At 39.6% G+C, this 144,179-nt stretch overlaps 7 protein-coding genes across 10 annotated transcripts; 4 read left to right on the top strand and 3 right to left on the bottom strand.

Moving 5' to 3' along the window:
- Positions 1-86,439: 86,439 nt before the first annotated feature.
- On the top strand, positions 86,440-88,904 carry LOC115629700. Its single transcript, XM_030526218.1, has 6 exons — positions 86,440-87,484; positions 87,612-87,787; positions 87,851-88,124; positions 88,196-88,490; positions 88,555-88,670; positions 88,753-88,904. The coding sequence occupies exons 1-6, from the start codon at positions 86,452-86,454 to the stop codon at positions 88,902-88,904; spliced, it is 2,046 nt and encodes a 681-aa protein (XP_030382078.1). The 5' UTR covers positions 86,440-86,451.
- A 1,743-nt stretch (positions 88,905-90,647) lies between these two features.
- Positions 90,648-92,604, bottom strand: LOC115629694 (kelch-like protein 40b). Its single transcript, XM_030526215.1, has 3 exons — positions 92,327-92,604; positions 91,675-92,270; positions 90,648-91,616 (listed from the first exon to the last, which is right to left on the bottom strand). Exons 1-3 carry the CDS (start codon positions 92,454-92,456, stop codon positions 91,107-91,109), a joined length of 1,236 nt encoding a protein of 411 aa, XP_030382075.1. The 5' UTR covers positions 92,457-92,604; the 3' UTR covers positions 90,648-91,106.
- A 178-nt stretch (positions 92,605-92,782) lies between these two features.
- LOC115629684 (beta-1,3-galactosyltransferase brn) lies at positions 92,783-94,352 on the bottom strand. Its single transcript, XM_030526206.1, has 2 exons — positions 93,971-94,352; positions 92,783-93,904 (listed from the first exon to the last, which is right to left on the bottom strand). The coding sequence occupies exons 1-2, from the start codon at positions 94,221-94,223 to the stop codon at positions 92,997-92,999; spliced, it is 1,161 nt and encodes a 386-aa protein (XP_030382066.1). The 5' UTR covers positions 94,224-94,352; the 3' UTR covers positions 92,783-92,996.
- Positions 94,353-95,313: 961 nt separating this feature from the next.
- LOC115629669 lies at positions 95,314-107,298 on the top strand. Of its 2 annotated transcripts, none has more exons than XM_030526187.1 (13): positions 95,314-95,678; positions 97,380-98,869; positions 100,011-100,601; positions 100,877-102,373; positions 103,663-103,802; positions 103,871-104,208; positions 104,281-104,522; positions 104,590-104,780; positions 104,861-105,022; positions 105,082-105,480; positions 105,549-105,687; positions 105,742-106,115; positions 106,176-107,298. In XM_030526187.1, the coding sequence occupies exons 2-13, from the start codon at positions 97,505-97,507 to the stop codon at positions 106,363-106,365; spliced, it is 5,628 nt and encodes a 1,875-aa protein (XP_030382047.1). In that variant the 5' UTR covers positions 95,314-95,678; positions 97,380-97,504; the 3' UTR covers positions 106,366-107,298. The 2 variants fall into 2 exon arrangements, with proteins under 2 accessions (XP_030382047.1, XP_030382046.1); XM_030526186.1 differs by having other exon boundaries at positions 103,576-103,802.
- A 2,333-nt stretch (positions 107,299-109,631) lies between these two features.
- Positions 109,632-110,290, top strand: LOC115629683 (cytochrome c oxidase assembly factor 6 homolog). The gene is made up of 2 exons (XM_030526205.1): positions 109,632-109,694; positions 109,751-110,290. The coding sequence occupies exon 2, from the start codon at positions 109,858-109,860 to the stop codon at positions 110,134-110,136; it is 279 nt and encodes a 92-aa protein (XP_030382065.1). The 5' UTR covers positions 109,632-109,694; positions 109,751-109,857; the 3' UTR covers positions 110,137-110,290.
- Positions 110,291-110,591: 301 nt separating this feature from the next.
- LOC115629662 (molybdenum cofactor synthesis protein cinnamon) lies at positions 110,592-113,638 on the top strand. The gene is made up of 8 exons (XM_030526177.1): positions 110,592-110,681; positions 110,748-111,580; positions 111,654-111,832; positions 111,899-112,168; positions 112,228-112,386; positions 112,449-112,611; positions 113,094-113,198; positions 113,265-113,638. Exons 1-8 carry the CDS (start codon positions 110,651-110,653, stop codon positions 113,406-113,408), a joined length of 1,884 nt encoding a protein of 627 aa, XP_030382037.1. The 5' UTR covers positions 110,592-110,650; the 3' UTR covers positions 113,409-113,638.
- Positions 113,639-113,696: 58 nt separating this feature from the next.
- On the bottom strand, positions 113,697-143,463 carry LOC115629666 (uncharacterized oxidoreductase SSP0419). Of its 3 annotated transcripts, none has more exons than XM_030526183.1 (4): positions 143,104-143,463; positions 142,767-142,848; positions 114,671-115,443; positions 113,697-114,330 (listed from the first exon to the last, which is right to left on the bottom strand). In XM_030526183.1, exons 3-4 carry the CDS (start codon positions 115,431-115,433, stop codon positions 114,095-114,097), a joined length of 999 nt encoding a protein of 332 aa, XP_030382043.1. In that variant the 5' UTR covers positions 115,434-115,443; positions 142,767-142,848; positions 143,104-143,463; the 3' UTR covers positions 113,697-114,094. The 3 variants fall into 3 exon arrangements, with proteins under 3 accessions (XP_030382043.1, XP_030382042.1, XP_030382041.1); XM_030526182.1 differs by having other exon boundaries at positions 143,290-143,463; XM_030526181.1 differs by having other exon boundaries at positions 143,303-143,463.
- Positions 143,464-144,179: the final 716 nt, after the last annotated feature.

Raw genomic sequence — 144,179 nt, 5'->3', positions numbered from 1 at the left:
CTGTAGAGATCAGGAACAGAAGGAAAGCAGCTTCTTTGTGATTGTCCAGTCCTGCTCAGACTCGTTGATCTACGGCAATCGTTCCTAAATGAGCTGAAAGATATAAGAAAATGCAAGTTATTGATTGGTTAAGAAAGGATCGAATAAAAAAATCAATTGTATTACAGTGAAAACTCCCTTGGCCGTTCACTCACGGTCGGCCAATTTTTGTCCGCCCAAGGGGAGTGTCCGCTTAAATACTTTCTACACCGATCGAATGTTTTTAGGAAAAGTGTCCGCCAAAGATGTCCGGATAAAAGAGGTGTCCATTAAGGGAGTTTTCACTGTATATGGCCTTACAATGGGTCTTCTCAGGGCTATGTGCAAGTATAGTTCTTAATACTTGTAAGTACATAAGAACACTTCTTTTTTTTTTGAATCACTAAATTGTCAGCTGAACACAAAGCTTCTGGTTGCTGTGCTGTTCTTACCCAGAATTCTAGCGTTTGTAATCGTTTTGATTGCCGTTTAGAATGAGTGTTCTTGTTTTGCTTCTTTTTTTTTTGTTTTTTTGTTTTTTGTTGCTATTGCTCCGATTTAGTTAGTTAACTCTAACAGTTAATAAACACATGGATGCCTTCATGCTTTGCAACTAGATAATGCTGGCATTGTCGCTGTCGTTAATCGCAGATCGCGGATCGCAGATCGGGCACGGTTTCAAGTCAGAGCCTACGAAAATTGCCAACGGCAACGACTTAAGACTAACGCCGATCTCGGCCAGAATAGCGCTCGACAAGCGAAACGAGACAACAACTTGAACAACAATACGAACGACAATGCCAGATCAGTGGTTCTACAATACATATGACATCAGTCAGCAGCAAGAGAAGCAGCGACAGCTATCCAGACCCTAAATTCTTTGTTTAGATTTATGCTCGAACTTTGGCACATGTAGGTTGGTATGCACACACACATACATACATATATGAGTATATGTATATGTATGTATATGTATCATATGGGCTTGCAGTGCCATTCTATGACTGTGTTGGCCATCATCATCATCATCATCATCATCATAGTGAGCATTTCGTGGCCATGTCGTGCAGCTTACAGCACGTCATTTATTCAGTTTTTGGGCTTCTTGCTTTCCAGAAAATGATGATGTTTGTGTGGCATGTGAGTGGAAACCGCAAGGCATAGTAACTAACTAAGTAACACAAAAACGCACATAACTGTCATTGCCTGTGTCACTAAGCATAGCGTTGTTGGAGGAGGAGACAAACACAAACACAAAGATAGAAACAGAAACAGCAACAGAAACAGAGACCGGTACGCAAACATCAACCAAAGACCCGTTCCACGAATTCGCACAGGCAATGAAGTCGTCGTCGTCGTCGTCGTCGTCGTTGTCGTCTTGGCCGGAGTCGTCGTCGTCGTCGTCATCATCGCTCCCCGTCTGCTGTTCCGCTTTTCATTAATGAAATGCTTACAGCTTTACAAATTATTGTTTGCATCGTGCTTGCCGTTGTTGTTGATGGCGCTCTAACAGTACAAAACTCACACACATATCTACACACGTACACACATATAGAACAGCGGAACGATGGCATTTTGGACAATGGGACACGACCATGAACCGCAACTGCACTCAGAAAAGCAAATCAAGTCAATCACAAAAACATTGAACAAAAAAAATAAAAAAAACAACTATTTATTACGATAATGGTGCACGTACAGCTCAGAGTATTACCTGGTAGCTTTCTTAGATATGGAAGGTAACATCTTTCCTTCACCGTTCACCCAATCTATTGCAAAATCTGGGGCGAAAGAATCCCTTATTAGATACATCAGTCAATTGCTCTCCACCAGAAATTTTGTGGATTCTGAACCGTATAAACTAACTTAACTAACTACAGACATGATCCAATTTAGAAACATACAATTTGTCAAACGTTGCTTAAATTATGATCATCAAAGCATTAAAAAATAACAGCACATACATTATCTAATAAAAGAATTTGTTTAGCTATTCTAACATAATTTCAAAAATATTGTGGAGGGCCACATTATAGCCAGCTAATTTCCTATTCTATATACACCCCGTTCTCTTTACTGAGCTAACGGTAGAATAGCGCGAGTCTCTCTTGGAGCTGCAAGAGAGGCTCAGTCATAAGCATCTCATCTGCGAGACGCTCTTTCTCCTTCTACAATATTGTAGAATGCAAATGCAACGGTAAATAAAACACGAGGCACATTTGCAAAGGGACATCGTGTTTATTCACTCACTCCAAAGAGACTGAACATAAGCGAATTTCTTAAGCTACAGCGAGATGAAACATCTGATCGGGCTGTCAGAGTTGCTGTGTATTTGCTACAATATGTTTTAGTATTTTTTTAAAACTATGTAAAATATTGGATGAGAGAAATACACTTTTATTTTTTATTTACAATTTAATGCTAGCTTCAAATGAAAATCTTGAAACTAATAAAAGCCATTATGTTAGCAATGCTATCCAGGGGAGGAAAATGTATGGCAGTCCCCACAAATGGTGACAAGACGAGTCGTTCTATATCTGTCCGTCTGTCTGTCTGTCCGTATAAACACCATAATCTAAAGATGTACTTTTTTTTAAACTTCTTTATTTTTTTATTTCAATAATTATGCTACATAGTATATGTACAGAGTATTTCAATGACGGGCCACCCGACTTTAGTTTTTCTACTTGCTTAATCGTCAATTGTATTAAAGAAATAATTATAATACTAACTAAGCGGACAATAATAGCTATTAGAAACAATTAACTAAAAAAGTGGTTGCTCAATTTCAAAACTAATTGATTTATCGACTACAATCTGAAATATTACATTTGAGAAATAATTATTGCTAACAACTCTAAACAACCGTAATTATAGAACGTAACCAAAATATAGCAAGCATACTAGACATACAAGTAAAACGATGAAAAGAGCCGCTGAGATTGAAGACCATCGTTTTTTTGCTGAGTGTAGGTTGTTGATTCGTGGGAGTAGCAACACTTTCCATGCGACTGCCGCTGCGCATTGTGAGCGGCATTGTGGGCGGCATTGTGGGCGGCAGTTCAGGCATTCTGAGCATTTAGAACGGTTCCTGCCCGCCATTACGGTCATCGATGACCGTTGGGCTGAGCAGAAATCGTGCTGCGGAAGCTTTCACTGCAATGCCGCTGCTGCCGCCCGCTTGTTAGTGGAATCGTGTGTGTGTGACAGCCAATCAATCGGAGCAACCTGAGAAAAAGGAGAGATAGAAAAAAAAATCACTTTCTTCCGATAAGCAAAAACGAAGATGCCGATGCCGATGTCGATGGCGATGCTATTGATGCCCGCTAGTTCTTGAAATTGACGACAATCGAGACGTCGCGACGTCGGCGTCGTCTCGTCGATTTTTTGCCAGTGTGCCCATTCTTTGGGTATCGACAGCGGCGGCAGCGGCGACGCGACGTTGGCATCGGAAGTGGGTGAAATGTGTTGGGAAAATGGTCGATGGTGGAATTTAGGTGCAGTTAGCTGGCAGCAGTCAGTCGCGTCCAAATCATGCAAAAACGTGAGCTGATGACGAAACTAAGTCCCAATCCCAGTCGCGGTCGCAACTTTGGGGCCGTGGCATGGTCGTGGCTGAAACTGAGGCTGCGGCTGCGGCTGAGGCTGAGGCCGGCAGCTGTTGGCTGACCCACACAACGTCCGTCAGCGTTCGCGACAGCCATCAATCGGGCGGAGAAAAGCCCAAACGAAAATCGAAAACTATTTTTCACAGCGTTCAGTGCAGAGCCCGCGGCTTTAAATGCATTTCCTGCGACCGTGGCCCGGCTTTTTCCATTTCTTGTTGTTGTTGTTTCTCGTTTTGGCCTGGCTTAGAATCGTTGCTGATCATTTTCCTTTTGGATGAAAGTTTTACTGTTTATTTCTTGTTGTTGTTGTTGTTGCCAACGTATTGGACACTTTTTTCTTGTTTTTTGTTTTAACGCTTTGTTTAAATCTTTTGTGTTTCGTTCTGTTTTGTTTTCGCGCGGCATCGCTTGGCCGCCGTCTTCAAAGCTGCTCGGCCTCTGTTATTGTTATTGTTGTTGAATGTTGTTGGATGTGGATGTGGAAAATGCTATCTAACGGCATCAGTTACACTAAATAACTGTTCTCACTTTCTTGGCTGTGTCGCTGCTTGAATTTATTTTTATTTTTCTCCCTGCCCATTTTATTTATTGTTTCTTCTCTCTTCTTTTCTTTAGTTTTTTTTTTTGTTTTTTTTTTGTTTTTGCCGCATATCCGGTGTTGGAATCGCTTTGATAGCGTCTAGCAATTTAATTGCGAGCAGGGTCACAGCTCTCTAGTCCGGGCCGTGGCCACCAACAAAGCCCACCGATTCGAATTGGTCTGCCACCTAGTAGAGCTGACCAAATGCCAGCGAAATTATCTTTAAGCTTCGCCACGCATGGATTAACTCAAAATAAGAGTATACTCATAGTGTTCCAGAATACTAAGTATTTAACACATCTGGATCACAGCCATTAGCACCACCATGATTTTTACTATCACTTGTTATTTTAATTTTAATGAAAAGACTATTTGTTCCTGCTGCCATGCCTTAACATTAGTTGAAGAGCTGAGTCCAAAATGAAAACAAGGAAAAAATTCCACCATGAAAACTACTTTGAAATATCGAACAACAAATAAAGTTGTGTATACAAAATGGTTATGCTTTTCCAATTATTTATTTTAATGTTAAAAAGACACACTATCTTCGCTTTATAATGCTTCCATCAGCCATATCTTACAGCTTACTATATAACAAGTAGTATGATATACAAAGACAGTCCCAACGAATTAATACCTAAATACATATTGATGTTTTTATCGGTATAAGACGACTATATACTTGTAGTATAGCTTTCTTTTAGCTTAAGAACTAAACAAATTTAAGCAAAGTTTTCTTCTAAAGCTTTTGACAAATCTGTGGACTATAGTCCAAGATCTTTTTATGGATATTTTGTTTGTCTTTAACGCGCAGTTAATATTTGAATATTGAAAGTATTAACTTCTCAAATTGTGTTGCATTGATGGGAATAAGGCATTCCATACACACAGATGCTATTTGCATAATAAATTCTCTCATATTTTAAATGATTATAAAATAAGTCACAAATATTTAACTCACTTCGTCGCTGTCTTGCACATTGTTCGACTATTATCAAATGTTCTGTGGCATTTCTTTGGAAAACGGCCCAAGTAGTGCCTGAAGCTGGGCGGCTTATCTGTTAGCTGTCTCGGTCAAGGGTCCCTGGAATCAATATACACGCTTTCCCACTCCATGCCTTTTGAGAGGCTCGATGAGTCTCTCTCATTTACATGAATCACCATCACAAATAACTGCCGCAATGTCTCAATTCTTCATCCAGCTGAAGATGTCAAAGTGGCTGCTGTTCTATTCTAGGGTCTGCAGGTCTATTTGGGTCTGTTTGTGTTTCTGTTTCTGGGTCTGGGGCTGGAGTGCATGCCATGCGTATGAGTGTGTTGCGGCTGAACAAAGAGCAGTCCATTTGTCTTCAGCTTAGCACTTTCACCCGCTGCAGAAGAGGTCAGGCTGGTGGGCATTGTTTGGGACTGGTCGATCAGCTTTTTATTAGACACCTTTAAAGAAAACAAGACCGAAAGGGGTAAATAAATCAATTCCCTTTCGAATGCACAATTCACTTTTGTTCGACTCTATGTTGTCGACAAACCAAAATAGATTTTGTTTTTGTCTGGCTCAGCTATTACGGTGTTCAACAACAACAACCACTAAAAAATGGCAAAGTGCTACAAAATATAACAGTTATGTGCTGCAGATATATAGCGAATGGTTTCTATAGCTTATACTATACGCATATATAATTTGCAAATTTGTTTTTACATTTTTAGCTCCACACCCGGACTTATTAAGCCAGTCGCCAGCTACCATACAGTGGCTCTGTTCTATTTAAGTGGCATTCCAAAACCTTTAAAAAGGGGGAGAGCTTACTCTTATTTATCATTTCTATAGCTTGTGCAGAAACTGTGCTTCGGAAGCATTCCTTTTCAAATTAATTTTGTACTCACTTGAATTATTAACTAAACCAAAGGCAGTCTTCACAAGAAATTAACTATGAGCTAAGCTGCCTGAATGAATGGTCGGACACGCGAATAATTGGCACAAACTTCACGAATTTCACAAGCACATCATAAATATAAAGTTACTTCAATGTAAACCAATAGGAATTCTCTTCGAAAATATAGTTTGGTGCAACAAAAAGCTAGTTTTGAAACCTACACGCACACACAAATTTGCTTGCAAATATACAAATTATTTATTTATTTAGATTCATTAAATCTTCCTCCCCATGCAATATATTTCACCTATTTACAAACGATATATGTAGAGCTATCGTAAGCAATGATGAGAGGTATTACTAGAAGCTTACTACAATTTTCTGATTGCGTTTTCCAACCTTTATCCGAATTTCGTTTTTTGATCTTTCTTTTTGCTTTTGAATCAATGATATATATCTTAAATTTAATTTAAGTAATAAGAGGTAGATTTCGGCTGGAAGAGTTTTCTGAATATAGTTCAGTATTCCAGTATATTTGCGACAATCGAAATTGATTGCCTTAGTGTCCCGGCCTGAAATGAATATATTTAATGTCAATAATAATGTCTCAATACTCGATTATAGACTGATAGGTTGCAGAAAAACCAAAAAACAAAAACAAAGATCAGATCAAAGTATTGTCGATCACTGATCAGGCTCGTTAGACCACTTTTGAATCAGTTTGTTATCTCATTAGGAAATTTATGAGAAGACCTCGCTGCGTTGTTATCTCCGAGACTTTCCAAATAGAGATCCATACACGATTATTCATCGTTCACATTTCTTCATGCCAATTTTCCTGAAATTCGACACAGCTTCTAGCCCTTTTTTCCCCCAAATCGAATTTCTTTTTTTTTTTACTTCGGTAATTGATATTAATCCACATTATGGCCAATGGCTTATCAACTAAGTTGCCCGATGAATAGTCTTTTGGAGTGCAATTGAAAGCACCAAATGCCTGTCTGGGGCCGCCAAGTGAAATCAACATTAGACGGCGACAACTTATTTAAAGCCCAACTCTTTTTTCCTAATTTTTTCTGGTTGTTTTTGTGGTTATTGTTGTTGTGTTACATTTGACAAATTGTAATGAAAGTAAAACCCATTAGATTCAATCGCCAGCGTTGAATGAGCGACGATGAGCGTAACAAGAAAGCGCGCGCGACACGTGTAAGTGCCACTGTCTGCATGGCTATGTTCGTATGTGTGTGTGTGTGTGTGTGTGTGTATGTATGTGTGTTTGTGTAAGCCATGGACGAAACTTGCTACTAGCCACTGACCACTGGCCGCTGCAATGATGATGGGAACAGGAGAGGAGAGGGCAGCAAAAGTGCCACCGGGGACAACATAAAGCAGACATTAAAATAAAATCAAGTTAACACAAAATTGTAAAAAAAAAATGGAAGAAAAGTAAGAAAGAAGTGAAGAAAGAGAGCAAAGCAGCAGCGATAATAGAAACAAAAGACCAGACCGCCCAACCAAGTAAGCTCTCCGACCACCCGACCACCCGATAATTTTGACGGCCCACAGTGGCGCCAACGACTGAAAAATTTGGCAAAAAAAAATACACAAAATTCTAAAAGAACCCGCAAAGCATCTAAAATGCTAACCAATTTGACAATTCTATATTAAAAACATAATTATATATAGAGATATGAATGATTATGTAAATATTATGCTCCTATAATTCTTTCTGCTGTAATTCTTATTGAAAATGTATCATAACTATGTATGATATAGAACGAAAGCTGTAATGGTATTTTTGATCAATGTTTTATTTTACAATGTTGGCTGAAAAAAAGTTGCAATAAAAGTCCTACGTCTATGTTTACACTAGACATTTAGACATTAAAGTAGACTGCTACATGGCTACATTTGCAGTGGGGGACAGTTGGACAAAGCTAACAAACCTAACAACAAAATCTTACACTCTTAAAAAACAACAAACAATATTTGGAAGAAGCAACTACTTGGTAATCAGCATTGACAAAGCCACATTCTAAGAACATTGATATAGTGAGCACAAAATTCTGGATAAATTAACCTAATAATACTCTAAATAATACTCTTGTGCCTTGATTTAAAATCAGAACAAAGAGTTTTTTGCTTTTTAACTGGCAAGTGTTTTTGAAAAACTCATTTTAGGACTAAATTTTCTAGTTGTAGAATCTTAGATTTACATAAAATGTATGCATTTTTTACGAAGTAAAATACACCTAATTCTGTTTTTACGCGGTAGATTGGTTCCAGACACAACCGTGTAAAAAAGACATTGATCGTATATAAAAATAGGTGATTGGTAGGAACCAGAGATAAGGAATCTCTAAAGAAATATATGTGAAATTTTTAATTTTCAAACCGTGTTATATATGAAAATCGTGTAAAAAAGACCGTGTAAAAACAGAATTAGGTGTTCAGAAAGCTTCACAAAAATGTAAGAACCGAGCTTTGCTTATTTTAAGAAATTTACGAGGCTTATCCAAATCGACTTTGAGAAATTTACACTCAATCGAAAAACGAAATTGGCTTTACAATGAATAACAATTTTATATGATCCAGTTAAGCCTACAAGCAAACCACTTACAGCCTAATGGAAAGGGAAAAGAAAGTCAATACTTGATCACCTCGAACCCATAGAAGGCATAGAAAAGTCAAGGATATATTTTCTCGCTCCTTTATCACACTCAAGATCGTATTTCTGATTGTTTAGTAAATGTCCCCAAAACCAGAGATTGCATTGAAAAGTCAAGGATATTTTTTCTCGCTCCTTTATTACACTCAAGATCGTATTTCTGATTGTTTAGTAAATGTCCACAAAACCAGAGATTGCATGGAATAGGCGAGAATCTTTTTTCTCACTGTCAGTTTTACACTCAAGATTGTATTTCTGATTGCAGTTTTTTTTGGCTTGACTTACGTGTGATTTATTCCTGAAGTTTACCTTTTAATTAAATCCAAGTTGAATTAAATAATCTTCAGGTGGATGTGATATTTAGAATAGCAACTTATTTCACTGTGCGGCGAATATGTGGCATTGTGGAGTTGGAAGCGCTATACTTTGCGGCATGTGCCTTTTCTTCAAAGTGAAATTCAAAAGTACAATGCGCCACATTAAAAAATAAAATAAAAAACGAAACGAAACGAAAAATACAAAATAAAATTAAGCTAAAAATAAAACGACTTACAGACAGACTGGAGACAGATGCACTCAGCGGTTGAGAGTGTCGCGACGATAAGGCGGGTGGGAGGCGGTACGATGCAGGGAGGTGTGTGTGTGTGTTGGGGGGGGGGGGGGGGGGGAGGAGGTTGGTGGACGTGTTGTTGGTATGGACGGACACGCATAATGAAAAGTGCGTAGATCATTACTGGTTTTCCTCTTTTATCACATTCTTGCTGCTACCGTGGCTGCGACTGTTGCTGCTTTCTTCTACTTGTGAGCCATAAGTTGTTGGCTGTTGTCGGTTGGTTGTCAGCAATGTGGTTGTGTTGTGCTTGTTGTTGTTGTTGTTGTTGTATTTTAAAACACAATTAATTTTGCGTTTAATTGCTACAATTGTGAAATTAATTTCGTTTTCGTTTTCATCGCTCGCGGAGTGATTTCACTCCGCCCAACACAATTTCCCCCATATTCCTCGCACCTCCAATACTCACATACATAATCGTACCAATCGTACCCTAGACAGCTTTCGATCTTTTTTTCGGCTTCTCATAATGTTGCGTGCTGCGTTGTTGCTGTTGTTGTTGCTGTTGTTGATGCAGATCGGCTAATAAATCAATGAAAATGACAGCATCGTCGTCATCAGCGTCGTCAGCGCGCTGGCTGGCTGGCGTGTTCATTGAAAGTGCCTAACAACCCAGCTGGGAAACTGACAAGCCGCTGATTGCACTTCGGCCCGATCAGAGCAATCACATGAAAGGGCCAGTCAGTCAGGCCCTCGCAGCTTCATTTTTAGTGAAAACGCTAGTTGTGTGTGCTCAAAACTGAGTCGCTTGAAGATGGCGGCGGCAGCTTATCTCAGATTCTCGCATACGCTATAAGATAAGATGTGTGTGTGTGTGTTTCCCAAAACTGCAGGACAAGTCAAATTTCCCAATAGAGCTTAGTACTAAGTGTTTTTATTTTATTTTTTATTTAGTAAATCAACAAATAGTGCTGTCGATACATATACAAAACTATGATTTATAAAATAAATATATTTAATAATACAATGTTATAATTTCAACTTAAAAGATAAGAAAGCCTAAGAACAAACTATACAATAAGAGGTTATGTTTTTTTAAGCTAAATATTGCGTTTTTGGAGAATTGTTAAGTTCACTTTATTAAAAAATGTATTTATTTAGATTACTTTGAAGTTATTACGCTATTTTAATTTCAAAATAAGACTAAACTCCTAGTTTAAGCTGTATTTGTATTTTTCCATAAGTTTAATTTAAGTTGTTGTAAATAATAAGAGTATAATCAAAGTTTTACATTTATAAAAACAAAAATTCTAATTTAATGCAGTTTAATTTAATTTAATTACAAATTTAATTTAGTTTTATTTCACGTTGGACATTACAATTATTAATATTATGTTTTTTTGCTCAGCTTTAATTATTATTAGTATCTTTTTGCCTTTTTTAATCATTTTATTTGATTAATTATGCTGAAATTGAAGGTACAAGTGTATAATATGTATAGTTATATATCATAATTATTTAGATGTACTATTGTGCTTGAGTTGAAGGTAAAGCGGTAGATCGTTTCATAGCTGAAGAGCGGAGCAGCATTCTTTGTGGCTTTTTTAATTCTGCAGATCCAAATGATGCGCAACAGTAAATCCCCACATGCCGTGTAGATATATGATCAGTATGAAGAGACGATTCGGTATAGACATGTCCTTCTATCCATCTAGTTCGTGCGTAAGAATGTCGACAGCTCTTAAAATTGATCCATTTATGAAGTGGCTCCTAAAAGGTAAACTATTAAAGTTGACAAATGAAAGGGAAGCTGTGACAATTCCACGACCAAGTTGCACTTTCAGGTGAACTTCAAGTCCCGCACACTTAGGTCATTGAACTGAGTGTTGAGTGTCTTCGGATCACTAACCTAGTTCTCCATTTCAAATTTATTGCTGCTCATTCGAATAAATGAACCATCATATATTGAACTGCGACCTCTCAGCAGATCAGTCAATACCATACGTATTTGCCAATGGCATGATATTCGGTGATCTGTTGCTCCCCTAATATCGTTTGGCTACGCTTCGAAAGCCATTAAAGAGCTGAATGATGATCGAAATCGCCCAGTCTGCCAGACTGGCTGTCTGCACACAGACACCGCAATACATCATCAGCATGCCCTCAATCAATAATCATAATGTGGCCAAATAGTATAAACAAAAGTGAGGGCAAGAATAGATTCGATAATTTGGCAAAGAAATAAAGTGCGGAACGAAGCGAAATAAACAGAATTATGCGGGTAAATGGCGTGAGGCGGTCCCATAACATGAAGTTATGGTAGAATGGGGTTTCAATCAAAGCCAATGAAAAGTAATAAGTGCCGTTATGACACGCACACACACGCACACACACACACACACACAGGAGGGGGCTCACAAGTAACAAAGCGTAAAAGCCAGAAATTATGCCAAAACAAATACGAATCTTAAACAAAGCACACTTTAGCCAAGAACTTGCGAGTTTCTTTCAATTTTCAACACAAGTCCCAACAAGAAGAAGAGAAGAAATGAAGTGAAGTAAAACGACTGGCTGGCTGCAAAGGAATGCTAAACATGCAAGTCGTAGAGTCAGTCGCAGCAGCTCTTTAAATCCCAACATCGGGCTGAGATTCAGCCTGAGCCTCAGTTCCAGCTTCAGCTTCAGCTTCAAGTTCAACTTTTAGCTTCGGCCTAACGCTGGCTGCGCCGCTTCACACGCTGACTGGCGATGCAGCAACCAAGCGAATTGATGCCACCGATGATGAGGTGCCACTCAGCCAAGCAACCCAGCCATAATAAGAGACCCGAGCGGTTTCTGCCCATGCTTTGCCTATGACTGCGCAGTCAAAGTTGCAGTCGCAGCACCAGCGACAGCGACAGCGGCAGCGACTGCAGCAGCGATGCCTGAGATTATGCTAATAAGTTGCTGCCGCGAGTAACCAACAAACGGTATTGGTAACCGAAGCTCTGCTGCAGAGGCACCCAAAACCGCTGCAAGCAACGACAGCAGCAGCAGCGGCTACACTTAGAGAAAAATTTATTTTTCTTTTTTATTGATTATCTAGAATGCAGCCATTTGTGAATGAAGAGTTTTATTTCATACATTTGAAGAAACTTTTCAATTAAATTTAATTAAATACTACCATTGAAGATAAAAAGGATTTTAAAACAGTAAAGTAATTACTTTTGACAAACAACTGTTTGTCTGTTTGTCTGTTCGTTTGTTTGTCTGTTTGTTTGTTTTTCTGTTTTTCTGTCTGTCTGTTTGGCTGTCTGTTTGTCTGCCTGTCTGTTTGTCTGTTTGTTTGTTTGTTTGCTTGTTTGTCTGTTTGTTTGTCTGCCTGTCTGATTGTTTGTCTGTTTGTTTGTCTGTTTGTTTGTCTGTTTGTTTGTCTGTTTGTTTGTCTGTTTGTTTGTCTGTTTGTTTGTTTGTCTGTTTGTTTGTCTGTTTGTTTGTCTGTTTGTTTGTCTGTTTGTTTGTCTGTTTGTTTGTCTGTTTGTTTGTCTGTTTGTTTGTCTGTTTATTTGTTTATTTGTTTTTTTGTTTGTTTGTCTGTTTGTTTGTCTGATTGTTTGTCTGTTTGTTTGTCTGTTTGTTTGTCTGTTTGTTTGTCTGTTTGTTTGTCTCTTTGCTTGTCAGTTTGTTTGTCAGTTTGATTGTCTGTTTGATTGTCTGTTTGTTTATCTGTTTTTTGTCTGTTTGCTTGTCTGTTTGTATGTCTGATTGTTTGTCTGTTTGTGTGTTGGTTTTTCTGTTTGCTTGTCTGTTCGTTTGTCTGTTTGTTTATCTGTTTGTTCCTAATAAATCTCTATAGCTATGCCCTTCAATGTTCTGAGAATTTTGAGCTTGAAAATATATTTATCATCAGCAGTTGGAGGAATGACTTCAGCTAGCACCTGAGTTTCCCTTTTCGATTCAAAGTCATTTACGAGTATTAATTATTTTCTTTCGGTGTACACAACAACATAAATGCCTGCATATAGTCAGCGACAACAACAAAAACGAACAGGCAACAACTACAACAATAGCACTAACAACAACAACAACAAGAAGTTTGCAAAACAGCGACGGCAGAGACAACAGTAAAAGCTGAAGCTGAAACTGAGGCTGCATTCTAGGTCAGTGACTACTAGGAGCGATTCTGATTCTGAGGCTGACGCTGACGCTGCCGCTGAAGCCGAGCTGAAGATGTAGTTGCAGTCCGGGTGTCGGGCAGTTATTGGTGTCGTTGGTGTTATTTCTGTTCTTACAGTCTCATTCACTTATCACTGAGATGCGACCCAGAGAGCATAGCTGGCTGGAGAGCCTGGCCTATGAATATCGGTCAATTGCATTACTTCATCGAGCGCTCGATAAATGAAGGCATTTGCCGCCACCTGGCGCTGCTTCCTACCTACCTACCTGGTTAGGCAGAGCTCGATTTGATGGCTGGCAGTTGGGTGTGGCGCCAATTGGAACAAATCTGCATTCTGCATTAAACAATCAGTTAGCTGAGGACGTGGCTACGGCTTAGTTAGCCTGCCGACTTAAACATTTAATGGGCCTGCTTAAAAGCACACATTTAAGGTGCAGAGTACAAGGGGCTGTTGACCTTAAGTCATGTTTTTAGGGAATTAAAATACAAAGGTAGTGGTGGCTTTGAAGACAAGAGCTAGCTCATGGGAATATTGAAATCGACTGACTATATCATATGTTTATTCTAAAATAAGTAATATATTTCGTTGAATGACTGCATGAAGCACGACCTCAACATTCCATGTTCACATTTTACTTACATTTTGAATTGAGCACAAAGTAATCCTAAATTCCAACTTAATTAATAATTCCATCATTTTCACATATGATTAAGACTCAGACGCAAAAATGTTTCAAGTTTTTTCGGTTTTATGAACTAGTATCACGTGGCTTAATTGGCAAATTATATTTTTAAGTTGATTTGCAAAAAGTCGGCAACATACTTAACATATTTAGTTGTTGTTGCTGGCTCTGGAGTAGATTTGGTTTATTACTTGGATACTATATGCGACAAATTGAGATGGAACTTAATTTTGAAAAGAAAAGAAAAACTCACTTAGGCTTTAAATTTGTTCTTCAAAGAAAAACTGTTGTAAATTGTTGAAATACGGATATTATTTATTTATTTATTTATGTCAACAAACATGTCGACATAGGAGGAAAATATATAAAAATTATAGACAGCGTCTAATAAGTTAGAAAAGCTTAAGAAGAAGAAATCTAATCAAATTATAATAATATTTAATTAATGCATCCGACCCGGTGGGGGAATATTATTTGCGCTTCGGCTAGCTGTGTTATTCAATCCAGATTTCTAATAGGCCATAATTAGGTCTTTTTCTTACCTGGTTAAAAGGTTTAAGTACGCCATTAGGTAAGAATATCTTATTTTATTTGTTTTTTTTACTGAACTGTTAAGATTGGTTGCAATTTTTAATATGTATCTTATCATTATACAGGCAAAAATGTGAGCTTTCTTAGTAAAACTAACGGTACTTTCACAACCTCAATCTCAAATAAGAAATGACCTATGTTTTAGCAGAGCCTTTACCGTATATGTACCAAAATTATTTTTATTTTTCTCAAAATACAAAAGACAATGGAGTGGCGAGGGTTAATTTTTGTGATGTCTTATACTTAGTTATGGTCAGCACCTCATTAGCAACCAATACTTTCTACTGAGTGTGCTAACTCGAATTACAAATGTATTTATTTGTACATTCAATATTATTGTTGGCCGCTCGGTGTAAAATCGAACAAAATCGAATTTGGAATTTTGGAATTTTTCTCATTTTCCCACTTTTTACACTCAAATATTTAACATTAATAAATTAAATTTACATTTTGCAAATGTTGTCCCGTTTGAAGATCTATCAGTTCCCATTGGAGTTGTTCGCTGACTGCTGCGTTGACATTTACTGAGAAAACGATTCGTTTCAAGAGCTCATTCATAGAAAAAGCCTGCACAATTTTATGTGCTTTACAGTTTCTATGCGTTTTACTGTCGCCGTTGCCTTTTTTTTATTATTTATTATTTTGTTTTGTTGTTGTGTCTGTGTGTCTGTTTCTCTGGCTCTGTCTCTGTCTCTGTGTCTGCCAATTCAAATTATGATAATGGCCGTGCATAAGCGATAATCACCATTCGTAATGATCGCGACAGATGGGGACTAACTGACCAACCAAACGGAATCTGTCTACGGCTACTGAATTGCCGGCTCCGTCTGCACATTACAACGAAATTAGTGACAGCTTCTCGACGTCTCGGCTTCTCGGCTTCCCAACTACTCGATTCTGCGGCTGATGATGGATTCCGAGACAAGAACTAACATATGTTCCAACATGCAGACTACATATGTAAATAGCAATCTCAGTCTCATCCCAGCCAAGGCCCCGGGGCAATTGGCAATGGCCAAGCCGATGCCGATGCCGATAGAACGGCAAAGTAAAGGCAAGGAACGGTAGCGTTAACTGTGCGGCCAACAAAAGTAAGCTCGCTCGTGCCTTGGCGTGCTTTTTAGGCCAATCTTTAACACTAAATAGTATGCGAGAATTAGCATTTGAGCGGTAAGCGTAGCTGACTCATATTCTTCTTCTTCTGCGGCTCAATGGCATCATCGAGCAGCCCACGCGGCGAACACTGGCATAAATATTATAGAAATACCTTCAAATTTGTGAAAGAAAATTGAAATAAATTCAAAAAAGTTTTATTTTAAAAGAAAATTTAATTATTGTACCTTGTAAAAAATTTGAATATATTTTTCTCGATTTTAAAAGAGTAATATAATATAAAAGTTAATGTAGAACAAGAAAGGAATGCTAAAGTCGAGCGAGCTCAACTCTTAATACCCTGTACCTCCCACAAAAAAGAACAAAATTTAAAAGAAATATATTTTTTTTACTTTTTTTTATATTTATTTGAATTGTTTTTAATTTCTACAATTATTCTACATATATGTAAAGAGTATCAAGAAAATAATTTGTCGATTAGTCCATAAAACAGTAAACTTAAAACAGGTTGGTTGAAATGGAAAATTGGCATTGTCTAAAGTTGTTTACTTGGAACAATTTGTTGACCGAGTTAAAGTAGAAGTTCTACAAATTTCTATGCTTCCACAATCAAAATGTAAAACTTTTAGGCACCATTAACATTGTGTGAGCTTTTTTCACTTTCACACAAATATTTTATTAACCAGGGCATAAAAAGTGAATTAAGGAACATTTTTCTTTTAACTTTAACTTATCACATCTAGTCTGAAAGTTTGACATCTCAGACAGACAGACAGAGTAGCTTTTATTGCAATAATATAGAATCGCATTCAAAAAATGAATCTAGACTACTGAATTGCTGCGAACCACTGTACGCTGTACGTCGATCGTTTTGATTTGTTCCTTCTCTCTACCTCGCATGCAAATTGATTAGCGTGCTCGTCATTATTTTTTGGCTGGAGCAGTGACGAAAGTTGCGAAGTGGGCGCGGCGCAGAGCGGCTTAGTTGAGTCGAGAATCCAATTTCGATCCCACTTGGCCTACGCAGCCTCCATCTCTGTGGGTCATGTATCACTTTCATATTAATAATCGCCATAAATCAAATTGCCGTATATGTATGTGGCTTGTACACTCATACACCCATACAGCTGTGTGGATGTGTGTGTTCTTTTAGCACGCATCAGCGAGCGTTTAGACGCCGACTGAGAGTCTAAAGTTCTGTGATCCGTTTGTCCATTTCGGCAGTTGTTTGTTCGCGAAGAGCTGAAGCAAAAGAGTAAAAAAAAATAAATGGGCAATGGCAACAACAACGTTGACCTAGTAAAAGAAAAAGTTTTTTTTTAATTTTGTTATTTTTTTTCTGCACTTTATTTGTGTTTTTTTCCTCTTCAGCCTCTGCTACTTCTGTGACTTTGTCTTTTCCGCAAATTTGGCCAAAAGAGTAGATATTAATTCTTAACGGTTTTTACTTTCACGTTAGAACAATATGGACAGGGCGATAATTATTTGTGAAGAGGCCGACACTTAAACGCTGACCAGCAGCGGCAGCAACTGACGCCGACATCGACGTCGCGCGCTCAGTTGGCGTCGAGTTCGTTGCTTAAGTCATTTGTTTGTTCTTCCGCTTTGTTTTTTCGTTAAGTCGAACAAATTCGCTCGCGCCCATTCAGCTCAAATTTGTTATTTATTTTTGGCCAACTAACTAACGGAGCCAGCCTTAAACTATATCTCCGTATATACATATATATGTACATATAAGTATATATGTATGTGTGTATATATGTATGTATGTTTGTACATTCTTTAGTCATTATTTTGCACACCATAATAAAACAAACAGAAAATGTTGCTCAGCGCTTATTTCTCTGCACTTCTTTTGTTGCCTCGGAGTGAAAAGCTAAAACAAAATCAACAGCGAGAAAAAGAAGAAATTTGATGTGCAAATATGTAACAAACCGACAAAATAATGTTCTGGCTTAAATGAATCTTTTGGCAGCGCTAAATAAATGTTTAGCGTATAGATTGATTTTACATGTTTTACTCGCAACTTTCCGAAAGTCAAGTCAAATATTGGGCTTTGTTATACTACGAATACTCTAAAAGCAACAGCTTAGGTTACTGATTTAGGGAATAGCGCTTTCTTTATATACTCGTTCACATTTGGCACGATTTAAGCGAATGAATGCTGACACACATTTAGAATGGTGTTGTATGAACAATCACCAATCAAGAATGTGGGAGCAGTTCAGAGCGAATGTTATGGATACGTTGAGAAAATAAATAGGAACTACATATAGTATAGTATGTGTTTTAAGTTTTTTCTTCTTACCAGGGATGCTAACTTCTTGGTTTTTTTTTTTAAAGCAAGATTAAAATAATTTTGCAATATTTTTGTAAAGAGAGTGTGGTTATTGTGCCTCCTTTTCTTAAGAAATGATTCATAGCTTTTTATTTACTTAATAGACGATATTTATTGTCTGTACAGTTTTAGAAAATACGTGTATAGTTTTAAGATTATTCGGATATTGACTACAAAGACCAACAGCATGTACTTTATAAAAAAGTCGATAAATCAAGCTTACAATGCTTGTGATAAGAAAGACAAGAGAATTCGGCTAACGGCGCTGTTTGAAACAATGTGGTTGACACTGCAGTCTCCGCCTCCGTCAAATAATCGAGCAAATGTCTGCTCGATACTCGATATACTAATAATATATAGTATATAACACTAGCACTATACTATGTAGATTCTACTGCCAACATATTTTAAATGCAGTATTCTACTAATCATAACATCCATCATTCAGTATTTAGTATTTATTTGCAATTTCCTTGAGATATGCCAGCATTGTCTGCTTTGACTGACCATTTGATTTATTTCCATAATTTGACAAGTTTTTAAAGCAAACACTTAAGCATGTTCGCATGTTCCGCTAAATTTATGTGTGTGTTTATGTTTAGGTTAAAGCTACTACTTTATTGCAAAAAGCTGTTTACATATATATACATATATATAGTACATGTATATGCGCGTATTTTCTTTCTTGCACTTAATTTGTTTTTATTTTCTAAAATAAATTTTCTTGTTTTCGTACAACTTTCACATATGTCTGGTTGTCTGTTTCTGCTCAGCGCCGACTGCCGTCATCGCAACCGTCAACACCGCCACCACAACCACCGCCGCCGCCACCACCATTGCTTTGAGTTAATGTCTCTCGGCCAACTCGGTTATTATGGTGATGATGATTTTTTGTTGTTTTTGTTGCAATCTTTCTGATTTTCTTCTAATGTTATGGACCGAGAGGCTGGTCGCTGTCTCCTCGCCGCTCGCACCGCTGCTGCCAGCGAAGCTGCAGCCATAAATTTAATTTTGATGCAAAGTTACAGCTTAATTCTAATGCGGGAATCGGGCGAATGGACAACAGCATCATCATCATCATCAGCAACAGCAGCGTCAGCGGCAACAGCGAATAAAACAAAAAAAATCTGAGTTTCAGCAATTGTGTGACCGGCGGCGGCGACAACAACGAACCAGACGATGGCCGTGACGGAGTCTATGGCCATGCCCATGAGCCTGAATATCTGAGTTCGACTCTGGCCTTAACTATGACTATCCGGCAATTGGTCGAACGTCGGGCGACCGTGCTGGCATTTCACTTTTTTCGTGCCGCAAATGATGATCGATGTGCACGTCGCATGTCTTCCAAACGGCCGCAGCCAACTGTTGCACGCGCGGCAACTTTGCAACCGCCTGCACCACAGCACAGTGGTTCTAGTTAGCCACCTCCATCTATGTAGATGAACAAAGAGCACAATTATAATACTATTTTCCCTTTCATGGTTGCACAGTTTTAGTTTTAATTATATATTGATTACATTGATTATTATTTACAAATATTGGCGTGTGATAAGATTTTTTGAAGAAAGAGCTTTTCTTTGCCACCAAAGCATACTCTAGAGTATTGCCATTATTTTGGATATATTAAAAACTGCCTCTGGCACATCTTTGAAAGGTGCTGCTCTAAGTTCTCATAACTGATAGCAACAAATATATACCGGTTCGTCGGTGGCTACAAACATCAGAGTAAATAGAAAGTACACCCTTTTGAGTTTACACAAAACAAAGGCAACGCTAAAAATTATTGATCATGTCCTTGTCCTTTCTCAAGTGTCAGTCGATCTTGGTTGACTCAGAATTAGTTCTGTTCCTGATAATCAATTGTGATTATGCGTACGGCTAAAGGACTTGAACCACTGTGCATTGAAAAGCATTTAGTTAGTTGATGTTGTTGTTGTTGTTCCTTCGAAGGCCGCAAAACATTTAAATTAGCAAAATTGTGTGCTGCAGCACATGGAAATGAATTGGCGACAGGAACAATGACAACTGAATCTGCTGTCGCGGCTAATGCCAAAAATTATTAAGATACATGTCAACAATGTCTAGGAGAATTGCTGAAAAATTAATTAGAGTCTAAATGGATGCGCTGGCCAGAAAGCCCAAATGATGGCTCCTTAATCACCAACCGCTGCAATCAGCAGAGCCTAATAAATGACCATCACACGGCGCGTCTTGTTAGCCACAGTTGCCGTCGCCATCACCATCATCATCACCAGAGCTCTCTCAGGCAGTGGCAATGGCAATGGCAGTGGCTATGGCTATGGCTATGGCTGTGGCTGTGGCCCGAAACTGCAGTCGTAATGTGGCAAAGCGCTAATTAGCCGAGGTGCTGCCACATTTGTTCCACATTGCGGACCGGGACGAAGCGAAAGCAACCAGCAACCAGCAACACTAACATTTGGTGATTGCCGGGAAGCCCGAATCTAGCAGCGGGACGAGTCGTGTAGTGAGGCTGAATGCCAAATACACTCACCGCCATTCGCTGATGAAGTCGTGAGCAAGGCACCTCGGAATGACTGATGGCAGCAAGAGATGCTGCAGTGCCCAGCACCAGTACCCCCCGAAACAGCAGCCGCGACATTCTACAAAGCAATATTCGCTTAGGGCTTGTATTGAGAATTTCACAAGAACTCGTATGCCGTGTATACACATACATACGAGTAATTCTCTTTCAATAAAAACCAATCCGAGTTCCTTTAGAAGAGAATTTTTCTACAAACGATTTCCTCACACAAATATATGTGTAGCTCTTGTTTGAAACTGAAAACCAAACTGAAAATATAGTATACATATTTATATATTTTACGTGTCCAAAGTGTAGGAAAACACATTTAATATTTATTCTATTGAATCAATATGTGAGTAAGCTTTTTATTTGCAATTTTTTATAGAACAGATATGTCTGGTTCTTGGTCCTTGAAGTTGTCGGCTGTAGGAGATCAGCATTAGGTTAGGTTAGGCTGCGATGACTGGGGTGATGATCTAACCGACCCACATTGGCGAAAGAGGGCCGTTGTGATGCCAATAGGGATTACTATTGATTTTTAATTACCCGCTCTAAACCACCTGTCACATTTTAGGAATTTAGATCTCTGCTTTCCTCCTTCTCTCCTCCTTCACTGCAGCTTCTGTAGAAGTCATTAAAAGGAATGCCAAGTCTGTGCTTAAAAATACTAGCATTGCCCGGGAAGAGCATTTTGAGGTGAGGTATTTTGTCCTGTTCCGCTTCTGCTTCCTTCCATATAATGTAGTGTCTGTCATCTGCTGTAATGCCTAACTTTTTGGCAATTAGGATTGACCTCTGAGTGAATCGGTTGTGAGTCAGAATTCTTTTCTTTGCGGTTGCCATAGGAATTGATGAAGCGTGTTATCCCTACACTTGCACATGCCTTCAGTTCACTATATGTGCCCCAGTATTTTAAAGGAATAGCTGTAGCAGTGAAAAAGGATGCGTACAGCGTATACCAGAAACGGGCAAGCTGGCTCCAATTGGTTCCAATTTCCATGAAATTGTGTTTATGTGTCACTTGGCCCCAAAATATACATAAGCTAATGGCATTTCGGTAATTTGTATAAAGAACGCAAAAAAGGCATTATTGTGGAGTATGGTTATTTATGTAAAGGTTCTAGGCTAAGAGCTCTTTCTTTTGCAAATTCTAAAACACCAGCATGGCTAAGAACTTAAGCATAAAATTGGGGCTATAGATTTTTGCAAAGCCACAACTCCGCACAGTATGCATTGATGTTTCGAAATGCAACAAAACCCAAATTGGAACAAAAGCAACCACAACAATGCCAACTACCTCGTATATATCTCCCCATATACATACATACTCTCGCACACACACACACACACACATATATATAGGCAGAGATATTTCTGGCATTGGCAGACAGACGCAGAGACGAAGACGGAGACGGACAAACAGACCGGCTGTGGGCAATCAATTTGCCATTGGAAAGCTGCCACTGGCAGTTAGCAGTTAACGGTTAATGTGTGAGTGTGATTAGCTCGGATCAATGATAAAGCTAATTAACATGAAAAGAAGTTAAATCGAACGACAACAAACAGCGAACATTATTCACTTGGTTTGAAATTTTGATGACCCTACCGGGCGGCCAAGCTCGAGGCCTCCGTCCACAGTTCATCCTAACTGTCGATGAGGAAGTGGATCTGCATGTGGAGCTGCATGTGGTTGGGACCTAGAGAAGATATATTCGATGTTTTGTTTTTTTTATGCAAACATCGATGTTTTACGGCATAAACGTAAGGTTATATCAACGGTTACACAAATTAACTTTTATTATAAACAGTAGAATACTGGAGGCAACATCTGTGCTAAGAAACAACTCTGTTTTACCTTAATACTTATATTTTCTCATTCGCACAGATATGCTGATGATTAGCTGCCAAAGATTATATAAGAATTAAGTTAACTTCCATTATGTTATGCTCGTTCATAATAATAATATGAATAATTAACCACAAAGCTTAACTTTGATGACACGAAATCCATATCTAAGAGTAAGTCATTGCGGTAGTTATAGGAGCTGCATTTTTTCCACATAGTTGGTTTTAGTCCATTCTAGTGAGTTGACTCTAGCTATGATAATGGCCACCTTACTTCACCTTCCATTTAAATCGTTTTTGAACGATTAAAGGATGGTCCTTCTTCTGTTTTCTTCAAAAATGCGCAGTCATTCTTGCCAGCTGCTTCCTTCTGTTCAAAGGTATGCTCATTTCTCCATAAGTGAAATTCCTGATACATATGTTTTCCCATATGTACAATTTCCTGCCTGTAATGAAGTTCATTCCATAATTTTCCTCTTCTAGCTATGTACAAATCTCTGCTGTTCATGCTATAAAGCTGAATCAATGGACGGTACGATTATTCTCAAAAGTACACAAACAAATCAAAGTTTGGCTCTTGAATGGAATGAAATTAATTTGTTCAGGAAAAACGTATATACTTTGTATGGCACTTAAGTCTATTTTGTGTGCCCCTAAAACAATCGATAGTGGCAAAAACAAAAAAAAAAAAAAAAAACATCGCTGGTACTACAAATACTCAAACATCGAAAGCATCGATTGTTTTCCAGCTCTAACTAATGTGGATGTGGAAGTGAAAGGAAGGGCGAGCAGTTACTTCATTTAGTTGGCTGTCTGCCACAATTGAGCCGGGCTGTGAATTACTGCTGACCCACTGCCAACGACAGTGCAACAAATTGATGGATTAGCACTTCGTCTGCGCTCAAATGCCACACTTCTAAACGCCCAGCAGCACTTAAAAAAATAATTGCCTCCAAATTGATCGTCTTAATGAATCGAAGAATATCTTTTATTTAAAGAAACTTTTGCTCCCGATACTTAAAAACTTGAAAACTTGCAAATAATACGAGCATATACGAAAATTATTCATATTTTCTTGAATATTCATTTTTTGGAAATTGTCGAATTAAAATTATTTGTTATTTAGAAGTTGAAGAAAGAAAACAACCATTTACTAGAAACATGAGTCTTTTTCGTTTGACGAAACTAATTTTGTCATTATTCAGATTAAATTATAAAAACAAGGAATTAGTTTCTAAAAACAACAACATTATTGCTTTGAATTTTAAATATTGATAACACAAATTTCTCAATTTTTAAACACAATTACATGTTTCCGATAAAAACTTTTCATTTTTCATAAACTGACTTTCTCATTTCAAGAGCATTCATTTCCTGTTCCAAGAAAATCTAACACTTGTCATTATTTTTTTATTTTAAAGGCGATTAACCTTTTTCTAAAAACAACAATATTGGTCAAAAAAAATTAAAATTAGGAAAGTCAGTTCTTTTTATGGCAATAATTTCCTTAAAAGGTGTGCGATTTCGGAAGATGTTTTTTGGTTTTGAGTGTGGAGAGCCAAATCGAACGCTTTGGCAAAAGTAAAAGCCGCAAATGTCGCTTAACAACGCGAAATAAGCACAGAATGTGAAAAAGGAAGAGAAAAGAGAGACAGACAGACCGACCGACCGACAGACGAGTCGAGGTAATCGAATTGGCCAAAGCTGTTGCTGTTGCCGCAAATATTTAGAACAGCCCCAAAACGTGTGGACAACTTTAGCGTCCACAACTGCTGCCAATTGGCCAACTGACAAACAGGCTGAGGAGCACAGTTGTCATAAAGACGCCAAGACGGGAAAGCTCCAGGCGATAAATACTTATAGCCTTGCACCGTGGGCTACAACAGCAATGATTCAAAAAGATTTTGTTTTAAAATTTGTAATGCGGAAATGTGTGTCTATAGCTCGAGATGGGTGTACCTTCTGAAAGAAATGGTATCCCATCACACATAAGTGTAGGAAAAAGAATATTTATGAATGAACAATGTTCTGAAACTAAATCTTATAGACTGAGAAGATTGCACAGAAGAGCTCTAAAACCTGTTCACATGAAGCACTACATTAGGAGACTCAGTTTTAAAATATATTAAGAGTAGATATTCATTCAACTTATCTTCATCTTACAACTTAAAATACTGTCAAAAAGAGTAGGAAATAAATAGGAACGACTATTACAGAATTTATACTTATGAATACTTCACTATTTAAGAAAGGTATTGAGAATAACTTAGGTTCGATTTGAATTCAAAACATATTAAAGTGCTTCCTTGTTTTCTGGTAATACTATCTTACAGATCCAAAAAAAAAAATCTCTTTCTTTCGACAGATTTTATAAACTTTACTGATCAAATTATCAGTATTTAATTTTGATCTTTGGTCATTTTTTTTGGCATTATTTTCCACCCATCGTACCGCCATTGATGGCCCAATTGATGCGTGTGGGCAGAGGGAGAGAGAGAGTGCTTTTAAATCGGTGCATCAGTTTGTTGCAACAGCTGTGACACACAAGAAGAACCAAAAAGATTGTACTAATAGGTGGCGGACGGTGGCGGGGAGGGGGCGACTGAATGACAGAACAGCAGCGACCAGAGCAACGAGCCAGCAATTTCCTTAGTTTTAAGTGATTTCTTTACGCTTTCGCGTCGCTTGCCATTCGTTCCAATCTTAATTATTGTCGTTTGACGGCAGCAGCAGCAGCAACAACAGCAACAGCTATTGCTGCAACTGCAACTGCAACATGGCTGGCAATTCATTTTGCTGTTATGTCAAGCTGCGACAACGATTGCCACGACACAGACTGGAGCTGGAGCTGGAGCTGAAGCTGGAGCTGTAGCAGTCAGATTGATGCTATCCCTAATGAATTATGATTACAATTTAAGCCAAGAGCGACCAACAACTCTACACGCGCTGCCGTTGCTGCTGCTGCTGCTACTGCAAATGTGCTGGCACTGTTAAGCTGCTGTTAAGACACGCTGTTGCTGTTAGCATTGCTGTTAGTTGAAGCTGTTGCTCTTGACACGCCGTTAGTGGCATGGCAATGACCTGACTGCCAGCGTCGGCGTCGGCGTCGGCGTCGACGTCTGCGTTGTCTGTGCGCTTGCGTAGAGTTTACTTAACTAAAATTCATATTACTCACTACCCCAGCTAGTTTTAATGTTTATTTTCTTTACTTCTTGCCACCTTGCTGCCGTTGCGGCTGCCGCTGTGTTGTGTTGTTGGTGGTGTTGTTGCTGCTGCTGTTGCCGTTTTGTTCCTCCGTTAATGTTTAATGCAAATATGTGTTTCACATCGTTTTCTTTCTTTTTATATGTACGTTCTGCTGTTTCACGACTTTAAATAAACCACTTGGCCACTCCTTCCCCCTTCCCGCCCCTCCTCACGCCACACTTACGTACCCACACAGAAACCACACGCTGTGCGGAACAACGACTGCTGTGGTGGCATTTCTAACTTCCGCAAAAATTTGTACGAAAAGTCGCCGATTTTTTAATAGGCGTCATCAAATGAAGGTTTGTGGTGCAGCTAATAATTTTGCTCGTTTTTAACTTTCATTTCTTCTACCGCGAATTACGCGAAGTGTTTAAAAAAAACAAACCGACTCGGTAAGGCTATTAAGCCAGGTGGAAAGAAACTCGAATAAGGTGCAAAATGTGGCACAAGGCGAGGATTCAGTTTTAAAAAAGGAGAATTTAAAAATAACTCACTACATGCGAATTAAAAAAAGCAATTAAGACAGGATCAGAAGAACTCAAAGTAGTTGTCGAATGCTTCCCTAATTTGAAGTTGAACATTAGTTTACGAATAGATAAGGCAAACCCTTATTAAATATTTAATATTCAATTAAGCACATTAATTCAGTAGAAATGGGGATTCTCTGAAGTCACTCAGGAAATGTGTAAAGGCAGATAAGAAAAGCTCAAAGAAGGTCACATATGCGTGAATTCAAAAAAGATGCAAAATATGTTGGGAAATAACTTTTCCTTAAGCTACAGCTTAAAGTTATTAAAGAAATAAAGATAAGTCAGAGACGCCTTAGACATTCATGAGCCTTTGATTGAATTACTCCAAGTAATTTAGTTAAGTTAAATCAACTTTGCATGAAGATTAAGTTATGGATGTTAAAATTATATTTTTTATTCAGAAACGATTTAGAAATAATAGTAATTTGAAGATTAGTTATGTTGGCTGCTATAACTAAAAGAGCTCGAATTGCTTTTTCCTCTTGATTACCTGCTGGCATAGCAGCTCCTACTTCTACATCTACTTTAGTTCATTGTTCTACTTTAGTAACTGCTAAAATTTATTTATTAATTCGATTTAGTATTTCACTGATAAATTATTTTTAGGTCAGTTATTATTATTGTTATCTGGTTTAAGATTAAATAATAAACAAAGCTTATGAATTCCAATCAGATTCATGGGCTTCACTTTTTTTGTGCTCTTGGAATTACGTTTTCAGACAAAAATTGATTTGAACTTTATGGCGCCTTATTTTATGAAATGTCGATAATAATGAGAATAAGTGTTTGACCCTAAGCCTGTGTAATTATAATTTTATGTCCAAATTAACATTTAAGCTGCCTCCAGCTGGCTGACTAGTAATGAGCATTTCTCAAAATCAGACTTCGAGCGTGGTGTTCTGTTTTGTTTACCCATTCGATTAGAATGCATTTACAAACATACTCGTAGAGCCCGAATGCACATCCAATGGATTTTTGGCAGTGTAGTGTCAGTTTTGTAGCAAAGCACCTTTCATTTACAATTAGCATATACAAACGCATATATATTACAAGTACATACATTCTTGGGTGGGTATGGCCACCAGTTTTGTTTGATTTATGTACCTAGTGCAATACAAATATCGTGGGATCATTTGTGTTTTGTTTCTCACTATTTCAAACATTTTCACTTGTCTTTGCTTCCTTCATAAATATAACACTTCTTATTAGTATAATCTATTATGCCATTTTATTTAATTTGTGTTATTGTAACGAAGTAATTATTCTAAAATTGCATATTAAGTGAATCGTCTTATTCTCAGACATTAGAGACTGAAAAAAAAAATGTTTCAAGAGAAAACAGTTTGCTATTTTGTATAGCATTTCCAAATAATTATACCCCCTTCTACATATTTGTGTAAAACTTGAAACAGAAAGTTTTTTCGATTTACAAACTTGTATTTCGAGACGGGAACGATTGTTTATAAGCATAAAAGTATATCATCGACATGTATAGTATGTACAAGTAGTACAAGAAAAGTATCACCTTTTGCATTTCCTCCTCTCCCGAATCTGCGATATCTAAGGAATGGAATAAAATACGATACTGCATCGGAGGGCTTCGGCACGGACAAGGTTGGAAGTTCAAATTAGCAAACGTATTGAAAACGTTTTGTTGTTGAAATGGTTTTTGGCGACCCTCTTTTTTTGTACTATAAATTATTTATTAGGTCTTTTAAATACGGTTCGAATTAGACTGGTGGGTGAAGCATTTGCTATAGATAAGAGACGTTTGCTGAAGATTGTTATGCAATAGAGAAAGGACTATAATATATCCCATTGCAGAGCCAAATAATATAAATAATATACGCCTTTAGCTTATAAAGGAATTTACTGGCAAAGTAAAAAATAATGGATATGAAGAATCGAGAGACAGGAATTTGACTAAAATAAAATAAAAGATTAAGGATTTCTAAAAAAAAAAAACTTATTCAACTTTTCAACTCAAAAACTCCAGAAACGGAAACCTAAAAGGGCCATTGATTTTTAATTGTCAAGTTATTGTTTTAATTTAATTTTAATTTAGTTAGTTTTTAGTTTTCATTTTCTCTGACAAATCATTTTTGGTAGTGAAATTAATTGTTACTACATATTACGTATGCCATTCTCTTAAGCACAACATTAATTAAATAAAGTGCAGAATTATGCATAATTGTTCTGCGAAAACCGGCATCATCTTGAGTCTAATCTAATGCATTTTTTGTAGTTTTTAGTTACGAGTGTCTTACCTTCTATTCTATCTTTATATCTTCTAATGATTAGTGAGTCCATTGGTAGGCTTGCAAAGAAAGAGAGATTGGCAACAAAGTTGTCATTTCACTTCACTTGAAGATATTTTTGTCGTTTCATCTCGGCGGGGCAGACTCATTGGGAACGATTTCAAATGGGCGGGCGGACGGGCACACGCTGTGACTGAAGCTTGGCTGAAGCTGCAGCTGAAGTTGAAGCTTAATCTAAGTCTGAGTCTGAGTCTGAAGCTGAAACGGTAGTTCATGCAAAACGGAGCTCTGTAACAGGTGCCGCTGTTGATGGCGCTGCCGACGCCGAGCGGAGAAGGTCGGCACTGGGTTAGACTGTTGTTGTTGTGATTGTTGTTGCTGTTGTTCTTGGCAACTCTGTTATTCAAGTTCAATGCTATGGCTGTTAATGTTGAGATGGTTCGCAACTCTACACAGAGAACAACAGTGCGTTGTAAGTTTGGAGAGTCGAGCGCAAACTCACTCTCTCTTTATTGCCTCTCTCTCTTGTTCTACAGCGGCAACGAACATTGTAGCATTCGAGTGTTATATGTGCGTGTGTGTGTGTGTGTGTGTGTGTGTGAAGTAGAAATGGGCTCGTGCTTTTCTCCGCTCTGTATCTGCATCGCTGCCTTCACCGCTTCTTAGCTGGTTAGCTGCAATGCTTTGGCCATGGCAATGGCCATGGTCGGCGCTTTCTTGCGCTTGCGCGACGCTTTCTCTGGCTGGGTTGGCTCGCTGGCTCTATGTTCGCACAATTCTTGTGCTCGCTCTCCCGGCTTGCGGGCCATTCTGCGGCACGGTGTGGAGACCTCTGGGAAAGGCATAAAAGTGGCGCATTTGATGGCCCACCAGCCATTGCTCGTGATGCAATTGAAGTGGTAACAGCGTTCGTCGTCGAGCCAAAGCAGCCTCAGCGTGGACATATAGCATTTATTTTTTTTTTTACAACAACTCTGCTGTGCTCCTAGTGAACTCCAAATCCGACAACTACAACAACAACCAATAATTGTGTGTGCTCTCCACAAGACTCCTTGCCAATCCGAACGCAAGTCTGAACGCAAGTGGCAAGGCAAACGCTCCGCAGCGTGTACGCCAAAGTTTTGCCGTGTGAAAGTGCTCCGCATTAAAATATTTTTTTTTCACCGATTACTCTGCACTTTGATTCGCTCAAGTGACGTGGACGTACATACCTATATATATAAATATATATATACATACATAAGTGCTAAGGATTCGCACCGTGTGTGAAAAAAGAAAGAAAGAAAGCAATCAGCAGCCAACATAAATCAAAAGTCATCTTCTTCCCACAATTTGTGCAATATTGACCGAAATTGTGTCCAAAAAACAAAACGCTCTGAAGGTAAGCTGCAATTTCCATAAAAAGGACAAAATGCAACGCATCGCATATCGAAAGAAAAGCGGTCCAATTGATTTTCAAAAAGAAAAACAATTTGGTTAGCAAAATGTGATGGAAAGTGCCAAAAAAATATGATATTGAAAAACATAATATATATGAGATTTTTTGTATTTTTTGTTTTTTTATTTGAAAAGTGAACTGAATTCTTTAAAAACTGCAAATAAACTATAAATTAATAACCATTAAATGATTCAATTCAAACGGAAAAATAACTAAACTCTATAAAACATTAAATAGATGAAATACTTTTAAGCATCCTGCTGCCTAACTACGTTTATACTAATCATTTCGATTTTGTGGATTGCTGCACAAATTTTGAAAACCATATTCTAGTTTTTCACATTTTTCTAATATTTCACAGAAGCTAAATTATTTTCAAAATATTCAAGTGAACTGTTGAACTGACCTTTTTTTGGTAGATGATGCTAATATTTAATAATACATTTAATATAGAAGCGAAACCCAGTCATGGATATCCATTAAGAACTTATATTTCGTTTCAAATATAGTATTTCATTCCAAATATTTTGAACATTCATTTTGATGGATTCGAACTATAGTAATCCGTTTTCAGGCAACTATGCCGCATTTGTCTTCTAAAATAATTTTGTAACACTTTGCGCTCAAAATGAATATATCTATAAAAAGTTATATTGAACCAAGAATATTTTAAAAATTCGTTTGAGCCAATATTATTTTGAAAATTAATTAAAAAGGTATATTGAGCCCAGATTATTTTAAAAAGATATTTCCAAATTTAAGTTGTTGATATTTAAATTGTGGAAACACCTTTAAATATCAGCAATATATGTATTAACTAAAGTGGGGAAGATGTAAGATTCTCGGCTGAACAAACATAATGAGGAGACGACAATTTTTAAATTACAGAATAATCTTTATTTTCTTAAAACGTTGCTTGCCTCGGCTCGGCTCTATACGAGTGTATTCAACCAGAAGTCAAGCAAAAGTTCCTATGGTCTTAAAAAGTTTGAATATGAAAGATCACTTTAAAACATTTGAAATAAAATATATTACTCCGCATCTCTTCTACTGATCTCATCAAAGAATATGCCGCAATCCCCTTTAAATTGCTCACATATCGCAAGGTACTGAAGCTATAAAACTTTTCTTCCGATCCTAAAGATCTAAGATTACTAGAGCAACCAAAATGGAAACTGGCAACTGTCGTACTAGCCAGAAGCCAAAATATCTGCCTATGATAGTTGACAAATTCAACAGGTTTACCCAAACAATTGTCACATTGTTGTTGTTGTGACAAACAAATGACTTTGGCGACGAACTTGTTGAAAGATATTGTGGGCAAGAAAACTTGGCAATGATGCTGCGCATTCTTTGAAAATTAGCGCAAAATATGCATACGTGTGTGCGTGTGCGTGTGCTTGTGTGTGTGTGCGTGCAAGATGCGCCCGGGCATTGACACTACAACAAAAACAACAACAACCACAATGGCAACAAACTGTGGTCGCATTTGAAATTCCAACGGATTGCGTGGCATTTGCACAACTTGCGACATTTTCAATTCATTGGAAAATGCATTTAAAAAGCGCTTAAAAGCGCAAACTGCCGCTACCTGCCTCCCTCTCTCAAAATGAATGCTAGGCCCTGCCCCCCTCCCCACCACTGCTCCACACACACACACACATACACACACACCTATGAATGACGACAGCTTTAGTAGCACATTTAATGCTCTTTCTTTAGCTTCTTCCACTACTACTATTTCTTCCCTATAGTATGTGTGTGTGTGTTTGTATTTTTTTATTATATTAATGCTTGCGCTTTATATTTTCTGTTAAAGTCATTAACGCAATTAACCGTTATTACCGGGCCGCCACCACTGCCGCTGCGACCGCCAAATGGTCACCCAATTCATTAGGAAAGCATTTAGTGTAAAAAAAAAAGACAAAAACGAAAAGAAGCGACAGCAGAAACCAACACACACACAAAAGCAACGGGCCAAGAGCATGAGAAACGCATTAAAAAAGCGCACGCAGCCAGAAGAACGAAGAACACAGACAACAGCAACAGCAACAACAACACCAACAGCAACCACAAACAAAAAACGCGAGCAGCTCCAACTTCCAGCTCCAGCTCTGGCTTTGCTTTGCTTTTATGTTTTTGTACAACAATAGCAACAACTATTTTTCACACACACACACACACACACACACACACAGAGAGACAAGAACATAGCTATACCAAAAACTAAAAGAAATATTTTTATAGATATGAGTTGACTTTGTTTAAATTAAAGTTTATTGTTTTGTGCCGAGGCTGCAAGTGCCGCAAGAGTCGTCCGACTGCCGGAAATAATGTAATAATGTTGCATAAATGACTTGTTGTTTTATAATCGAATCATAAAAAGCACACGGCACACACACACACACACACACATAGATAGACAAAAAGACCAGCAGCCACATCGACGGGCATAATAAACTCCACAACATGACAGAATGGAACGCGTTGCAGGCGACGACTTCGGCGGCTGTAACAAAAGACTTAGGCAGCGAACTTGCGACACATGCCAAAGTCAACACACACAATAGAGTTCAGAGAGCAATGGCAGACAGACAGACAAACAGGAAGGCAGGCAGCCAGGCAGGCAGGCAGGTAGCTGAGCTACAGCAGCCATCAATTGAATTAGAGGTCTAACATAATACCATTTTCGCATAGAACTCCACTTCTTTGGATCAAAATTCGCATAGAGATCTCGGAGAGGCTTTGTGCCCAAATTCCTAGAAACACTAACCCTTTTTTCTACTGACCAGCACACGATTTCAGTGCTTTATACTAACTGGTTAGCTGGATTCGTCCATTTCTTTAGTTAACGCAGAAGTTATGTTTCCATTTATTATTGTTTTTTCCCCTATTTTTTAAAGATTCTAAAACAGCTGCATTTTTCAAACCCATTTGTAAGTGCGACTAACAAGTTTAATTTTTGATATTTGATATTTTTAAACATTTAATTCTTTTCATATTCTTTGTATTTATAAAATTTTATAAAACTATTAAAGAAATTTATTCATTTTGTTTAATTCGAATGCAATTGTAATACAGAGAAGTTAGAAGAATATAATAATCAATGAATAATGCAGCTATGATTTGGATGTGATTTTACAGAAAATAATTATTACAAATATTTCAACCATATTTGTCAAACAATACAAGTATATTCATCATGAAAACGGAACAGAATGCATTCTATTGGCAACCTTTTCAATATTTATAAGATTTCAAAAAATCAAACTATTAATTGTATAACCATCTTTTTCATGTTCTTATTGATAATTAATTTAAAGCACACATCTCCATATGTCAGTCACAATCCTTGTGTCTTAACAATATGCTCATGCAAGTAACAATCGCTTGTGGCAAGTCTGACCATAATTGGTCCTTAGCAGACAGGCACTCAATTCTCCCCTCCCTGCCGCCCTCTCTTCAGCTTCAGCTATGAGTTTAATGCGGCAATTGACGAAACGTCCAAGTCCAAGTCCAAGTCCGAGTCCGTGTACAAGTCAACGAAGTCGTCTAAGTCATCAACTGTTGATGCAAATCTGCGCTGAAGCGATTACGGCTCCTAAGTTAAGGCCGCTTTGCCATTTTCCGCCCCTGACTGCCCCTGTGACTCGACAATTGCAGCGGCGAATTTTCTCCTCATTAAAGTCGCTGGCGCGCTTTCATGTGGCGGCCTTGTTGGTTGTGCTTTGACTTTGACTTTAAATGCAGCAAATGAACTAAAATTTCATTGTACCTATGTTTGTGTGTCTGTGTGTGTGTGTGTGTGTGCCCCACGGAGCAGCACGGATTGAGCTTGTTGCCTCCGCCTTAGTGCCCGTGCCACTGCCAGTGCCAGTGCCAGCCCACAAATGTCCGTTGCTCCAGCGATGCCCATGCGTGTCGGGCGCCGCATGTCTGACGGCGTGACCCAAATCTCGCACTCTCTGTATGAAAACACACACACACACACATACACACTATATGTATGTATGTATCTGAGTTTGTATGGACAGTCGCGCGCGCGCGCGCTTGTTCTCCATTAAATTGGCGAGAGAGCGAAATTAAAAGAATCAACACCAAAACAATTTAAAATCTAAAGCAAGGCACAACACAAACTAAATGCTTGGCCCACTTTTTAATGTGATTTCGGGCGCCGTCCGATAGTCGATGGTCGCGATGGTCGGATTTAAGATCTTGATGCTGACTTGCTGAGCTGATTGCTGTCTTGATTGACTGAACGGAATGGAACGGAAATTGACGAAATCATTTTGATTAGATTACAATAGGAATTTCAAATTACACGAATTAACGGAATGCACGTGAAATTTACAAATCATTTCGTTTCATTTGCCAACCCATTTAACAGAGTTACGAAACAATAGCTGGGGCATAATAATTATCGATTAGAATCAAAAATGGGGTCAAGATGTGGACTTGATGGGAAGAAAAGCTGGTATGTAGTCTTGCGCTTATTTGCTTTTATATGTTATCGATAAATCATCCATTACTTATATTTGTATATAGTATATTTAATGGGAAGTGTGTTGCAAATTGAATGACTTGCCACATTAATCGCTGCTTAATATATTTTAGCATCGACTGAAAAGCATTTCTCAGCTCTCCTCCAATTCGATATATTGAGCTCCATTTACCATTTTATGACCACATGATCTCACTTGACTCCTCAGAGCGCATTCAGATCGAATGTTATCGATCGAGATATTCAACAAACGGCAAACAACATAGACATTCCACTTTCTCTACTTTTTTTCGCTATTAGTCAAGGATTCTTTGTTGGCATTTGGACTTGGAGTATGCCATAGTTGTCTAACCTACTACACTGCTCTGCTCCGTTAGTCTATATTCTGTGGCTGTTGTATGCTTTTGGTTAGTCATTGTGTTGGTGGCCTCGACTTTGGCTCCGTTGGCCGCTTGACTTGTTTCGGGTCACAAATTTTAATGCTGCACGGCCTATTAGGGCTGCATGCCAACACAAACAGACAAACAGACGAGCGCAAACAAAAAACCAACAAACAGACAGACACATACAAACACTTATGTACATATACATACATACATACATACTTGTAAAGGTATATGAACAAACGCTTTTGGCCAAAAAGTGCTCGCAGCTATTTTTTCTTGTTGCTAGTGTTTCACTTTTTTTTGGCCGCCCGCCAACAACTGCTGACCCAAATATACAGACGATGCTGGTCGAGTTTTTTCTGTTTTCTTAAGTTGTATTTGTTTGTTGTTGTTGTTTATTTACCTCTCACCCCACAGACTCGACGTATATATATTCATATACATACTCGTACATATTGCTTGTTGAGAATTCGTTTCGATTTTAATGCGTTTTGAGTGCAAAAAATCGTGAATGAAATTCATACCGAGAAGTATCTTTAAAGACTCTGCACCTGCCACGCGACGCACGACAATGAAATATAGCTATATATGTATATACCTGTGTAAGCATACAGGTACTTATCGCATAAATAGCCCCAAAACATACTTCTCACACACAAGTTTTCAGTGCCCCTTCAAGTGCTTTTGTTTGGTCGGCGATATGGCAAAACATGTTGAAAATCGCGCCAAACGACCGATTCGAGTGCACTTCATAAAGCCAGCAGGCAAGGGGTAGGAGTGGGGGGGGGGGGTGAAGATGGGATCGTTTTAATGATCTGCGATCGACAATTGCCGATGGAAGATCGACAGCAACAGCGCCGGCACTCGAGTTACGAGTACGTTTCTCATATATCTGGGTGACTGTTTTATTTGTATATGTTTACTACCGTTTTGGTTTTTTTAATGGTCTTGATTTCTTATTTGAGTGTTTCCTCCAGCCGGCCTTTATGCCTCTTATATATACTCTTTGTAATCCCTGCTCTTTATTCTGTTTACTTCACATTTTTGGCAATAAGCGAAAACTGTTCCAAATCAAAGCATTGCAAGCTCATCCGGCTAGCCACGAGCAGCAATTACGGCAACGTCTTCCATGAGTTGGCACTTTCCAATGCTACTCTGCTGTATAGTATATATAGCTGGGAAAGGGGAGCGAGGTGGGTTTCGGTTCCAGCTGAAATCTTTTCGTTTTCTTTTGCTTGTCTTGCGAGCAACGAAAAAATTCGGTTCTACTTTTTAACCCCGACATCGTCGGAATCTGTGCTATTCAACGGTTGTTTTTGTTGTCCGCCCCACCCCTACCCACCGATCTGCTTCCAGTGCTCGGCGCACCTGCCCCTCCCTCGTCAAAGTTTTCCGACATGCCATATTATAAGCCATATTAAAAACGAAAAAAATGGGGAAAAAATGAAATGTTTTCTAGTCATTTTGCTTGGCCGCTTCTTCGGCTTTTGTGCCGCTTTGTCTGCCATTCATCGGTTTTGATTTGAGGCATTTTCTTTGAGCAAAATGTGGGCCACAGTGTCGTCGTCGATACAACGAAAAAAATATACAGATATACTTGTACGTCCAACTCTTCGTCTGACAATGACGACATTTTCGTCTCTCAGACTTTCGTTCCCAATTAGGCCATAAAATTATTCACCAACATTCGTTCGCTGGCCAACAGAATTCGGAGCAAGAAAAGAAGCTAAAATAGCAGTAAAAACTGAAATGGCCAAACAAAAAAGGGGAGTTAGGTGGAGAAGCTGGTGGGGGGGGGGGGGCGTTGCATGCAATTCTTGTTGGCCATGACTGGACCCAAGCTGAAGATTATGTTCATAAGCGTGGAAGGTGTGGCACTGAATGGCCTGTTAAGCATTCACAATTGAAATGAATATGAATGAGAACCAAATCGTTTTTATTCACTTCATTCATTCATTTGAATTAATGCCATCTCTTTGACACATTTCCATTTAATAGCAAGGCTAATAAATGAGTGAATGCCGTCTGCGGGAACCGTAAATATTCTTATCTGGCCAGAATTTTATGGTCTATGCCAATGCAGGCCATTCGCTTTATGGGCCAATGCTCCAAACTTTCTTTAATGCATTCATAAATTAGAACAAATTCTGGCACTTCATCATCTTCCATCGGCTGAATTGAACAAAAGTCCATGGCATGCAGCAGCTTTTCTATATCTTACAATAAATAAATTAAATAGCTCTTTGATTTGAAAACAAATGGGCATAACAGATAATGTTTTAATATAAATACAACGCGAAACAGTAGTCTAAAGCTTAGGCTTCAGATAAGAAAATATTTAATGAATATAATATATATTTTCTTTGTTGGCTCTTCTTGAAGTTGTCATTTAAATAGTCGGAGTTATTAAAAGGTAAGAATATTAAGGCGTTTAAGTATTGTTTAATAATGATTTAAAGGTTTGGTTTTTTTTTTCTTTTTTGAATTCACGCTTTTTTGAAGACAATGAAAATAATTGAGCAAATGAATCCCAATTCAAAGTATTTAAGTGATTGCCAATCAGCACACGGCCAAAAAGGTGAGAGCTAGGAAGATTTAACTATAAAATATTTTATGAACAATAAACAATATAGATATGCTTAACTATAAAATATTTTTATGAACAATGAACAATATACATATGTTATACAGTGAAAAGAGAATGTTTTGTTCAAAAAAGAAAATCATATTAAAAAACAAATTCCTCAAAGTATTTGAAAGATGTAGCACAGAAGAGAGAAATCCAGAGCCGTTTTGCTGTTAATAGCAAATGACACATTTCTAGCCACAAGACTTGAGAATCGTGAGAACAAATCACTAGCGCCTTTGTATCTAATCTTTAAATTAAGGTCAGGTAAGCATAACAAGATAAGCAAGATTAATCAGTTAATAATCCATATTAGGAGTGGAACATCTTCACAATAGCGCAAGGCCTTCCTTATATCCATTTACATTCAAGCGACTGCTTCAAGCAAAATCTGAACCAAAATGTTTAATATATACTTAATATTTTTTAATAAAAAAAACGAACGACAGCTCTTAATAAGACAATTAAACAGTTTAAATGCGCCTTTTGTAAAACAAAAAGACATGAAAATGCCAATTCAATACTACTTTATACAATTTTATTGAATCTCATAGTGCAGACATTTTTAAAAATATTTATCTTTGAGTTCTGTTTTGGCACAATTCATTCTATTTAAAAAGAAAATTTCTCGAGAATTGCTTAAAATATATACATATAACTCAATAAAACTATGAAAATGTTTTAAATAATAGTAAATAGTTCGGAAGGCTTTCTATGGGGATATCCTGCTTGTACATATGCAGAAGCTTTTCTCGTACCTGTCGCATTCCCTGAAAAAGGACTTAAGCATCAATTACACTATGTACACTTAAATAGAAGTCCAAATATGTTGCATCTATTACCTGAAAGTGCATACATTTAGTTAAATGCATTCAGGCATCTTCTGCCCCTCTCCCTCTTCCTGTCCAATGTTTTAGCTTGTTTATCAATATCTGGCATTATTTACGCATACGAGTTCTGCCTTTTGGGAGACGCCCAATTGTGCTCCTCCAATGCTGCCTTTTGATTAATGATGACAAGCAGCTTAGATTTCTGTGAAGATACTTGTATTTTTGAAAACAACAACGACAACAGCAACAAAGCAAGTGGAGAAACATAGTCGATGGTGTCCCGACTTTGAAATACTCTGTGCATATGTGTAGAATAATTATGCGTGTCACACAAACAGTTGTGTGCGAATGTGTGTGTTTCGTCTCGTGTCCCGACAACAGCTGAACTATAACTTCCTGTTAATCAGTAACTGGAGGTATTTGCCAAATTTGAGTTTGAAATTCTAAGAATTACGGGAGTTATGGAAAATCGCGCTTTGCGGGAGAGAGGGAGGGGAATTCTGAATTAAACACTTTCTGCGCACTTATGTAAGGTATATTTGAATAACTTTTGGTATCCCTAGCTCTTATAGTCTCCACAACATTTTTGGGTACAGGAGCAAAAAGAATAAAATAATAAATAAGTAATAAAATAAACTCAAACAAATAGACAAAACAAAAAAATAGTATCTTTATCTTCTATCAATTTATAGTATAACTTTTCAACCGAACTTTTGGTATCCCTAGGTCTTATAGTCTCCACAACATTTTTGGAAACAGGAGCAAAATGAACAGAATCAATAAAGTATTATAATCATTAAGCTTCAAATAATTATATAAGTAATAATATAAATAATAATAACAAAATAAGCTCAAACAAACAAAAAAAAAAAAATAGTATCTTTACCTTCTATCAATTTAAAGTATAAATTTTCAACCGAGCACTTGATAGATTAGCTTGAACCAGTTGCGAATTACTAGGTAATTATATTAAAAATTTGCATCGTGGCAACGGCTTAACGTGTTGAAAACGTCACAACTGTTTGTACGCTCTGCGTGTTGCTGTCTTGACAGGGAATTTTTATATTTCCTTTGTACTCCACTTGGGAGCTTAGGGCTACTACAAGGACATTTTTTCCAATCTTGACAGGGAATATACTGAATAAATTGAAATAGTAAACAGGGAAGGAATCTATTGTACAATAATAGGCAGTGACTGATGGATGGTGTGTGAGACTGGAACGGTTGGATTGCCGTAGGTGAAAGAAAGATGGACAAACCGATTTGATAGGTTTGGGTCTGTCTGGGAGGGTGTCAAATTTGGCGGCGCCTGTTTTGCAGGAATATCCACTATTAATAAGCCAAATGGGTTTTATCAAATGGAACGCCATCCATTTTTCCGCTCGCGCAACCTAACATACTCTTGTACGATACATTTCATGTAGAGTATAAATAGGCAGAACATAATAAACACAAGCGGTAGAGTCGGATTCGGAGAGGGAGTCAGAGTCGGAGTCGGAGTCGGCGTTGGCAACAAACAGACTAACAAGTCCACTTGTCTCGCTTTAAGCCACGAAATGTGTGAAAGTGTTCCCATTTCGAGTGTCATTTCAAGTTGTGGACACTTGGCGCTCTATATATGCTATACATATGTATTATGTTGCTGTTGTTGTATTCTTCTAGATTTCAACACGTCGCAGTATTACTCACAATAGAAACTATACGTACTTGCGTATGTCTTTTACTCTTTTTTTCTTTCTTTCCTTTTTTTCGACTGCACTTGACTGTGAATATGATGATGAGTCTGATGGGGGCCCCAAAAAATTTCAACCTCCCCCCCATGTTGTTGGCCATTAAGTTCGGTCAGAACTGGCTGGATCGCTGAATAATGAGTGGCAGTAACGGCTAATTAGATGTCGGCGGCATTTTGTCTTGCTCCGTCTCTGGCTTTGCTTTTAATGATGTGCGTATGCAAATGACACTCACTGTACTTTGTGTTTGTGTGGAAAGTGTGTTTTTGGAGTGTGCGAATGTTGGCGCTATCCCTCTCCCTCTCTCTCTCTCTCTCTCTATCTCTTGCTCTCTGTTTGGCTCCCTCTATTTGTTGCTGGGCGTGGCGTTGGCCAAAGAATTTATTTGAATTTGGAGCAAGTGCAGCAAACAAACGGTCGATGGCTTCATTCACACGAATCAGCCAGGCGTTGCACATTTGCATGAAGTTAAACAAAAAATAAAGAAACTCAAAAGAATTTCATTTGAATACTATGGCTAGCGAGGCATTGCAATGCTTGTGTCTTAAGTCTTTTGTTTTTTCTATGTACCACACATAAGTATGTGGCGGCATTTGCAATTCGGTCAAGTAATCAAATAGAAAGCAAACATTTATGCCGTCTCTATTGCTGTCGTCTTTACAGTTTGTTGTTGTTGTTGTTGTTGTTGTAGCTGATTGTTGATTATGGCCGCGTATTATTTACTGCCTTTTCTAACTAAGCCACAAGACATCATCTTAGAGCTCTTTCTCTTCTTGCACTCTTCTCTTTAATTGTTTCATGTTCCTTTCTCCTTCATCATCTTCGTCTTGCTCTTGCCAGGCAGCGTTGTTGTTTTAATTACTCAGCATGTTGCTTGCTGTTTCTATTGCAGCATATTTTCAGTTGCTGCTGCTGCTACTGCTGCTGTTTTTGTTGTTGTTGTTGTTGTTGCAACCGCATGCAAATATCCGCTACAAGTCACTGCTTTCGGCCACATGCAGCGCAGGACATTTTCTTTTGCACTTTCCACTCGTTTTGCAACTTGACTGAGTGCGAATGAGTGAATGAGTGAATAAGTGAGCGACTGAGTGAGTGACTGAGTGATTGAATGATGACTTGCCGTTACGCAGGCAGTTCATCGGTGGGGGGTCATGGGTGGGGTGTGGCATTTAGTCTAGGCTGTGCCGCAAGTATATCAATTTCCCATTAACCACAGTGGCAGAATGCTGCAGTTAGCAGCAGAAGCTGTTGCTTCTAAGACCAGTCGCTAGGCTAAGGCTGAAGCCACAACGGACTCGCTAGCTAGCTAGCTGGCTAGCTGGCTGGCTGGCTGACTAGTGTGTACCGTTACGCAGCAACTTTTGAAACTTACAAGCCAAGAACATGTTAGACAGCCATTGAAGCAGTACGAACAGCGAGGCAGTCAAGGCAGTAGCCAGAAAACCAGTAAAGACAGCTCGAGCAGCATTAGCAAGAGGATAATGATGTTAATGATGACGGGCGAACGGGCGAACATCTCAGCCGCACAAAACTATCAAAATTAAATTTCGTAAACAGTTCGGGGAGAGTCACAGAGAGAGAGAGAGAGATAGAGACAGAGAGAGAGAGTGAGAGAGGAGTCCAAATAAGGCCAATATGCATTCATATCAAGATTTTGTGATGTACGAAGATGCAACCAAAAAAGTGGCTAAAAATTAAAACAAAACAAAAAAGAAAAGAAAAGAAAAAAGAAATGCTGCGCTTTTGAAAAACTTGTTTGCCGACACGCTGCGTGCGCGATAACTCAGCAGCTTTCCTCCTCCTCCTCCTGCTGCCCGTAAAGTGCATTTCTTCTGCTGCCTCTGCTGCTGCCCACTGATTGTTATTAATATTAAAGATTTACACTCACACAAAATTAGACAGCATTGTTTCCAAAGTTTATTAATCGAGTGTGTAAAAGCTGCCCCCCGACTAACTAGCTAACTAACTTTTAAGTGCCCGCTGATGAAAAAAACTTGCCGCCATCGGTGTGTGGCTCTTCAGTTTTAGTTCAGTTTTCAGCTTTCAGCTTTCAGTTTTCCCCGCCCACCACTACATAAATGGCTGCCTAATCGATTGCTTAACAATAAAATTAATGAACTTTTTTCCATTCTCTGAAACAGTTTAACACTTTTTCCATTTTATATCTGATATCTTTACAGTTGCATCCAGTTACATACCAGCAGGCTACCACACAAACAACTCAACTGCAGGTAAGTTCGCTCGCTCGCTCGCTCTCCATTACCATCCATCTAACACATACCCACCGAGCATGAGAAAAAGTTTGTAAAGGCATTAAGGAACTGCCAAGGAAATTGCCCAGCTGTACAAACAGTCGCAAATTGAACAAGTGGCCGACGCCAGTGAGACTTTTCTTCGGACTTTTGCAGACCACAGACAGCGTCTATCAGAAAGAAAGAGTACTACAGGCTTACGATCAGTTTTGTGTCGCACACTTGCTGTAACAGACCTAATCGTCACATTCACCAACTCGTTGCAAGCAGATATTTACAATCTTTTCAAATGGGGGAGCATCTCCCAAACACTGGCTATATCTCAAGATTCATTTCTTTTGATATTTCAAATTTATTTTACTCCTGAGCAGGCGCTAGGTTGGAAAGCAGGATTGAACTAATTTCATGATTATCACACAATTTAATCATTGTACTACCAAGCACAGATCTTAAAAAATAATTAAAGAGAAAAAACAATTATTTTAAGTATCGCTCAGTCACAGTTTTATGAGTGCAACAAAATTATAGACAGTTCGATTTCTTATTGTTTTCTAGCAGTCGTCAGTAATTAATTATTTCACCTTAGTCAGCAATAAAGAAAGAACGATTCTACCTTACTAGTTGAGGAGCTAATTCTTAATGCTGTCTTTTTTCGCCCGCATCTTTAAATTGAAACTCCTTTTCTCAACAAGCTATGTTCTTCAAATTTACCCATCCTAACAAAATTGGAATGATGATTAAACTTTTAAGCCAATCTCTATACGTAGCAATCGGCAGTCGATAATATCTGCCTAAAAGCCCGATTAACAGTGCTGCGAGAAGTGTTAGTTTAGCATTTAGTGATGTCGAGCTAAAAATTTATTGTTTACTATTTAGGGTCCCCTATCCTCCAGATAATGTTAGCATCTTGAAGCCTAAGCCAGATTTTATGGATTTTTCACTAGCAACATAGGTCGAGTGGCATACTTGTATTTATTTGCCTGCTGCTTGTACTACTCCTGAGTGAAAGAAATTAATCAAAATCTTAATAAACTTCTAACCTCTCATTGCTTCTACCTCTATTACTAGCTAAGTAATTGAAGATCCCTCGATTCTCAAAATTCAATTCTTCAGTTTATTCTCAATTTCCACTGCTGTCGAAGAAGCCAATAGTGGGTGAAAAATAAACTGATGAATCATTTGATATTCCCGATATAGTAACGTTACCTTTGTCACCGTTTGCTCTCTACTTTCTTCAACCAATTGACTGATACGGACTGATGTCATCACATTTTTCACTTAAATGCTTTACTCTCTGATATAAATCTGAATCGCAAACTCGAACATTTCTGAGTTTCGCAATCAAGAGTATTTGGCTTTCGCCAATGCTTTATGCCTCTAGCTTGTGGCTGGTTAAAGCATCGTTCACAAGCTGCATCAGGCTTGTGCGTTGCTTTATGTCTTCCGTTGGCAGCACTTCGACAGAATGTCGAGTAGCATGTGTGAGAAAGTCTGAGCGGTGCGAGTGAGTGTGTGAGTGCGTCTGTTTATTAACGCATCAACAAGAGCCACAAATCACAGCAGGTGTTGAATGGCAAAGGGTTCAGTTTTTTTTCTTATTCCTCTCTTCTTCTAAGCCAATGTCTAATCGCGAACCGCGTCGCTATATAAGTATAGTACGAATAAACGTCTGCTGTCTGCTGTCGGAGTATGTTATGTTATTTATACTCATGGCGAGCACTTCACTTCAATTGCTGGCGGTCTTTTTAGAGCGTGTCTATATTTGTGAACGTTGCTGAAATTAAGGCAATTAGTCACTCAAACTGTCTGTCTTTCTATCTGACTGACTGACTGACTGGCTGCCTAACTGCCTGACTGACTGCCTGAGTGACTGGATGAGTAGAAGCGCGGACTGAGCTTGCACAAATTTAATGTGCACCCTTTTCGGTGCCCCATAGTTTACAATTAGGTCTGTGTGGAAGCGCAGGCGCAGATAAATGTCAGACGCTCACACGCGGCTTCCAGCGGCTTAGTGCTCCTAATTGACGATCATAGGTTGGTTGGTAGGCATCCAGGCAGGCAGGACAACAGCCTCCTTCGCATCCTCCTCAACCTACCCATAGACATCGACACAATGACATTGAGTAATGCGCCTGGCCAGAGCCATAGTCAGGGCCATAGCCATAGTCGAGCTTCTGACTTTTTCTCTTTTTTTATTTATTTATTTTTTTTGGTCTTCTTCTGTGCTGCCTTGAGAGCCGCCATTGCCAGTGGCCCATGGCCCAAGCGCTTTTGATTTGTTTGTGCCGGCCGTTGACGACTGCAACAATTAAGTTTCATTGCTATTGCTGTTGTTGTTGTGGTTGTTGTTGTTTTGTTGTGGCTGCTGACAAAACGAAAATGAATTGCCGCTTTCAAAATAGAAAACAATGTGAACGCTTCTGCTAAAGGCGGTGACCAATTCGCATCCCTCTGTCTCTCTCCCTGTCTCTCTCTCTCTCTCTCTAATTTATTATCTGATGCTGCGCACTGCATCTGCAGAGCCAAAGGCTGGTCCAGGCGAAGGCTCCAACTCAGACTCAGACTCAGACTCGGGCGCAGGTACCACTGTCACATACCGACGGCCGCACCTTTGCAAAAATCTCAAACACACACACAGCAATCAACAACTCTGCAGTTGTTGTTGTTGTTGCTGCTGCATTTAATATCTATGTCTATTTTTAATTCTCTTTTGATTGTTCAGCGAATACATACATATAAGTATGTGTGTGTGTGTTGTTTGTAACGGCAATTAAATGCTGGGCGTAGCCGAAGCCGCTCGCATCGATAATAAGAGCGAGCAAACGAAAGACTTAGGCAACAAACTTGCCAGCATAATTTCATACATTTTAACAATTGTGTGGCCGACAAGCAGCTTACGAGTATGTGCCTTGCTAATTAAGCTATGCACACACACACACACACACACACACACACAGAGACAGGAGGTATGAGGAAGTTGTCTTCGCCTCGAAGCAGCAACATAAACTATCTCTTCCATGTATCTGTGTGTAATTCTTCGCCATTCCTTAGCCCCAACCTCAACTTCATTTAATTTTCGTTATTTGGCTGAAATGCGCTCTCGCGAGCTTTATCTGCGGCAAGGAAACGTTTATCACCTCGAATGCATCATTCTTGTCTTTCACTGCCTTGCCTGCGTTTGTCTTTGTCTCTATCTTAATTGTACCGAAAGACTCTCACCACCTGCCCAACCGCCTGAGAATCATTTTCTACAAGTGACCACAACCACGACAAAGGGCCAGGAGCCAAGCTCATAGTTGCAGTAAACCGTAAATCTTGATATTATTGTCGCTGTTAACGGAGCCCTTCAGCCTCTCATTTACTACGAAAGTCGAAAGTTGCGAGCTACGAATCGGCCCTTTACGCGAGTCCATGAACAGAACGGCAGCAAGATGTGGTCTTTGTTGTGGGAAATGCTAGTGGGCAGAGGTTGTTGAAATCGCACAGCAGCAGTTTGCCAATTAAATAATATTTATCGATACACATATTGGGAGAAAGTCCAAAAATATTGTCAGTCTACAGCTTATCGCCAATATTGATGACAAAAAGTTTTAATTTACGGAAAAATGCAGCGCGTCCTCTGTTAAATGCAAAATAAATCAAATAATCGAATACCCTTAGTATACGTACATTAAAAAAATAGCCTACATTTTCGATAAATGCTCAACGAAATTACGCAAGTTGACCCGTGGATATCGAATGGATTATTCATTTATACAAGTATATTTATTTAATTTATTTCATCGACAAACAAAGCTGTCGGTGTAAAAAATAAAAAAATTCAATACAAGTGAGAGCTTAAACTAAATAAAGCTAAGAAAATAAAAAGCCTATAGAAATTAAAAAAATATCTATTAACGAATCCGATGCGATGGGGGAATTTTATTTGCCAAACGGCCAGCTATACCCCGATTCAAAGCAGAGAAGACCTAACAAAAAGAGAAATGAAGATGAACAAATGGCAATAAAAGCTAAGGAAGAAGTAAAATTAACTTAAATAAAATAAATTAAAATTAAAATACCTAAATAATAAAAGGTAAAAGGTGCAGAACCACTGACCCGGTGGAGGAAGGTTAATTAACCAGTCCAAATCAAAGTAGGAAATACAATTTATCGATAAATGTTGACAACTAACTTTAACAGAGTTTTTTAAATTTTTAGAAAGCCCTACGGCTATCAATATTACAATATTTGTATGACCACTGTGCGCCCACACCAATTTTGACTCAACACCCAACACTTTCTGAGGCAACCCCCACCCCCCGTTGATGCAACGCTTATTTGTGGCAATTGTTAATTTATTGCTTCTGAGAGCCCTCGAGCATTTATTGATTCTACTTGCCAATTATTGTGCAAATAAATTCCAAATTGCGCGTACGCCATGAACAGCAATAGCCACAGCAACAACAACTAAAACAAAAACAACAACCACAACGATGACAACAATGTGGCTCATGAACTTGCTTGCCAGAGACTGTTATTGTTGTTGTTGTTGTTGCCAAAGGCGATCCACATACATTTTGTGCACTTTATGGACAATTTTCAACGGCAAAAAGCAAAAGCAAAAGCAACAACAAAACGTAGCGAAACAACACGAAAAAAATGAGCTCTAACAACCAAAGTAACGGCCTATGGCCAAGGGTGACCAAGTGATGGCAGGGAGGGAGGAAGGAAGGGTATCAAAGCGATCCATTGTAGAGAATGTCGCACAATGTTCGCCGTTTTTTGTTGTTGTTGTTATACTCGTACTCTTTAACGAAAAGATTTTGTTGCCGCTAATGAGATGAGAGCCCGGAAGCGATTGGCTTCATAAATATGGCGATGCGTCAGTGGAGAGAGAACGGAGAGAGAGAGAGAGAGAGAGAGAGAGAGAGGGAAAGAGCTTCCTCTGCCACACCTCAAGCGCGCATTCGATCTATTGTTCTATCAAGTTATTGGCTAGTTGCATATTTTCATTTGTTTTATTTCGAGAGAAGCGTGTTACTTGAGGCACCTACTTGGCTATTGTTGGACGCATCCTTGCGGCACAAATGAAAATTAGGAGAGGAAGAACGCAAGCCGACTTTTGAATACTCTCTACCCACTATGGCACTATAAGTAGTGCACAGATGAGGCAATCAGTCTGCATACCAGTAGCTTCAGAAGCTCATATGGACGGGCAGTTGAGCCTTTTTATTTCGATTCATCTCGTTATTTCTGGCATATGTTTGTAACTATGTATAACATGGAGTCAGCCACTCCCAATTCTGCCTGCTGGACTTCCTTGTATACCCTTTCACACTTCGGGAACGGGGAACATAAACACAGAAGCAGTTGCCGCTCTCGTGCACTTGTCATTTGTTTGTTAACTTTATGAAAGTTTCGCCTGCCTGTCTGTCTGGCTGCCTGGCTACCTGGCTACCTGGCTACCTGGCTGCAAAACATGCCAACTTCATCTTCGTCTTTTTCAACAGCAGCATCAGCATCAGCAACAACAATAACAGTAACAATAGCAATAACTTGAGCTGCATCTAAAGCTCCTCCTGGTCGGAGAGTCAGCGAAACGTCTAAACGACTGACACTGCAATGGACGGGCCGACATTGGATTAGCATTAAACATCAGGCAGCCATCAATTGAAGAGAACAGAAAAGTTAAAGAACTAAGAAAAAAAAATGGAAATAGGCAAAGACAACGACAACGAAATACACAACAAAATGAATAGAGCATAGAACAGCAGCAACAACAACAACAACAACAATAACAACAAAGACAAGCGACCATTTCCACAGTTGGTTGGCTGCCAAGCGCGTCCGCGTCTGCGTCCGCTTCTAGCCATGCTAGCCATGAATGTTATGCAATTTCAGCTACTTAATGCCCATCAGTCAATCAGTCGAAATGTCTGTCATCACTTTTTTTCGTTGACAGCCCCGACACAGGCAACTAACAGTCCAACAAAACCAACCCAGCAGCCACACAGCCACACAGCCACGCAGACGAGCAAGCCGCTGAGCACAAGAGGTACGATTGGCTGCCTCTGCTCCGGTTGTTCGCCCCGTTTGGCCTCCTTGGTGCACCCACTGCCCACTGCCCAGTGGTCGAGAGTTCCAGCTTAGAGTGTGAACACGATGCCCAAGCATCCCTGACTATATAGCAGAGCACAAGTATGCATATAGAGGCAGGCATTTGGAGCAGGAATCCGCTTGACTGACAGCCCTACAGTTTGTAATTGAAAAGTCCTTAATTGCCGAGCTGCTACTACTATTTGAAAATTGTAGCAAAGCTTCTGCTCTCCGATTAGTTAATGATGGCCTAAATGACAGCGTTGTGTTGATGCCAGCTAATTGGATGTCTAAATCATTTTGTGAGGCCCTGTTGCTAAAATTGAAACTGACTCTCGATTGCTCAATAAAGTTCCATCTGTGTAATTGAAATTATTTATCATGACAATAATTAGAAACAGACACTTCATTGTCTCGACATTCTCACTGCTTCACAATCTTTCCTGCGTTCATGCTTGGCTAATAACAAGCACCTTGTAGACCCAATATCGCTGGTAAATAAACATGGCTAAAATATCAATCAAGCTCTAAGTACATTCTATTAGATTTGATTATGCTTTCATTATTTCAAATTATTCGATAGCCAGCAACAATAGAGTTGCGAGCAATAACTATTTGCGGATACGGGTATGGCGATATAGCGATCCAAGTGGTTGCCCATTAAGTCAAATCGCTCAGCAATTGTCTAAACCAACGAATTTTGGGCTCAATATTAGCGACACATTAGCCTCGAAGGCAAACACATTTCAATGCACTGCCAATAAATGGCAATGCAGCGAGAAAGTTTCAGCCGTCGGCCATTAGCGGAGCAAGCACATCAATCTATTCTAAATCGATGCGATAACAACAACAACAACAACAACAGCAGCAGCAGCAGCAACAACTATAACCACTGCTGTGTCTGGCCAAATTTAGCAATTTAGCCATAAATGAAAGACCAAATTGCAACTGTGGCCAACGGCCAGCCTGATGGCTGACTGGCAGTGGCAGCCTCATTAAAACCGCCCCAAATCGCGACCAGAGTTAGCAAAAATCCACCGACAGTTCGATCGCTCGCCCGCTCTCCCGTTCGCTCACTCCCATATACCCGTAGAAGCTGTGGAAGTTCTGGCAACGGCGAATGGAGAAAATTTCAATGGCAACAGAGCTGCGAGTCCCAGTGGCAGTGGCAGTGGCAGCAGTGGCGGCTTCATTATTGAAATGTGCTCGTAAAATATGAGAAATAATTGCAATTATTGAATTTCCTTTTAACAAGTACCGAAGCAATCGCGACAACAGCCTCATAGCCTCATGGTATGCATCCAGCGTCCCAGCGTCCATCTATGGACATCTGCAGTATCTGTTGTACGTGTATCTGTGTGAGCAGCGCCCACGCGGCTCTGTTCGGTCTGTTGGATCATCGGTCCGGCCCGGTCCGGTCCGAGCTTTTCAGAGCATTTGTCGTGCGGACGACGCTGGACTAGGCTGTTTGTTTCTTCCTTCCTTCTCTCTCTCTCTCTCCCTCTCACTCTCCCTCTCACTCACACCCCCTCTCCTCACACATATTTGCATTTTTCCATATAGAAACCCAACGCTGGCCATAGGACTGCAGCTCCTCTAACTCATACATACGAGTACTCGTACATCGTCGCATGGCTCTTTGGCTTGGCATTCTTGGCCTGCGTCTGCGTCTGCGCCTGAGCCTGAGCCTGAGTTTTGACTTTGACTTCGCTTTGGTTTAGTTTGTTTGTCAGACTCATTTGAATGCAGTCGCTATTTATGTTTTATGCTAAAGGGAACTCATGAGATAACACGCAACGCGCCGCGAACGACAATATGCCGCATAAGGTAAAGCCAAACGAACGAGCTGCCCCGACCGTGGTCAGCAATGTGCCAAATCTGACTTACAGTGGGCCCAGATGATTATTGCACGCCACGTTCTATTCTAAAAAAAAAACACTTATTTAAATCGTATACAGTTCAATCCCTTAAACAATGATCACTTTGAAGTTTGAATTATGTTTTCAATAAAAAAAGGAGTAATCAGAAATTAGTAGAAAAAAAGAACATCCACAATGTACACGAAATATTAAGGCCTTTTGAATGCCAAGTCAAGTCAGAAAGTATAAAAAAAAAGTAAACGATTATTTATCTCAATTTCTCTTTATTCGAAACAAAACACAATCCAATCCGATCCAAGCTTGAAGCTCAAAATTTAAAATGAAAACATCAGTAATCAGAAATTAAAATAAGTTCCACAATACATTCGAAATATTGTGATTTTTTTAAATCCAAATAAACAGAATCAGCATTAGTAATAATATAATAATATTGCGACCTTTTAAATGCCAAATCAAGTGGGAACAATTATTTATTTCAATTTATCTTCATCCGAAACAAAATAAAATCCAATCCGTTGCAATTAAACGAAGTCACGGTTGAAGCTCAAAATTTAAAATGAAAACATCAGTAATCAGAAATTAAAATAAATTCTACAAAATATTTGAAGCATTGTCATTATAAATGAACGGAATCAGCACAAAAAAGTCAAATAATGTCAACTCATAAATTACAACTCGTATATGAGAAATAGTTGTGGATGGCAGTTTGATTTTGCTTTAATTTTCCAATTTTAAGAGTCTAAAATAATTATTTTTCAAAGACTTAGAGCATTAACGAACTTTTTGGAGGCTCTAAATTTGGTTTGCTCCACTGTGCTGCAGCGCTTTCGGTTGACTGCCACAAATGCTGCTGCAATGCTGTCCTATGCTCTAAGGTGAAGGTGCTGCTCTTGTTGTTGTTGTGACAGCCTTATGGCCGAACAGTGCCTTCAATCCTAGTCAGAAGTAAAGCGCGCACTCTGCCTTTTATGGCATGCTAACTGTGCTGATATGTATGTAAATACATACATCCATCCCAACCCAGCCCATGCCAACCCATTCCATCCATTCATCTATGCATACTTCTCATTATGATGCTGACAGTGTGGAATGGGAAGGGGAGGGGGAAGGGGAAAGTGGGAGGAGAATGAGGGGGCTGCTGCTGCTGGCCGTGCGAACTGAAAGTGTCGGTGTTTGGGTTTCAATGTGTTTGCCGTTTATTGAGTGATCTGATGTTCATAAATCAGCCACAAGTTGCATGCAAGCTCGCAGCGTTGCTGAGATGCAGATGCGGATGCAATACAGAGGAGATGCTGCCAGATAATCCGTTTGGTAGTCCTCGATTTTCCCCATGTTTCTCTCTTCCCTTCCCTTCGCTTCACTTCCTTTACCTTTACCTTCACCTTCATCTTCATCTCCGTCTTGTTGGGGGACTTGACATTGCTTTGGCTTTGACTTTGGCTTTGGCTCGGGTGATGGCAAAGGTGAAATGCATTTTCTGAGTAAACTGACTTTAATGCTGCATTGGCAAATGTTGTGGCAAACACCTATACACACACAGATACACACACACACACATAGGTTCTGTGCGCGCTTGTCGTGCGTTCTCAAGCAATATTCGCACGTTTTCTGAAGCATCTTACTGAATGGCTGCAGAGCCAAAAATGGATTCAAATTGCCAGCGCGCTCTCACTCCCTATAAATAAATGTATATATGTATATAGTATGTATGTAGTGCATGCGAGTATATATGTATGTATGTATGTTTGTTGCAACTTGTGGCTGCATTTCCGTTACGTTCGCTGCCCAACCAAAAATAGCCTTCAAGCAATTTCAAAATTGTATCAAATTTCCCGCATTATTCCACGTTAGCGGCCTTAGTCTGGCTATAAAAAAGCAAACCAAAGTTGTGCAACAACAGCAACAACAACAATAAAAGAGAACAAGCGCATGACACGAATTTTGCCATCAACGACACCAGCCCACTCCCCTCCCCTCCCCTCCACTCCACTCCCCACCACTCAGCCAACAACAGCCCGTTGCATTGCCACTGCCACTGCCACAGCCAGTGGCTCCATTCCAATCCGCTCCATTTCGCACATTGCACGAAACGCTATGCTGCGCAACAACAACAACAACAGCAACAACAACTGTGACGATCATTGTCGCAAAAGCTTTCTTTGCTTTGCGTTCAGGAAAGGAAATCGAGCATAGAAGTTAGGCCAAGTCGCGAGCCGCTTTTCCACCTCAGCCCATGCTTCTGTCTCTTGGTGTTGCTACAAAAAATGTGGTTGTTGCCACTGCCACTATTATTGTTGCCGCTAATATGTTGAGTTTTTCAAGTCAACAGCAATCAACCTGAATTGCAAAACAAAGCAAATTAATTATTTATTTAAACAGCGACAGAAAACAGACTACAACAAGAAGATATCAAACATTGAAATCTATAATAAGTCTCTAAAATTCATATGATTTTCTGAGACAGCAGCAGAATATTCTTTGGCTAAACGCTATAGAATTCAAAACAAAAGTGTCCAGATAGTCAAACGATAGCGCAGACATTTCGATAATGCTTATAATTACATTCATAAAAGCGCCTGAGAAGGGACATTCGAATAAATATTATAGATAGTGCTGGGTACAGGCAGATATCAAATTTATTTATGTTTTTGAAATAAAGAACCTTTTTGTTATGTTTATTTTAGCTCGAAAGGAAGAGGAAATTTTCTTTAGATATTCCGTTCCATAAATGTTCAGCTTCAAATTATTTGAAAAGCACTAACCAGCAATCCAAGTTCATGGAGGTTGGTCGTTCTGTTGAATAACAAGTAGGGAGATAATGCTAAGACTTAAGCGAATGGACTAAAAAAACCTCAAGTAAACTGTTGCTTAGTCCAAATGGAATGTGCTTCCAATCGGAAATTGAATATTCTGCCATTCTCCTTGGAAAATTTTTGGCGCAGTGCAGTTGCTAGATTTGAGTTTTCTTTAAAGGCCACTCTGGGCAATTGTTGCAAAATTGAACACCCGACTAATACCTTAATTTAGTTCATCTAAGCGTTTACCATTTATAAACCCCATCACCTCACCTCTCTCCCTTTCCATCTCTATCTCTTTCCTCTTAGGTGTAGCACACGAAACACATTTGCATATAATTGCAGGACATTAGTTGTTCGATTGAGGGCGGGAGGGGACATGGGGCTTTTGAATGTGTTAACTGCCCCAAGAGGCGTGTTGCATATACTTGTATGTATTTTTCAGTGAAACTGGAGAGAGGAGTGGGAGGAATCCATACACATACTATATGCCATCATTGGCCATCATTTAAACGCTTAGTTGGTTGTACTTGCTGCGGCTGTTGCTGTGCGTTCGCGTTTCTTGTCCATTGTGAGTTGGCAGCAATTGTTGTTGTTGTTGCTGCTGCTGCTGCTGCTGCTGTTTGCATTAACAAGATTGACTAACATTGATAGGAAATTCAATGTCAGAGTACATGGCGATAACGACAGCAACAACAGCAGCAACAACAGCATGCAACAGCAGTGGCAACAACAACAACAACCACATTTGCCGCTTGACATTTGCATCGTTAGTCGTTAGTGGCTTGGCCTAAACCGCAAGACAAGTAAGGCACAGAATCCAGGCAGAAGGCAAGCACCTAGAGCCAAGAGCAGGAGACATTTTGCTGGCCCATGTTCACAGTTGTTGTTGTTGTTGTTGTTGTTGTTACTTCATTAAACGAAATGAAACTTGCTGGTTAATAAGGCAACGGTAACTGCGGCGGCGCATGCGCAAACGTCAGTCAATCACTGGCAAAAGTTATCCAAATGCCGTTGCTTCATTCAGTCAGTCAGTCAGTTAGTCAGTCAGGCAGTCAGGCAGACAGGCAGGTAGGCAGTCAGGCAGCCAAGCAGTTAGCCAGTTGCCTGGATATTTGTTTGGCTTAGTGGCAACTAAAACCGGTCAAAATTAACCTACTTAGCAGGCATGGCAGCTGCCACTGTCGCCTTTCTTTCGCCCCAACGTCCCCAACTCACCGACTTCATCTCCATCTCTCATCTCACCCAAAAGCGCGGGTTTCAAATGAATTTCATTTTGAACAAAAACAAATCTGTGTACGTGCCACTGCCGGCCAACCAAGCGTACCCCAAAGCCACCAACAACTAAATAAATAAAAAATTAAAAACAAGATGAAACTGATGACGATGACGACGACGATGACGACGCAGATGAAAATAACCATGCAACCATTATATATTTATTGCTTTCGCAATCATCTCTCCTTAAATTAAAGATGTTGTCAGTAAATCGAAGCCATTGGGATCCATAATTTAAAATCAATTTTAATTACTAACTTGTCACATCTTAATCAGAAGTTATAGGTTAGATCCATCAGAATTCTCTGGAAAATAGTAGATGCAACCAAATGAAGACGCAAACAGCAGGCAGCTGTTCCTCCCATATTTGTGGGTCTAAGAACATTTTAAGAAGTAAAAAAGTGATTTCGGTGTACCTTTTTATCCCTTTTAACAAACAAAAACAGGCTGCCCAAATACTCTACATTTTGTCGGCACAATAAAACTTTCAAAAAATTTGATTTTTTATTTCATATTCTATTTATCTTGAGGCAGTCAGCCTGATTTAATGATCGACACATCGCTAGGATATAAGCTTTATCTTGTACTGTACTGACTTGTGGGAAATTGGGGCTCAAAACGGGGAAATGGGGCTCTAAAGATTGTATGACTTTTTCAAATGATCGATTTAAAACCAGGTGGGGAGTTAACTAATAATAATAATCTGTTGGATAAAAATATAGAGCTAGGTAATAATTATAAAAAAGAGAAGCAGCTTGGGAAAGTAATGACCAATAAATGACAGTACTATGGCAAAAAAGTAAGCTCCTTAGCTCTTTTCTAATTATAAAACGTTAAGCACTCATATTTTTGTGAGCTGGCACGTTAATGTTGATGTCAAAAGTTGCAAAACGGTAGACATGCCAGCATAATTATAGCAATGAAAAATAAATCTAGGCAGTCTGAAGACGCCTGGCCAGCTCGCTAGTACGAGTAGTCAGTCCCCTCTCTAATACCTCTATTACGAGTACCACCTGAGATTGGCGAACTTTTGTTTGGAATTTGTGGCCGCATGTCCCCCGCTGTTTTTTAATAATATTTGTCCAGCATCTAGTACTTTTGTTTTGAGGTTAACCGCAACTTTGCGTTGCGAGTTGGCCGCGGTGAAAATTGAAAATTGCTCGCTCGCAATAAACGCGAATGGCCGGCCATAAAGAAATGCGGAAAAACACAAGGAAAAGCCAACCGCAATCAAACGAAGTCAAGTCAAGGCACTGCCTGCCGATATAGACGCGTCAAGCCAAGCGATGCGGGAAAATCGTCGCTTCGTCGATCTCATCAATGCCCCGACTGTGGTCGAAGGAAGCCAGGGCCGATACTGAGGCCGAGGCTAAGAGAATGCGGCTACGATTGCAAATGTGACTGCGATCACGGCTGCCCATTGACCAAGGTTAATTGATTACTCTGGAGAGGGGGGAGGGGGGCCTCCGACGTGGTGCTGGCGAGTGTGGCACAAACGCAACTCGAACGCGCTGATGGCAATCTGCCTGCCGTACTGCCCGCTGAGCTTAACTGAGCCAAACGCAAATGAAGATGAACGCGACCGACATAGACCAACGATATGGCAACCGCAATGACAAGCGTCACGAGATCAAAGCATAAAAACCAAATTAGAAGCTGCATAGAGGCATCAACAAAATGCGCAAATTCTGGACTCACGCTCCTCCTCGACTGTGCCACCACCTCAACAGCAATAAAATTTGTTGCAGCTCCTCTGCCTTGGTTGGCGCTGACAGGGGCGTTGGCAAGTTCCTCAAATGGTGGCAAGGGGGAGAAAAAGGGGCAAGCAAGACCTGCATCCACTTTTAAATAGTCTGTATTTAGATATCAAGCTGGTAATCAATCGAAAGTATTATGATATGTTATATATTATACAAATAACTTTATTTCTTTTGAGGACTAATTATATAATGAAATGGAGGGAATCTAATCTTAATCATCTCAGATGAAAGTTTGCGGATGATACAGCAAATTATTTTTACTCTTGGGAAATTAAATGTAAATCGCTTTTAAATGTAGTATCTGGTTTTGAGGAAATAAATTTGCGATATGGCCTATTAAAATTTCCTAAGAACGTCTGTAAGTTGTAAGCTTATACAAATTTATGTAATTCATCTTTTTTTATGTGGACTCAATACGTTATCGATTTCGGTTATCAATCAGTTGAATATTAATCATCAGTGCAGTATTTCAACAAAGTAAGGTTTAAAATTTTGGGAACTATATTCCAAATGGGGGATGTGTTGTCTACACAGCCCTTAGATCAGGTACTGAGCTGGCAGATCACTTCTTCTGAGTCCTGAGCTTAACTCAATACTCTAGTTTTTATTAGAATTTAACTTACAGGTTTTAATTTTCAATATATTTTTGAATTAAGAGGAAGATTCACAAAACAGTGCTACTACATTTAATTCGGGAAATTTAGTCACACATCGCTTGCGACACATTCCATCGCGAAATCGAATCAAGCACATGCCTGATGGGTTCCATGACAAACACAAAAAAAAGAAATGAAGAAAATTGTCTCGAAAAGAGTCTTCGTTAACCCCCAGTTGGGCACAACACTGTGTGTGTTGTTTCTTTTGCTGCTGCTGCATTGTCGTTCTAACAAGATTCTGTGTTCCATTTTGTGGTTGTTGCTGCTGCCGTTGGTGTTGTTGGTGTTGTTGCTGTTGTTGGTGCTCTTGTTCTACAGCTGCTGCCACTTTTGGCTTAGTAGTAGCACCTAAATAGATGGCTGGCCGACTGGCCGCCGCATGTAGCAGCTCATGTTTTCTTGTTTGCTGGCCAGCCTCATCCTCGCCGTGACCGCGTCTCGGAGCGTTTTCGTGTCTGCCATCGTGTCTTTGCTGCCAGTCCTCTACCCCCCTACCCCCTTCTGCCGGAACGCCTGTGACATTAAGGCTGCTCAAAACACCAAAAACAGAAAGAAAAACAAGTAGAAAAAAGAGCAGCGAGTGCAGAAACGAACTGAAAAATAAGAAAGAATAGGAGAACAAAATCAAGTGATTACTGTCTTGCATCACGAGTAATGAAACGTGACTCAAATCGCAGTTAAACACCCAAAGAGCAGCGTTACACACACGCAAGCCAATGCGCCCGGTAACGAGTGTATGTAGTATCTGAAGCCGAAGTTAAAGTTGAAGTTGAGGCCAGACCTGAAACACAAGCCACCAACAATTAGAACGAACGGCAGACCAGCAACGAAGCCAAAGCAGCAAAAAATCTACAAAAAATACAAGAACTACAAGTAGAACCCAAAACAAGACACAATGCGAACGAACATCAACATCAACATCATCAATGTCGGGCATGTCAGCCATTCTGTTAATGCTGATGGGGTCCATTGCCCGTATCCGAATCCGAGGCCTCGGTCCGAATCGTTGCGATCTTCAGATCTGAATTGGGAAGGACATTTCGGTACAGTAATCGAGTCAGTCAGCAGGTACAAATGCCTCATTTGGCATTACAAGCTCCACACTTAATTCAGTCAAGCAATTGGATCGGGCAGGTCCTATTTAGTCACGACCATCGATGGCGCCACCGCACCGCAGGCATGCATTACAATTTTAATCGATAAACTTGTAACAGCTGGGGGACATTTTAAAACCTATATTCAAGTTAGCTCTCTCGAACAGAAGATAGCACATAAGTGTCTTTTAAAATTCAAGTATTATTCAAAAACATGCACTTGAATTCTAATTGAATTATTGAATCTAAACACCCATTTTATAGATTGCTTCCCAGAACAAAAACAAAGCAGTTGAAATTCCTCTAATTTTCGCATCGTGTCTGTATTAAAATGCATTCAAATTTTAATCGATAAAATCTCCATTCTTTTTTAGATTTATCTCACAAGAATAGACAAGTTTGATTTTCAAACGTATATTTCATAGTCGTGCATTTTTCTTATCACTGCGCGATCGATAAAAACAAAATTCTGGCTTCTTGTTTTTACTTACAAGCATACAAGTATACTTAATTTTTTACGATAGAAATATAAGAACTCTACAAATACGTGTCTATATACATGCTATATTTCCAGAGTAGAAAAAGCCTTTGAATGCTGTGGAAATGACAGGATATTTTTATAAAACTACTCGACACCAAAAAGCATGCATTAAAATGCCAATACATTAGCTTTGAACAGCAGCTATAATGTACATACACATATTGGTGTTATCTCTTAAGAGTAGAAAAGGCTTAACCACAAAACGATTTTAAATATTTAAAAGACGATTTCCTGAGAGTTCAAAAGCATGCATTACACTTAGAAATGATAAGCCATTGCTTCAGCTTTGAAAAGAAAACACTTATGCATGTATACTTGGCCTTAAGCAGCGCTTTAATATTCTGAACTGACTTGCAATTCCATGGCATTCTGAAGTCTGACTGGCACAAAAATGCCATATCCGCTGTGCAGCTTGAGTTATCTGTGCAGATTTGCATATACCGCCCAAACTAAAATATGTATCTGCATATCCAAATGCCACACAACTGCGAACAGTCCGCGAACAGTCCCAGTCCCAGTCCAGTCCAGGCCAAGTTCAGTATAAAACTTTGGCCCCACTCTATTGCCCGTTAGCTTGGCAGCCATGCCAAATGCAAATCTTCCTCGCCGACACGCCCAAGTCCAAGCTGTTGGCCAAGTGTCTCACATGTTGCGGCAAGCGGTTTGCTCTGTTTACTCAACCAAAGATGACACCACAGCCACAACCAGCAGCAACACCACCACACACCACAGTGTCTCTGGCCACAGTGTCTTTTTGCATTTGTATACTTGATATGAAAAGAGTCCCTTAATTGTGTGTCTAAGCAGAAGAAAACTCTGTTCAAGATTTCTTCTTGTTTGTCTGTCTGAACGCCTTTATCTCAGAGCCTGTAAGACTTACAGACTTCAAATTTGCTTTGAGTGTCTACGTAAATGAAGTTATTCAATATACCAAGAAACCTATAATTCAACCTTAATACTGTATTTATTGCTGTCTAATCATATAAATGTCCTTTTCCTTGCTGGTCAAGCTGGCTGTTTGTCTTTAAACTATAATATAAAATGGATGCCAAAAACTCTTCCTACTACACTAGACAAAAGCACGAGTATAACCGCCTGCATGTTTGCCTGTCTGAACGCTTATATCAATTAAAACCCGAAGAGCTAGAACAACAAAATTGTGTGTGATCTTTGAACTCTTGTTTTTGTATATGAAGTTTGTCTTAGACTCTGAAAAAAGGTAGAATATATATATATATAAGTTATGCCGCGATCAGAGGGGTTCTACAATTCATTTAATATGCCTTGACAAATCATTGTAAAAGCAGACTTATGAGATTGACTATAGCTTCCCAAACCATCCATCAAATGGAATTCTCTTTATAATATGCTGTGAGGGTGCAGTGTATGCTTCTGTCGAATTCGTTTGATTCGAGCGTGCCTCGTTGGCTTGCAAAACTTTTCGGGAGCACCGTTTTTATTACCAGATACATATATATATACATAGCATGTACTTGTATATATGTATGTATAGCACGCTTGTTCGTTGGGTGTTTGAAATAATTCACTTTTGTAGAACCGCCCTGCCGCCCACCGAATTGTTCCTGTTCCTGTTTTTTCCTCCATTGTTGTTGACCGCCGCACGAGTGCAGCAAAAAAAAACAAGAAAAACCCTAGGCATTTCGGTCGTTGTTGTTGTTATTCTTGTAATACGAAATTTTCTAACGCTTCTCCAGCTTTTCACTTGCAGCAAAATAATAGTATGTGGCATATAAAAATGAAAGAATGAAGAAAAAACAGCAACAACAACAACAACGTCGAGGCCTCAAAATGGAAAATTGCCATGCATACCATATTTTTGGTTTCTGTTGTCTTTTTTTTTTTGTGTGTTTATTATAAAGAGTTGCAAAGTGGCCGAATGGGCCTGCAGTTGGTTCTGGTCAGCGGGTGGTGGGTGGAGGATGGATGGATGGATGCATCTAACAGTTGTTGGTGTTAGTGTTATTGTCGCTGTGCTGTGCTGGCAATTTATGCGCAGCGAACGCAGTTTGAAATTTTTTCCTTCCTTCCCGTTCTTTTGTTCTTTTCAGCCAGAAAGCAAGTCCAAGTCGCCGCGTTCAAGTCCGAGCGAATCGCTCGCAAATTGTTCAAGCTTGGAATGTTTGTAATTTTTTTCTTCTTTTTTTTTTGGCTTGCTGGTGTTGTTGTTTGTGACGTTGTTGGCTATACATATATAACCGTTAGCCGTTAGCTACGCCTTGCGCTGCTGGCGATGCTGGCGTTTCTGCAGCTGCGCCTGCTGGCATTTTGATGATGGAGTTGAATTGTCAAGGCTGGTGGCTTCGATAGCCAGCTGCTTAAATAAGTAGATAGCTGATTAGTCCCCGTAAATCAGGCAAATCGCATATGAGAAAGCTGAATACATTCGTTACAGAATTATATAAATAATCAAATAATAATGCTAGCAACAACAAACAACACAAATTCTTTGGGACTAGTATTACATTAATTCGCTTATTCTATGATTTGTTCTATATTTATATTTTTATCAAAAATATTATGGCAGACAATAATCCAATTAATAATAAAAAGTATGAATAAATATAAAAATGAAAAACGTGCGTGGAGTTGTTTTTGAATTCCATTCTCCTTCACTTGTGAAGGATTATCGTTAAATAATAGTTAATGGTATTTGTGAGCACATTCTCTACTATCAGTAGTTTATTTTAAATGCGTAAAATGCAAAAAAATAATGCAACAAATTTAAAACACAAAGCATAAATAAATACAATCATTTAAAATTTGTGTGGAGTTCCAAGAAATTTGTTTGAATTCCAAATTCTTTCAATTGGGAACGATAATCCTATAGTGGATAATCCTATCCACTAGTTAAAAATAATTATTCGTCCTTACATCCGCTTCTAACCTATAGAATGTTATGCGCTTAACAATATAACTTTAAACTTTTTTGAATAGATAAATAAAGCTAAAAAAAATTTCTTTAAATGTCTTTAAAGCCACTCCACAATCAGGTGACAGTGCATGAAGAAGCAGCATGGTTCTTAAACAATTTTATTTTGATATCGGCACTTCTTTTAATATTTAGATTATAATAGTCTTAAGGCAGCTTGAGATTCAAAGCAAAAGAAGTAATAATTATAATTGGGCAATTCCAAAAACTCTAATCTGAATGAGTACGTGAAACAAAACTAATATTTTCAACAATGAAATCAACACAAATGTATTGCAATTCACTTACGAATTTTAGATAGAACCATTAGCACAGGCAGCTGATCGCAATTGCTTTTAAAATAGAGTTGTTTGATTCAGAAATTATGAAGTCCAATTCCTTAATATTTTAAATCCCAAGTTAGCGTTAACTTGAAAGCTCCAACTGACCAACTGGCATGGAACTGGAAAATATATTGCTCGCTGCTTCTGTTCTGCTGAGGGTCAAGACCGGGCTGGCGGCTCTTGGCTTGTTAAATTAATAAACGTGGCCCAACAACATTCACACACACACACACACACGCATACACACATGCGCATGTGTTTAGACAGCATTTGGCGATAGCCCGCCCGTTGCGCGTTGCCTTTTTGCAATGCCTGCCTCTGCCTAATTCAATTAACTTTCACTCTCCTCCACCTCCCCCCACCACCTCCATATGCCATTGGCTGGTTCTCGAGGTGAGCCGCCTGCTTGGTTAAGTCGTTGCTTCCTCTGGTGGTTGGTGGATCGGTTCCGCGCGCGCTTTTTTTTGCGGGCTAGCTGACGGGCGCGCGTGCGCGCTTATCTAAGGCCCGGGGTCTGTCTCTGTGGCACGTTAAAAGCGGGGGCTGCCTTTATCTCTGGTACGTGTCGTGTGTCATTAAATAACGGTAATTTAACAGAAAAAGCAACAAAAACAACAACAAGAAGAACTGGCGTCTCTTTAGCACTAACATGCGGGTCTGCTCGCTTTTATTGCAATCATTTGCCATTCAGTTTTATGACCTCCTTATTTAAATGAAGTCACACATTATTTTCATTCTTTTACTGTTCACTGCTGCTCTTTTTTTGTTTTTTGTTTTTGTTTGGCATGCTCAAAACGAATGACTTAGACAGCGAACGCGACAGCTGCTGCTCGCCTGCAATCGCGTCGATTTATCTTTTCAATTTCTTACTCTTACTTACGTGCTCTCCATTTCCTCTTCGCTTACTTTCAGATTCTCAACCAAAAGCAGAGGCGAACAAACATAAATAGCACACACACAAAAAAACAACAACAGCAACAACAACAATAATAATAAAACAAACAAGGTAAGAACAAAATTTAATCAATTTTATGCTTATTCACAATTTGTTCCCCCTTATTTTCATTTTCGTTTTCGTTGGTCAGCCAAATTTTGCTTTCGTTGTTAATACAAATTAATTTGTTTGTTATGGAGAGTCACTTCTTTTGAATAAATTAGCCGGTGATTGATCGATTGATTGATGGACTGACCGATCGAAGTGTATGTGTGCTTGAAGTGTTGATGAGGGGGCCGTAGCGTGTTGACAAAACAGGCGTGACGATGTTAAGTGCCCATTATTTTTGGCCATAAATTTTGACAGAATGGCGGCGCATGGGAAAATATTGCAAATACTCTGCTGGCAAGGCATTGGGGGGGGGCATGGAGCGGGGGGGGGGGGGGGGGCTAGGCTAGTTGGCTATTAGCGACGACACGACTTCGCTGGTTCGCTTGTGTTCCTTCTATATTCGCCTCGCTTTCACCGAAATCATTTTATTTATTGAATTCTCTGCATGTCGGGCACGTTTGCACGAACCGCTGGACAGCTGGACAGCCTGCCTGACATTTGGAACATGTACGCGAACATGTAGGAAAGTTTTGCGACTACTGTACAACAATAACAACAACAGCAACAACCAGCCATGGCCAGAAAGTGCTAAATAAATTGAGACTGGGCGGAGGGTGGTTGCATATGACAACTTGGCTGGCTTAGTTACTAGCCGAGTCTGCCTCTGTGCTGCTGCAGCATTCAAGCCTCGACTGTTGCACATGTTGGCATGCCAATGGCATTGCCAGCAACAACAACAACAACAGCAGCAGCAGCAGCAGCAACTAAAGCTGAGACAGCAACACGACGAAGCCGAACTACAGCCTGAGTGGCATGTGAATGAGCAACCAAAGCTTAAAATTGGTACACACAGGTCTGTGGGGCAGATTGTCTTAGGTCGTGAATACGGCGACGCGCATAATAAATTTTGAGCCGCCACAACAACAACAGCTACAACTACAACAACTACAAAAAAACGTTGCAACAACAAAATTTAACAAAATGTTGCCGCTCTTGTCGTTGTCGTCGTCGCGATTTAGCAACAAAAAGAAATGAAAAGTTCTCAGGCAGCAGCAGCAGCAGCAACAACAACGACAACAACATCTTTGACAGCGCACGTCGCATTATGCACTCAATTGAACACAAAAACACACACTCACACACACACACACACTCACACACACGGGCACAGCATAATTTTTTGGGTTAAGTCAATTGTTGCTCCACTTAGGCAGCGCTAAATAGCTAGAAGCCGACGGCAGCGGCAAACAAATGTCTAAGGAGAGCAGCATACTCGTACAAATAAATATGAGAAAATAACACTGCCCGATAACCAATTGGAGCAATCCCTACACTAATTTTCTTAGCGACTTTTTTGTGCATAGAAGCTTTAAGAAACGAAAAATATAGTTGGCAGAAAAACTTGAAAATTCCAAATAACAGATTGTTGATATGGATAGATATTTTATGTTTATTTACTTACTTATTTATTATTTATTTATTTATTGAAGAGCTAACTTAATAATAGTATAATTATAGGCTAACTTACACTTACTTCTTTATTAAACGTAGCTTTTAGTTACAACTTACAGCAAACAGCGTTTGAATAGCTATGACGACCAGGATCCTAAGCTATTAAAATCAATGAAAGAATATCAGAATAATTAAAAATGTAACAGGATATGTAATTTTGAGATACATGTATTGTGAGAAATTTGCTCAAACAATATCTGTTATATAACTTGTTATATGAGTAAGTAGAGTAAGATTTAAATGCTGTCATAAATGTTAGCTTTCTGGAGGTATTTAATTATAAATTGTATACGAGTATGCTCAGTAGTAGCTAACAAGGGCGTACGCAGCTTTTACCAAAGGGGAGGGGGGCCAAAAAATTAAAATTAAAAAAACGTCAACAAATCCAACTGAGTTCCTGCTGAGGATAGAAGTGTGGCTGGATCAGTATCTCAAAATATAAACTTGCTTAAAACAAAGGTGGGTAGGACATGTAGCTAAAATATGTTTCTTATCAAAGAAAGGTGTTCAATATTTGGTTATTATGTTGCTCGTCTTTGTGGTGAAGATAAGGTATAATAATTGCGCGATCTTTCTAACAAATTTAACGTGGGCCATTCTTTTGAGTTGGCCTTGAGTAATATTTCTGAAGAAGTCAAATGTCAAATGAACTATTAATGCCAATAGTTGCGCCATATCTATTGAAAGTGTATTCAAATCATGCTCATTCATCTCCATGATACTTGTAGATACTTGTTATCAATAGCTATTTCATGCCAATAGATAGCGATTCACAAAACATCTGAGAAGTCTTTATACATTGTTTCACATTTTTATGAATGCCAATTAATCCATATTGATAGTTCATTCAAATCATGCTCATTCATCTCCACGATTCATGATTCATGCCAATAGTTAGCCATTCACAAAACATCTGAGAAATCTTTATACGTTATTTCACATTTCTATATTCGCCATCGCATCGCTGACCACAACATCCAATTCCATTGATTGATACTTGTAGATCCGAGCAACAGAGCAGAACCAAAAATTTGATAAGTAGGGGAGAATGGGGGAGGGGGGAGGGGAGACGAGACAGCCGACGGCACATTATAACTAGTTTGATTTCCCCTCCGGTTGGTGAGAATGCACTCAAAAGTGCGCTGTCAATTCAGCGAACTATAGAATTGCCAGGCAGGCGTTGGTCGCAGCGGCCAAATTAATATCCGGCTGACCCACATATACACACATACACAAACAGATACACATACACATGCACACATGCCTGGCACTGGCACTGTTGTGGCTATCTGTCGGTCTTGCTCAAGCCGAGTGGATTTGCATGTGGCTGCCGCTCGAATTACGGTCAGCATTGCATCAGAATCTTTGACATGGCCAATCGCCACTGGCGTCGTTGCCAACTTGTTGTCTAGCTAGCTGCTCATATGTGTGTGTGTGTGTGTGTGTGTGTGTGTGTGTGTGTGTATCTGTGCATACTCACATACAGATGTGTTTGTGTTTGTGCGGAATAGACGACGCTACAGAACTTGGCCTACTTCCATATGGCCGCTTTTGGTGTTGGCCGCCGTTGCCGTTGCTGCTTGCCAATGCACGTTGAGGTGTCAGCAGGCGGCGGCAGTTGTCGTTTGTCTGTTGCCATCAATTGAATAAGCCACTCGCTGAATTGTTGTCAATAAAAAACATTTCAGAAGAAGAAGTAGAAAAACAAAAAGAGAAAGACCGCACTGTTGGTGTGACAGGCGAAGAGTGTCAGGAAGCGGGATGTTGGCGTCAGTGGCACTTTCCCATCATCAATTGAAGCTCTCTCACACCTGCGCCCAAGTGGGCCAACCACTTACAGTCGCATAGCAACCGGACCGACAACCACCTAACGAGACACACTCGTACATGCGTTAATCGCCGGCCAAGTCCCAAGACCTCTGGGCCAACAAAGTTCTACAAAAATAAACAAAACAAACAAACAAACAAATGCTGATGAAAGTGCTAAGCGGAGAAGCTGCTACCAAATGCCTTTCATGACAATTGTTTGTAAAATACTTGTATACTTGATGAAAAGAGAGCTGTTAAAAGAGGCTAAAATAAGAGATATTAAAACTTTTCTTTCTTTTACTTTCGATGCTTTCGATTAGAGTACAAATGACCCCAAAGAATAGTTGAATTAATATTTAATTCTCAAAAATTTAGTACTTAGAAGACACTTTCCATTGAACCTAAACTCAGCTAGCTTGCAAATCTACGATCGACCTCCTTAGACAATCGCCTCAAAATTTGAAATTGTGCTTGATTAAAAATTTATTTTATTAGAACTATTGTTACTCTGCTTAAAATCTAAAATAAATTATGAATTATGAAATAGTTTTCCCATAATAAATAATGGAATAATTATAGCATAACAAAGTCCTTGAAAGCAACTATGGATAAGCCTTATGTATGGCTTTGCTCCTTAGAAAAATGCCTCATAAAGTAAAATAAAATTGGTATTTGTAGTTATTTAAAAATTTCCTTAGTCACAACATTTATACCTCTGCTTAGACTCTAAAAAGTACCATCAAAAAAAGAAGAGTTTTCCCAAAAGGAAACCCACTACTAAAATTCTTAAATGGAACAATCATAACTTTACAATAGCCTTGAGAGAAGTTTGTGTGTTGGGCATTAAAAATAGCAACTGTAGATATGCTACATGTACTTGTATATGGCATTGTTCATTTAAATGTCTGCATGTCGAGCTTTAGTCGCTCTGACAGACACTAATGCCATTGTCCCCATCCTGTCTTCCAAACATAAACCAACTTGAAATGCTTCACGAACACAGCCATGCAGAGCATTGTCATGTAAATGAAATGAAATAATACAAACCTGTAGCCAGTCTGGAGCTAAAGGTATAGCTGTTGCTGTAGCTATAGCGGAGCCTGTACCTAATCGGCATGGCCATTTTAATGGTAGGAGCGTATGGCTGGCATGGCATACCAGCGCGTCGCCTTCCAATTGGTGTGCGTCATTAACATTAAGGCTGCATCGTTTGTGTGGCAGTCCGCGTTCACGTTCACGTCCAAGTCGAAGACCAAGTCCACGTCCACGTCCACATCCATATCCATGTCTATCATCCTTCACTTGCTCTATTGCGGCATGCTCCATCATCTTGATCATCTTGCTCATCATCTTTATCACAGTCTTAGCGTCTTACATCTTCATCATACTCATCATGATAGTCGGCCACTAATGACAGCTCCGGCAGCATTCATGTCCACTTATTTCATTCGTAGGCATTGCTACGCACGTACCCTGCCAATGGACAATAATGGCGACCTCTGAGCCGCACACACACACACACACATATTTTTAGAGCCATTGAGGGAGAGAGAGAGAGAGAGAGAGAGAGAGTTGGCAAAAATGCCAAACTAAATTCAAATCTAAATTCAAACACTTACCACCTGCCATCTCGTTCGCTGCCCCTCTTGCTCTCCTGCAAAGAACAGTTGCTTTAGATGCTAGCTGTGGCGTTGGAGAGGAAATGGTGCAGTCGACGCCGCCGCCGCCGCCGCCGCTTTCGAGACAACGTTTTGTGCTAACTTTGCCATTGCTTTGCTTTTGTTGTTATTGCAGTTGTTGTTGCTTTTGTATTCTAACGCTTATCTTACGCTGTTAAGCAGGTCAACTAACGGCTTCGACCACAAGCTGTTAAACTTAACTTAAACAAATAACACTTATTCATTCAAATACGCGCACTCGCTTGCTCGCATAGTCGCAATTGTTGTTACTGTTGCTGTTGCTGTTGTTGCTGTTGTTGTTGTTGCTGCTTGGTAATGTATTTTCTATGCTGCCCGCATCTTTGCAGCTCCTGCTCTCCATCACTCACACCCCTCTCTATCTCTCTGTCCCGTTCTCTCCCTCTCTCTTTTACTCTCTTGGCAATGTGTACGCACACACATTACATTTAAGCTTTTCTTATTGGTTTTTCTCTACTTTCTCAATTCAATTTGTGCGCATTGCTGTTGTGTTTCTTGTTGTTGTTGCTCTTCGATCTTGCAGAGCGGCAAATTTGTTCAATAATAGCAAATAATTGATACAAATGCCGGTAATTTCCTTTTCCCAATTTGACGGCTCGGCTTTCTAAGCCGATTTACCTAATGGCCCATACAGTTAAGGCCAACAATGAATGCAACAGCAACATGAGCAACATGAGCAACATGAGCAACAACAACAACGAGTTACTCATCTCTCAATAGACATACATACATATAAGCACAAGTGTTAGTCAATAAATAGCGCTGCTCAGCAACACAAATTATTGAATTTCTAATGAAGCAGCTAGCGGGGGGGTTGAGGAGTGGGGCACAGTTATGCAGCTAGATTCTTCCACCCCCCGCCCCCCCCCCCCACACACACACATATGTATGTGCATACCCCCCCGCTGCGATGAAACAAAATGCCTTTAATTGTAATAAATGATGCGGGCCAATGGCAAATGATCGGTTAGAATTAAGAACTGTTGAAAATTCTGTGAAAATCGTTGGCCAATCCTTTGAGTGCCACACGCTTTCCACAGCCCTTCTTCTGCCAACAGGAATCTGTAAGTTGCATGTGCGGGTCTCCAGCTTATCGTCTTGTGTCATCTGGCGTGGGCGCATGCCACAGGAAAAAAGTTCACAATCCACGCAGTACGCAGCGAGTTCGTTGCTTAAGTCTTTTGATTTCTGCACTCACCGCTTTCATATTTTGTTGTTGTTGTTTTTTTTTGTATCGTTTGTATCGTGCTTGGCAGCCATCAGCTTGCAACTTGTTGCTGCTGTTGCATGCACACAAGCGTTATTAATGTTTCGACAGAGACACACACACACACATACTCGTATGTACACTCATTTATTTTAATGACAACTTTGGCGCAATCAATCATGACGGGCACATGGCCAAAAGGCAAATAGACAACAAAGTGGTAACTTGCTAAACACTCGATTGCGATTTTGTTGGCGATTAGTAGCGCTAACAGCTGAAAACTGACCATCTTTAGTGGGCAAAAGCCCCGTACCCCTGCCCCTGCCCCTGCCCCTACCCTCATCCCTCTTCAAATTTCATTACTCCCGCAAAAGCAGCAGCAGCAGCAACAACAATGAAAAAAGACCCGCATGATGCTCATTTGGGCACAAATGGTTGCCAACATTCCACACACCATGTTCATGACAATGACTGGCAATACTGGCATGCATGCAGCAAGGAAAAAAGAACTAAGGAAACGAGCCACATCCTTTCGATCGGCGACAGCCGCAGCCACAGCCGCAGCAGCAGCAATAAAAACGGCAATAACAACAACAAACAATTGCTGCCAAAGTCAAGCACATTTAACTCTTTAAGCTGCTACAAACACACACACACACACTTATAATGTGAGAACTTTAGCAGATTTACTTACAACGTCGGCATTTCATTGTTTACACTCAGCGAAAAATCAAATTGAGTTCATTCCATTCCAAATATTTTATTGTGTTGCTAGAAATTGGTGTCAACAACTAACTGAAACGGGATCACCAAATGGTGAGCCGCCACTCTATTGCCAGGATCAATCCAATTGTTGCGGGAACCTAATCGTGTTGCAACGGAGCCTTCAGAATTGTTTCATAGAACTATTGTAGAATGATTTGTATTATAACAGTTGTAAAGAATGCTAATAGTACAAGAGTTAGCCATTTTAGAAGTTTACGGTGCATTTTTAAAATAATTCTTTTAACTATTAGAGCAATTTCTAATCTTTTTTTATATAAGAAAATAAAATAATTATTAAAGTGGCAATTTCCTATCAAAATTTGAACCCTTTCAAAAAATTATTAGTGTTCTAAATTCAAAACTAAACTAAATGTGAACAGAAATAAAAACTTTATTTGTATCATACTTTCTGTTTTCTGTTTCCTATCTCTGAATTAGGCATTGCCTATCTTGAAGGTCTTTCTGAAAGATATTTGTTAGAGGCCTTAAAAAAGGGTAGAAAAAAAAGAGAAAGAATCAATCCAAATAATGTGCTATTTTATTGTTTAATTGAACTATTAAGAAATGCAAGCAACTATTATAGATAAATACAATAATAAATAGAAAATTTGCTGAATTTTGACAATAAAGTTAAGCAAGGGCCCTCCTTGTTAAGGTGGCTTCAATTTATGGCAGTCCCTGGAAACTGGGAATACATAGAACTAATAAATGATTAAGTATTATTAAGTTAACACGACAATCTATTGTTCGCTCAGTGTAGTCATATGTGTGTGTGTGTGAGTGTGTGTGTATTAATGCTTTAAATTGTAAATGAAAAGTGTTTTGTGTGTAAATTGCCATAAAAATCACTCACAACATAATTTCCAACATGAAAGCCACACAGACATGCGCAATCATTCGGCATGCAACATGCTCATGCATGAATGTACAATGCTCTCCCCCCCCCCCCACCTCTCCACCAGTCATCAGCTGCATGAAGCGGCCACCCTCCGCCCAGCACAGGCCTATGCAGAGTTCATAAACGAGGTTGGAATACGGGAGCAATTAGAGTAGAGAGTAGAAACTGAAGGCCGCCTGCGTTTCCCGCTCCAAACGATCCTCGAACCGTTTAGCCATTAGAGCGAACGAGGCCCGTCAGACGGTAAGACAGACAGTCAGATAGTCAGGTGGCGGCTATAGAGTAGAGTCCGAGTCTGAATCTGAGTCTGAGTCTCTGGCCGGCCTGACAACGTCACGTGCTTCGCTTCGCAGTTTAATTAAATGCTGTTTTAAAATTGCATCTGCAAAATGAGCCACAATGGGCCACTTACAGGCACAAGTGGCCCAGCCCGGGCAGGCCAAGCTCGGCCCGCATTTGTTTACCAGCAATAAAGACGAGTGTGTGCTAGCGTGTTTGTGTGTGTGTGTGTGTGTGTGTGTGTGTGTGTGACTATGGCATGCCACATTGGCCGCTGCCATGTTGCAGCAAATTGGTCATCTTAGAGAAAGAGAGCCCGAGTGGCTGTGGCGCATTCAATTATTTCCATGTCCTGATTGTCTTGTCGTGCGGCCGCGCAACTTTTGCATTTAAAAATAGGCCGGCACTTTTAAATTACAATATTTTAATGAGGCACCCGGCCTCGGACTGTGTTCTCTCTGCATAGCGCCAGCTTCCACTCTTAAGCCCCATGGTCGCAAAGTGTCAGTCGTGTTGTAATGAGTGCGTCCAAATCTAAAAATAAGAACGAAAAAACACAAAAACCTACTACGAGTATATATGCCTCGTGTATTACTTATGTTGTATCAGCCAAAGTACAAGACAGCAACAATCACTGCAATAACAACTACAACCAGAACAAGCAAATTGATAAGATAAGCATTTGCATACCAAATGGCAGAGCCATCTTGTTAAGAATTGTCCGCAACACCTCAGAGGAGGTAGTGGCAGAGGCGCAAAACAGAACTTGCCCGCCCAACAGCTCTCGACAATTATAATTGTAACAGCCTGAAGGGGCTAAGAAGCACCACTTCGGGCCTGAGATGACATATCAGCCAGGGAATAGTTCGGCTACATCGCCCAATTATAAATATCATCTTCGAGGAAATGCCACCGTTGTCTGTGCGCTGGGAACATTGTTATTCTTAAGTTTCTCTTCACTTGACGATGGGATTTCTGATATGATTGTGGCATAGCTAGCTCGAAAATATACAGCGATAGGGGGAAATATATTTCATGCTGATTAACTGCTTAAAGATGACAGCAGAGAGCCGCTCTTCAATCAAGGCATATACTTGTAAACACTTGTCTTGAAATTATGGAGCAATACAAATATTAATGGCTGACTAACTGCTCAAAGATGAAAGCTTTTAAAAATAAAATTAACATCATTATAATTTTAAATGAACAAAATATTTGTTGCCGATTCACTGCTTAACTGCTTAAAGGTGAAAACTTTGTTAATAAACGGTGTTTAAGCAATTTCTTTAAGTCCAGGCATTCTTCTCATATTTAAAATAAAATAAATATAAACTTAGCCTAAAAATTTCTGGCTTAAAGATGTTAAAAGATGACAACTTTTTTAATATTCAGCAACAGAATGCTTAACAGATTTCTAAACAAAAGTTATTAATTGAGTTTTTAGATCAAAACTTCGACTATATTCTTCATGTTTCTCTGCAGCAATACCTCAATAGCTTAGAAATATGCAAAATAATTTAATTGCACTTGAAACATTTTACAAATATATTATTAAGATATCATATAGCTTCAAAATTTTAAAAGCTACTAAGCAATCAACACTTTGTTTGAAGCAGTGATGCAAATGAGGCTTTTCTGACTGGCAAAGTAAAGTTTCTTTTTCATTTTCAAGCCACAGAGTGTTTTTGTAGAAAAACTTCTTAAATTCGTCAGACATAAAATATAAACATAAAGCAAAATAAATCTATTTATATTCAAACATCACTTAACTTGCCACTTAATTGTAGTGTTGATTCACAGAAACGCTCAAATTTGTTGTCACCTTCCCCTGATGGCAACTGCTCTGAATTTCTTGGAGATTTCTGTGCTATTCTTAGTACTCCACTTCTATATAGACATATAGAAGTATGTCTGAATGCGCGAATATGGAACACAGCCATTAATTGAGACAATCATTAGAGGAGCGCAAAAGAATGTTGTATTTATGCAGTCGAGCATTAAATTCCATCATAACTCCAATCGAGATACTTTGACGAGAAAATCGATGACAAGAAAAAATAGTGCGTCTAAGCGAAGTAAGTTAATTTCCCAACTAGGCATTAGTCGTCTCTCTCTCTCTCTCTCTCTCTCTCTGTCTGTCTCTCCTATCTCTGTTTTGGCCAGAATTGTGCCACCAACTTCAAGTTGGACTCGGGCTTGAAGCTCAAGGCCATGCAGAGACTGCTTTTTATTTGAACTCTGCAGTGCTTCCTACAGCGCCATTCCCAGCGGCAATCTTTGCCCACACTCTCTCAGCCCGCTGGCAATCGAGAAGTAAACGCTGCCCACTTTTTATTACGAGTATATTTTGATGGCTCTGCCTGCATTTGCAATTAATTGTTCTTACTTGCATACACACAGACACATACACATATACTTACAGAGTATATATTTGGTATTCACTGCGTCGTGGCCGTGGTCAGTGGTTGGTTGTTGGTTGTTGATGCTGATGTTCTCATAATTGCCATAAATCATGCAACGCTGCCACAGAGCCACCACAGAGCCACCGCAGAGCTACCGCAGAGCCACCACAGAGCTGCTGGAATCTGGCGTCGAGATGTCCGCCACATTCCGGGCCGCTCAAATGCGCTCTAATGACTCCTGTTCTTTGTTTTGCTGATCGCTGCTCACCTCTCGCTCGCTTGCTCCGCTAATGGCTTTTGTGGCATAACTTCCGCGTCTCAGCCGCGCTCCGTTCGAGACCAGCGAGAATTGGAGGATTGGATTGGATTGGATTTTGAGCGTGATTGAAGCGCTTCCAAGAAAGCACACACAGAATACAGAATGCAGAACAGAACACAACACAACGCGCTGATCGAAATCGATGAGCGATGAATTGGGTAGCAGCTCTCATCTCAGAGCACATTGTGACAAAAATGTTTTGCACCTACACAGTGCCCAACATTATACTATATAGTATATGTATGTATGTATAAATATGTAAAGCTTACAAGTACATATATGTACATGCAGGGCGTGAGAACGTGTGAGATTTGCACGCCGCCTACTAATGGCCGTCGCACATGCAAAGAGGCGATGGCTTTGGACCCCACGATACGCATCTTGAGGCGAGCATTCTAAGAAGAATTTATGAAATGCTCGTGAGCACATTTGGCCACAAAGTGTGTGTATGTTTGACTGAAAAATAAGTACACTAGCTGGCAAATGTATCTGAACAAGTTCAAGTACTGCATGCGATAGTTAAACTCTTTTTTTTGCCTGACTAGATGAGTGTTTAGATTTTGTGCAGACTCTTTTCATTTTTATATCCACTCTTAGTTAGATGTGAAGTCCCAAGTAACTCACTTAGACTATTTACTATAGTTTAAGTATTTGCAAAAAAGTATTATAAGTGGTAGATGCTTAAGTTCAGCTTGAGCAATTGAGTTGTTATAAAAAATTGCGTATTGATTTGTTTGTCTGTCTGAACACCTGTAATTCGTAAAGTACAGAAGCTACTGCCAACAAATTAAAGTGCATATATTCAGTTATAAATCGTATTCAATACCAGGTATTTTTAGAGATGATTTAATATGATTGTTGGTAATGAAGTCGCGTTCCGCACACATATGCCGACTAGTGTCGCTCTCGTTGATGTGGCGCAGTGACCCCAAACAGAGCTCTGAGCTCTGTACCGAGCCCAGTGCAACCCGATGTGGGCACCACACCCGTTTTCATTTGCTGCCCGTATATCTTGAGCTTGCATCAGGCACGAGGCGAAGGCGGCCACAGAGATGGGCAGGTTGGGAAGCTGCACTTTCGAATCGCTTCGCCAGCTGCCAGCACTTCCACACACACACACACACATATGTGCACATATGTATGTGTGTGTGCGTGTGTTAAGTGGTGCTGAACAACCTTGAGGCAGGAATCGCTGCCTGCCGCGCTGCCGCACTATCATATGATATCGTATTTGCTGGCCATGGCTAAAGAACATGTTATGCAATAAATTTCCGGTTCTGGACGAAATCAACACAGCAATATACAAAAAAAAAAAAAAAAAAAAAAAAACTTGTAAAGATAATAAAAATAAAACTATAGCCCATTTCTGGCCAACTTTGTCCTGTACCGCCCTCTTTGTCTCTCCCCTCTTCAGATCCACCGTTCAGCCTTTCTTTCCAACCACTTTCGAGGCAGGCAGTTCCGTTTACTTTGCAAAAAGCGTGCACTGAGCTTAAAATTGAACGCTCAGCTCAGTGTGGCACCTGTGGTGCAACATCGCTGGCAGCCTGATTCCGTTTCAATCATTACTCACTGGGGAATAAGGAGACGAAGACACACAAAGAGTGATAGAGAGAAAGAGGGAAAGAGGGAAAGAGGAAAGGAAAAGGGGATTCGTGTTTTCTTCCTCATGTCTCTACGTATAAGCGATTTGTGATTTCATTTGCGTGTGTGTGTGTTTTTCAACTTGTTTCACATTTTAAGTGGGTGTCAACTCTGAAATTAGTAACGGTATTTAATGGTACATATGAGTAGCTAAACATACGTGGAACTCTAAATAGAAGCTAGCTCGGCCACTACTGCTGCTGCTGCTGCTGCTACTTCAAGTTTGTGTTCGAACTCTTCTGTGTTTGGAATGCGCTCGACTTGTTAATGAAGAAGAACATGCCACATGCCCGTACTGCTAGTATTAGATATGGAATAGATAAATATTTGTGTGATAATCACATGAAAACTCGTGTCGAGCATGTTCGTTCAATAATACATACAAGTACACGTATAACAAGCAGCACCACAGCGTGTTCTCTTCAACACGCAGGCTGTGCACAGTTTAGGCCTTAAATAAATACAGAAATCCATAATGGGGGAAGCTCTCCACCTCAGACTCTAAGCATTCCAAAATGAGTCGATTGTGCTTGTCTTCCGCACAGAACATTAACAGAGCTGCTGCAACATAATATCAATAATATATGAGAGTTTATTTAAATAAAAAATATATTTTAGGGCTAGGTCTTTTATATAATCCAATGTCTTGTAGAACTAACAAGCATTGATCGTTAACTTTTTCTATAGACAGCGCGGAAGAAATGCATATGAAATGAAAAATTATGAAAAATGAAAATAATTCATTAAATTAACTTTTAGAGCAATTCTGTGACCGACCGCCGTTTCTCGGAACGAAAAACTAACTGAACACAGATTTTCCCTCTCTCCATATTCCGATAACCGTTGTCAGGTAAATTATGGATTATGGAGAGAGGGTTATTTCCAAATAGGACAAGGCTAAACAAATCCAGGCTAACCAATAATAATTTTGCTCTAGCATATATCTATTATATAACTGTATATATTTCAAATACTTATTAATGCTTATAAGCATATTTTTGATCGCAATTTAAGCTTCCAGTATTTTTGTTTTTTGAGACACTTTTTTTGAAATGCTGTGCCGAATTAAAATTCTGCATACTTTTAGGGAGGACTTGGCTGAACTAAAGAGAGTTCAGCTAGCATTTTTAAATAATCTAAGACTATCCGTAGTAGTAATGACTACAAGTAATATATTCCATTCCTTGCATCTGCAAGCAACAAATCAATGATTACTCAACTACTCTCTCAATCGGGTAATATTTATAGCAACGGCCTATAGCGTAATACTATAGCTGCTGCGAACCCATTAGCACTTTGCTTTGTCACCAGCGCATGACTTGTTCGCATTTAGTTCAGTTGCCAGCCTCAACATCCAATCCAATCCAATTGAATTCAATCAACCCAGTTGCTCAGCTGCTGATGCTCCAAATGAAAAAGTGCAACGGATCGAGTGGCAGCTGCATTAATGTTAATGCAATTTTCGAGTCATTATTCTATGGCAGTGCTTCTTGCTGCTGCCACTGCCTAGTTGCTGTTGCTTTTGCTGCTGCCTTTGGTGTTCCATTTAATTTTTCTAAAGTGTTTCAGCACGGCATTTTTCTTCTAATACTCGTAGTCGCTGTCGTATTCCTTGGCCATTCGTCCGGGTGGGTCGGTCAGTCCAGCCTTTCGCACTGCGCCATTAGACCAAGTGCGGCAGCTCTTTTCTTTTCTCCATTTTTTTTTTTTTTTTAATTATAACTTTTAATATTTTTAGCTTAGAAGCGCAGAGAAGCACTCCAGCGAGATCGAGAATGGGAATGGGAATGGGAATGGGAATGGCGTGAAGTGGAGCGGAGCGGAGTGAGTCGTGAGTCGCAGCTGTGTGAGGTGTGTGTATACTCTATACTCTATACTCGCATGTGTGTGTGTGTGTGTGTGTGTGTGTGCCCCGACTCGCCCCATTCGTTCATTGTTCGATAGCAATTATTGCTTTACACTTCTATTGCAAACACACACGCATACACGCATACTGTAACGTTGTTGTTGCCATTGCAGGTGCTTCAACGTTTTTTCACGTTGCACGATTTCGCATCTTTTAGCTGCGATGATTGAAAATTACATAATTGCAACATTTGGCGTGCGTGTGCGCTCGTCTAAGTGACTCAGCCAGAAAGAAACAGAGAGAGATAGCGAGAGAGAGAGAGAGAGAGAGAGAGAGAGCGCGCGCGATCTAAGCTGACCACCGCGCGTGTTGTGATAACAAATTGCAAAAATTAAAAGGCCTCCATTTCCGCCAGCAAGAGAGTGTGCGTGTGTGTGTGTGTCTGTGTGTGTGTGTGCAACACCTGAGCTCTCCAGCTCTGGCAGCTGATCGAGTGAGCGCGTGAGACAGGCAACAACAGCAACAACAGCAACAACAACAACAATACCAAAGCCGTCAGCATAACATCCGCTCAAGCGTTTTTGGCCAAAACGATCAAACGAACAAACGAACTGTTGTGTGGCCTCATCGCCATTACCATTACCATTACCATCGCCATTGATAAGTTGTTGGCTCGCATCGAAGCAATTACCATGGCTTGCATTCGATTCTTTCTTTTTCTGCAATTTGTGCATAAGTGGAAATAAATGTCTAGACACTGCCTCCTCATAGTACACACAATTTTATATTTACCATCTATTTGCAGTAGCTGTAAATTCAAGAGCGAGATATGTGGCTGTTCAAAGATCTGACAATATAGCAGCGTGAAAATATGTTGCTTTTAGTTAACAGAAAAAACGAATTACATAAATTTCCAGTCAATTGGCTTACTTATAATTCAACTCAGCTGCAGCCTGCAGACTGGGACTCTAATTTTCTCGGAATGCAAAAGAGAAAAGAAACCATCAGACAAGTGTAGCTGATTTGTAAAAAAACAAACCCCATGTACAGAAACTAAAGGTCTTTCGATATTTTGTGTTGACACCCAATTCATCGTAGGTTCACTAATATCCAAATACAAAATGAATAAATCACAAATAAAAAAGTTTATAGGTTGAATTAATTGTCTAAATACACAGGCAATTCAAAAAGATAACATAAACATGTCTTTCAGAATTAAAGAAAAGTTAATTAAATGATTACAATTTTTTTATCAACAACTACTATGAAGAAAATAATAAAAGTTATCGAGTTCAATTTTCTGCACTAAAAGCAATTATTTAAAGCTTAAAAAATAACAAAATTCTGTACATTTCTTAATGATTTTGTTCTTAAAATATCAATTATGAGCTCTAAAAATCTATCAACCCAATTTCTGTTCGACTTGAAGAGACTTCAAGAGAGTGTGTACGAATTTTTGTTGCCAAATTGACTTCTGCAGTGTCTATGGCTTTAAGTCTCTTCTGGAATACTTCAATTGAACGGTCCTTGTTCCCCTTTTGGCGATGTAGCTGATAATTATAGAAACCAATACAGAATGTACGCCTCCAATATCTAACACTAACTCGAGCTGAGCAATTCTGCCTACAAATGTGATCAGCTTGGGGTACACTCGTACAACAACTTCAAAATTGAAATGATATGCATAATTACCTCAAAACTTTACTTGACTGCCACAAACAGAAACAGTGTCAGCAGTCAAGACCGGATAGAAGTGATCACTCGATTTGTGTGATCGGAGATCACACAGATCAGTGATGAAAATGCTCTGTTGATTTCTTTCGATCTTGACCTGCTTCTGCATCAATGATGCTCTAGAGTCTAGACCATCTGTAGACCACACTATACATATTCGTATAGGTATGTCAGGGCTTCTGATGCTTGCTAAAGAGAGTTCGGTACGGTTGTCTGTCATTAATTAATTACCCGCTGGTCGTTGGCTGGCACACACGCACATTCGCTTTGCTTCTGGCCGGCAATTATTTGGCAGTTAAAGAGAAGCTAATTTAATTTCAATACATGGAGCAGTAGCTGTACATACTATACGAGTAGCTGTAGATGTATCCGTATCCGTAACTGTCTGTCTATCTGTTTTGTGTGGCTGTTTTCTTGCCCGCTTTGTATCTCATAATTAAAACGCTTCTTTTTTGTAGCATTGTTGTTGTTGTTAGTTGTTTGAGTTTGTAGTGCTCGTGCTGATTGGTTTCTTTCTTTCTTTCTATCTAACTGTTTGGCCTTTCTTTTCTATCTCTCGCTTTTTTGTGAACGCTTTTTTCTTTTCGACAACTGTGGTTCGGTTCGGTTCGCTCGTCTTTACAATTTGTGTAGCAAACGTTGTCAGTGTCGTTTTTCATATACATTTCTTTTTAATGGACTTAATTGCATATTATTACTTTCACTGATTGTTGTTGTTGTTGTTGTTGTTCGTGTTGCTGTCTAATTTCTATTTAGACGTGTCGCTTATTTGTCGCACTGCCACTCTTTTGAAGACCTCTGAGCGTTGCCTTTTTTGTCATTAGAGTTATCTATTGTTGTTCCGCTTTCGTGCATAAATTTGTTGTTGTTGTTGCTTTGTTGTTGCTGTTGCTGTTTCTGTTGGTTTTCACTTTGATTGAAATAACCGTTGTTGGCTGCAGCGTAACCCTCCATCAGACACAACGACCTTTAAAGGTTCCCCATGTGCGCAGCTAATGACACAACACACACAGCCCTGCCTGCTTTACCTGCCTTCCTCTCTCTCCCTCTCTCTCTCTCTCTCTCTCTCTCTCTATCTCTGTCGCTCGCTTTCTGCGTGCACTTGCTCATAATTAGAGATCAAGCAAAGAGGAAGTAAGCAACGTGCCTAATGATAACCTTTTGCTACACAACCAGAATCAGAATCAGAGCCACAAACCCAATCCGTTGGGCGCCCAAAGCGCACCGCAGCAACCAAAATGGTAGCAACCACAACTACCTTAGACTGAGGTTGGGGCCGAGGCTGAGGCTGAAATTTAGACGCAGTCTCAGTCTCAGTCTCAGACCCAAGAACATCATTTGGCATTGGCATTGGCGTTGGCCAGAGCCCATCCTCTTGGCTGACTGGCTCGCATCGTACAATTTTCATGATTGCTGGTTACTTGCCTTTAAACCCCATCTACGAAATGTGCGCCACTCGCCACTGCCCACAGATTGTGGCTATATAGCTATATAGCATGATCTTCTTGTTGTTCATGCTGCTGCTGCTGCTGCTGCTGCTGTTCTTGCTGTTGTTGTTGTTGGTCTTGGTGTTGCCCATTTTTCTCTGTACTTGACTTTTGCTTTATCTTTCTTCACCAGCACATTAAGTTGTTGTTGTTGTTGTTGTTGTTGTTGGCTTCGGTATATTGATTGAGTGCCCGCGGATTTACCAACGCCTACATGGCCGTCTCATATATGTATGTACGAGTACTCCTATGTATGTACTTGTATGTATGTTTGTCTATGCATATTGAGCTATTGGTGTTATAGTTTATTTCTTTGTCCTAAACGCAACGAAAATAAGGAAAGAAGTGCGCCAGTTTATGATGTGTTGGCGCCACCACCGCCTTGCCACATGTGGCAGGCCTTGTTTAGGCATAGACCCGCGAGCCCATCAAGTGTTTATCTCGCCTCTGTCTGCGCCCAGCCTCAATTGAGTGATTGTGTCGTTCTCGAGGCGTCCGCTGCATGCCAGCTTGATCGTGGCAAGCCAAGCGAAGGGAGGGATCCTCGCCCACAAACCCACCTTCCCCTTCCCCTTCCCCTTCCCCTTCCCCTTCCCCTACACCAGATGCCCTTATTTATTCACTGTACATCGATTCTCAACAGAACGAGAGCCTGGCCTCTGCACTTTACTTTGATCACCTATTTCCTTTAAATAATAACTGCCAAATGGGCCAGAAAGAAAAACCTATTTTGTTGATCATAAGGGCCAGTTCATGAGCCAAAAAAAAGCATCTAATATTAACAAAAACAGTAACAATCTTTCGGATTACAGTGCCCTAGAAATATCGTAGAAGAGACAATTCTAACAATCACTGCGAAGCTATAGACAAATCAAACATGTTTAGAATTAAATAGTAAATAAATAAATACCTGTATTTATTTTCTTTTATTTTGAAACGTTTTCAAAAAAGGAGGAGACTCTCAATTCGTCTGCATTTTTTTTTAATTATTAGTTTTCCTTTAGGCAATTGAATATATCAATACCCCAACAATATTAACAGAACCTGTAGCTTTAAAAAAACTGAACAGATATAATTGAACCGAATTAGAATTATATTTTATAGCGCCTCGAACTCGTTTGAGGAAATCTGTTTGTCATTTTATGAAAACAATAAAATGTTCGAATAAAAAAGTAGTGTAACTTTTCTTTCGAAAAAAATGAATGCTGGCTATACTTTCGTTATTGAACTTACAAGGTATATAAAGGGCAAGATACCCCCAATCGCTGCTGGGGCCAATTAAAAATGGAAACAACTTTTCTTTCGCAGTTCACAAAACAAAAAGAAAAGCGGAAGTCTTTTAATCATCAAAGCATTTCATTTAATCAGAGATTAATTTATTCATATTTGTTTGGCCGCTCTTCCACCCATTTAGGGGTGTTATTTTTAGCACAAAGTCTGGCCCCATAAGTAATCAAGCATCTCTTAATGAAATAAGATGGCAACAAGCTTGTTTCTCCTGCTGCTTCCTGCCTCCTGGCTGCATCCACAATTATAGCCTTAAAGACTATTTACTCAGGAAGCTGTGACCTGTTGGGGCCCGGCGGCGTCCACAGCGCGTTTGGATCGTGGAGCCCACACAGCGCTCTACATCGTGCCTGACCTTCAAGGGCAGCAGGATAATGAATGCCACTTTCGCTCATTCGTTCGGTCTGGTCTATTTAGAGGATCAGGCGAGTGGGTAGTCTCATAGTCAGAGTCAGTCTGTAATTACAAAAATGTTTATTGGACGCACTGCGAAATTGCTTTAAACGCGCAAATTGGCGGGGACTGGGAGCCAGTTCTTTTTTTATTCCTCATGCCTTATTGCTTCGTCGGAGGCGCAAATTAGAAAAGCGCTCTGATTACGACGACTGTGGCTTTTGTTATGTGTTTTGGTCAAGGACGTGATGTGGCGAGGTCGTCCCTTGCTCCTTCCAAAAATAAACTTCGTAAATAGAGCTCTGGCCAGCAGGCTATGGAGCGGGACCAACGACAATGACGTCAAATGCAGTGCATTTATCTGGGCATTGGGATCGGTTTCGGGATCGGGATTGCTTCGTGCCTTGTAATTGGCTCGCTGTTCAATTCAAACGCATTTAATTTGTGCCAACCCAGTGAGGCGGCAATGCTGCTGCTGCTGCTGCTGCTTCTACACGAGTTCCTTCTGCTCTGGACACATGCAGATGTTTTGTCCAAAGTATTGGACATGGGACATGGGACGGAGGGGCTGGACAGTCTTGGTTGTTGGCAGATGAACACGAAAAGGCAGCAGGCCGAAAACAGCAAGGGTCTGACGGGCAACTGTTGAATGCTGTTGCTGCCATTTCGATTGCTGCTCCACTAGTCCACTAGTCGACTAGTCGACTAGTCGCTGGCTTGTAAGACGATGCTGGTGGCGGTGGCGGTGGCGGTGGCGACTCTAGCTGGTGTCGCCTTCCTGCCTACCTTCGTTTGCTCGTCCGATCGTTGGCTTGTATGCATGTTTGTTCGTGGCTAAGATCACGCTACACATTCCGCTGTCTTTGCCACCTATTTCATACATTTGTTGTCGCTGTTGTTTGTCTTCATGTTGCTGCTGCTGTTACTGCTGCTGTTGCTGTCGTTGCAAGTTGTTGCTGCGCTCTCGTAATTTTTTGTACAAGTATTTGTTTTTCTTTTTGTTTTTTGATTTTGTATTTTTTTATTTGCTGTACAATTCGATATGCCGCATCTTGCGCTAACCATTCGCGAGCATTCGATGCGCGCTGGCCGCCAACCTGTGAGTTAATATTGTTAGTAATAGCCACGTTCCGAGTGCTCCGAGTGTTCCGACTGCTCTGTAATCATCTTAACCCTTTTCTCGTTTTCCATTCTCGGTGCGTTGCGTTTCGCTTCGCAAGCGCTTCGCAAGCGCTTCGTACTTCGTGGCTTTGGCCACCAAATTGAAACTGCAGCAAACCAGAGGATATAAATAATTACAGTATGCGCACCACAGCGGTGGTAGCGGTGGTAGCGGTGGTAGCGGCGATGGCGGCGGTGCCTCTGCCAGTTGTTTCTACTTGGACAATTTTGCAAACAAATTGAATTGAATATGTAAATATAATTGCATGATAGCTGTTGTTGCTGGTGGTGGTGCTGGTGCTGGTGCTGGTCGCTGGCACAGCGGCCTGGTTTTAGGTTTTGTTGGAGGGGGCGTTTAAAAAGCCATAAATTGTGCCTTAAATGCCATTCTATGGCACAACATTTTCATGTGATGTATGTGGGATTGCGAAGAAGTCTCTACGCGAGTCCAAGACTCACGATGAGATTCTCGTTCTTCGTGCCTTTCCTGGCTTTCGTGGCTCTCGCATACGATTACTTCCGCGTATCTTTGCCCATTTGTAGCATAAGTAGCCACCACATTCAGCCAAAACAGCAATAATGCAAGCCCATTCATTCTAATGAATGGAAATTGAAAAGGGTTTCAATCAACTCCCCGGCTAAATTGCATTCAAATTGGATAGGCGAGTGAATAATGCCGAGGCGCTTCAGCGCACATAAATGGTGGTAATGGTGGTAATGGTGGAGTGAAAAGGTGTCGAACTGAATGCCGAAACTTTTTCAACTAACCGATTATATGCACACATGCAAATGGCGTTAGTTCCCAAAAGGAAAGAATTGCTTCCTATACACGTACACGGGGAGCACGCCTTATCGCAATGATTGAAAAATCATTTACCATAAAGCTGAACTGACCACTACTCTTCACTACGGGACCATCCATTCGTCCGTCCATGGAAGTATGGGAACATCCCTATAGACTCTGAAACCGCTCAACCGATTTCAGTCAAATGTTGTGGCAATATTCAAAATAGTTCCGTGGCAGATCACAGGAATTTGTTTTCGATTTTTCTAACTTCTTTCAAGAATTCTTGTTTTCCCCATATATTGCTCCATTAATGGATTTTTTCGATTTTTCTTCCATTTTCTTTTTTTCATTCTGAAAATAATAATAATAGACCAATGAGAATATCTATTAGGGCATGAAAACAATCAAGTACAAGTATATATAAAATACAATTATTATTATTAAAGCTAACATTTTTGATCGGCCGATCATCTTAAGTTGGTCACAATGCTGACCGATCTATATCAGAAATGATATAGATGCTTAGTCTGGCATAGAAATATAGAAATGTTGCTCACATTTTAAATTCCCTCCACTTCGGCGTCATCATTTACTTTAAATATAAATCCGTCTTTCTGTCCGATATCACCCCTAGTTTCTACATCTTCATAATGAAACTTTAATTTTCTGTGTCAGATTAAAAAGTCCATTAATGACTTGTTAACAACCCGCTCTGGCGACTAAGACTTCTTTCTTTCTTCACATGACGATCGTCAAAGCTAAGTGCTGCTTAAAACTCATCATGATTGATTAGCTTGTAAGTTTTTTGTTTTTTTGCGCACACATATGGGTGTGAGGCCGCACTCAAGACACACTTTCGCTTTTCACCCAAAGGCCATACTATTGCCATGCCCAGTTCGAGATAACGCCTCTCATGCCGCCATCATGGGTCAATGCGATGCGTGCAAATGTATTGCTGCAGAAACCACTTTTCAAAGCTCATGAGGAGCGCGATAAACCCGACCCGCTTACCCCACTTACCCCATGGCCAGCTGTTTGGCGCTTTGAGGTCAACGCTGGCAATGCCCAGAGGCTTGCATGCAGACTAACCAGGCACATACACGTAGACACAAATTGAGGAGCTGGAAAGCAATTTGCTGCACGCTCGAATGGCAACCACAAGAATGACAAAACTTGCTGCTCGGAATTGAAACCATTGCGTCCGTTAGATCTGGCTCTGACCGCAGATCGTCAATAAAAGCCAGCAAGTGGAATGCTTTATAATTTGCTGCTCATTTGGCCATTAGATGGTTGGCATCGAGGCAAAGACAAAGCCAGAGAAAAAGTGCCAGAATGGTTAGGCATTGGAGTTCAAGCTCGAACGCAAAAATGAGCAGCAATTTCGAGGGCCACAAGAAATGAATGATGAATGAATGATAGTGGGGTTGGATGGTGTTTGTGGGGGGTGTGAGGGGGCCAGGCAAGTTAAACCGTTCCCTATGCAGCTCATTAAAGCTAAACAAATGCAGCATTCACACACACACACACACACTTGACCATCATGTGAGTGTGAACGAACTTCTTTAAACCTCAGCCTCAGCCTCAGCCACGGCCTGGGTCTGGATCTGAGCTTTGGCTAGCAACTGCATTGAATGAGGAATGGGGGAACTATTTCTGCACACACTTGCGCCCACTTGGCCTACCAATCGCCAGTGGAGCGGTGGACAGGTGGACGGGTGTATAGCTGAAAAGCTGGACAGCGAGCAGCGAACGACGAGCACTTCATGCCATAGTTTTTATTGACGCAACGTGCCCAGCAGCTCCGCTTCGTTGAGTTGCCGGCTTGCCAACTTGCAGGCGTTTAGTTAAGCGTGTAATGGGCCTAGAGGAAGCTACGGGCTCTAATGGCCTGTCAACGCTTGGCCCTACAAATGCAAAGCGACCGTTTGAGGCATGCCATTAACCCTTGCTAGTCAGAATTATGCTCGTTCTCGTATCGCGGAAATTGCAAAATAGCAAGAATGCGCTCAACTCTTTCTTCTTTTTCATAATCACAATCAGAATCAGATAGCATGAATGCCATTTTGATTAGTACAGCGTAGCTGCCACAATTAATCCCAACTAGAAGTATGAATTAGCGGAAATCTAAATCAAATGTTGAACCCGCAAAGAGGGCAGAGCTTGGACACTTTCTATTGAAAATGTTGAAGTAGTTAGATTGTACAAAATATTCAAAAGAGATATAGGTATCGTCAATGGATAGTAATACATTTCTCAGTTCCTATTTAAGTTTATGATAGTCTCAATTAGAGATACTTGTAATTCGATCTTTACTAACTTCCTCTTCGTATTCGTCTCTTTGCAGATGCGTTTTACAATCGGCAGCAGAAGCAGCAGCAAAAGCACACACACCATGTTGGCTCAAGGACTCAGCAGCAACTGGCTGCTTATGGCTGTGGCCGTGCTCCTGGTGATCGGTATGCCCGGCGAGGCGACAGCACGCATGGCCTTTGAGAAGCTCACAGACTTTGATTTTGCGGGCACAACCTACTACAGCGTGAAGAATCTCTCGCTTTACGAGTGCCAGGGCTGGTGTCGCGAGGAGGCCGACTGTCAAGCGGCTGCCTTCAGCTTTGTGGTCAACCCTCTGTCCCCATCCCAGGAGACGCACTGCCAGCTACAGAATGATTCGTCGGCTGCGAACCCGACGGCGGCGCCCCAACGCTCGGCCAACATGTATTACATGGTGAAGCTGCAGCTGCGCAGCGAGAATGTCTGCCATCGACCCTGGTCGTTCGAGCGTGTCCCCAACAAGGTTATCCGTGGTCTGGACAATGCTCTGATCTACACTAGCACCAAGGAGGCCTGTTTGTCCGCCTGTCTTAACGAGAAACGTTTCATTTGCCGCTCCGTGGAGTATGACTACAATAATATGAAGTGCGTGCTGAGCGACTCGGATCGTCGCAGCTCCGGACAGTTTGTGCAGCTGGTCGATGCTCAGGGTACGGACTACTTTGAGAACTTGTGCCTGAAGCCCGCTCAGGCCTGTAAAAATACACGCTCCTTCGCCAATGCCCGCATGGGTGTTTCCGAAGAGAAAGTTGCCCAATACGTGGGTCTCCACTACTACACCGATAAGGAACTGCAGGTAACATCGGAGTCTGCTTGCCGCCTGGCCTGCGAAATCGAATCGGAGTTCCTGTGCCGCTCCTTCTTGTATTTGGGTCAGCCCCAGGGTGCACAGTACAACTGCCGTCTGTACCATTTGGATCACAAGACCCTGCCAGATGGACCCTCAACGTATCTGAACCACGAACGTCCGCTCATCGATCACGGTGAACCCATTGGGCAGTACTTTGAAAATCAGTGCGAGAAATCTGCCGGCACACCGCCCGGCACATTGGACAAGATCGACACCCTGCCCGTCAGTCTCGATGCCATTGAGGACCCCAATCTGACCAACTTGACCAGAAACGATGTGAACTGCGACAAGACAGGCACCTGCTACGATGGTGAGTTCGAAGCTTAAATGGACTTTTGCCTCCACCTCTTTGAAGAGACATTTAAAGTATCCCTCCAATGACAGTAAATCTTATGAAGACGCTGATTCATGATATCTGTATTATCTTCTGCTTACAGTTTCTGTGCACTGCAAGGACACACGTATTGCGGTTCAAGTACGCACCAATAAGCCATTCAATGGTCGCATCTATGCGCTCGGCCGCTCCGAGACTTGCAACATTGATGTCATCAACTCTGATGCCTTCCGCCTCGATCTGACCATGGCCGGACAGGACTGCAATACCCAAAGCGTGGTAAGTTTCTGCGCTATGCTGTACCCAATAGCATTTACTCACACAGAGTCTTGCTGATTCCAGACGGGTGTCTATTCGAATACGGTTGTGCTGCAGCATCACAGCGTCGTGATGACCAAGGCGGACAAGATCTACAAGGTGAAGTGCACGTATGACATGAGCTCCAAGAATATTACCTTCGGCATGATGCCCATACGCGATCCTGAGATGATTCACATCAACTCATCGCCCGAGGCGCCACCACCAAGGATTCGTATTTTGGATACACGCCAGCGCGAGGTCGAAACTGTGCGCATCGGCGATCGCCTCAATTTCCGCATCGAGATACCCGAAGACAGTATGTATAGCTTAATATGAATGGTTCTGGCAGCACTTGCTCATTGGGATTAGCTTCCGTTTCATCCACAGCACCTTATGGCATTTTCGCGCGTTCCTGCGTGGCTATGGCCAAGGATGCGCGCACCAGTTTCAAAATCATCGACGACGATGGCTGTCCCACAGATCCCACAATCTTTCCCGGCTTCACGGCCGACGGCAATGCCCTTCAGTCCACCTACGAGGCGTTCCGTTTCACCGAGAGCTACGGCGTCATATTCCAATGCAATGTCAAGTATTGTCTCGGCCCGTGCGAGCCAGCTGTGTGTGAATGGAACATGGAGTCTTTCGAATCATTGGGCAGAAGGCGTCGTCGTTCCATCGAAAGGTGAGTTCTAATGCTAGCCCAACTGCTATTATCATTCATTTATATATCTATTACGACTCCTTAGCAACGAAACCAAGAGCGAGGACGATATGAACATCTCCCAAGAGATTCTGGTCTTGGACTTCGGTGATGAGAAACGTGAATTCTTCAAGGCAGATCCAAGCACAGACTTTGCCAAAGGTAAGCAAAGCTCGTCCATCAACTCCTAACCCATACCCCATGTACAACTATATCATCTCTTTAACTTAAATTGAAATTGCAGACAAGACTGTCACCATTATCGAGCCATGCCCGACCAAGACGTCTGTGCTGGCGCTTGCTGTAACCTGCGCCTTGATGATTCTGCTCTATATCTCCACTCTGTTCTGCTATTACATGAAGAAATGGATGCAGCCGCACAAAATCGTAGCATAAGTTTAGGCGACATAGGAAGAAAGAAGAAAGATTTAAAAAGCAAGCGAAAAAAGAAAACAAAAACAATACACAAGAAAAGTGTCACTCTCACACACACGCACACATACACACTCTCTATGCCTCTCTCGCTCTATCTGTCTCATGCTCATGTACACACACACGCAAGCAAACGAAAACACAATCGTAGCTGCAATGCGCTCTCTTGTGCTTTGGTAGCTCTTTAGTTGTCTACCAGGGCTCCTGCCTCTCTCATTTGTGCAGTATACCATTATATATACTCATCAGAGCTAAGAGAGAGTTGGCCAATGAGAGCACACTGACTAGCTCGGACGAGCCGAGCATTGCCCGAAATACCTTCTAAAGTACTGAGGAACTGTGAATGTTTGGACAATGCTCGCTACCAGAGGATAACTGAAGAATGCTAATAACAGGAAACAGATGCAATAATAACCGACACAGGCACGCACACACACACCCTAACTCTCTCCCACACACACACACACACACACACACACACGCACAGCTGCTTGACTAGCTGATACTCGTATTTTTTTGTTTTTTTTTTTAAATAATTACTAAATATATAAATTTATTTATTTATATTTATTTAGACATATAGAAAGTGAAATGAAAAAAAAACAAACAGCAAATGGTAGCGAACGCGAAACAAATTTCGTACTCTTAGCCTATTTTTATAATTTTTAGCAAAGAAACGAAGAAAGGAGAAGGCGAATGAAAAAAAACATTGCACATTTATATGCGAATATTAATTAAAAATTGATGAGAAATATATGAAAGCATTAGAAAAGCTGCTCGCTCGTACTTTCTATAAAGTTACAAAAGACCCATCGACGAACTTCAATTCAAACCGCAATTGTTCACCATGTCGTATACTTTATCTCTCCCTCTCTCGCTCTCTATCTCTTTTGTAACTTCTATAGAGACTGCGGCTGCAGATCGCACACACACTCATACACACACACACACACGCACACACACTCAACTGATTTCCAAAACTCACACACTTACACACGCACACACACTCACATTTATTTATTCTTAAATGAGAAATAAAAATTAAATACATTTCCAAGCAAAAATGTATTTTTTAAAAGCAATAAACGGCAAACAGCAGCAATTTTTTAAAACATAAGTAAAAAGGCGATGAAAGAAGATGAAGAAAAACACAACAACAAAAATATAGAGTGAAAGGAAACAAGAAAAGTAATTTCATAGAACGATGAAATTGTGCTTAATTGTATTGCATTTATTTAATTTAAATTTATTTATGATAATAAAGAATGATAAAACAAATTACTTGAAGGATTTCTTTTAATGAACTTGTCACGTTTGAAAAAAGCTGTTTGTAGAAACTATTCTCAAATTATCAAATGAGCTGGATGTAGACTTATTGGAAAACACGTATTCCGAAATATAACTAACCTAGATGTTGGGCTTCACATCAGAAAAACTTTGAGATGTCCATTGTAAGTATAACCTCTCCCCAAATCATTTGAAGCAAATGTAGAGCATTAAATAAATCATTTTTGTGAATTCTTCAGTCCCGTATCAAAAACATTACGCTTACACCTCAGATCAACCGACATCAATCGGAAGTATAATGCGTATGTTCTATAGTTCCCCTCTCTTCTATGGGCCGCCACTCATTGTAGGAGGTCTCTAGTCGATAGACACTTAAGTGCAACGTCTCGAGAAGCTTCAGAAATAAGAAGTGGTCCTTCATTTTGTTGCTACCAAATATTTAATTTATTTTCAAGTAATAAATACACACAATTTGGACTTAACCAACTGGATTGATAATTTTAGAGGTGCCTTGAAGAATACTGGGACTTTTAGTCAATTTTTCACAACCTAAATAATTGTTAAACTCACTCACACCCATAAATAAAAACTAATGGACTATAAAATATACTTGGCACTTACAGAATATATGGCTAGAAAACAAAAACATCATAAGCATTGGCCAATAAATTCAAGTATTTAGCCGTGTTTCCGTTTCTGAATTCGATCAAACCTGTCGAAATAGTTTTGACTTAGTTTTCCGTCAAATAATTCGATAACTGATATTTGTTGATGCGTTCCATTTTAGCTGCAAAAATTGAAATGTTTACCAAAAGATTTCGAATTCGTTCGATCGAGATCAGAAATGGGAGCAGGTCTGATTGTAAAGTTGGAAATCTTTTAGGTTTTTAAAAGAAGCGCAGGTTTCTGGCTTTCGTTTGTGTGTGGAGTTTCAGCTGGCGATAGTAGAGACGAGTCTTCTTCTTTATCTGATTCGTCGTCGAACACAAACTCCACTTCTACCACCCGAGAGACAAAAGTGCGAGATGCCTTTTGTATGCGCGTCAGATTGGCCAGAAACAACTCGAATGTGATCTCAATGGGTTTATCTTGATCCAAGAACTTGCGATACAAGCATGAGGCATCTCTCAACCATACACGATCAAAGGGGCCCATTTCGTCAGCGTTGAAAGTTCGTATATGCAACTCCTGCTGGTATATCATGGCCAGATGCATTAGGGGACACAAAGCGTCCGCTATCTCCAGCTCCAGCTCGTGGAGCTTCTCGGCCCAGTAGAGCAAATAATGTGATGGCATAAGCTTAAAACGGACGGCAGATAGCACCCGACAAATATCATTTTTGCGCGCTTCGAAATCATGATAGATCCATATTAAAGCGCCGTAGAATACCTAATTTTTAAATATTTGAAAATATTATAAAGATATTATATTTAATAGGTATTGCCACCTCAATCTCCGTTTGAACTCCAAGGTTATTGGAGTCGAGCATATAGCACAGGTGTTGAACACTCAGTTCACGGTACTCCTTGGTGGTCAGAAGAAGCAGAAACGATCGGCTGATGCGACGCAACATCAACTCGGCAACAGGTGTGATGTTCTTGCTACGCGCTTCCATGAAGAGGTGGAAGGCATCGATTTCACAAAAGTTATTTTTGTCGCTCAGGCAATCGAAGATGCTGGCCACCAGACGATCGGCTTGCAAAAACTGGGCGGCGATCAGCACGTCCAATATTTGGGAACGTGGGCATTCGCAGTCCATTTGGGTCATCCATGTGTAGACGATTTCAAAGGCTTTGGCTGTCACCTTTGCATTTGCCATTTCTAGCATCTTGCTCTCTATCTGGGATTTCTCGAAAAGCGAAGACCAGGTGCGCAGCACCATAAGATGGCATTTGAAGAGCTTATTATCAATGGCCACCTTAACTTCAGCACCATCACCAGATTCAATCACTCTATCCAGCGATTCCATCAAAGACTCCTTCTTCGGCTGCTCGATATTGGTGAAACGTAGATGTGGCATAAATTTACGCCAATGTTCCAGTTCTGTTGGGCACATGAGAAGTGGAGTGACCCTTGAAAAAACAATTAAATGAACTCACCATATCTGTGCTTCAATCGGTAAGGATGATTCTTCTCAAGACGCTTCATATACCCCGCCGCACGAGAGATTAAAACACGCGGTCGGTTCAGACGGGGCATAACATTGCTATTACACCTTCTTGGAAACATTGTCTTAGCCTTATAAAGCTTTTGCGTGTTTAAAGAGAGCTATGAAAGAATTTTTTGCCTTCGTTCTGGAAGGAACTGGAAAATTAATATTTATTTTTCAATAAGCTTTCTTCTTCGTTTGCTTGCTGGCCGATACTCAAATTACACAGACAACGAATCACTCGCGAGATTTTCGGAAACGTAAGATGTTTACGTGTTTTTAAGGACACTCAGGATATATCGTATTTCGTTTGTTGCTTGCTTAAATTGAAATCATTTGAGTAGAACTTATATTCTATGACTACTTCAATGATCGGAGTTTTGATTTGAAATGCCACACAATGTTATTCAATAATTTAAAATGGATTTTAATGCACTTTCTTCGAACTTACAAATAGACTATGAACTATATATATGTGGTAGTGATGTAATCGTTACCAATTTGCACAAATTATACTTAATTCTATTGGACTTAGCCTAAACGTGAGTTCACGTACGAGTGGGAACACTTGTTAGTATGGACGGCGGGGGCTGCATCAAAGAAAATGCCAGCAATTACGGTCATCTGAGTTTAATTGGTTGGACCACAGCCACACCATGGTCCGGCACCAGTGCCTTGGCTGAGGCCACACAGGTCTGCTTCAACGATTTGCTCGCCGGTCGTTTGCTGCACTCATCGAAATAACACTTTTCAACGTTATGCAGAAACTCGATCAGCAGCTTGGCGTCCGCCCCATTGGGCCCCGCATAAAATTCGCATTCGTAGCTCCATTGCTTGAGGTCGCGCACACAACAGTCAAGAAACTCGGCATTGGCCGAATACCAATCGTTGTGCCGTTCCAGCGGAATGCCAAGGCGTGTTCGCACAATGCCCGTTAGCCAGGTATCGTCTATCCAGAAGATAGACGTGTGTGCTGCCTCTGCGACGAGGCGAGAGGCTGTCGCCGCATTTGTGATGTATAGCCAGCCGGACAAATAGGCCGGATAGAGTGCGTGTGGATATTCCTGCCGCGTCACATACCATTTATTGGCTTGGTTGCGTATCGGCGGCTTAGCGTCCAGCACATAGCCTGCGAGCAACGTGTTGGACGTCGCCAGTGTCGGTTGGGCCACCTCAAGCGACTCCAGATAGCGTCGCAAATGAAATATATCGTAAATAATGTCGTCATCCAGCTTAATAATGAACTTCGCGCGATGCTGGCACTCCGTCGCAGCCCAACGTAGACCCATGACGTGCTTGTAGCTCAGATTACGATAATCCTCTACGAAATTTCCCTGGAGAAGGTCACCGAAGCGATCCTGTTCACTCGCCAGCTGTGCCTGTGTGATGAAAAGCTCCCTAACCGGTAGCTTTGCCAGTAGAAAAATGCGTTGGAGCCCCATCTCGGCCAACTTGCTCTGCGATATAGCCTGACGATGTGCCGCTCGCAGAGCATCGTGTCCCGCATAGGAGGTAACTATTAGCACAGCTGCCAAAAAGAGACCAGAGCACAAAATTAAAAAACAACAACAGGTTAAAACTGGTGAAGACTTACCCAACAGCTCCCTATCGGCACGCCGACACAAATCATTTGGCAGCAAATAATCAAAGTCTGTGAGATTGAGGAGCGGTCCAGGTCGCTGGCCTTGAGCAGGAGCTGCTGTACTGGCGTCGCTCTCGGGCAGATGGATCAGAAACTCATCATCCGTGTTGTCCCTTAGATGATTTGAAATGTAACTGATGCACAGAATAATGATTAGGAGCAGTGGCAGGACAATTGAAAGCAATTTGCGGCCGCGCATGCGCATCTTCTAACATTCTATATTTGTGTGCACCTCGTCGATTTTTGCAGTCTTGCCGTTATAAATAACTTATGAGCCAATGCCTTTTGTTCATACAGACAGACGTATTGCAATTGCAGCACATAAATTACAAAATAAAGTGAAAATAAACAAATCAATTGAATAATATTCAACTGAATTGTGTCCTCTCTGCCACTCTTTTCTCTTGTGTATTTCTACTTCTGTGTATGTATATGTATGCATGTGTATGCAGCTGTTGTTCCTGTGCTGCCAACTTGAACTGAAAAATCGCGGTTTCACACCACTCAGTCGTTGACAGTGCTCATGAGATAAGCGGTTATTTTAGTTTGAATTCTTATTATGAAATGCATAAAGTACACATTTTTATTAGACTATTTATTATTGTAATCGATTATCTATGGAGTATGATACAAGCTACTACATTAGCAACAGCAATATAGTAAATTCATATGTGCAACAAACAAAGAGCTAGCGGCCCTGCCAATCGATAAGTTATCGAGTCCAATTGCCTTATTTTTTGCATTATAAGCTAGTATTTTAACTTGTTTAATCTTTCCTGGGTATTATTAAATGCACCTACGCAAACACTTATTTTTATTGTGCAGGTATTGTCTGAAAGCTATGTGTGGCAACGGCCCCTGTACTAATAACGTGTTTTTCAGCCCTCGATCATAATATTTACTCGTGACCCTGTGGCCAATATAAGCCAATGACTCTCGATTGTTTTAAGCATTTTATATGTTAGCGGGACAATGTATGCATTTGTGGGGTTAAACTACAAAAATATTTTTAAAATTATTAAAGTGTCTGTACCTCCCTACCGTATACCCAATGTGAAAAAGTTGTTTGTCTAAGGGCGTGCCAAATTGACCACTGGGTCTAGCTGCACCCAAACACGCTCCACTCTACGACACCGACGACTAAGAGTTACGCAGAGTGTGGCTGCGCGCTGCGGCGGATAACAAGCAACGGAGGCATAAAACAAAGTGTGTGTGCGTGTGTGTGATTGTTTTTTCTTAAATATTTTTTTTAGTAATAATTATATGATTCTTTAATGAGAGCGCGTGTCCATACTTCTCTTTATGTACAAAATAAGACGTTGAAAAATACATCGATTAAGTGCGACGACGACAAACGAAAGAAAATGAAGTGAAGTCATAAAACAGTTTCCCATACAGTGCGCGAATTGATTTCAATGTGATGGTGATGTTAAAAAAACCAACCCAAACTTTTCAATAACAGTGGGGCAGCGGAGCGCATTGAAAATTTCAACAATTTCGACAAGAAAAATCAACAACTAAAACTAGTGTATAACTGCTATTAACAGCAGCGCAACAACAACAACGGCAACAGCAGCCTCGAATCGTCGTGGGTCTGACGGAGACGACGACGGTCAGTAGCAGCAGCAGCACACGAAGACGCAGAAGAAGAAGACATAAAGTAAAACAACAATAAATGCTGACCATATTCATAAAATATAAATACAACAACAACAGCAGCTAAAATAGTAGCATGTTGTGAGCTAATCAGAGGCAGGCAGCAGCGATTTCTATAACATTTTTTTGCGCATGAAAAGCAGCAGCAAAAACGCGACAACTTTACATTGACTATGCACTTGCTAAGAAAAATTAATACATCAAAAATACAGCAAATAATAAATAAATGAAACTGTATGTTATTTATAAAAATACGCAAAGCTAAAGCTTCGCTGCCGTCGTATCCGTCGTCGTCGTGGTGTCAAATGTAAACTCCGCTGCCGCTGTTCGTCCATGTGTGTGCTTGTATGAGTGTTTCGGTGTCCGTTGGTGGTGGTGGTGGTAGCAGTGATGTTGTTGTTGTTGTTACGTCTCCTGTCGTGCAACGTTGTTGTTGCTTTGTTGCAGACAAGTGGGTTGCCGTTGGCGCAGGACGTCTGTCTCAGCATTCTGTTCGCTCTCTTTTTGTATACCCTATACCCAAACGTAACCCATATTAGGTTGTGAAAGTGTATGTCACAGGCATAAGGACGTGTTGCAGACTCCATGTCTATAACATAAACATACATACATATGTATGTACTTATGTACACACATATATGATCAGCATGATGGACACGCATCGACCTAAACATGTCTGTATGAGCACCGTGATCTTTTGCAAAACATATTTTATATATGTATGTATGTATGTACATGTGTATGTGTACGTATGTGTGTATGTATGTACATGTCATAGGATCGATTGGTAGAAAATCACATTATTTTATGGTGGTACCTGAATCAAATTTGGGGTTTATTAGTTTCTTAAAGCGCCTCACCATAATATAATATTGAATCAAAATCATATAGAAACGACCTGTGCAAAAATTACTCTTAATGCCACGTTTTTTAAGAATATATGGTAACCATGGCTGGCATGGTATGTAAATATATATACATATGGCTAATTGGATCAATCGGGGCACTCATTTATTATAATGATTTTATTGTGTACTAAGATATTTTAACAATAGTTGTGCTTATGAATATTTGTATTGTGCTTCAACATAACCTGAAATTGGTCCATATATCATAAACATAGCTGCCATAGAAACAAGTTGTGCCACAATGTTAAAGGACTGCGGCGGAGAATGGGGCGGGTGCAGGGTGTAGAGTATGCAAAAGTCAGGCTGTCATGACTTCTACTCGTTTTTTCGTATTTGTTTGCTTCTAACTATGCGTGTGCTTGTGTGTATGTATGAGCGCGGGTGTGGGTGCGGGCATGGGTGGTTCAGCGTTTATGGAGCTGCATTTAATTTCATTTTCATTACGAGCGCTGCTGCTTCTTATTGTTGCGTGATAATAATTTTTTGTATTTTCCCCCATTTTACTTACCTGCTGAAGGCATTCGGCAAAAAGTCACAGTCGATTTTTTTTTTTGTTATTTTTTTTTGACGATGCGAGTAGGTCGATGACAAATACTTGTATGTAGAGATAAATAGCTGCGCGCCGCTGCTTGGTGGCCAATATTATCGCCAGCGGCAGCGCAGCTCCACATGCCTATGTGTGCTTGTTGTTGTTGTTATCGTCGTCAAATGTTGGCGCTGACCTGCGTTTGTTGTTCTCTTTGTGTGTGTGTGTGTGTGTGTGAAAATTAATATTGATTCTCAATTTGCAACAACAGCAGCAGCAACAACAATAAATAAGTAAATAACGGTGAAAAGAACTTAAATCAAAATACACAAACCAAACCAAATCAAAAATAAAAACAAAACTGTACAGCTTCCAAAGCTGCCACTCAGCAAAAAGATGAGTGAAATCGCTGATCTCTTGACGAGCATGGCAAGCACCTTCAATAGCGACTGTGCCACCAGCACAGCGGAAGGTGGCACATTGCTCAATAGGGAACTGGCCGAGGATAAGACGGTTAAATGGCGTAATTTGGCCAATAATCAGTTTGCATGCAAGGATAAGGAGAAGAAACAACAGACCAGCAATAATAACAACAACAGTAGCAGTAACAATGCAAGCAGCAGCAACATCAACAACAACAACAACAAATGCGAAGACGAAGCAACTGCAAAAGCTGCTGTTGTGGTTTGTGTGGAGTCAAAGGCGGAGGTGGGGGCGGAGCTGGACACAAAACAAACAACAGTCGATGCTCAGCCACAAGACACGCAAAATGACGCAACAGTTACAACAACAACAAACGCAGCAGTCGCTGCAGCAGTGCAGTTAGACAAAGCTAAAGACTTGGAGCAAGACATTAATATAACAAATAAAACGACAGAGCAAAGCACTACCAGCAAAAGCGGCAAGGATAATTTAAAGGATGAGATTTTATCTGCAACTGACAGCAACGTTGCTGCCGTAGAGAATAAAGCAGAAGACGAAAAAGATGTCAAGCTAAAGGCAGCCACTGCAGGCACAACTGAGACAGCGGATGAGTTGTCGCTTCAAGGACAGACGAGCAGCGAAGGTGGCGCGAACGCAACAGCAAGTGCAGAAACTAAATCAACTGTGCTTGCGATGCCAGCGCTAGCAACGACGCCGACGCCGACATCAGCAGAACCAATAGAGACTTCAGAAGCAACTGCGAAAGCAACAGAAAAGCCGACAGAGACGACAGCGGCCGACGATGCCAAGCAAACAGCCGAAGCAGAATCAACAATAGCAACAGCAACAACAGCAGCAGGAGTCGATGGGGATGGCAGCGATGACAACGCTGCTGCCACAACAAAAACAAGTCATTCCCTAGTTAAATTGGAGCAGGAAACGGAAGCAACTTTGCCCAATGCAGCTGCTGCTGCTGATGCGGCAGGAGCACCAGCAACAACAACAGTTGCAACAAGCACTGAAGGCATTAAGACTGAGAAGGAGTTGCCAGAGGAAGAGCAGCAGCACAAGCAGGAAGAGAAAAAGCAAACACAGCAGGAAGAGCAGCAGGTGAGAGTGAATGAGCAGACGTTGACGCTGACCACAACAGACAACAACAACGTCAAGTCGACTTTAGCAGCAGCAGCAGCAGCATCAGCCGCCTTAACAGCAGCAATACCAGAGCTGGCTCCACTTGTTGTCAACTCTGTCGCTGGCGGCGCTGACGCAACAGATTCCAACGACGACATCGCCGCAACAGCAGCAAACGCAGCCGCAGCCGAATGTGCTGATAAAAATGTAAGTATTTGGTTAATGTGTGCGTGTGTGTGTGTGTGAGTGTGACTGCGTACAAATGTATCCGTAAATGTGACATTTCTTCACACATGCAGTTATGGCTGTACTTGATTTTTGCTCAATTTGTTTAAGTGATTTTAGTTTAATTAATTTTCCTTATTAGTTTTACGCGCCCTTATTACACACAAGTACACACATCAATTTAATGTGTGACTAACAAACATACATATGCACATGTGTACATAAATGGGTAGAATGACTAAAAATGAGTATTGATAAGTCTCAGCCCACCTACAATATTTGAATTATCAGTTTTCATGATTAGCGCCTCAACCTAATCCTAAAGAGGTATATTCGTATAATTAATGTAATTTTGGTCTAATTTGTTTGAAATAGTTATATCATACTATTTCAAATCTAATAGCAATATTTTGAAGATCTATCCTTAATAATAAAACCAATTCATAAATGTCTAAGCAGTTGATATATTAAAGTAGAATTCCTTCAAAACTAACAAATTAAAAACGAGGCATCCATTAAATTGGGTTTACTGCAAAAGCTAGATGAAAAATGAAATAAGAAAACAACACCATTGCTCATATTTCATTAAATTTCTGTTTTCAATTAAAATGTAATGAGTTAAAAAATGGTCAGTTTTAATTTTCAAATTCGTACGGTATTCTGTGTACAAGTATTTATAGTATGATGCTATTTGAAATGAACTTTTCACTATGAAATTTGTAAATAAACTTTTGAATCCCAAATTACGAACCAAATAAGTTGGCTACCCATATCGAGTAAATGACAAAAATATTTAGTATCTTCACGAAAGGTTGATTTGTTGCTTAAATGCTAACAAGATAAAAACTTTTCAATAAGTAGGCCGCAATATGCATGGCAAGTTCTTAATCGTGTATTAGTTAGACTTTTCTTAATTAATAATTAGGCAACTCTTTGATTTTGTGTATCGGATGTTCATAACCGTTACTGATTAAAGATTCATGTCTAATCAACATATTAAACATTCTTAAACATTGCTCATAATTCTGAACAAGATCAATACACTTGATTTTTGTTTTCCACGGCGTGTTGGAAAAATGTCTACATATATTAAGTGTTTTTGCCACCCCTCTCTAATTTAAAGGAACAAAACACTGCCGCCAATTCGCGACGTCTGCGCCGCACGCCCAGACCAACGGACACGACGACACCCACACCAACAGCTACAGCATCGCCCACTCCGACTACTCAGCCGCAACAGGAGACAGAACGTGCCCAAAGTGTAAATAAAGTAGAAAGTCTGCCGGGGGAAACCAGCGAGGCAGTTGATGTCAAAAAAGAGCCAGAAAAAGGGTCCGGTACCACAAATAATAGCAGTGGTTCCGATGATGTGGCTGGTGGTCCAACAGCGACAGCAACATCGCCACCTCCAGCCCCAAAACGAGGTCGTGGTCGTACCAAGAAAATCAAAATGGATGCTGATCAGACGAATGTTGAGTCCAGTTGCTCCGAGGCAGTCCCAACAACCGAAGAGCCGGCAGAGTCATCATCACCTCCAGCTGTAGAGCGTAAAGTGGGGCGGAAGCGCAAGCAACCGGAAGAGGACGTCAGCCAGCAATTGGGCGACGTTGTAGTGAAGACGGAGACTGACGAGGATGCGGCCACGCCCAAAGATGATCCCAAGAAAATGCGACGCAGTGTGCGTCTGGGAAATAAAGATCATTTCAAACCAGTGGTAAGTGAACACTCATACGCTTCTGGTGAACATATCTAACAAGGTGGTGGCTACGATGGCAACAGTGCCGATAAGGCGTGTGTGTTGCTGATAAGCGCTCGCAACAGCACACCGAACTCGTCGATAAGCGAGTAAACCAAAATGGGGAACTAATATATTCGAACTGTTCATCTGGCGCTACAAAAATATATTGATATTTACTTACTTATAGAGGATGTGGCGATACCTTTACTGCAGCATATATATTTATTATTCCCTTCTCTTCTATGTAACAGGACGGACATGGTTGGGAAGAGCTTAAGACGGAAAAGGAGCCGCTGGCCACAGTGGCTGGCACTGTCGCAGATCTTGCTAATACTGAGCTGACATCCACAGTAATACTCCCACGTGGTGGTGCCACGACCGTGCTAGACGAGAAGACGCCACCAAAGAAGCGTGGACGCAAGGCCAAGATACCAGCAACGGTGACAACGACGGCGGCAACAGCAACGGTGACTATGACGGTGTCAGCGGCAGCTCTGACCAAGACGGAAGTAGTTCAGGCGATACCCAGCAAGCACAGTCTGACCCCCACTGGCAACAGTCCACTGTCAAATGGCAGCAAACGGGTAACAACCAGTGGTGCCGAAGCGGTGCAGCTGCCTAAACGCTCAAAGCGACGCATAAAGCCCACGCCCAAAATACTTGCAAACGACGAACTGCGCTGCGAATTCGAAACAAAGCACATTGAGCGGATGACACATTGGGAGGCTGCAGGCACTCCTGGGAGCAGTGGCAACATGGGCGATGGACACTTTGAGACGCCGCCACAACATCCATGCGGCGGGAATTCCAGCTCCTCAACATCGCGCCAAAAGAGCGAGAGGTCTGATGGCAGCGGTGTCGATAGCCAGCATCCAGCCGGCAGCAATGCTATCAAGAAGCGTCTCTTCAAGTCGTCACGTGACATCAAGAATTCGGACGCTGCGCTGTGGGCAAAGAGCCAGATACCACCGTGTCCCGACGTCGATGAGTTTCTCAGCGAAATCAAGGCGTCCAAGCTTAATGCCAATCGCTCACCGGAGGAGCGCAAACTTAACAAGAAACAACTGCGCAAGCTGGCCAAACAGAAGGAGAAACATCTAAAGCATTTGGGACTGCAGCGCAATAACAGCGGCGAGGCCAGCGACAATGATAGCTCCAATACGGACAACGAGGAGTTTGTGCCCACTATTCGCGTGCATGTGGGCAAGCCCAGCGTCACGTTGCGTCTGCGCAATACCAGCAAGGAGACCTCATCAACCATGACAACGGCCACACAACCAAAGACCGCATTAGCCCCGCCGCAGCCAGCAGCGCCCAAAGTGCCGCGTCGTGTAGGCGCAGGCGTTGGCCGCCCACCCAAATACGTGGATGTGGCAGCTTCGGAGCCATCGGCCACCGTGGACCACTCCCAGCTGCATTCGTTGAACAGCACAATTCTGGCAGCTGCTGGTGGCGAAGCCGCCGCCACATTGCCAAATGTCAGCAGCAAGAGTGGCGCCACCAAATTCATTTGTCTGTGCCAGAAAAGCTCTCAATACTACGCACGCAATGCGCCCGATGCCTCCTATTGCTGTGCCATCGACAACATTGATGAGCAGAAAATTGGGTGCTGCAACGAACTCTCCGCCGAGGTCCACAATCTGTTGCGTCCCAGCCAGCGTGTCGGTTACATGATCCTTTGTGACGAGCACAAGAAGCGACTGCAATCGCACAATTGCTGCGCCGGTTGCGGCATCTTCTGCACGCAGGTAAGTCCCTCAGTTCTTTAGACCTTAGACCCTAAACTATAGTCAAACATGCAAATAATTTGCGCACAAATTCGTCTACTCGTAAAGAGTAGGAGTTAAAAAGAAAGCTTTTTCTTGCAAAAAATTTTATATAAATATAAATATGAAATTCTTATTGGTTTTATTACTCGTACTATTTATGACCAACTTGTGAAATTCTAAAACTTTGTTTGTCTGTTTGGCTGTCTGATCAAAGCTTCACAAATGATCTTTGAGCTTTGTCCGTCTGTTAGACCAAACACGCAATGTAAGAAGGAGTCCACGAATTTAATAAAGTTGTGTAACTATTTTGGTTTATTATACTCTATACATGAAATGTGAAAGGTTTGCGCGAGCTGAAAAATGTAACAGACAGAAGGAGGGGTGGCAGACCCCACAAAGTATATATATTCTTGATCAGCGTGACAAGACGAGTCGATCTAACCCTGTCTGTCTGTCCGTCCGTATGAACACCTGGATCTCAGAGACTATAAGAGCTAGAGACACCAAATTTTGCACAAAGATGACTTATGTGTGTACGCTACGAGTTTGTTTTATTTTTTTTTTTCTTAATTTTTTTAAAATCTTTAATTATTCTAAAGATATGTACAGAGTACTTCAAAGTCGGGACACCCGACTTTAGCTTTTTTACTTGTTTTAATCCTATTTTTTAAAAGCTGTGCTTAAAGTACAAAAATTATAATTTCGTGTTCTGTGAACTGCTAATGGCATTACTATCTTTTCTACTTACCGGTGTTTTATTCAGTCGAATGAAAGTTTAGAGCTTATGGACCCCTTTTCAAATATTTAGCGTGTTCTGTCTTGTCGCCACACGATCTAAATCTCTTTTATTGTTAAAGACACCAATCAAGATTATATTGCTTTTTAAAACATATACTTGTACAATCAATTGTATCGCCAGTTTTGACAAATACTAAAATATGTAGCATTGAAAAAAAAGAAAGAAATTAATGCTAATGCGCCTAGGGCTGCTTTAGAACTGTCCCATCACTCTCCTTTTATAGGGAGCTGATGCAACTCTTCTTCATGCGCTTTCTGATTAAATTATAAAAATATCACTACTATTCTCCATGGACTTGCTTTTGATGGTTTATATTCAATTTTTCCTTCCTCTCTCTCTCCCTCTGTCTCTCTATTTTTCTATTTCTCTATCTTTCTGACAGGGAAAATTCGTGCTCTGCAAGCAACAGCATTTCTTTCATCCGGATTGCGCCCAACGCTTTATACTAAACAGCCCATATGATCCACAGCAAAGCGCCAGCAGCTATACGAGTCCAATATTGGTGCTCAAATGTCCGCATTGTGGCGTTGACACTCCGGAACGCACCTCGACAGTAACCATGAAATGCCAGACCCTGCCCGTGTTTCTGCCCACGCAAAAGTCAAAAATGTAAGTGCTGTCTACCGCCCGCTATCTCATATATTTATAATTTTATTAAATTCGATTCTCTCCCGCAGTAAACCCGCCAAGCTGACCACTTCAGCGCATCTCTCACAATTCTCGGCCAGCAGCGCCAATGGGAGTAACAAAAGCGGGAGCAAAGGCGCAGGTGGCGGTCGCAGCAAGTCCGGCAACAAGAACAATGGCACGCGCTCCAAAGCCAGCGCCACCAGTGCCGGACACAACCAAAACAATACCATTAATTTTGAGCAGCTCATACCCGAGTCTGTGATGAATGTCGTGCTGCGCGGTCGAATGGTCTCCGCCAGCGGACGCGTTACCACGGAATTCACCTCCGGCGATATGTATTATGCCGTACAGAATGATGATTTGGAACGTGTGGCCGAAATTCTAGGTAAAGTAATCCATTGAGTGCTAGTCCCTTATGTCTGGATGCATTAAAACTTTTCCTTTGCCATCCTTGCAGCTGCTGATTACAATGTGTTAACGCGCATGCGCGAATTCCAGAACGGTACCTGTCTGCATCTCGTGGCCCATTCGGGCACTTTGCAAATGGCTTATTTGCTGCTCTGCAAAGGGGCCTCTTCGCAGGACTTCATCAACATTGTGGACAACGATCTGCGGACTGCGACAATGTGCGCGGTAATGAACGACAAATGCGATATACTCAATCTGTTTGTGCAGTGCGGCGCCGACGTATCTATAAAGGTGGGTCCAATCAATGATCGCATATATCCAGCAGCTGCTAATTAGTCAAGCTGATTTAATTTTGCAGGGTCCTGACGGCAAAACGAGTCTGCACATTGCCGCTAAATTGGGGAATCTGGAAGCCACCAAACTTATTGTGGAGAGCTATCGGGCATCTCGCAACATAGCTAGCTTTTTAAGCTTCATCGATGCTCAGGATGAGGGCGGCTGGACGGCTATGGTTTGGGCAGCAGAGCTCGGACACACGGACATTGTGAGGTGAGTGTTAATCGTGTATGTGTGTGAGGGAATCCCTCAATCCAATAAATGCTAATCATGTTCCATTTTGCCAAATTTAGTTTGCTACTCAACCATGGTGCTGATCCCAACATCTGTGACAACGATAACAACACGGTCCTACATTGGTCGACGCTCCATAACGATGGACTGGAGACAATAACCGTCCTCCTGCAAGCGGGTGCCGATTGTAATGTCCAGAACGTGGAGGGAGATACACCTCTGTAAGTAGAACCTAAGAACTTATTAAATAAGTTATTATTATTGTTACATATATCTACAGTCACATTGCTTGCCGGCATTCGGTGACGCGGATGTGCATCGCTCTTATCGCCAATGGTGCCGATCTGATGATCAAGAATAAGGCCGAACAGCTTCCCTTCGACTGCATACCGAACGAGGAGTCCGAATGTGGTCGTACTGTCGGCTTCAATATGCAAATGCGCAGCTTTCGACCGCTTGGGCTGCGAACGCGCGTCGTCTGTGCGGATGTATCGAATGGACGTGAGGTGCGTCCCATACAGGCGGTACGCAACGAGCTGACCATGTCGGAGCACGAAGATGAGGCCGATACACTCATGTTACCGGACTTCAAGTACATAACCAAATGCATTATATTGCAGAATTCCGTGCAGATCGATAGTCGAGTCTCTCAGATGCGAATCTGCTCGTGCCTGGACAGGTGAGGGGTGCCATTTGACCGGCAGACGATTCATTTATTTAATCCTTGTATATTTTTGTCATTTACAGCTGTAGCAGCGATATGTGTCAGTGTAATGGCGCCTCCTCGCAGAATTGGTATACGGCCGAGAGTCGTCTGATTTGTGAGTTCAACTACGATGATCCGGCGGTAATCTTTGAGTGCAACGACGTTTGTGGCTGCAATAAGGTAGGGTTTGCAGAACGCACAATTGGAAGAATCCTTATCCTTTTCTCCCTTCAGCTCTCCTGTAAGAATCGTGTCGTACAGAATGGCATACGCACTCCTCTGCAAATTGTGGAGTGTGAAGAGTCTGTCAAGGGCTGGGGTGTGCGTGCTTTGGCCAATGTTCCCAAAGGCACTTATGTGGCCAACTATGCGGGCGAAATTCTCACGGAACATGAGGCGGATCGTCGAACCGACGACAGCTACTACTATGATTTGGACAATGGACATTGTATTGATGCCAATTATTATGGCAATGTTAGCCGTTTCTTCAATCATTCATGCGAGCCAAACATATTGCCCGTGCGCGTTTTTTATGAACACCAGGACTATCGTTTTCCCAAAATTGCCTTCTTCGCATGCCGCGACATCGACGCCGGCGAGGAGATTTGGTATTTACCTTCAGCATATTATTTGTGATGGTTAGTAATAGCCTTCTGTGTGCATTACAGCTATGACTATGGTGACAAATTCTGGCGCGCCGAGCAACGTTCTGGCGGCTGTCGCTGCCTGGCACCGTCTTGCAAATACACAACACAAACGCCAAGCAGCAATGCCTCCCCAACAGCGTCCCTGGGCAACGATCCCGATGTAATGCCATCCATAGGGGCAGCAGAAGGCGTGGTTCAGGCATTTGCGTAAAAAGTAAATTATCTGGTATGCGGACGCCAGCCCACCAGCAGAACCATCACCGCATTTCGTGTGCCATTCAACAACACGATCACCACTACACACATACACACACACACACACACACACACACTAACAACACAACACATCTTTGTGCAACAATTTGCGATCTGCGATCGACGATCTCGTTTCTATTAGCGGCACTAAAGCGAGACGGCAGCAAAATCGGCAGAAAACTTGGCCAAGCCAAGTCGTTTGTTGTTCCACACATCACTCGAGAAAGAGAGGGCCATATTAATAGTATAGAATAGACGAAATCAAAAGCAACAACAAACGCTACGAGCTTATTTGTTTGTTGGCGTTCGACTGCCAAATGTTTGTTTCATGATTATTTGTTATTATTATTGTTTATTTTTATTCCATTTTATAATTTTAATTCCCAATATCACATTAATTTAACATTTTTGTTTAAATCAATTTGTTTTCTAATGCAATGTGCAATATGTACATCTGTCTGTTTTGTGTATGTAAGTGTTGTTTGCAGAAACAGCGCCCATAACATCAAATCAAAACTGATATAAATATGTATGTATGGAATGTGTGTGTGCGTGTGTCAGTGCCAGAGAAAATAGAGGATTTTCATATATGTATGTGGGAAGAGCTACTACCTGAGAATGTATCTAGTCATAAGAGTAATTTCTATATATGTATGTATGTAGCTTAGTACATAATGTACAAACTGTTATACACGTATTTGTAGTTAAACTTTTTAAAGACAAACAAAACACTTATGAAACTATTTACCGAGCTTTTGTTAACTTTTCACCTTGCTTGAAATCAATTAAAACGCATGTATGCTGAGACCCACACATACACACACACACGCACACACCAAAAAAAGCACACAGATGTGAGTTAAACAATAAATATCAATTGCAGTGTCAAGTTTGCGGCTTATTTTGTAATCATATTAACACACTCTTGACACATACTCTTAGCTAAAATTAGTTGTGAAGAACGGAATAAACCCCATTTTTTTTTTAGAAAAAATTATGCAAGCATTAAATAGTTTATATATATATACATATATTTCTTATTATGTAACATATACATAATTTAAATACAAAATCAAAAATATACAACAAAAGTGAAGTAACCATATACATTATGTATGCGCAGGCAAAGTACTGATAGCCATTAAAATTGTTTTGTACTGTATGTACTTGTATGTACAAATGTGTGTATGCATGAGACGTCGTTATATGCAAAATATGTACAAATGTATGCATGGCGCTAGGGAAAGAACAGAACAAGATTTTGTAAGCTTTGTGCACCAATGTTTTTCTATCTCCTTGTTTTTTTTTTATTATTATTTCACGCAACAAAACAGAATTTTGTGAATTTAATACGTAACTAGGCTTCAAACGAGTTGCACTTCAAATTATGCATTTTAATTGTTTTACAATGTTTAAAACAAAAGTAAGAGAAACGCAATTTAATTTGCAAATGCCGCACACACATTCACATAAAAGAAAATTACAATATTAGGGGCTTTGCTCTATTGAGCTCAGCTATTTGGGCATTCGGCAGATCCAAGGATTGGATCGGCCCTAAAAGCCACAAGTGCCTCAAAAAAGCTATCGACAAAAATTTTAAATTAAAACAAAAAATGAACAAAACTACAAAATAAATATATACGGCTAACAGTTGCAGTCATATTGAGCCAAAGGCGATATGGCGATATAACTAACAAGTGGTACTACAGGAAACACCATACACATTGACCAAATACTGGAATGCATTTTAAGATACAAATTATATACATACTATATATCTACATAAAACATATTTGTAACGACTATGTAAGGGCGACAAAACGCCAAATTTAAATTGATTTCTTATCATATCCCTACGTCTAACGATACAAAACGATACCCATGCCGCCTAATAGGAAGCATAAACCAATTAGTCGCACTAACCTAGTAAAAATAATAACTACGTTTATGCTGGGGCCCCTGAAATTCCAATTCATTACAGATAACTGATTGTCTATTATTGCAGTTCCAGGGTCTTGCGATAACGTGTATATATAGATGTATCTGTAATGTGTGTTTGTATATATGTATGCATGCATATCTTTGTATGTCTTTTATGTACGTATATATACAATATATAATATGTATAATGTAAGATCAAACGCTGAAATGTAATTCAAAGACACTTGGAACCGTTGATGTTGGATGCGCTGATCCGAGCCGTTTTTGAAATTTGTATCTTGAACACGTCGGCGAATCGTCATTTGAATAAGGCATTCAAAAACATTTACAGTGTTCCTAGACTTCATTAAGCAAAACAAATAAAAAAAATAAAAATTGTATGTAATGTTAATGTCAAACCACGCCCACAGCCATTGCTGAGAAACCGGAACCTATTGCTTTCCCACTTGCAAGACCATACATTTGTTATAAGTACCTAATTATAAGCCACATTTACACGCAGGTTTCGCAAAATCATCAATGCATATTATCAATTACCATATTTTGTTCAAAGACAGAGTTTCAAAAACCTTCTTGTATACCCTTGCAAAGAGTAAGAGAAACTTGAATACAACATTACAGATTCCATATTATAACTAATTGTAACATTTGTCGATATATACGTATATTTTGTATTTCCTGCTGTCTTTTAAGTTTTTAACCGATCACACTATATTTGCATAAAATATATATATATCTCATATCGAATCAAATCTGTCGGTGAAATTAATCAAAATATTTGCAATACTAGCGTGTTTCAAGTGTATTTTTTTCATCCCCCTCCCTAATCCAAATTATATTTCCAAAGAGATTTTGACAGAAATTATACATACATATATATATATACATATATAAATCTTTTTTTTTTTTGTTATTTTAGTTAGCGTCACTAATTAGTTGAAATTTGTAGTGTCGCATCAATAATTGATGGCACAGATTCGTTTGCAATAATGTTAAGCATTAAATATAATACAAAGATATTAAATCAAAAGTATAGTAATACCACTGAATTGTAAGTTTGTAATTGCGGAATGCAAGGAATGTCATAATTATAATAAAAGGTAGTACAACTAAAAACTTCAAAAGCACAGATTTTCAATATGCCGCCAAATAATTTCCTGCAATTCGAATAACGAATAGGTAACGGTTGTATTCACTGCAAAAGTATCGACTACGAGTTACTATCGAATGGTAAGTAATCTATCGGCTCTCGATGAACTGTTTAGTGTTTTATAATTTTGAGGTTGGGTCTTAGATAGTCACATAGAAATTTGTTTAGATGCAAATGTATTAGGAAATTTACCGGTATCGTATCCAGATAGTACAAGGATCTATCTAATAGTGACGTATTCTGTTGACAGTGTTCAATTCACCTGACAGAGGGCAGAAGCTGTCTTAAATGGTACTTTGATGAACCTGTAGTGACGGCGACTGACGAAAGGAGCAACTAATCAGAACTACTGCCACAATGAGTTTTCCCGACAAGGCGGAGCGCACCAAGTGCTGGAGCACACGTGATGAGTATTGGAAGTGCCTGGACGACAATGCGCCCAAGCACAGCTCAACGAGTGGCGAACAAATTCCTAACGTTTGCAAGCAACTGCGTAAGGCCTTCGAGCAATCCTGTCCTAGTCAGTGGGTGAAACACTTTGACCGCAAACGTACATACGAGCAGTTCAAGGAGAAAATGGCCAGCGGCTATGATCCACTGTTGGAACGCACTAAGGCTGAAAGAGGCGGAAAATGAAGGACGAACATATGTTTGTTATTACACTGTTCTTTTTTAATTGCAATTTTGTATTGTTATAGTGTAGTCTAAAGAAACAAACCATAAGCTCTGTAAAAACATACATATGTACATAGATACTATATACAATAGAAGCCCACTTTCGATGTATTAAGTTAAACTAAAATCAATTTAAAAAAATCCCAATCAAGTTGTTCTTTTAACTAAAGCAACCTAATGTGCCTGCAGGGATTTCTATATGAACACCTCTGATTCAGGAAATGATTTGTATTAAGGGTATCTGCATGTGCAAAAAGTAAAATTGCATTATTCGGCAAGGAAAATTTATTAATTTTTAAAATAGCGTGGCAATGTTGCCTCATTGTTTTTGGATGAAAGCGCTAAAAAATGTCAAACGCCGTTTCCGCAAAGCAGGCCGCTATTCAACTGTCTACTTAACTCATTAAGCTTCTCGAATTCATATGACAAACAATTAAATAATTGTGAAACGAACACACATGTGTGAGAAGCGAATATGGGAATAATTACATTTGGCGTTTTAACGAGTAAGTTAAATCCGTCTTAACAAATAATTTTTTTCGCAAAGACTTGAAACCAAAACGTTTTTGCAGTTAGCGATACTTGCTACTCGGAGCCAGATAAAGATCGGAGCGGTCCCTGTCTCGCGCACCTAATAAAACAGGCATTTAGTAACACACAAATAATCGAAGCCATACTGCCCGACGAGCGCGATCTCATTCAGCGGGAGCTGCGCAAGTGGATTGACAAAAAGGATGTGCGCGTCATCATAACCACCGGTGGCACAGGATTCGCTCCGCGCGATGTGACCCCGGAGGCCACAAAGCCACTCCTGGACAAGGACTGTTCCCAGCTAGCCATGGCAATTGCAATTGCTTCACTTCAAAAGACCAAATTAGCGGCTTTGTCTCGTGGCGTTTGCGGCATTGCCGGCAACACTTTGGTGCTCAATTTTCCGGGCAGCGAAAAGGCCGTCCGAGAATGCTTTGAGGTTGTGCGCGATCTTCTGCCACATGCCCTGCATCTATTAAACAACGATTTGGGGCTTGTGCAACGCACCCATGCTGAGCTGCAGGCCACCGTAGCTGTGTCTCCGGTACGACGTGAAGATCCGGGTAGTACTAATAGCTCTGCTACACCATCCATTGTGGCTCAGGATCGTGGCCATATATGTCCACACAGAACAGGCGCTGGCGACGACAACGATCGTAATTCGTCCTTTCCCATGCTACCAGTCAAAGATGCCTTAGACATCGTCTTCAATATTGTGCAGCGCAACAAGAGCTTGGAAAAATTTCAGAATGAGTTGCTATCGCCGGTAAACATTCCGCCCTTTCGGGCATCCATCAAGGATGGCTATGCCGTGCAGTCGCAAGGATTTGCGGGCGCCAAACGAGTAGTTGGCTGCGTGGCCGCAGGAGATGAGGTAAGCCAAGCAAAGCCTGAAAACTTATACCACCGCCCTCTACATACGTATCTAAATATACCTTCCCTGGTAGCCCTCGGATTATGCGATGCAGGAGGATGAATGCTTTAAAATAAATACGGGGGCTGCCATGCCCGTCCATACAAATTGTGTTGTTCAGGTCGAGGACACAAAGGTGCTGCAACGCGACAGACAGGGCAACGAAAAATTGGTGGAGACGCTAGTGCAACCAACTAACGGCTACGATGTGCGGTAAGTTAAGTGCGATCTCTACGGATGCCTTAGCCCTTTGCTCAGCCCAGTTTCCCGCCCCCACAGACCCATTGGCTGTGACTTGCGCAAAGGCGAGAAAGTGTTTCCAGAATTTGAATCTTCGCGGGTCGTCTCCAAATCTCTGCTGGCTTCTGTCGGCGTACAGTTGGCAATACGCAATCCTAAGATAGCCATTATATCGACAGGCAGCGAGCTTCTGGCCCCGCATCAGCCTCCGGAGCCCGGCAAGATCTATGACTCGAATTCTACCATGTTGGATGAATTGCTTACGTACTTCGGCTTCGATTGCATAGATGTGCGTGTATTGAGTGACAAGTGAGTATGCTATTCACTAAAGCAACGAAATCTATTTCTAAAGCGTGGTCTTTCGCAAGTTTTGAAACCATTCAGCAAACCTTGTCCCAACTTTATGAGACCGTGGACTTTGTCATCTGTACTGGTGGCGTATCCATGGGTGATAAGGACTTCATAAAGCCGGTGCTGGAGAGCATGAAGTTCAAATTGCACTTCGGAAGGGTTAACATGAAGCCGGGGTAAGTCAAAAGCCATCACAATTCTCTGCCTATTTCCGCTGATTCCCCTCCCTACCCCCTAGGAAGCCCATGACATTTGCCAGCCGCGATGAGAAGTATTTCTTCGGTCTTCCTGGAAATCCTGTGTCCGCCTTTGTCACATTTCATCTATTCGCTCTCCCGGCCATTCGCTGGGCCGCTGGCTGGAATCTCTCCAAAAGCATGCTGCCGATCATAGATGTGAAGGTAAATAATCATTCCACTCATATCTGTGGTTGTGAAATCGTCGATAAATGAATTCAAATTGTTTTGTCTCATCTGCGTCAATTTGTTCAATGTAAAGCATTATTTCACAATACCAAGCGTTTGAGTAGTGTGTTATCAGTGAGCGCTTCTAAGTGCCGTCCTCAGGGTGCCAACGATAAGAAATATGCGAACACATTGCCCGACTTGAAACACCTAACAAGTTTCAGTTATCACTCATCAAACAGCCAACCTTTAAGCCCATGGAAAGAACTCATTTTATTTGTTTAGGTGATTTCTAATTTCACACATTTGCGTCATAGTAATTAAGTTTAAAGTATTTTTATATATCAAATACAATTGTCTTCGCAATCGAATTTATATATTTTTTAGGCAAGGAGAACTAATCTCTCTCTCTTTAAATGTAAAATACATTTTAAGAGCCGATTTACAACTTATGCTTATATTATACTTTGTCCATGCAGTTAAGGAGGAGTCAGCCCATCCAATTGGATCCACGTCCCGAGTACATACGTGCCTCGGTGAGTAGCAAGAATGGCAAGCTCTATGCCACCATTAATGGAGATCAGGTAATTTGGTGATCTGTCCTCTGTCTATTTCGAAACATGCACACAGTGTTTGCCTCTCATTTACAGATAAGCAGCCGTTTACAGAGTATTGTGGGGGCCGATGTGCTCATACATTTTCCCGGACGCTCAGCTGAGAAGAGCTATGCCATGGATGGCGACATTTATCCGGCCTCTGTGCTGCGCTTCGACTTTATATCGCAGTACGAATGATAATGATTGATAATGCACTATCAAGCAAATATGAACAACAATCACACCACCAATCACACGCACTTTTGACAAATATTGCAATTTGAAGTAGACAATGTGTTGATAGAGTAGAACAATTTTTTACACGTTTTCTTTCTGAAATTTTATTCTTTATATATATATATATATATATGTGTATATGTAAAAATACACCGTATTGTGTATAAAAATATAAAAATTTCTTAAACAAATTAATGCAGAATTTTGCAGAAATTGTAAAAAAATAATACATACAAAAAAGTAGGTATATACTCGTATATATATGTAACGGACAATACAGAGGGAGGGGAGAGAGAGAGAGAGAGCACAGAGAGAGAATATGTACACATAGAGTATATAAAAGAGAGTTATGCAAGTCTTGCTCTTATACTGATCTTATACTGATCTTAAATTCCGCAAATATAGTATGAACTAAAGTCGAAACTTGCGTTTTGGCAACAATTAAGCAAAATGTTAAGAAAACAATAGAAATTAATGAAACAGCTTCTTTTAAAGTCCAATATAAGAGCCAAACTAGCTTCACAACTCTACAATAAAAAGGCACGGCGTAAACTTTCAGCTGACTGGCGCATTTTAGTCGACTGGGCGGGCGGCCAAACAGCCAACGAAGGATCCTCCAACGACGACGACAACGTCACTCCTGACGTTCAGACAGTCTGCACGTTCTTGGCCGCCGGTGAGACAGCTTCGCTGGAGGGAGTCTGCTTCGGAACGCGCAAAGATGAGCGACATGGCAACGTGAATTGGTACTTGTTGTGGGACAGCAGTGTGTACCGCTCCTGCGGCGCAAAGTCCCACAGAGCCCGCTCAATCACCTGCAACGCATTAGCGCTCAAAACATCGGCGGTGTATTGGGTGGGGGCGCCGGCGCAGTCCGACATAACTGCAACGAAACGAGGCATGGAGAGCGTTAGGCAGATAGTGTACAATTATAGAGTTAATGGAATGTTCCCCTCTCGATTTAAAGAAAATACTTGGCGGCGAAAATGAGACTGCAACTCGTAATTAAGAGCTTAAATGCTGAAAAACCTACCAAATTACAGTCTATTATTGTCTAACAATATTAAAAAACATTTTCAGGTCTTAGGTTTTGAAAAGCTTGGAGAGCCCGCTTGTTAAATAATACAAATTTGTGACCAAATGATTTGCTTATGTCGGACCATAGCTTGACTGTCCTTGAAGATTCAAATAAAATCTAAACTGGAACTAATTTGTTTGCTCACCTTGTGCCACCGGTGGCTTGTAGAGGGACTCGGCGGTCATGCCACAGGTGTCCAGAGCCACAACACTAACCCCATACGGCTGCAGTTCCTTGCGCAGCTCCTCGGCACACTTGTCAACAGCGACACGGGATGCATTGAACGCCACGAGACCGTCCCCACCCATGGTGGCGCCGGCGCTGCTGCCGCCCAGATAGAGCAAACGGCCGCGCGTTGGACGTAGGAAGGCAACGAAGGCCTTGGCCACGCGAAGAGTGCCCAGAATGTTTGTCTTCAGCATGTGCTCCCATTGCTGCACATCCTGGGACTCGACGCGACCGCGAAACACACTGCCGCTGGTATTGATGACGGCGGCAATGCCGCGCTCGTTAGCATTCAGATGGGCGCCCATGGCTACTGTGGCCTCTCGCAGCACATCCTCGCGTGTCACATCCAGTTTCATGGGAATGATGGTGCCACTGATCGGCTCCTCGCTGTACTCACGAATCTTCATCCAGCCACAGAGGAGCTTGGCGGGCAGGGAGTCATGCGCCTCCTTCATGCCCGCAAACACACGACAACCCTTGTTGGCCAGATGGGTGCACAGCTGCAGCCCCAGGGCGGTATCAGCGCTGGTCACCAGCACCACACGACTTGGCTGAGCCTCGGGCGGACACGTCTTGCTGTCCTCCCGCACCTTGCATATTAGATAGATGAGCAGCGCGCCGGCAATTGAGAAAAGGGCCAGCAGCTGAAAGGCCAACACCAACATGGTCATTGGCTCCATTATAACATCGCTGCAAGCAGAGAAAAGAATTTGATATTCATGATTAGAATCAATCAGTGACAAGGATGTTCGAAATCGTCAAAGTTCTTCCAACTTAAGCAACCTATTGTAAGTATAGCGCACTGTAAATCAACCTATGTATGTTATATTAACTAACTACTTATTAAAAATCTCCATAGTTTGAAGAACGTGTTTATTCGGACCTCTATTTCGTATATTTGCTACACACTGTAGTCCAGAAACCATGTCACCAAACTCAGGCAGGTATGCCGTCTAAAGAAAAGATAACCTCTGGATCCTATAGATAAAGCATTATGTAAATCTTCAATCTTCAAATCTTCTTTACAATATTCTTGTTATATTCTTTGTGAAGTTTGGTTTCTTCTTATAGAGAAAAACAATAGTGTTATGGTCCTTAGTATATGTAGGCCGATTCCCTGCTTTAACAATAATTATTATTATCAGATTAAAGATTAACAAATAAAAATAATCATAATAATTTAAAAAAAAACCAAAAACTAACATTTTTATTGTATTTCTTTTGGCACTTTCCCGTTTCTATTTGAGGGTGTACTTTCGTAATATATGGAGAATTTGCAAAGAATCCTTGGGTCTTATAGTTTTATAATCTCCATGTTTGTTGTACATCTGTGGGAGTTTTCACCTACCGATAAAATACGTCCCTCTGCCTGATTTTTACCTCGAAAATTTGCTATATTTGTTAATCAGCATTATATTTCAAATGGTGTAAAGAGTATTGTAATGAACATCATCTTCTCCAAACTCTTCAAGTAGTAAATCCAAATTAATGTCATATTAGTGGTTTTTCTTTTCCTTTTTGTAACTAAATGGAAATAATATGCATTAATGGTTTTAGCTGAAAGCTCGCTGCGGAAGTACGCGCTTCCTACTCTGTTTTCCTATTTCTTTATTGTCGCCAAACCTTGGCCGCTTTTCTATCTCCAGTCCGTTCTGGTCTTTCACATGAACACCCACTCCCACTACCATTCCCACTCCCCAATAATGCAACGCCATTACGCAACTTTTAGGCGGATGCATTTTCGTTGTTGGGGCATTTGAAGCGCTGCGACGCGCCACCACACCATACCGCTCCAAAAACCACTCAAAGCCACACCACAAATATGGACAACACATTTCCGCATGTCAACGCCATCACTAGACAGCGTTGCCGGCGGCATTCAAGGGAGTGCTGGGGGCGTCGATGGATCGGCTTCGGCTGCCATGCGTTGCGCCCACAGAGAAATTCATTTAAATGCTTGAAGAGGCACAGGAACAATGCCAAGAGAAAGGTCTGTGGAGCGTTTAAGTGTTGGCTATGCAGTTTCCTACTTGGGTAACACACATACTATATAGTAAGTATACCTATACTATATGTATATACAAGTATATATACATATACTTGTATGGCCCCACATGGTTGACCGTTGTGGGTGGAACAACAACAGTAAAGATCGTTAGTGGGTCCGATCGCCGGCTGGCATGTTTTGCCCATCAAGATTAACAGTTGCAGTAAGTGTTGCAACAAGAGGGCCCATTCGCCGCCGCACAGTGGTCTAGAATCATTTTGCAATCGCGCCCACAATAGTCATAGTTTGTGGTTTCATTGAAATAATTGCAATATTCTTTGGCTTCAATCAAAGTTTAACTTTAGTAGGTATGTGATCGCTTTTTAAAAACATACTTTATTCCATACTATATATCAAATTAAATTTATTTTAATCGCAGATAATCCTAATACTATAAGTACTAATGAAACAATATAGTACACTTTGTATATACAAAAATAATAAACATTTTAATAATATTCCAACTGTTAGCTAAACTTTTCGATTTTAGAAACTGGATGCATTTTTCAAAGCAATTTTCAAAACTTGTTTTAAGCTCATGTGCTTTTTTTTTTCTAAATATAGACTTGTGCAATCGCTTATATTATTAAAGATTTATTCAAAATTCAAATAGAAAAAAAAACAATTTCAGAATTAGTTTCACAATATAACAAGAAAGAATGCTGCAGTCGAGGAAACAAATAAAAAGAAATAAATAAACTCGGGGGTTAGCGTTTTCAAAATCCAAGCGTTCAGGACGAAGAGACAGGCATGGCTATATTGATTAGTATTGCTAGTATTGAACATATATGCCTTATGGGGTGGGTCGGAGATATCTACATCTGCCTGTTCCATACTTTTCACAAGCCTTGTTCATGCCCTTTTTATTCTACCGATACAGGGTATAAGAATAAGTATAATATTGTTTCCCCATAGCCCCGAATGCAGATTTCAATTTCATGTGAGACCACTGTGCGGCGGTTGGTTCAGGAACTGACAATGTTGGTGTTACTTGAGAGACAGACAGGGAGGACGAGTGGGGGGCCGGTCAGCATTTTCTTCTAGCGCGTGCAGTGAAAACTTCAGAAGCACGTAGACATAATTTATTGGCAAATGCACGAATTTCATGGACACGCACCGATGCCCACATGCACAACAAATGCTGTGTGTGTGTGTGTGTACCGCTAACAAGTATAGCCACGGCCCAAGTAAAAAGTGAAGTCTTTCAAATGCTGTGGACGTGCTTTTGATTTTCTGAGCTGTGTGAAGAGTGGCGGAGGGGATAGCTCAGGGATTGCTCACCAGTTATAATAACAACAGACAAAAACAAAATATATATGTATACAAGTATAGTATATAGATATGTGGTATGTACATATGTATGTATATGAAAACGTGAAATAATTAAGCGAATAAAATAAAATTAAAAATTTCATTGCGTTGCACATTACAAGTATTAATTAAAGTGAAAATGCGAGCTTCCATTTACAACTGGCGTCTGTTTTTCTTTCTTTTAATTGCTCCGACTTGACGGGCTTGACGGCCTCTTCGGGCTGTGATGGGCAGGTTGGCCAAAAGGCACTAGTGGGTGGTGGCGGGAGAATTGAGTTGTCTCAGCTATTTCACAAGAACAGGTGAGACGGCAAATTATTATTTAGATGTGATGAAAAAAGCATACAAGTCTTAAGTTAAGTATGTGGGCGACAAATGGACTAATAACTCAATAGCTTGCCAACCGATTACGATGACTCTCTTGGATTGGAAAGTATGTACTGCAAGGGTAGTTGAATGAGAATTTGGTTAGGTTCTGCAAAGGAGAACGTTCTCAATTCGACCGTATTTTCGATTCGGATGCTTTCCGATTGGTCCCATTTTAATTTGGTCCAGTTCTGACAGTTCTATTCCTGAAGAGGATGCTGTCAAGTCACTTTAAATGACAAAAAAATGCCATTCACTGCACTAGATCTTTTTATAGCCTGTACCCAATGGGTGAAAGGCTATACTAGTTTTGTGCGAATGTATGTAACAACAGAAGAAGGCGTGGCAGACCCCAGGGCAGGGTGACAAGCCGAGTCGATATAGCCATGTCCGTCAGTCCGTCCGTCTGTATGAGCGCAAGGATCTCAGAAGGTACAAGAGCTAGAATAACCAAACTCGGTATCCAGATTCCCATAAGCCCTAGGCAGGTCAAATTTATTTTTTTATTCTGATGCACCCCCCCCCCCCACTCCCCCGCAATACGTGTTTTTTCCATAACCCGAAGTTCATGGAATTTCAAACTAAAATTACGTACCTACATCCCGTTAGTGATTATGTGTCTGTATGCCAAGTTTCATCATGATAGGTCAATTCTGAAAAAAGTTATAGCCATAAATAAAATCGCTGCCCATGCTGTGTTTGTAGCGCTGCCCGCAGCTGTTGTTGTTGTTGCTGCTTGGGTTCAACTTTGTGCTGCATACGTACACGCAGAGACACGATTCTGATGTAAATGTATGCTGTTGAAACTGTACATGAACATGTCTTTAATTTAATTAAATAAATTAATTAATATACTTGTTTTTAATTATTTACAGGGTATTTAAGAGCTTGAGCTTGAGCTTGCTCGACTTTAGCATTCTTTTCTTGTTTGTTTTCAATTCAACTAAATCATAATCAGTCCTCAGTTTTTCAATACCAATTGCTTGGCGTAGGCTGTCAATCATATTCAATCGCACGTTCTATTTTGCCACGAGCCCGACTCGTTATCTTAATGGATCGTCCGCTTGCATAACCGATTTCCATTGGACTTCTGAAGAGGCCGTTATTGTTGCATAACCAGCGATGGTTCGTGCTGGACACAATTATGTCAGCGTTGAGCGCTGCACACTGTATGAGTATTCTAATGGTCAGCAATCAGTTGGGGGAATAGTGAATGGGGCCTAAATTAAAATGCACGGGTGTATCCGTTTGGAATTCTTGTTCGCTGCTCGGCCGCTAATTGAAAGACATGCGCAACTAGCGGCTTTAATTGAGTTTCTGGCTGCACTCGCTCTGTGATCGTTAGAGTGCTTCAATTATATACAATTATAACCAGCATTCGATCGATTGCCTGTACATTGAACTTGCGCTCCCGTCATTTGAATCAACACCACATTGAATGCAGGCCAGCGAGCCACAGTCTTCAGTCTTGGGCTGATTGAGACGTTGGCGCACTGACTATTGTGCATTAATGTGTCAGTAATCATGATTCGTAATTGCCGATCATTTTCCAATGCAATGTCTATTCACTCTCAGCCACAGATATCGGTTCAATGCAGTACAAGCACCTGATACCTAGTTATTTGGCTAAGAGGAATGCGCTCGAATCGTGGCAATGATTCACTGTGAATCGAAACACTCACTGCATAGAGTGTTCGAAAATATACTTTTACTATACATCTCCATATATAGTAAGTATGTAGGAGATCTGTGGATTTGAGTGGCTTTCTAAAAATGAAATCAATTTCACTTTCGCTTAACTTTAAGACTTATAGTCTTATAGAACCTACAGCTCTACTAAAATATTTTTAAGCGTACAATAGAGAATGGGGGAACCCCATGGGGAATGGGGGAATACATAAAAATGCTAAAATATACTTGAACGATTAAGCATTGTGTTTTATCGACTGTTTTGATTTTCCAGTTATACCTCAATCGAACGCGGTTTTTTTTTTTTTTTTTTTCGATCGCAAACTTTGTTTCAAAAGTGCAAACCCATTTATAAGGGAAGCCACTCTATAGAAATGTTAGAGTTCATGCTGCTCATTATCTAATTGAAAAGTTTAGCAATATGTTTTTAACAAAATGCATTATTATTTTTTCAACAGCTGTTTTAATTTTCCTTTAAATTATACATCATTGAATCATAGCACTTAAGGGTTAAGGTTGTTCTTCTTCCTTCGAACTCTTTTTTTTTCGATCGCAAACTTTGTTTCAAAAGTGCAAACCCATTTATAAGGGAAGCCACTCTATAGAAATGTTAGAATTCATGCTGCATTTCATTATCTAATTCAAAGGTTTGTTTTTAACAAAATGCATTATTATTTCTTCAACGGCTGTTTTAATTTTCCTTTAAATTATACATCATTGAATCATAGCACTTAAGGGTTAAGGTTGTTCTTCTTCCTTCGAACTCTTTTTTTTCGATCGCAAACTTTGTTTCAAAAGTGCAAACCCATTTATAAGGGAAGCCACTCTATAGAAATGTTAGAGTTCATGCTGCATTTCATTATCTAATTGAAAAGTTTAGCAATATGTTTTTAACAAAATGCATTATTATTTCTTCAACGGCTGTTTTGATTTTCCTTTAAATTATACATCATTAAATCATAGCACTTAAGGGTTAAGGTTGTTCTTCTTCCTTCGAACGCCGCTTTTTATTTTGATAGAAAACTTTGTTTAAAAAGCGCTTCTAAACAATACGTTGAACTGTTTTGCCATAAGACTTAAAGTGGACGCTAATTAAAATGTTTTTCGCATTGCAAAATTATTGTCGAACAGTCGAGTAGAGTAGAGTCGAGTCGAGTCGGCAGTTCCATATCAATAGACAGCCCTTTTTCTTCGAGAACAATGAGTCCTATGGATCATGGAGGTACAACTTTTGGCAAATACTGCCCATTAATTAGTCAGTGGTTGCCATTCCAAATGGAGAGGCACAGAGCCCACAAGTCGAGACATGCGAGCTGAAAAGCTGAGATTAATTTGAAGCGGGCGGACGGCTTATTTGGAGCTTTTGGCTCCGGGGCTCGAGGCTTGGGATTTGGGTAACGGGGGCTGCAGGTGTGCGGCCGGGCAGGTGAGCAGCGTTTAGCGAGCGAAAGGTAAGTCGATTGAAAACACATGCCTCGTCATACATACATACATACATACAAGTATATGCATATATGTCTGTATATTTCTGCAATCACAGCCACTTGTTTTGGCTGCTCTGCGCGTTGATTTTTGTGAGTTGATTTTGATTTAGAATGTGAGATAGCCTCCGCTTGGGCATGGTGGCTTGACTTTGAAACTATCTTGCTGCCAAATAGACACACATACATGCATACATATATTGTATGTAGATACATATGTACATATGTATGTATGTATGTATAGTGTGTGCGTGCTAGCTTAGGCAGCAAGTTAGGAAACAATTTTTATTTCGTTTTGTAAGCAAAACCGAACGACATACTTAATTATTGTTTCTGCTCGTCAGATACAAATACCCGTATGTATTTTGTATTTGTATATCCCTGCCGCAAACTATGCAAATTTTGAAAATACCAGAGCACTGGAATTTTAAAGTCGTTTAAATGCTGTGCAAATGCTATAAGGAAGTTTAGAGTTGCAGTAAAAGAAATTGCAAATGAAATGTAAACTGAGCTTTATTTCTGAGATACTAATAGGTTTACTTTGTATATTACTAAAAAATGTTTCGGTGGGGATTATGTATTTGTATCCATAATTTACTTTATTTATCTTTGTTTTCGAAACAAAAGTGGTAATTAAATATAATCCCCATGAACGCCAGTCCATACTAACCAACCAAGTAGTTGCTGTTGAGCTCTTGATTGGCTGGCTTTGAAAATCAAAGCACATTTCATAGCATATTATAGTATAAGTTGATTAATAATTAATGAATAATTAAAAAAAAAAAAAAAAAGAGGACTACTTTATTGCAGCGTGTCCTAGAATTGAAGGAACAGAGCATTAGAAAGCTCGTCTGTACATCAAAGTTTTACCAGCAAAATGAGATTGATTTTTTAAAGAGAAAAAGATAGAGATGAAGAGAGAGAGAGAGAGATAGAGAATTGGAGGCAAAGCCAAAGCCAACATAAACCAAAAGGCATTGACACTATCTTTACAATTAATTGTTTTGTTGCGAACATTGTGGTTTGATTCGATTTTTTTGCAGTACCTTTGTAGTCGGGAACTAATTTGGAATTGAATTCTCACTTCAAAAATGTATGTATACAGATGTCCTTGATGCTTGGACCAATTTCATAGACCTATCAAAAAGATAAGGCTGCAATACATAGTGCTAGAGCTATTAAGAGTGAATGCGGTGCCAAAATGTGGCAATCAAATAAAACGGCAGACAATATATTATACTTGTAGTATGAAAAGAAATCAGATTCATTGTTTGCTGTAAGCCAAGAAAATTGAGTGGAATGTCGGGCAAGCCACAAACGAATGAAATTTTAAAAATTATTTCTATCTAATTATTAAGATAAACGTCGTTAGATATATCAAGAATATTAGTGTTTTTAATGGAAACTAATTACCAAAATAAAGATATTATTCTATTACTATGAGTAATGGAAAAGATTATTTTATAATGCATATTTTAATATAGATTGTTTAAATATATTTATATATTATTTTTATATTTTACCCAAATACTAATGTAAAAGAGAATGAGAATTTTTTATAGGGTAATGGAGACATTACTCTTCATATTTTCAAACGCTTAAGCGGCGCTTCAGCAAAAAATTTGGCACATCAGAAAAGATCAGCAAGAGTCTAAAGATCAGAATTCAATAATAGCATACAAGCCTTAGGATTAAAGTCAGTTTAAAATTTCAACTGCAGCTTTAGCTGCAGATATATTGTCAAGTATGTAAATCGACATGTCTCGAAATATCTTAAAAATACACATGTATATAATTCCAGACACTATCCTCGTCCAACTTGCCTTCCGCTCAAGTCTCTCTCAGGCTTGAAAGAAGCTTCTTCTTTGAACTGTACACAATAGAGTTCAGTGCTTATATATATATATATATATATATATATTGTGTACAGTTCAAAGAAGAAGCTTCTTTCAAGCCTGAGAGAGACTTGAGCGGAAGGCAAGTTGGACGAGGATAGTGTCTGGAATCTGCGATGTTTATGCCTCGTTAGGGGTATTAGAAAGCATTTGTATGGTACCAGCAGTTGGCTGAAATGCCAATGCTGTATAAGTAAGCGCATTTATTTAGTTATGGTCGCTCGTTTTCCGGTTCAGCAAACGCGCTACGATGATGATCTTCAGGACGTTGCCCATATCCATATGAATGTGCTGGACATATATGGAATTGCTTGTGCAAAAAACATGCTATAAATATACAGATTGAATGCTACACATACACATACACAGATACATGGCTGACCACTTGCCCAATGAAGTAAGTCGCAGTCACAAAAATTGGCAGCCCGGGGCTGATCGGTGCAACAATAGTCGCAGTTTATTTTTCTGTCCATGTTCACAAATGTCGTGAATTACTCACAACACTCACTGCAATCATTATACACCCATACACAGACACAGACACACACACATGCACAGACAACTATTTTATATACATATATTTATGTATATCGTCTGTGCGGTATATCTTACTTGTTTTATTTTTTGTGGCCTCATGACTGCCATGTTTTAATTTTTATTATTTTTTATTTTCCAGCAGGGTGTGTTAGTTGTGGTGTTTTGCACGTTCACACACACACACACACACACACACACACACATACACATCTGAAATATGTTAATTAAGACGTGTGCTGATTTGTGGCCACAAACACAAACACACACACTCAACCGTCAACCTAAATATGTCAGGCTATGGTCGTTAGATAAGATGTCTGACTGGCATCCCAAAAGCATACCCATGAGGCACATACTCAGATATATATATATATATATATATATGTATGTACGTGTACACAAGTATATATGTATGTACATCTATTATTGCATGCGCACTTGTTAATGCATTTGATTGAGTTTGGCTTTGTTCGCAACTGTTACGTATACGCCGTGTTGGGCACAAAGGTCACAGCCCCATATAGAGAAAGATCAAAGGAAGTGTCAACAACTATTTGAACTTTAGCGTAGAGTTCAATAAATTAATCGCAGAGTGCAATCAATCAATCAGCTAAGTCGATTTTATTACATCATTTTATTGCTAACTCGTTGTTTATTTTTATACCAACTTCAAGTTATCTTGTTAGCTGGAAAATAATAGCACTTTGTAACTACCCTAACTTGTCCAGCAGTCTTTAGCCTCAGCTTTTCCACTTTGTGGCTAAATTCGATCAGGGTTAAATGCTTTCAGGCTTGATAAAGAGCCATAGCTAAGTGCTAAGTTTTTCTGACTTTGTAAACTTCTGCTCTCTGCTGAATGTTTGTGAATTTCGTGAATAAGGATCGGCATCCACGTCTACGAATATCACAGTAATTTTTTGCATTTCACGACGATGCACGCAATAATACCTTTTAACTGAAATCTAAATCCAGATAACGTAATCTTCTCTAAATAAAATGAAAGCCGCATCTTATTCAATGGTATTAAGCAAATGTAGAAAGAGATTTTTTTAAATCTCCTAAAATAATCTGCTATAGAGTTGATAATAATTTTCAAATTCTCAAAGTTTTATAATAATTCACAACTTGTATATTATAGTCTTAAATTTCTACAAGCTGCTATCCCTAAATATCTATCCACACTCCTGCAAATTGTTTCACAACACTTGTGGCTCTGAACTTTAAGAGGAATGAATCAGCTCAAAGGTACTCAAAAAAAAAAAAATTTAATTATATTAAAGACTGCTGATTAGTGTTAAAAATTTTAGGTATATTTTTTCCATTATAATAATAAATATGACAATATGATATATATGTATGCTCGAATATAAACTCCCAATCAGGCTTGTCAAATATTTTAATAAGAAATATAGTTTTTTTCTCAATTTGTTTATTAAAAAGAACTTCCAAATCGATGGCCCTGTGTTCCAATTATTCGCCCGTTCAACATAAGCTGAAGTGTTGAAACTATTTAAATGTTCAAAAAAAAAAAAACGTAAATTAAGCAAATAATACGAAAATGGGAACAGCTGCGAGAATTTGATATTTTTGCTGAGCTACGCGTTTTCGGAACTGTCACAAGGTATAGTATAAGGTATAACATACATATATTGTCAGTCCTACTTAATGTGATAATCACATTTCTCATTCTGTGCTCAATCTAATTTGGGCTGATTGGATAAATCAGGTCGCGAGCACAAAAACAAAGATATAATAACCACCAAACGTCTACAAATATGGCATATTTTGACATTTATGTTGTGGATGGAGCTTCTTCTTCTTCGACGATCGTCATCGAAAATCCCAAAAAGGGAGTGCATAAGAGTGCATAAATAAATATGATTCTCTACAATATTCTATCTACAAATCCAGCCTTATTTGGCCATTTAGGGCAACCGGGATGACTTCAAGTGATGGTTCAGTTGGTTTGCATACAACAACAACAAAAAACACATACGAGTATAAAAACATATGTGGAAAGTGTAATTAAACCACCGATGCATACCAAGACGAATCGATTCAAGTCAGGCCTTGGCGTTTTCTTCACTTTATTGTTATTGTTATAATTATTATTATTTTTTCTTCTTCTTCTTCTTCTCATTTTTTGTACCCCATGCAAAGCGAAATTTGTTAATTGCCATAATTGAAAAATCAAAAGAAAAAAAAAAAAACAAGAGGAAAAAAAAATCGAAACTCAAGTAGCCCAATTAATTTGCACCTGAGTTTTTGCAAAACAACAAAAACAAAAACGAAAAAACAACAACAACATCAACAATTGCCAGTCAGCCACGTTCAAGTAGAGCGGCGCGCGTTGATTTTGAAGCGTTGGCATATATTTGCACAGATATATGCACATACTATATATAGCAGTATAACAATATACAGTGCTACCGAGACGTAGAAAAAATTGATTGTTATTGCCAATAGATCTTGTTTTTATTGATCCTTTTTATTATTTCTAAAATGTTCTTTGTCAACAGGTTTAAGGTTAAGTAAGAAATTGGTCATCTTTTTTTTCGTTTTATTTTCTGAAATTGCCAAATTTTGATTTGTAATTCGACTTTGATGTCATCTTCTTCGCATCAACAGAAAGTCCAATGTCGATTAAGCAATAGCCAATTAATCAGTTCAACAATTGCAGTTAACTTATTTCAAAGAGGTATCTTAACTGCATATTCTTCTATTCTTCGGCTAGGAAAACTTTCTTTAAACAGTTTCAGTTAGTTTTATGTTCTGAAATTGCCAAATTTTGATTTGTAATTCGACTTTGATGTCATCTTCTTCGCATCAACAGAAAGTCCAATGTCGATTAAGCAATAGCCAATTAATCAGTTCAACAATTGCAGTTAACTTATTTCAAAGAGGTATCTTAACTGCATATTCTTCTATTCTTCGGCTAGGAAAACTTTCTTTAAACAGTTTCGAAACAACTTTTTTATACTAATAGATATTAAGTAAGGTTATTTATACATATCAAAAATAATTCAAGAGGTATCTCAACTGCATATTCTTCTATTTTTCGGCTAGGAAAACTTTCTTTAAACAGTTTCGAAACAACTTTTTTATTCATACTCTTTTGTGCTTTGAATTTTCCTTTTGCGCAATTTCTTGCACTAATAGGTATCAAGTAGGGTTATTTATACATATCAAAAATATAGCTTCGGACTGAAAAATGTCCGATTCAGATGTCGTCACATCAATCAAGTCAACAATTGCAGTTAACCTTTTTGCTAGAGGCAGATTCTCACCTGAGTCTTATTCTTCTGCTTACGCAACATCGCAAAACGCAGATCAACTCAGTTTTATTCTTCACTTACAAGAATTGTATGCCAATATTTGGAATGCCTTTTAAAGACACTTGACTTTATGTTCGATAGTGCGGAATTGGATCAGTTTTTACGGCCGTTATCACAAGTATATTGAACTTTTTTGAACCAATTACTGTTGACACATTCCTCTCGACTTGCGCTTACATTTCCCGGTAATCAACAATAATCTTCATTCAAAACAAAGCCGAAAAATAAAGCTATTGAGTACAATTAAAGCAAGCAAAGGCAAAAAAAAAAAGAGTGCTGGCCGGATGACAGACCCTACAATGGAAATGAAATGGATGTCCGAATTGACACGTCATCCGAACTATCGAGATTCCACTGTACACATATTTATTTATGTAGTTATGTATGTACATACTACTATGTATGTATGTATATGCATAGCCATATACTCTCAACGGTATCAACGGCTTTGAACGCGCTGTTCATATTTCTTCTTTCTATGCTTTTTCCATTTCATTTCGATTTTAAATTTTGTTTTGGTTTTCGGTTCGGGTACGGGTACGGTTTCAGTTTCATGTTCAGGTGCGATGACGACGATGTTGACGACTACAGCGATTTCTTTCGGGCTGGCTACATGACTTCAAGTGCTAATTTTCGTTTTAGCTCCCCAGAGCTCCTACGTGTGGTGCTCTCGCCCACCAGCGAGCTGGCCTAAATTCCGAAGATGTTGCCACTAATAACAACAAATTTGCCGATTTGTATTTAAAAGGTGAAAATATGCAGAAATCGTATATTTTTTTTACATTTCTTCTTCTCCTCCTCTTCTTCTTCTTCTTCTTCTGCGAACGTGTGTTGTGTGCGCGGGTGGAATTGTTTGGAGCGGTACGTAAGTGGTTGAGTGGTTTGAATATCAATATGTGTGCTTTGTTTTTGACGCTGCCATGGCATGCGCGATTCACTCATACTAGTATTAACTGTAAGTGTGTGTGTGTGTGTGTGTGCCTATTTATTGCGCATTCACACCTTACTTGCAGTTGAAGCATTGAAAGAGCCAACCCACTCCCCCCTCCCCCTCTCTATGCGAAGCAACGACCATGACGTTGTCGTTCCAATGACGTTTACACTGAACATTCATTATCTGAGCATAAGTGGGTAAATATATGTATATTTATCGAACAGCAACTTAGCAAACCCCTTTTTAGAGTTGGGTAAAAAAACAACAACAATCAATAGTGCCGTGAGAAACAAAAAGAGACGACTAAGTGGTTGACCGAAGAGTCTTCAGAAAATAAAGTTATTTGGTTCTGATTTTCTTTCAAATGCACAAGAAATTATATAGCAATTAAATCATTAAATTAAATGGTGATTCTTTTCATAGTAGCATAGAGTTTGGTTATGAGAGATAATTATTAATTTTTTACATTTGCCAAACGTTTTTTAGAAGCTGTCTAGCGTAGAACGGAAGATATTCACAGAGTTGATGAAACAGTTTGTGGAATGAAGTTGAAGAATGATTGGACAAGAAGAAATTCTTTTTAGCTTTTTTTAATCAGCTCATCTGCTAGCTTACAATACCACATAATTTTACTAGCTCGATATCACCTTAATATACACCATCACAAAAGCAAAAGCCAGTTTTAGTCTGGGTTTTCAGTGGCAAGCGGGTTTCTTTTGCTGCTATTTGAAACATCAAATCCTGTCAAAAAAACATGACTTTGCAGTGCTAAGCTGCAAACAAATGCCCTTAAATATCAGTTAAACTTGCCTTCTCAATTCTCATGTCCATATATCATCTACTTATATTATACAAAGATCTCTCTATCTAGCTCTATTAAAAGCTACCTTTTGAAGTGCAAGAAGAACAGCAAGGTAAGTGGAGGATTATCTATAGCCATAGTACTATAACCTGTAACATTTTCAAGTAGTTGATCAATTTGAGCCATTTCTGTTACATCTTCTTTGCCGCTTCGTTGCCCCTGACAGTGAAATGTGTAATGGAGACATCAGAGGCTAAAAGATAACTTTGAAATGCGCATTTCAAGGTGGCACAATGACGCCAAAGCTATAGATATACATAGCTGTAGCTGAGTTGAGTTGAGACTGACGATGACAATGTTAGTGCTGATTGCCTCCTCCGATTGCCCTCTTATTTGGCAAAGCAACAACAAAAGTAGTTGATGGTGATGTTGATGATGACGACGACAACAAACATTCAGCAATTTTCCGCGAGTGCATTGAACTTTTCAGCTTTGGTTACCCACGTACCAAGATAGTAGTTGGCGCATTGTCTTCATCTTCATTCGAGGTGAACACAAGCATGGCAATTGGGTTTGAGTTTTCCGTTGGGCTCGGCAAGCGAGAAAAGCGGCAGATTTTCAAGTTCAACTGCTGTGAAATATGTAAAATTTTAACGCCAAGCGAACAAGAAGGCAGAAGGAGGTACAGGTGGAGGAGGAGGAGGAGATGCAGGGTACAACAAAGCTGACTTTCCTTTGCCAGCAGTTGTGGGCAGGTCTTGAGATTAGATCATCCGTTGGAATGAGCTAAGCGCGGGCGTTGACGGCGCGATGACGGCACAATGACTTGCTGGTTGACAGATGACAGCATTGTTGACATTCACACGAGCAGCCCCACCTGTGTTAAGTCCCGAATCATGTTGCTTTCGTGTCCTTAAGCACAAAGACCACATGAGTAACGGCTAATAGCGGACATTAATTTCATGTACAATGCATTCTTTTTGTGCAGAAGAAAGAATCAAAGATCTCAATATATACTGTACAATCGACAGAGGCAACTTGAAAGTCATCAACAAAACTGTAACGTATTAGTCTTACCATAACACTAGCGAGTTTCGGGTTTATTTTTTAATACATAAATATAATTTTACACACTACAGCACCTGTTGTGAGTGGAGTTCCTGCTAACAAGAAAGGAGAAAGTAACAGGCAAGAAGAGACTGGGGTCTGCGATTAAATGCCTAAACGTAAATGGAAGTAAGACATGCTTCAAGATGAAAGAGATCGAATTATTAGGAAGCAGCTTGGAAGAGCGTGCACAATTAGTAAAAGAAAATCATGAACATTATTTGGAAATAAAAGTTGATAAGCCGGCAGATACAAAATTAAAAAAAAAAGATGACAATTACCTAAGCTTTATTCTATAAAAACATATTAAAATATAGCTGAATTATCTGGTGGCTTACTTATGCCAATGAAACACTAATTATGTTTAGTGAATACACTTTTTAAAAATTGGAAAATATAAATAGATGACTTATTTCTAATAAATAATTAATCAGAGCTTATGAGTGCAAATAAGAATTTTAAAGCACGGTGAGCATTCACTGCTTTTCGGCCCTAACTTATTGACTAACTTCTTGATTAACTAAAAGTTCTCTTTTATAACGACAACGACAATTCAATTGCAGAGAAGCTGTTAGAACTGTCCACAACATGTGGCATTATACAATATCAATATGTAAGCTAAGATTCTGTCTGAAGATCAACAAACTTAATTCATTCATCAAACTTAATCCTATTCTGTAGAGAATTGGACATCGAAAGATTCTATCAAATATACATAAATTTCATGAGCATAACTTATTGTTGTTGTTGTTTCCTAATTCTTGAACATATACAAATTTGGGATATTGTGGTATTAAGACTTTAAACAACAAATGAAGTTCTTTGAAGTTGTAAATAAAATAAAATACAATTTCCAATCAACGATTACTCATATAATTGTTTATTTAATTATATTTAAGTTTTTCAAAAACCCATTTAATGTTTGAAGATGAAAAAAATTTCAACTAAAACCGTGTCTACAATTTTAAACTATTGTAGCTTAGAAAAACGCAAATTTTAGTCTTACAGGATATTGAAAGGTTAGAGATCGTAAGTTCACCCAATTCTAACTGGCATTGCAACAGAAAACAGATGCAGGAAATACAAGCAACCGGAAGTGATAGAAACGCTATAACACTTCCTCTGAAACTGTCCTACGCTCCACACATGCAGGGTGAAATATTTCCAAAACACTACTAGACTATTAAGCCGCCCTCCGAACTGACACCCAGGACCAACTCGGACTACTTTTAACTTCGAAGGTTATTAGTTAAATTATTTTTTAATTGTTCTCAATTTATTTACTGAGTGAAATAATTTTCTGGGTGACGATTTCTTCTTCAATAAATATCAAAAAGATGTCCAAAATGAGAGAAAAATCTCAATTTTAATTTTATTCGATTACAAAAGATTTACCTTGGATCCCATCATGTATATACATATGTATATACTCAACATTTTTGACACCGAAAAATGTCGCTAGTTTTTGGAATATTCAGGCAATATTATCAATTGCTATTCCGCATCGAATTGGAAAGTGATGACGGGTCGTACTCCGTATTTGGACTTCTCATTGACCACATCACATGCCAGCTATTAACAAATCCCGCTAAACTATCTGTGTTCCACCTCGCTCCATCATCTGCCCCTGCCCCAGCCTGACTCTGACATAACACACTCATGTCATGTGATTAATGGTGATCGGCTCGGTGTAGCTTATATCGTGATAATCTAATTATTTGCCATATATAATCCCATTTGATCTGCGCTAATTACAAAATTTGCAAACGCACTCCAACAGGCCCAGCTATGCACACACATACATATATATATATATATATATATATATATATATATATATATATATATATATATATCATATGAGTATATAGTATGTATATATGTATAATGCACCTGTCTGTCGTGTAAAGAGCTCTGCCCGCATTATCGCATAACTGAGCGTCTTCAGCGATCCCGCGTTGGAGTTTATGAGGTAATATACTATATTTGTTTTTTTCTTTCTTTATTTTTTTGTACCCACCATGTGTCGCAGAGTTTCGCGCTTTTTTCACACGCTTGCGGCAACAAACGGCGCTCTGACAAATGAAGACGTTTTCTTTTGTTATAAGCCATGAAGACTGCCACTTCAGGTCGCACTCTCCCCTCTGCCTGCTTCGGTAGTTATGCATTATTTTGATTTAGGGCCGTTTTATTAGCCAACTTATTAAGCGGCGCCGCTTTGCTCGTCGGCTGCTTTATGTGGAGTTGAAGTGTGTGCGCATATTTTTGTTAAATTTGTAAATTTGATAATATCGCCCATTACTTCATTTTTATCATTTTCGTTCATCCTCAACATCCAATATCCCCAACAGCTACGACTTGAACTTCTTGGCCACGCTTGGGGCGTGCATTTTGATGCAAATGAAGGTGGCAACTGGTTAAACATTTTATGGCAATGACTTTGTCGTTAAATAAATTATGCAAATTACGAGCACATGTTCTCTCATCCAGAAATCCCTTCCCCCGACTCGTTGTCGTTGTCGCACAGCCACTTATAGTCTGAGGCATTTTAACAGACAAGACAACAGAAAAGAAGTTGAAAATTGATTTCAATCATTTAAAAATCACTTAAAAGAAATAGTATTAAAAAAAAATCTTATTCAGAAATGCTCACCAATTTTGCCGAAGAAGATGAAGATGATGACGAAGATGATGAAGATTTACATCATTCACAATCAACTCTTAAAAAACTACAATCCTAGTTCTGTGACATCCCAGAGAAGAATGGTTGAAGAAGTCTGCTATGTTAAGATATTTAAGATCTCAGTTTGATTCGCAAAGAGCAAACATAAATCATTAAATGTTCTGTCATCTTTTTCTACACAATATGCACCTGTTTGAAATAACAATTGGAGTTTGTATGTTTCTAGACAGTAGCTATGATGTTTTCTTTAGCACTCAATAACCATTTACTGCAGCCCCCTATTCGTCCATCTACAAAATCACTTAAAAGAAATAGTATTAAAAAAAATCTTATTTAGAAATGCTCACCAATTTTGCCGAAGAAGATGAAGATGATGACGAAGATGATGAAGATTTACATTATTCACAATCAACTCTTAAAAAACTACAATCCTAGTTCTGTGACATCCCAGAGAAGAATGGTTGAAGAAGTCTGCTATGTTAAGTTATTTAAGATCTCAGTTTGATTCGCAAAGAGCAAACATAAATCATTAAATGTTCTGTCATCTTTTTCTACACAATATGCACCTGTTTGAAATAACAATTGGAGTTTGTATGTTTCTAGACAGTAGCTATGATGTTTTCTTTAGCACTCAATAACCATTTACTGCAGCCCCCTATTCGTCCATCTACAAAATCACTTAAAAGAAATAGTATTAAAAAAAAAAATCTTATTCAGAAATGCTCACCAATTTTGCCGAAGAAGATGAAGATGATGACGAAGATAATGAAGCGCAGAATATTTACATCATTCACAATCAACTCTTAAAAAACTACAATCCTAGTTCTGTGACATCCCAGAGAAGAATGGTTGAAGAAGTCTGCTATGTTAAGATATTTAAGATCTCAGTTTGATTCGCAAAGAGCAAACATAAATTATTAATCTTCTGTCATCTTTTTCTACACAATATGCACCTGTTTGAAATAACAATTGGAGTTTGTATGTTTCTAGACAGTAGCTATGATGTTTTCTTTAGCACTCAATAACCATTTACTGCAGCCCCCAATTCGTCCATCATTGTGTACAAAAATGGAAATATTTTCGGTTTACTTTTGGGCATGTTAACTTTTTACAAAAATTGTTTTGAGCTGTCTTCTATACTTAAAGCCATTTATCTGTTATGCCGCAATTGACACTCCCACTTGAAAATAACTTTAAAAAGTGTGACCTTGTAGGACAAACAAGATAGTCTATTTGAAGTTTATCTTCGTCTACGTTTTGTTGCTCTGCAGAACTTAAATGCGCTTTCCATTTCAAAAGCATGTTGGAAAAAAAAATCCCATGCCAGACACGAAAATGCAATTGAAAATTGTTTAAATGCAACGAGCGGCGAATTTCAAGTATGCACGGAAAGAAACAAAGAAATAATTGCACTTTGTTGCTATTATTTTGATACACTCCACTCGCTTCAAACTGTAAACGGGTGTCTTAGTTTTGTGCCAAAAGCGCCAAATCCTTTTACTGGGTAGTGTAATTATTATCTTAAACTTTAAAAAACTGTCATCAAAATAATTCCGTTTAGACATAAATTTGCGTACGAATTTCTTTTGACATATTCTAGAATTCGTAGAAATACTTTTTCATCTTTAAAATATCAACTTATACTTATGAAATAATTAGGTAGATAGTATATAGTATAGGAAGTTCAATATTTTAAAAATGAGAAAAGTAAGAAAAAATAAAGGATAAAAATGTTGTTACTTTAGGATATGAAAAATATGTATTAATGATATTTTGAAAGTGTGAATTTATGTATTTTAGCTTCAAATTGATATATTGAATCTAAGTGTGATATTCTTAAAGTAAAAATTAATATTTTTAATCAGCGATGTTTGCTAGATTAATACGTTGAACACAAATTAACTTTAAATTTTATGTTTTATTCAAACAATTTCTACAATGAGATATTTTTAAAACAAAATTTAATATTATTCCCATCAAATTTAATACAATTTTTAATACGAATTTCATTAAAGCCACATTGTTGATTGTTTTCTTTGGAACTATGCTGAATCATATTCCGAAATTTAAGAAAAATCAACAGACTTTAAAGCTTCGTCTACAAATACAATATTTTCATATCGTAAAAAATAAAGAGCTTAGAGTATACCACTATTTGCCAAAGATCAGTTCCTATTTGAGTCCAATCCGTATTCTAAGTTATTGTTTTTGATTTCATTTCATTTAATGTGGCTGTTGTTGTTGTTGGTGGTATTTTTCTTCTCTGTTTTTGGCTTTTTGTTTTAAAACTCATTACAATTGCAGTTGAAAAACTTAACGCTCCATTCAGCTCTAAAATTGCTTTGTGCCACTTTCAAAGCTATTTCTTCTTCTTATTTTTATTTTTATTCAGCTGCCCCATTGTTGTGGTGTACTGCACCAAGCAGGTGTCTATGAGTGTGTGTCTGTGCCTGTGTGTGTTTGCATTTGTTTCGTTTGTTGCATTTAGCAATGATTTTTGTTGCGTTTCTATGCAGACACATTCATTTGTCTGCCGTTTCATCAGGTATACATCTATATCTATATGATATCATTTATTTGCAGCAAAAACTGATCGATTCTGTGTTTTCAAATATCGATCTTGCCCATCTTTTTTTCAATAACATTATTCGGTTTAGTCGATTAACTGAACTCAAAAATAATTATTTTTCGACTATTTCCTTTAACCGAACTAGTATATAGAGTTTGATTCATTAGCTGTTTTGCAAAGATAGATCGTTCCGATCTTTTTATATAAAAGCTTAATAGTGCTATGTGCTTATAAGGAATAGAGGTACATATATATTCTTTTGAGATCTTTCGTTTTCACAAGATGTACTACCACTAAGTTTTTAATCGACTTATGCATATCAAAAGTTTCTGGTTTCAATATTCTTTTGAGATCTTTTGTTTTCACAATAGTACCATTAAGTTAATTTATTTATCGACTTTTGCATATCCAAAATTTCTGGATTCAATGGCGAATGCCTATTTGAGATTCCGAATCTTGAGCCAATCTTGCAAGCCTTTAGGTCAGCAAGCTGGAATGCTAAGCACTTCTATAACGCCCAGGAAAAATGATAGCCACCATCAATATGTAAACGCCTTTATGGACAGGACACTCAGAGTTTGTCTGCCAATATTCCAAAGGACAAAAATTTTCCCACATTTCATTAAGTGCTTCCGCTGACTTAATTATATGGTGGGCCCAAATGGCTTATGAAATATTGTAATCCACCATCTTCTACAATTCGATTTTAAGGTTTTTGAAACCCAAAATTTTCTTTTGAATTTTATAAGAAATATAAGGTTATGAGAACTTATATACTTGTATATATAAATAAAATGATATGATTAACATTTCCAAAGCAGTTATTCTGGTATACTTATACATATTATAAAATTAATAGAATATCAAAGAGTTTCTCCTATTATTATTGAGGTTGAAGGGTAAAAGGGCTTACTTTTTCTCCTATATAGAAAGAAGCTTTATAATCTTATGGTATTGCAAATATTATCCACCCGTGTCTAATAATTGCTGTCATTTAACCTGAAAGGCCAAAACGACTAAGTTTTCTCCTATATAGAAGGCGTGATGCGGCTCTCTGGAACCAGTTTATGCACTCGTATCTCCAGATTATACTCATATCATATAATTGAATCGGAGTCTAATAATAATTAAGTGTAAGCTTTAAATTTGAGTGTTACATATCGCCCCAAAAGAAAAGTATAAATAATTAGTAGACTCTAGAGTAAGCCGCGAAAGTTGAACGTACTTACGCACAAAAATTTCAATGCAGTTGGATGTTTGGCTTAAAATGAATTTATCTTTCGCCGGATTCCCCCCTTCCCTTTCATAATAAACGCACTTTGTTGCCTAGTATAGTTAACAATAATTTGTTGTTGTTGTTATGGTTATGTCTGTTGTTTTGAATGCGTTGCTCGACGCTTTTCTTTTTAAGGCTCTGCGTATGTCCGTTGAATATTAAGCACAAGTCTTTTTGTATTTGTTTAATTATTTATTTTGGTTGTTGCTATACTGCCACTTCCATTACTTTTTATTTTATTTACACAACTATTCATCTATTTTTTTTTTGTTTTTTGTTTTTTTTGTTGTTGCTGGCATTCACAATTCGATTTCCATTTCAACTCGATTAAACAATTATTGCTGCCTATGTATTTTTGTTATTGCAGTTTTTTTCTGCTTTTTTTTCTTTCGATTTCGATAGGGGGAGGGGTGGGGGGGGGAATGTGTACAGTAGGGGTAGTGGGAAACAGGCAGTGAAGCGTCCTACTTGGCGCTAGTTGTTGTTGTTGTTGTTGCTTTCTTCTGTTGTAATTTCCGCCAATTATGGCGGCGGTCGTTTCTTCGTCCGTTTGATTTGAAAGAAATTTCACTTTTTTCTGCGTTTGAACCTTTTTTGTTGTGCTTTTTCAAACAAGCATATCCACTAGCAAATACGTCTACATACTAGTTGAAGATATGTATGTACATATGTATATAGTATATGTAATGTACAGATGAGTTAGGGGTGCAACAAGACCCAGTCGAACGTGCAAGTGCATGAAGATGATGACGATGCTGATTTACTAAATGCGCGCCACTTACCAGCTATAAGCTTTACGTATGTATGTATATCTGAGGAGTCAGTTCAGCTCCGGCGATAACAACAAGTACGTCCGAGTGCCGGGCAAACAAACAGTCACATACGATACGATATTTTATGACCTGGAGCCTGACTTTCACCTCAAATATTGTATTTTTTGTTTTGGTTTTGTTTTGTTTTTGGCTTTGGCTTTGCCTTTACTGCACACAACAAGTTAAAAAAGAAAAAAAATTTAAAAACGAAACAAAACGAAAATCAATCATAAGCTCGTGCAAGGGCCGCCGATAAGCGTAGACGAACTTACAACAGTGACTGACGAAAGTATGCGTCACTACAACACTTTTGACATTTATTACACTCTATGCGATTCCACTTCTCACATCTACTCCAACATTTGTCCACTTTCCGATCTCTCACAATCACAGAATTTGGCCTTTTCTGCAAACCTGATACTTCACTTGTAAATGCTAATCCAACAAAAGGCAATTCCTTTGAGATCATAGAGTCCCTTAACATGGATTACAAATTAAGTTGTTAGCATTATATCACAGAGCTTAAGGACATTTGGCTATAGCTATAGACAACCATAATCTACCCAAAATGTAATGTCAACTTGAAATAAAAATTTAATAAGTAAATAAATTTTCTTGGGTTAAGAAGAACGCCCACTTTGGTAATTCTTTTCAAGATTTCAAGATATCTCTTGCGCTTAAAATGGTTGTCCATTATGATGTCCTACTATGTTATACCATGTAGTAATCATTTATATGGCTTATTTTTTTTTAATTCTGATAAAGAACTGTAAATTTCAAAACATGGAACCAAAAAAATAACAATAAATATTATTTCAATTATAAAAACGAAAAAGAAAAAGAAAGTACAATGAAAAATTAAAATTACAAAATAATAATTATCTTTTAAAAACAAGTTAAAATTTTAAAGTGAAACTAAACTATTAAAAGATTTGCAATTTATATGAAACTATTTTAAATATTTTATTTTGACCATTCAAAATTCTGTCAGGGCCAAAGAGATGATTAAATTACAGTACAGCGATTTAAACTTAGTGGTGTAAAATATCTTGGAGGAACAGCAAAGAATTTATGTAACTAACAAGCACTGAAGAGTCTATATCACCAATTATTAATTCATGTATAAAAACAACATCTAATAAAATTCTACGATTAGCAAGTGGTGGAAGATCTAAGAGGTAAAGGGTCGAGGCGAAGAAAAGAAATTGTTTTTGTACAGATGACGGAATATGGTCAATTCACCATTAAAACCTTCAAGACTGAAACTTGTGCTTTAAAAAAAAAAACTCTAATAATACCGCTGAGTCTTTAATAATTATAAATATATTTTTCAATTTATTTTTAAAGCATTGCATTTAGTATGGCCCTGCGACTATGATTTAGATGGCACCAAAGTTCATTGGCCCAGCAACAACAATTGAGCAAGCTCTGTATTATACAAATACCTATGTACTAGACCGCATTCCTGGCAGCTCTGTAATTGAAACATTGCCACACCCACCTGCCTGTAGCTCAAGTAAACCAAATTTAATGTACTTTGTACCTTGCTCGTTTTCGTTAGAGCAAGAGCAACAACATACAGACATTCCTACATATATGTATATACGACTATACATACATACAATTAGTACACACTTGTATGTATGTACGTACAGATCAACAACATAAATGCTGAGCTTTGTGCTGGCCCCGTGCCAACCCACAAAACTTCCTCAGCGAATCTGAGCAAAACATGATAAATAAGTTAAAAAAAAGAAACCTTTCAATTTGGCAGAATTCAAGACGCTTAAGTAGATGTAGTATTCACAGAATATACATATGTAACTACGTGGCTACATACATATGGACATGTACAGGCATACTTGTATACTGGTAGTATGTCTGCTGTGGATTTAAAAAAGTTATCTTAAATGTTTGAGCAATGACCTCAACCGCTTTTCGTGTCAACTTTTGTGCGTGGCATTTCTTAGACAGACAACTGACATTATTTACGAAAAAACAAACAACAAACGCGAAAACGAAGCAAGACATTCAAAAATAAATAGAAAACTATAAATGCATATTTCAGTTATTGGACGAAGCTGGCATGCTCTAGCAAATACAGCGTCTGGATGTCTGGAATCGGTATCTTGGGAAGATGACGGCAGACTCTCCCATCAAATAAACAAGATGAGATGAAGAAATGAGGACAAGGTGTTCTGTATTTTTTTTGGCGTATTGTAAATTAATTTAATGATTAATACGATTAAAAAACATTAATATTATTTATAGTTTCAATGTAATTTGACTTGGCATTAAAAATAAATTATAAGCTTTTATAAAAGTTAGAGCTTCTTAGAGTTAAACAATGTTGGTCTGGATGCTAAATACTGATAAGTTTTGGCGTTTTTATTACCTTATCGATTAAAATGATCGTTTTCTGTTTCCTATACAATGCAATATATTTTTGATCAGATCTAGATAAAAACAAACAATTTATAATAGTTGGTGGATAAACTCAGTCTCGTCATCTTCTTCATCTTTGTTTCATAAACAACTTATCAATCTATAATGGATGTCGTGAAAGAAATTGTACCTTTATAAATACCTTTAACATTTTCTTGCCAGTCTGCAAGTGATTTTTTGAGATTAAGATTAAAATATGTTTCTTAATAAGAATTTAACACCTATAAGAGTCTGACTTATGCCTATACTATACTGCCATAAATATAGTTTTATTTTCGATTACTCTTTTAAATTGAAAAATAGAATATATTGCTATTATGAAGATGAAGAAAATCTTCCTCGATCTACAGGGCACTTAAGCTAGGCTCTAAAACGCTGGAAGTGCAAAAACTGTTTTATTATATGTATATATATAAAGTAGACAAAGACTTCCAAGTCGCATGAGATAAGAAGTTGTAATATCTGTTGAGCTGAGACTAAATCGTGCTACATAAGTAAATAGCATCGATTGTTCATCTACAAGTTTCATCTCATCTCTACTTATGCTTGGTGCCGAGCATGCCTCGCAGTTCAAAAATTAGTAAATGCTGACCAACATGCCACGCCCTCGCCCTCGTTGACGCCCTTGTCTCTGCCCTCCACTATAAAATTAAAAAAAATAATAAAAAAAAAAAAAAATTGAAAAAGCTTTGAGCCCGCCACCAGTTGAGGAACGTTAATATTTAAACGAGAATCAGCTTAAAGAATGCTCATTATACGTTGTTTTTGCATAATTGTGTTGTCTCTGTTGTCTCGGTTGTTGTTTAGCAGAAGATTGATGGATTTTAACGTTTTGGCACGAGCGGGCGACACGAATCGGGGCCGCTGGCATACCACCGCTGGAGACTGAGCTGACGGCATTCTTTAGCATATGAATGGAGCGCTTCAACTTGAGTTTTAGCTTCGACTTGAATTTGTGATAAAAATAGCCAACTTACAATTGATACACTATAAAGTAGCATGTGTGTGTGTGTGTGTGTGTGTGTGCGAAAGATATGGTGGGGTCAGTAAAGTGGTGGGGGAAGTAGAGACCCATTATCTCATGCGACAACGACAACTCGTTTGTTATCTCATCGCATTGAACGATGAAGCGACACAAAAATATCATTTATATCCATTTATATGGTAAATCGCGTGTTGTTCACTGAACATTAAGTCCGATACTATGAATAATGCATTTACTACATATGTACGCACATAAGAGCCCCCTAAGCCTATTAAAATCTTTTCCCATAAACGAAATTTTTTCTTTTATGGCCACCCTGTTGAGTTTTTAATACTCTTGCCGCAAACAAAAAAACAAAAAAACCAAAAATTAAGGAAATATCTGAGAAAGAAATAACCCATCACAAACTGCTCATAAAACTTTGTTGTTGTTGTTTCTTTTACTTAATTTTGGATGAAACATGCAAATAATTTGCACGCAAATTTTTGTTTTGTTTTCAAAATAGTCATTAAAAAGTAAGCCCAAAGAGAAATTAGTTAATGCAGAAAGCTAGAGCTTAGTATAAAATTCTTATGGGCTTAATAATACACCTTTGAAATTGGAGAGGTTTGTGGGCAAATTAATTGCGTGTTTGGCCATAAATTTAGTCTTAAAGAAACTCTGTACTTTTTGAAATAAACTTCTATCCTATATTATTTACGACAGTAATCCAACTCCTGCTCTTCCTTAACGAGACTTGTATTTTCGACAACAATTGCATATTTTAGACATTAATAATGCAAAGAGATTGATGGTTTTATGTGATCTATGATAGAAAAAGTATAGTAAAAATGTGGGAAGGTACAACTTCAAGAGTTAAGTTAGTAAGAAAACCATGGTATGCCTATGCTTTAGTTCTTCACAACGAAGAGGGAATTCTTTGAGCATAAATGCTAAGCTTGCGGGAACTAAGATCTAAGTATTTCCTTGTAAATGCTGTTTAAAACAAATTATCCCACAAACGAAAAGCAGTACCTGCACAACAAATAGTATTTTTTATGTTCAAGTAATATTTAAGAACCCACCCTAAGTGAAAATAGGCCTGCTTGACTTAATTGAAGGGACGTGTATAATGCTCTAACCTCTTCTGCCTAACCTTAAGTAACTTATCATTTAATCGTAAAAACCTATTGATATCCTATTGAAAACCTATTGATACCTATCTTATTCTTAAGTGATGAATTTTATATACTTATAACACTAGGAATCTATTATAAGCAAATATTGGCAAGATAATCTGAATGTTTGATCCTATTCATAAGATGTTTTGAATGAAATGGCTTTCTAGTTAGCATATACATATACACGTATACTCTATATTAAAATAAGGTAGATGGCGTTAATACACCAAAAGCAATTAACGGCACAGTCAGTTTGAGAATACTCTTAAATAATAATACCGCCAATTTTGTCGGAAATGAGATATCTACATGATATGCAAGCGATTGCAAATCGTATCGTTTATAAATACTAAACAACCTAAGGTTTGAGAAGAGTATTATATTTTCTACTTGACCGCATATTACCACGATGAGGTAGTTGTTTACACAGGTGTGGTATATCGATCGACGGATGTGCTTGATTAAATCCGTTCGATACAGGAATAGCTCTGACATTGGGACTTAACTGGAAAACTCATTCGACTAATATATGTATGTATGTACAAGTTCAAGTATTACAAGTATAATGATATAGTTTACCTTTTAGAAGTCCAATTTGATTTGTAAGTGTATTTAGTCTCTTAATGAGAGAGTTCTTCTTTGAGTTTTTGCTGTAAAAGCGCTGCTGACACAGAGGAAAGAAATCAAAAACAAAATGCATATGCAAAAGAAATAAATAAACAAAGTGTAACAACAATAAACAAAAAAAGTTTAATTCAAATGTATGCGTCGAGCAAATTTAATTGAAAAACAACAAAACCAAGAAGACGCAGAAGAAAAAAAATACATAAAACTGTTTTGCATTTCAAACTGACGCGACACGCATAACAAAAACAAAAAAAAATAATAATAATAATCGTAATAATAATATTTATACCGATGGCGACGAGCGGCGAAAATAACAACAACAGTCCGAAAATAAAAACAAAAACAAAAATAGGAACGCGTTACGCCCGCTTAATGATCTCTCAAAACTTGGGCTTGGGCTTCAGCTCGAGCTCGAGTCGAAGCTTAGGGTTTAAGGTTTCGGTTTCAGTTTTCGGTACTCGGTTTACGTTTTTACCAATTTCACGCACAGTTTGGCCGCGACTGGCGACTTGCTCGGCTCGACTTGAGACAATAACGGGAACGATGGCAGCGACGACGAAGGCAAAGACGACTTGGCTTGTTGAGCTCAAACCGAAGACTAGCAGCTGAACGCTAAGCTGCCGTCCGTCTTGCGCTGCTGTGGGTCTGAACTTGTTTCAGCTTTTGCCGAAAGCGACGACACGACTTCGTTTCCACTTCGTGTCGAACGCCAAGTCGCTAGTCCGTCGGCCCTTGTCATGTGCATCTGCGTGGTGAAGAGAAACTAAAACGTATATCACTGCGCAGCTGCGTGGTTTAGTGCTCTCTTTCTGTGACGTCACATAAGTGCATTCTTTAATTTGTAAAAGATTTCCTTCCTTCATCTATTTCATAACCTTATTGTAAGCAACATGTTCTGCAACTCTAATATTTAAATTCTAATTATTTTTGCAATATAATAAAGCTTGAAGTAAAAGTAGGCAGTCGCCTTTACACTTAACTGTTAACTAGCAAGGTACAGTTTTTAATTAAATGACAATAAAAGGCGCGCTTAGTCACTCATACGTGGCTTACGGGAAGCATCGTGAGCGTAAGAAACTCGCTGCTTTGAATGCCATACCTTCTCTCTCTCTCTTCTCTCCCTATATGATGATTCTGTTTCATTCCATATCGCACGAGGCGTACTCGGCTGCGCTTCGCTGATCGCATTCGCTTGCGGTTTCTTTTTGGGGAACACGATCGCAACTTACTTCTTCGCCCTGCCAGCATCAGCGCTGACGGCATGGCCTTTCGTGCTCGTTGGAGGCTCGCACGTCTCGCACGCCATTCCATTCCACTAAAGGCGACAAAATGTCAAATAAACGCCGATCCGATGCGATCCGATCC

Source organism: Scaptodrosophila lebanonensis, unplaced genomic scaffold, assembly GCF_003285725.1.
Source record: "Scaptodrosophila lebanonensis strain 11010-0011.00,11010-0021.00 unplaced genomic scaffold, SlebRS2 tig00000161-arrow-arrow-pilon, whole genome shotgun sequence".
Classification (NCBI taxonomy): Eukaryota; Metazoa; Arthropoda; class Insecta; order Diptera; family Drosophilidae; genus Scaptodrosophila; species Scaptodrosophila lebanonensis.
Note: the sequence above shows the minus strand (reverse complement) of the source record. Positions and strands in the feature narration are given on the sequence as shown.

Coding starts and splice junctions, on each gene's coding strand:
- LOC115629700 (XM_030526218.1), top strand. CDS start 86,452: ATGCCCGGCGAGGCGACAGCACGCATGGCCTTTGAGAAGCTCACAGAC. Junction 87,788..87,850: donor ACTGCAATACCCAAAGCGTG/GTAAGTTTCTGC, acceptor TGCTGATTCCAG/ACGGGTGTCTATTCGAATAC. Junction 88,671..88,752: donor AAGCACAGACTTTGCCAAAG/GTAAGCAAAGCT, acceptor TTGAAATTGCAG/ACAAGACTGTCACCATTATC.
- LOC115629694 (XM_030526215.1), bottom strand. CDS start 92,456: ATGTTTCCAAGAAGGTGTAATAGCAATGTTATGCCCCGTCTGAACCGA. Junction 92,271..92,326: donor CCGATTGAAGCACAGATATG/GTGAGTTCATTT, acceptor TGTGCCCAACAG/AACTGGAACATTGGCGTAAA. Junction 91,617..91,674: donor GAGTTCAAACGGAGATTGAG/GTGGCAATACCT, acceptor TTTAAAAATTAG/GTATTCTACGGCGCTTTAAT.
- LOC115629684 (XM_030526206.1), bottom strand. CDS start 94,223: ATGCGCATGCGCGGCCGCAAATTGCTTTCAATTGTCCTGCCACTGCTC. Junction 93,905..93,970: donor TGCCGATAGGGAGCTGTTGG/GTAAGTCTTCAC, acceptor TCTTTTTGGCAG/CTGTGCTAATAGTTACCTCC.
- LOC115629669 (XM_030526186.1), top strand. CDS start 97,505: ATGAGTGAAATCGCTGATCTCTTGACGAGCATGGCAAGCACCTTCAAT. Junction 98,870..100,010: donor CCGAATGTGCTGATAAAAAT/GTAAGTATTTGG, acceptor TCTAATTTAAAG/GAACAAAACACTGCCGCCAA. Junction 100,602..100,876: donor AAGATCATTTCAAACCAGTG/GTAAGTGAACAC, acceptor TCTATGTAACAG/GACGGACATGGTTGGGAAGA.
- LOC115629683 (XM_030526205.1), top strand. CDS start 109,858: ATGAGTTTTCCCGACAAGGCGGAGCGCACCAAGTGCTGGAGCACACGT.
- LOC115629662 (XM_030526177.1), top strand. CDS start 110,651: ATGGGAATAATTACATTTGGCGTTTTAACGA. Junction 111,833..111,898: donor ACTAACGGCTACGATGTGCG/GTAAGTTAAGTG, acceptor CCGCCCCCACAG/ACCCATTGGCTGTGACTTGC. Junction 112,612..113,093: donor TGCCGATCATAGATGTGAAG/GTAAATAATCAT, acceptor TTGTCCATGCAG/TTAAGGAGGAGTCAGCCCAT.
- LOC115629666 (XM_030526183.1), bottom strand. CDS start 115,433: ATGGAGCCAATGACCATGTTGGTGTTGGCCTTTCAGCTGCTGGCCCTT. Junction 114,331..114,670: donor CAAGCCACCGGTGGCACAAG/GTGAGCAAACAA, acceptor GTTTCGTTGCAG/TTATGTCGGACTGCGCCGGC.